General features: G+C 39.2%; 9 protein-coding genes across 11 annotated transcripts in view; 4 read left to right on the top strand and 5 right to left on the bottom strand.

Moving 5' to 3' along the window:
• Positions 1 to 4,238: 4,238 nt before the first annotated feature.
• On the top strand, positions 4,239 to 14,127 carry LOC145462429 (GDP-fucose protein O-fucosyltransferase 4-like). The gene is made up of 2 exons (XM_081445959.1): positions 4,239 to 4,387; positions 12,330 to 14,127. Exon 2 carries the CDS (start codon positions 12,359 to 12,361, stop codon positions 13,508 to 13,510), a length of 1,152 nt encoding a protein of 383 aa, XP_081302085.1. The 5' UTR covers positions 4,239 to 4,387; positions 12,330 to 12,358; the 3' UTR covers positions 13,511 to 14,127.
• Positions 14,128 to 17,320: 3,193 nt separating this feature from the next.
• On the bottom strand, positions 17,321 to 42,383 carry LOC145462376 (uncharacterized). The gene is made up of 17 exons (XM_081445886.1): positions 42,140 to 42,383; positions 40,139 to 40,430; positions 38,829 to 39,155; positions 38,185 to 38,308; positions 37,190 to 37,363; positions 36,697 to 36,780; positions 35,395 to 35,571; positions 34,934 to 35,014; positions 34,051 to 34,237; positions 32,419 to 32,644; positions 31,622 to 31,752; positions 30,626 to 30,732; positions 28,027 to 28,129; positions 27,115 to 27,257; positions 21,871 to 21,963; positions 19,354 to 19,438; positions 17,321 to 18,334 (listed from the first exon to the last, which is right to left on the bottom strand). Exons 1-17 carry the CDS (start codon positions 42,356 to 42,358, stop codon positions 18,209 to 18,211), a joined length of 2,679 nt encoding a protein of 892 aa, XP_081302012.1. The 5' UTR covers positions 42,359 to 42,383; the 3' UTR covers positions 17,321 to 18,208.
• On the top strand, positions 22,640 to 26,198 carry LOC145462397 (high affinity cationic amino acid transporter 1-like). Its single transcript, XM_081445917.1, has 2 exons — positions 22,640 to 25,215; positions 25,885 to 26,198. Exons 1-2 carry the CDS (start codon positions 23,502 to 23,504, stop codon positions 26,088 to 26,090), a joined length of 1,920 nt encoding a protein of 639 aa, XP_081302043.1. The 5' UTR covers positions 22,640 to 23,501; the 3' UTR covers positions 26,091 to 26,198.
• Positions 42,384 to 42,398: 15 nt separating the features above from the next.
• On the top strand, positions 42,399 to 61,228 carry LOC145462372 (SMC5-SMC6 complex localization factor protein 1-like). 2 transcript variants are annotated; one of them, XM_081445880.1, is made up of 16 exons: positions 42,399 to 42,588; positions 43,711 to 43,789; positions 44,067 to 44,298; positions 44,811 to 44,988; positions 45,936 to 46,352; positions 46,611 to 46,691; positions 47,534 to 47,701; positions 50,383 to 50,558; positions 51,053 to 51,130; positions 51,513 to 51,675; positions 52,764 to 53,087; positions 53,460 to 53,584; positions 57,181 to 57,227; positions 58,215 to 58,415; positions 58,937 to 59,050; positions 59,382 to 61,228. In XM_081445880.1, exons 1-16 carry the CDS (start codon positions 42,457 to 42,459, stop codon positions 59,813 to 59,815), a joined length of 2,949 nt encoding a protein of 982 aa, XP_081302006.1. In that variant the 5' UTR covers positions 42,399 to 42,456; the 3' UTR covers positions 59,816 to 61,228. The 2 variants fall into 2 exon arrangements, with proteins under 2 accessions (XP_081302006.1, XP_081302005.1); XM_081445879.1 differs by having other exon boundaries at positions 51,047 to 51,130.
• Positions 61,229 to 61,310: 82 nt separating this feature from the next.
• Positions 61,311 to 78,690, bottom strand: LOC145462380 (splicing factor, suppressor of white-apricot homolog). Its single transcript, XM_081445890.1, has 12 exons — positions 78,343 to 78,690; positions 77,539 to 77,702; positions 77,100 to 77,243; positions 74,674 to 74,825; positions 72,538 to 73,048; positions 67,772 to 67,897; positions 67,102 to 67,467; positions 66,339 to 66,647; positions 65,772 to 65,892; positions 63,916 to 63,987; positions 62,146 to 62,275; positions 61,311 to 61,705 (listed from the first exon to the last, which is right to left on the bottom strand). Exons 1-12 carry the CDS (start codon positions 78,546 to 78,548, stop codon positions 61,664 to 61,666), a joined length of 2,343 nt encoding a protein of 780 aa, XP_081302016.1. The 5' UTR covers positions 78,549 to 78,690; the 3' UTR covers positions 61,311 to 61,663.
• Positions 78,691 to 80,091: 1,401 nt separating this feature from the next.
• Positions 80,092 to 92,226, bottom strand: LOC145462412 (uncharacterized). Its single transcript, XM_081445936.1, has 14 exons — positions 91,778 to 92,226; positions 90,470 to 90,482; positions 89,514 to 89,643; positions 88,340 to 88,436; positions 87,661 to 87,700; positions 87,016 to 87,152; positions 86,630 to 86,680; positions 86,073 to 86,175; positions 85,539 to 85,587; positions 84,792 to 84,887; positions 83,093 to 83,223; positions 82,484 to 82,674; positions 81,288 to 81,364; positions 80,092 to 80,752 (listed from the first exon to the last, which is right to left on the bottom strand). The coding sequence occupies exons 1-14, from the start codon at positions 92,064 to 92,066 to the stop codon at positions 80,627 to 80,629; spliced, it is 1,530 nt and encodes a 509-aa protein (XP_081302062.1). The 5' UTR covers positions 92,067 to 92,226; the 3' UTR covers positions 80,092 to 80,626.
• Positions 92,227 to 95,344: 3,118 nt separating this feature from the next.
• LOC145464517 (aspartate dehydrogenase domain-containing protein-like) lies at positions 95,345 to 102,846 on the bottom strand. The gene is made up of 8 exons (XM_081448431.1): positions 102,686 to 102,846; positions 99,712 to 99,847; positions 99,282 to 99,366; positions 98,500 to 98,649; positions 98,139 to 98,244; positions 96,950 to 97,070; positions 96,153 to 96,301; positions 95,345 to 95,439 (listed from the first exon to the last, which is right to left on the bottom strand). Exons 1-8 carry the CDS (start codon positions 102,741 to 102,743, stop codon positions 95,402 to 95,404), a joined length of 843 nt encoding a protein of 280 aa, XP_081304557.1. The 5' UTR covers positions 102,744 to 102,846; the 3' UTR covers positions 95,345 to 95,401.
• Positions 102,847 to 102,902: 56 nt separating this feature from the next.
• On the top strand, positions 102,903 to 118,278 carry LOC145464515 (dynein regulatory complex subunit 2-like). The gene is made up of 15 exons (XM_081448427.1): positions 102,903 to 103,122; positions 107,837 to 107,918; positions 108,997 to 109,167; positions 110,311 to 110,395; positions 110,885 to 111,023; positions 111,203 to 111,277; positions 111,410 to 111,532; positions 112,259 to 112,336; positions 112,811 to 112,881; positions 114,159 to 114,228; positions 114,461 to 114,613; positions 115,611 to 115,661; positions 115,987 to 116,080; positions 117,371 to 117,443; positions 118,046 to 118,278. Exons 1-15 carry the CDS (start codon positions 102,979 to 102,981, stop codon positions 118,131 to 118,133), a joined length of 1,497 nt encoding a protein of 498 aa, XP_081304553.1. The 5' UTR covers positions 102,903 to 102,978; the 3' UTR covers positions 118,134 to 118,278.
• Positions 118,279 to 118,332: 54 nt separating this feature from the next.
• LOC145464516 (2-Hydroxyacid oxidase 1-like) overlaps positions 118,333 to 120,000 on the bottom strand; it is a 12,370-nt gene continuing 10,702 nt past the window's right edge. For both annotated transcript variants that reach the window (XM_081448428.1, XM_081448430.1), the window contains one exon: positions 118,333 to 120,000. This exon is cut by the window's right edge. The gene's annotated coding sequence lies outside the window, so the exon portion shown is untranslated.

Below are 120,000 nucleotides of genomic sequence, written 5' to 3'. Positions count from 1 at the left end.
CAATCATTGCAAAGGCAAAGGACCGGGTCTAAAAGATGAAAGAGGGTTGGGAAATAAGGAGTCAGAGGTAATATTACGCAAAATTGGTTCGTTCACGTCCGTTCGTACAAGTTGGGTCATGTACCATACGCGTCATCCAGCGCGCGCTTGCGCTCTCCTCCCTCTCCCACACATTTTTTTTTTTTGGACAAATCTTTACAAAATCCCTCCCCAGCTCCCAGTTGTTATCGCTGAATCTCACGTAAACGCTTCAGGCCTCAATTTCGACATTTTATTTCCATGCGGAGGTCGGGCGACATCGGACACGTAAGAAAAACTACAAACCGGTGAGAGGTTTGGAAAGAATTGTCGTGCCAAAAATTAAAAAGAGGGTCCACAATAGGGTTCTCAGTTCCCGCTTTCCCACCCATTTTTTCCTGTTAATCCTGCTATCCCGCCCTTTTTCTGCCTGGAAATCCCGATCCCGCCTACTTTTTAAAGACGTTTCTGCTTTAATTATTAATTTGTTAAATTAATAATTAATTTAATTATTAACACAGAGACTTTTTAAAAATAGATATCGCATAAAATATCACAAAAGGATTCAATGGGGAGCAGATAAGTAAGCACAAAGTTAATGATTATAATGTTTCTTTCTGCAAACTGTTTACCGTTTTGTTTTCTTTTGTCCACGTATCATTGAAAGAAAAGTACTTTTCATTCCCATATTCAAGACATGGGCAGTAAACACACTTGATAGTTTCTTTCAAACCTTTCAGAGTCTTCACTTTCCTTGAAATCTGGGTTCAGAGCTTTTCTTTCCGAATGAAGGCATTCCCGTTCGCACATCCTTTTTGTAATATATGGCCACGCAACATGTTTTATGTCTCATACTTCGTTCGGTAAATCATTGTCACCGCCATCTAATGTGGCCATCCTGGCCAAAACAAGACAAGCGCTCTAGAAAAGGTTGAAAGACTAGGAATACTAGAAAGGATCGGGAGGGAGGGTGTGGGGAGGGGAGAGGAGAGGTCAAGATTACCTTCGCAAGCGTCGAAGATGTGGGAAATGGACAGATGTCATTCATGTCAGAGGATCGCAAAAGGACTCAAAGACGTCATACAGTCTCATGATACTAACGAGTCAAGCGATAATGGATACGTTTGACAGAACCTGACAGTGTACAAAGCCGTTGCTACACATAACTTGAAACCTGACACAGCTATACGCACAAAAGGTTCATTTCTGCCCAACTTGCGGCTTTTGCGCTGGTCAATTTATGACGTCACGTAAGAATTGAAATCCCGTATTCCGCTCTGTTCCCCTTGCAAATCCCACATCCTAAGCCCATAAAACACTAAATCCCACTCCCACTCGTAATTGTAATTCCCGCTTCCCGGCCCTGTTTTCAGCTCAAATCCCGAATATCACGGCGAAAAAAGGCCAAATCCTACATCCCGCCAAACGTACTGGGTAACCTCAGTGACCGCGACCACTTTTAGAGCGGAAAGTTTAAAATTTTACGGTTTTTAACCTCTCGTAAGTGACCAATTGGATGATAGGGTGTTTAACGTTTTCGCATTCCTGAATAGTACAAGAGAGGGAAATGTCTCAATGGGAAGTCCCGGATTTTTCTCTCAAAATTGACTTTTCACTTGAATAGATAACATTTAAAACATGGGGTAACTCTGTGCAGTTACCATATGCTAATGAAGCAAAATTTTGACCCAATTGCTGGTTTTCAGTGTCACGCAATTCAAAATAGATCAAAATAAAAATCAAAACCGGTCAATAGATAAAGTCCAGAATCTGAGAAATGAAAGAACTTAAATATGACTCTCGCCAAAATTCTGGTCACAGCAATTTTTCTTACGCGAGATATGCGGAGAAATTTTTTACGTACCCAAATTTATAGAGATTTGTATGGAGACGCCGTGCTGGTGCCCATCCGTATGGGCACCAACATGGCGGCCGGAAACCAACAGAAACATCTGTCACTAAGGCCCAGTTCAGACGTCGTGCTTCTGCCTTGCCGAACTAAATTGCAATTGGGTTCGACTGTAGCACGGCAGGAAAACAACTTTGATTCAGACGTCGTGACAGAGTCGAACCAAATTCAGGATACACTGGTGCCTCGTAACAATTCTCCTGCTAACTCCCCGTGGGAACGCAATCTCGCCAAAATACATTATTACAATTTATGAATTTTGTTTAGCGCGGCAGAAGCACGACGTTTGAATCGCTGCCGTGCCAGAGTCGTGTAGCACGGCAGAGCTTGTCGAACTTAATTACTTGCCGAACTTAATTCAAAAGTTTGATTCAGACGCCGTGCTTCTGCCGTGCTTTTGTCGAACTTAATTTCTGAATTTAGTTCGGCACGGCAGAAGCACGACGTCTGAACTAGGCCTGAGTTTTGCTACAAACGCGTGAATTTATCCCTCGAGGAACTCTAAAACATTAAAATAATACTTTTTTTTAAGACATGAACTGTTCAGATAGCCAAGTTCCCCGAAATAAGTCACTTTTCTAACCATCATGACAGCTCTCTAGGCCGTCATGCAAATGCCGCGTCACACAAAAGCTTAGCAATTCAAGCGTAGTGTATCACAAAACCAAGACCCCATTCGGAGCGAAAATTTGTATGAATATTAATTTTCAGCTGCTCTCATACATCATTTAAGTAAAATCGCAGGAAGATCAATAGTTTTGTAATTCGAATTTTAGTGACGTCATGTGAAAACCAGCTATATGGTCTGAGCTCTCGTAAGCGACCACCTCCCGTAAGTGACCACCTAGGATTGACATTTTCGGTGGTCGCTTACGAGAGGTTTGACTGTATATAGATTTAGCCAAGCCTAAAAGCGGAGCTCCTGGGCCGGGTTGTCCAAAGCCCGATTAAACTAACCCAGGATAAGCAAGAATTTTGATTTGAGTTTTGTAACTTTGCAGTGAAATTTTTTGTGTTTATTGTTTGACTTTCTGTTTTGAGTTTGAACTGGAGCCATAATCGGGGACGGAGACCGTAAGTCTTGGGATCCGCACGCACCTATGAAATGGAACAATTTTTCTATTTGTAGAACCAGAGCAGGGGCGGGGCAGAAGACCCCTGAAATTTTCGTATATGCATCATCCAACGAAAAATGACGTCACATCCGGTTTAAACTGCGCTTCCCGGTTCGTTTCACAAAGCGAGAAAATGGCGTTTCGATTGCTCACGATTTCCTTCTATTTGTAAACCATCAGTTTCGTTTCATTTTATATTGAGGATGGAAAGATGTTGCAGACACATTACTTCGAGTTTTTAAGCAAAAATTCTGGGAAAAGAGAAAAGTTTATTATTGTTTTGAAGCAAAATAACGGAGAGCCTTCCGTCATCGTCGGGCGAATTTTACACATTTGTAAAACTGGTGTTGTTCCGACTTTTGGTTCTCGTTGTTCGTGATTTAGTGATAACAATAAGTGCAGTAGCCTATAATGTTAACAACAGCCTGGATGAAGTATTGCTGGCCATAGTTTGCACTGTTTACTACGGGAACATAATCAACAGAAGCCGTTTAGCTCCGAAAGTCGCTGTCACCAGAGCTTTTGTTGCTCTTGGCTCACGTGTATTGGTAGAAGAGACAAGCTGGATCGCATGCTGAGGGTCAGTAAGATACAGTACATATGTATTGGTACTTTGGGGTCATCACTCTCTTTCTCTTTGGTGAGTGCTTTTAAAACGCCCAGTAAAAACTTGATTCATGGCAGGGAAGCTTATGTCTCGCTGGATCGAAATTCGAGGAAGATTTTTAAGTTCTAGTACTCTTTAAAAGTAATTAAATCAATTATTCAAATTCAAGCCATCAGAAGGAATCTGCCAAGGAAGTCCTAAGTTAAGGTACTGTTTAAGGACCTTCCCCTTTGAAAATCGTGGGGGTGTTCTTTGAGGCAACACAGGTCCCATTTATATGGTCGCGGGTACCCGAGATAACCCTCCCCACTGAGGCAACTTTATCAAGTGTTTGCATGTGAAAATGTAGCCCCTGAAGGCCGAGTGAAAGTTGACCCTACATGATTATTCATAACTCTTATTGAATAATCAAAAATGCAAATATTCCTCTTTGTATAAGTTTCCCTCAGTCATTTGATCACAGTGGGTTTTGCCGAGTTAATTTCCCCCCGCCCCTGAACCAGAAGCATATCGTCTAGTTCTGGGTGACATGCTTCTAGTAGAACAAATTGCTTCACCCTGACGACATATATCCGCGCAGATCCATGCGCATGAGGTGGGCCCTCGCGTGGATGTTGTCCTGTTGCGTGATCAAATGGCGAGAGTTGCAAGATTCTCTTATGGATTTTTCACAGCGATGGCAGGGAATGAAAACCAGGACGCTTATATGTAGTTTTATGCTCTGAGCTAATGGAAAAGGTGAGTTTTTCAGGGTCGAAAACAAGACTTCAATTTCGCACTGTGAAGGAATAATATCTGCTCACGCTAGTTGTATGTGTAAACATTTGCGTTTGCTCTGTAAAGAAAGGTTATGTAAGAAAACTCTCTACTCGTATCGAGTTAATTTGTGAGTTTCTCAAGCAATGCTTAATCATAACCCAAAACCTATTTTTGATAGTTTCTTATTGTTTCTGCCTGTCTGGCGAGTTTGCAATAGTTTTTGAAAGGAAATTCTGACGCGCACAAGTAGCTCATTTGCATAGTCGTGCACTTTCAAGTCCGAGTCGGTGTTTTCAATTGTCGACAAATCGTGAGAAAGATTTATTTCGTTATCTTTTGCGCTGAGATGCTGCAACAAATCTTACCAACACCAAAAGGCTACTAACATCATGTGTATTTCTCCAACATAGTGAAATTTTATACTGCGAAATCAAAATAGACAAGGAGTTTTGATAACTCGACCAACAAAATCACTATTTAAGTTGATTAAAGAAAGCGTCATCGTAACTTTGCTGATTGTTTCTGCTCTATTCACATATCTTCAGCTAAGCTTTCAATATGTTCTCAAACATTTATTAACCTTAAACATATCTAAAAACTATAGAGATATTGTATGAGTTCGATGTACGTCTTCACACGAAAGTGCGGAAGTCCAATTTGTCATGTTTACTGACTACAAAACAAGCATCGGGGGGCGCTCTTATTCATCGACAACAAACAATTTATTGGATTTTTACACACAAAAAACTGAGCAGTATGTACAGACGTAAACTTGTTGGGCCTTGATAAAACATCAAGCATTGCTTAAAAATCAGGCGAAACTCAAACTTGCATTTTTTTTACTTTTCGGTCGCGATAGACTCTGGCGAAATCCCCGCAAGCGTGTGGCAAGAGGAGGAAAACTTTGAAGTCCTGAAACGCTGCTATATCCTAATATATCCAACTAGTTTTTCCTGTGCTATGGAAAAGCTTTTAATCTTCAATATATGTGAAATTTAGGGTGGAATAATGCGTCGCCTTTGTAAAAGAAGCAGCGGAGCACAACTTGATCAGTGATGTAAAGCGGGACATACCTAAATTCGACACTGCCTTACTTCACTCAAATTGGAGCAGCTTAGGACAAAAATACTTAAGAGTCATGTCCATAAATATGGAAAATTACTCGGCAAGGGTCGAAAATTCGATTTCGCTCATATTTTTACGAACCGCTGCAAGCAAGGATTCAAGCAGCAATAGATCAAACGGTGATCAAACGTAATATTTTGGTGTAGTGCAAAGCAAGCAACTATCTACAAATCACTTAGCCGTTTTTGACTTAGATGCAGTGGTGATCATATGTGTCGAAAGAGGGTCATAGATTCATGGTATTCGACCATTAAATAAGTTGACAGTTGGCGATGTACATCGGACGTTGTGTAAACGAAAGCAAACTTCTGCTTTGTGTGCGACAAATGGTGACGGAAACACGTCAAATCGGGTTTTGGACCTGCCTTTTACAGCAAATAAGGTTAGAACATTTCGAAATTATCAGCTCTGTGTCTATTTCAACTTAATATAGCTCAAGACATGTGGCGCGTGCTAAAATATATGTCTAACCCGTAAATTGAAATTTGACGACGGATGGTCAAATATCTGCATGTTTAACGTACTTTGAAAAGTTCTCGCGTCGCTCACAATCATTTGCCCAAAGAAATTTTTACAGGAATCTGTAGACCATCCTTCTGCGATTCAACCACCAGAAGCTTAATCCATTTGAAGGTTTCGCACATGGTGAAAATCAATTATTTTTACGAAGTACTTTTAAGTGAATGAAATACATGTCTTCGAAATTTAATTATTTTGCACCCAACAAAAACCGCAACATTCCCTAAAATCAACCCAGTACACAATTAAACATTACACAAAAATATTTGAGCGTTTTAAAGACGGAAAAATGATGTGATTTTGCATGCGAGGCTCTCAAACTTGTTTAATAAAATGGTGCGTCAAATGACGATTTTAACGGAATTTGGTAATTTGCATATTTCTTTGAAATAAAAGGATATTTGGCCCAAAAAACTATCCAGTAGTTTTTGCCACACCCTAGCCTATCTACCATAGGAATATGAGCGAAATCGAATTTTCGACCCTTGCCGCGAAATTAAGAATTTGTCTGATTTTTACAGGCAGGCACTCTAAAGCGAAATTCCAACGGACATAAACGTTTTGAGTTGTGGGCCAAGAGCAGAAAACATTTCGGGAATTTCGGACGCCATTTTCCCGGCGCTACATCCGCAAAAATCCTCGCAGCATGTACGCGCGTGTGCAGCACACGATGGTGCAATTTGCTCTAAAAATAGAGAAATTGTCCCATATCATAGGGACAGCCACAACACTAGAGATGTCGCGCGCTTACGGTCTCCGTATCCGATTATGGCTCCTGATCATACATTAACATAATTTATACATTCATGTGAGCACTAATGAAGTTCTAGTCCACTTGTAGCCTTATGATACCGCTACGTGTAGTGTAGTGAAGCTCGACTTATAAATCAACTGTCTAAAGTTTATCAAATATTCGTCTCGCTGGCAACAGTCTAAAGCTGCTGTGTAAACACCTGTCTCGCTGCTGTTGCTACAGCTTTTTTGCTCTCGAGAATATCCTCGAGTTTCACCTAAAAAACAAAAACTTTTTTCTTTTATGTTATTAAACTGTCGATCATCAGTAGTTTTCTGCTGATCCCGCGAGTGCGAAAGAGGAAAAGAAAGCTAGGGACCTGGAAAACACCCTTTCAATTCGAAATTCAACATAAGTTGTAACCTGCTTATCAATTTGTGATTTGATTGTTAATTAGCCATAGCCACAGTTCTGTGCTTCTTGCTGTTGTTGCTTCGCCGATCCGTGGTCCATGTTATCACATCCTACTCAGGTTAGCTTACATCGTTATGCTTTGACAACTCATCGTTGCAGTACCTGGTTCTTTTTTTATTAGTATTATTTTAACAAGGGTATTTAGTTACAATTATCGCTATTTATAATTTGAGATTTAGAACTGTTGTCTCCCAGGAAGTCATGATAATCAATATTTTCCAGTTCACCGCCATGAATAATTAGTTTCAACCTTTGCTCAATCTGAACATTTTCTCGCAAATTTATTCTAAATAACCCACATTCCACTGACCGACTGGCTATCTTGTGAACGCGTAAACTGATTGGTTACATAGGGGTGGTCTAATTCTACGGTCAATCTTTGAAAATGGCGTCACAATCTCCTCAAGTTGGTGAATCAAAAATATCTCGGTTTTTACCATGTTTATCGTCAAATGACTCGGGAATACGCCTCCCGCTGAAGAATCAGCCGATTGAACGTAAACTAACGAGCGTACGGTTTAAATAGGGAAACTGTGGAATAATCAAATTTAGACTACTGAGAGACAGTCTTTTGTCTTAGGGTCTGACCAGTGTTTATCCGTCAACCCGAACATGTCTCGTCCCAGTCCCTGCTCGTCTAAAGCGTCTGGCCTCATACTCTCTGTTTGGGTCGGGTTGTTAGAAAGCCGGTTAACGCTAACCCAGGATTAAAAGTTAACCGAAGTCAATTTTTTTGGTTTAAAAATGCTTTTCAGTGTTTATGTTTTGTGCAGTTTGAAATTATTCAAACTCAAAACTGAGCGACAAACAAAATAAACAGAAAACCTCACCGAAAAGTTGCAAATTTGAAATCAAAATTCTCGCTAACCCTGGGTTAACTTTACCGGGTTTTGAACAACCCGGCCCTGATTTCGAACGCACTGCCCGTAGCCTAAATTTAACTAGGTCATTAATTACCAAGATACTTACCGCAAGCTTCGACAAGCCTTTCTTCTATTTAAAACGATGCCGCTGATGCCCGCGTAGATATTTCCATTCCAATTCAGTTTAAAGTTGATGTTGAGCAACAATTTCCCTCATTCTACTAAAAACAGCATTGTTGAGCTGTTCGAAAGTCTTTTTCTCACTTGTTTTATCATTTCCTGCCTGTTTACACTTTTCCGCATTGAAGTCTATGTAAATTTGTTTCCAGCCAATCCAATGTACGATTGGGGCAACATTTTGTTGTCAGCTTCATCGGGTTAATCGCGTTGAGATGTGAAAGATAGGTATGACAGTAATCTTGTCCTATATTCCACGCGGCTCTGTTTCTTTTGCTCTTCAGGAGGATTAAATTGAATACATCTCGTGGATTATAAAGTGTCTGAAAAGCTGGGGTGGCTTTGACTGTAACAGGGGAGAGCGGGGCTGATATTCCTGTGACATAGTGCCCTGACATCTATCTGGCACATCCCCCTCTTAAATTCTCTCTATTATAGAGCGTTTTCACATTGCCAAAACAATAAAATGCCTACGTGGTGTAACTTATCTCTCGGAAACAGAAAAACAGTTTCTTACGTGAAAAACAATGCGGTGCACAGATTGATTTATCAAACCCGACAGGGAGAAAAAGCCCACGAGTACTATCGACTGGAAGAAGCTGATAAGGAACTTGTGCGAGGAGACCAACACAGAGGATAAACCTGTAGTTACTTACAAGGGAGGATACGTTGAACAAGACTTGTTACAAAAACTGAACTTTCCAAGTATCAGTTTAGAAGTATACGGATGTCCCAAATACGATGTGTTAAAACCTAATATCTGCAATCCGCTTCCTGGTTGTAGTTGTCATTAACAGGAATCTATTCGTCATTTCCCGTTAAAAAAAACTGTCACGTGTTTTGGTGTTGGTTGTCTACGAATGTTGTATAAAACAAACATGGTATTATTAGTTTTATAAACACGCTTTTTAGAAACAAGTTTTTTGATCATTGTCGTTCAAAAGATGTTGATTTGAAAACAAAATAAACATTAAGAAACTGGATCGGTACTCGGACCATTTAAGTCAATTTTATTTGAATGTTATGTGTACGGTTCAGTTTAGATACTCCGAGCATTTTTTAAGTATTAGCATTATGGCTCCAGGTATTAACTTAGATTCGGAGCATGCAATATTTGAGCACGTTGAGTAGCTCCTAATCATTTAGTAAGAGCATATTCGAAAAGCAATATTTGTTCACGTTGAGTAAATTATAATCACCAAGAGCATATTGAAAAATGCCCCGCACCGTTTGAGTATATTACAAGACTATCTAAATTACTGAGAGTGCATTCAACGACGTTAGCAAAAAGTACGCTTATTACATGGCTAGCTCCGTGAGCGGGCAAGATGAATCAAATCCTGCGCTGTGATTGGCTACCCGAGCGGGCAAAATGGAGCTATCTTGCCCGCTCGTGACTACCCGCCATGTCCCGCAAGAAAATTTCCCCCGAAAGCCATGTAATAAATCCTTTATTGACCAAGCTTGTTCGGTCAAGATGGCTTGATATTGGCCTCGTTCTTTTTTTGCGAGTTTATAGACCTCGACTCCGTCTCGGTCCATAAACACGCAAAAAAGAACTTGGCCAATATCCAGCTATCTTGACCTCACACTTGGTCAATAACCCATACGTCTTGTGTGATTTCTTTATAAAATGAGTGTAACTCAGCCACAAAGTATTTCTTTTTGGCTAATATGCACTTGCACAGCTAATAGCGCGCGCTCCAGCGGTCCGGATTTGCCGATCCGGACCCCGAGTACGAACCGCTCCGAAATTTCTAACTTTTGGCAAGTTTTGTTACACGGCAAAACAACGGAAAATGTAAGCATTCAACACTGTGTCAACTTCTTTAAACGTTTTTAGCGCTTTTTGTGCCCGAAATGTCAAACGCTAGCGTACGCCAGATTTGAGATGAACGGTTTTAATTCAAAACTCCACACAAAAGGTGCTTTCAAAGCAACTGACCGTAGAGAGGAAAAATAAACACGTTATTTGCCGGTCTTAGTCGGTCGCTATTGGGAAAAACGGTACCCTCGGTCTTTAGTACGGTCCCAGGCCTGCGGCCTCGCGCCGTACTCAAGACCTCGGGCACAGCTTCTCCCAATACAGACCTCCCGGCCGGCAAATAACATACATATATTTAATTAGGTTTCCAACAAAATGTTCCTCTTTTGAACAACATTTGGACTTTGAGAGTGTATTTCGCCGTAGTAACTTTTAATTACTCGAAACGATTTCAATTTGAGTAGATCTCAATTACGCAGAGTAGACTTACGAGCAGTATTCGAGTATATCGCCCTAGTAACCTTTTATTTAATACTCCGAGTGATTTCAAATCCGAGCATGCTCCCAATTACTCTAAGTATTTTAACGAGCAGTATCTAATTATTTAGCCGTAGTAGCATTTTAACACTCAGAGCGATTTCAGATCGGATTAGCTCTCAATAACTCAGAGTATTATAACGGGCAGCATTCGAGTATATGGAGAAACTTTTAATTAGTAAGAGCGATTTGGAAAACAGTGTCTTGAGCATTGTTTGAACGTATTGAGTAATTGCTTATTACTCTGTTCCATTAACATGAAAATTTTTGTTTGGTATTTCCTTTGAATGCAGCAATTAGTCGTTCAACTGATTTTATTTTCCGTTATGTTTAAACTAATTCCTTATAATAATAATAACTGTTTATTCACAAACCCATAGGAAAGTGAAAAGGAGATAAAAGAGGTTATCCGCTTCTAGTTTATCTCCTGATAATAAAATAAATTAAAACCAGTTTGCCCGGTTTTCTAACAAGTTATGTCCGCTATGAGGAATCATTGAATTCAACGGTTCTCAGAAACTAGTTTGACTGGTTTGACGGTAGGTGCTTCCTAATTGTTTCGCAGCGAAAACTTTGTTCTTTCTCTATGTAAGCTCGATATCACCCGGATGGTTGGGCGGTCCGTTCACCCCACTACAATACCTACGCACATCTCTGTTAACCCTTAGACTGCCAAATTTTCACAAAAAAATGCCGTTTTTAAAGTGCCTATGAAGTAAAAAATAATTGCTGCTTATTTGAAAGGCTTTTCAAAGTAAAGAAGAACGGCGTTTTTCTTTTTGGAATGTCTGCCATGTCGCTAAATGGGCCTCAGTTTTGCTGAAAAAGCTATTGCTTTTTTTTACCAAAAGATAGATTTCCCCAAGATTAGATACGAAAATGTACAATATTTTAATTTGGCGCACGCGCATAAGCTAGAATTTGCCTTTTTTTGTTTTGCGAATTTTTTTTTCTTGCCCCTTTCCTTTCCTTTTTCTCGGCTCTTTTGCTCTCGCTACCTTTTGCGTTTCATAACAGGTAGCGAGAGTTACCTTTTATCAAACGCAAAAGGTAGCGAGAGTAAAAAGGCGTTTCATAAAAGTTGGGTGTTGATCATGTACAAAGCCTGAAAATGGGACCCTGATCAAACATAAGTATATTGGGCCATTTTGCCACCATTTTTTACCAAAACTGATAACGTTGTGTTTCAATTTGCTACGTCAGAATGCTGTCGATATCTAAAACCGCCCGTTGTGCGGATAGATCTATCCTAGCTCTACTATCTGCTTATCAAGAATAGCTGGCGACATTTAAATTGATGACGTCACAATTGGTACAAAGAGCACGACCACTCCGTACGCGTATATGCGCCGTTGGCAGTCAAAGGGTTAATATATATCTCCTTCACGGCTCGTTGCCTAAAAATGGCCCTTGCATTCTCAGTAATGTGCTGCACTGAACGCCTCAGACATTTCTAGTATTTTATCATCCATTGTAATTTAATATATTTTCCTTATATTGGTTTCGTTGTTGTTTTCTCATTTTTATTCTGTAAGAGCATTGAGATTTTTTAATGTAATGCGCTAGAAATAAATTATTATTATTATTATTATTATTATTATTATTATTATTCAACCGGATACATATCTTAATCAGTGATGTCATTCCATTGAGATCACCGTCAGCAGGTTCTATACCCATGTGAGTTGAATTCCCTCTGTTACTTATAACAACGTATTCTTTTAACAGGTAGATGCGAAGACATTAAACACTACAAAATGAAAACTAATTCCTTCGGTTTCAAGTTTTTACTTTCCGTCATGTTTGTTATGCTGGTGCTATTATGGCAATTGCAGAACAACAACCTTTCAAATCGCAATATTTCCATCTACAAACCTGCCATGAAGAATCCACAAAGACGAAAAGTGAATTACACATTACATAGCCCCACGAAGTCTTGGCTCATCATTTACTGGTCAACATTTTTTGGAAAGCGTACACATCTTCGAAAAAGTTGGAAGAAGGATAAATGCCCAGTACCATGTGAGGTAACAAGCGATATATCTCGAGCAGATAAGGCAGACGCTTTTGTCGTCCATGCTAGAGATCCACACATGCTTCCTCCTATAGAATCTGTGCCGTGGATTCTGCAAACACGAGAAAATCCGGTCTACACACCCTGTTTAACCAACGCCTCTTTTATGTCTAAATTCAACGTATTAAAAAGCTATCGCTTGGATTCAGACTTTCCTGATCCTTCTATTTTGTTGCCCGAGCTAACACCGCCGATTCCTTTTAAAGATAAAACTGGGCTCATCATGGCAGCATTCACACATTGTGAGCCTGTGCGTACAGAATACATGAGACAGTTGATGAAGTTTGTGCAGGTCGATTCTTATGGAGCCTGTCTTAAGAACGCTAAGGGCCTGGAAGCGAAGTATTTTAAAGGAAACGGCACGACCTTCATGTTTAAACAACGCAAAACTGAACTGGCCAGAAACTACAAGTTTACCTTAGTATTTTTTAATCAGGACTGTGATTACTTTGTCGATGATCAACTAACCCATGCATGGAATGCAGGCTCGGTCCCCGTTGTGATGAGTACAGATAAACTAGATGAGTTCCTTCCAGGAAATCTTAAACATTCCGTTATCAAAGTGCGTGATTTCAAGAGCCCAAAACATCTGGCTGATTACCTGAAGCGTCTTAGTAATAATGAAAATAAGTATAGCAAATATCTGGAATGGAAATGGAAAGGTTATGGGAATATCGCTGGAACTGTTATTGGAGACTTCTGGAAGCCAAAATATCCATTGTATTGTCAAGTCTGTGTTGCACTTTCACACGGGCAAGTATATAAAGATGGTCTTAAACCAATGTCATGCAAGACAAGGACTTTTGAAGACTGGGGAATAACAAAAGGAGGCTAGCTTTGAAAATAAGACTTTAGAGGAAGAAAGAGAAATAGAGCTTAAGACTGAAAGTGTGAACTAGAAGGGACAGAACAAGTCCTCGATACATAGAATTGATGTGAGTAAAGGAAAGTATACACTGACGCAATAAATAAAAATGTAAACCATTGTGTTGTTGTTCTGGCGACGTTGGAGTACCTCTACTCCGAGAGCTTCAACCCCCTACATAATATTACCAAATGTACAGGGATTGTCGTTATAGATCGTTTTCACTGTCACGCAATAAAAAATAAATCAAAAACCACGAGGTGGATGAAGTCAAGAAAATGCGATCTTAGCGAAAATAAAGAAAGAAGACACTTCTCCAGGTTCAAGGTATGCACGTTACCCCAAACTTCAGATATTTGTCGAAATGTTTCGCACAAATTTACAGAGCCCTGTATGGAGCCGCCATATTCCTGTCATACTGGTGTAACAGTCCGGGGTACACCAAAGTGGCGGACAGAAATTAGTGTAACCATCTGAAACTTACTCTAATTATGTATCTAGGTCACTAATTATCTGTACTGCACAAACATACCTTTACATCGACACTTTTCCTACTACATTTAGTTCACAAATGGCTACTGAAAAATCACGAGATAGCAAGAGAAAATGAGATAAGATCTATGTCGTTCAAAACTTTATATGTTTTTTTATTTCTTAATTGAAATTTTCGGTCGGTCTATTTCAAAATGTTTCAAACCGAAATATTTTCGCGGCGTTGAAAATGGCTCGTTTAGATGAACAAACCATCTTTATATTGGCTCACAAAAAAATTACTTTAATAAAGTCTTTATTATAAATGATAGGAGGTCGCTTTCTTGAAACTTAAACTCAAATTATCCGCCAAGTATTAGGGAAAAAATATTTCTTCTTTAACATATTTTTTTCGGTAATTCGCTGAAACGAATTCGTGTGCGGTCCATCTTAGGGGTCCGTATTAAGAAAAAAATATGGGCTTGGAAAAAACCTGTAAGCATCTTAAAAGGCCTTTGACATTGAAAAACTAAATTAACAAGGACAGCAATATTTGAAAAGCCCCTTTGGGAAAAGTCAATTAGGGATGTTGTAATATCTTGACGAGCTTGGTTGGCGCTCGCTGTGTCTCGCGCATGTTATGCTACAGAGAGCTAACACTTTGTCACGCGAAAAAAAAATGTTGTAATAGGAAACCAGTTTTTGAAACTGTTCCAATATTTTGCTTTTAGTCGGTCAAACTATAATTTGTTACGTTTGTAGAAAACGTTTGTGCTTTTCTCGTTGCCGAGCACACCGGTAGGAAGACTGTTTATTTCAGCATTGTTTAAAAATTGAAAAGACGCGGCTGTTTGGAAGGTTTGACTTTGAAATTGAGGATAATTTTGAATTCATTATAGACGAAGAAGAAAATAAGGGTAATGGAAATCAGGGCAGAAACTCAAGACACCTCGAGCAGAAATAGGAAACCCCCAATTAATGGGCTTTTGTTGCGATCGTTTGGCCGGAGCTTGCAAATGCTGGCCCAACAATGTTGTGTTGTTGTGTTGATATGTTGCGATCGTTTGGCCACGACTTCAAGTTTGAAAATAGTCAAATTGTTTATGCAACATTTGCGGATGTTGCGTTAAGTCCCGGCCGGGGCTTTACGTGCTACGCAGGGAACAACACACACAGGTAAAGATCGACACACACAGCTTTCTTTTTCGAGTACATTTCTACTAACACCATTCTACCACCACACTTTTGCTGATCATTTTTGTGTTCGGTGTCATATATTTTCCCATTTGGGATCACATATTTCCTTTTTAAATGCAACTAGTTTTTGCAATTTCAAAGGACAGTTTAGTCATTTAAACTAAAGAGTAGCGAAATAAATAAACGACGTTTCGACATCGTCGGATGTCATTGTCAAGTAAATGTGAAGGTTAGTTCTTGCGTTATAAATAGATCAACAATTATGCGCATAAGGTGGCAAAAAAAAAACCACAGGAAAAACTGACTATTATGAAACTATGTCAATTAAACAAACAATTTTGTTCTGATTGAGTCTGACTGAGTATTGATTGCTCGCTTAAGATCCCTGATCTATAACACTTCATATGTCAGGCAGTCAAGTTTACTCCTGCATTTCTTTAAGATGGTAAAATGGTCTTTGAGGTTCCATGCCTCATGTTCGTTCTTGATGTGGTTTCCGATTCCGGCTGAGCTCTGATGTTCGGCAACACGTTGAAATAGGTGCCGGTGAGTGTAGCCGACATAGCTTGCATCGTACAAGCCACACTGGAATAAATACACAACGCTTTGCTGGTTGATTAGCGGGGGCTTTCCCTCGCGCATCTTCACATCGTCCTCAATTTTTCTGCTCGTGAATACCGGCTGTAATGTTTTTCCTATTTTTTTGCTCAAACCTCGTAGTTGTCTTTTTTTTTATCTTTAAACGGTAGTACAATCCTAGTACTGTCAATACGACTGTTAGCGTGATTTTTTTTTGCTTTCAGTAGCATTTGTCACCGAGGTCAAAAACCGTGAAATGGTGGAGTCAACAAGATGTGCAGAGTACTGTAGTTTGAGGAAAAGATCTTTCAAACGTGCGCATTCGCTGAAGAAGTACTCCCAAGTGGAGGATAGGTGGTAAGCTCTGTTGAGCATTGTTCTTATAAGCACTCTGTAAGTCTCTAATAATCACCTGTGCATATTCGGCCGTAGTTACAGTTTTTATTGACATTCCTCCCGTGCAATCCTCCATAGGAGCTGAACATTCCTCCTCATTGCCTATGGTGAATGCTTTCGTAAGTTCGCTATCACAAAAAATCCGAAACGTTTTGTCCTAGCCCCCACCTTTTGTACGCTGGGGTTGATCTCCCCTCGGTTACACGCTAAAGCTTTATCTCTATAGGGAGAATGAAAAAGAGACACAGTTTAGGAAAAAAAACTTGGTTTATTGCGGAATTTGAGCCGCTTAGAGTTACTTTGAAAATAAACTATCCCGTTCTATTTTTAATAATAGTGACCTACAAAGAACATCACTAATTCAAAAGCAACTTCAGCTTGTTCAGACTGAGGAACGTTTTCTTAAATCACGTTGTAGCTCCAACATAGTTAATTGAGGGAGATGGTTAGGAAACTTGGCAAAGTTCTTTGTTGTATGTTTTTGTTGGCTATTTTGGGGTTGACCCTGCACAAAACCTGGCAAAATACAAAAGGTGGTTACGTGTGCTCATGCAACTAATCAATAGAAGCACTGCGATTATGTAATTCATGCATAGTCAATGAGCATAAAACAAAAGACCTGCAGGGTCAAGGGCCTTCCAACGTAAATCTTAACCTGTTTGTCTGCTTCTTTGATGTTTACCGGCCTTCCTAACCATTTTCCTATATTAACTATGCTCCAATCGGTTTAGACTTCATCTAAATGCCGCGTTTTCCTCCACAAAATCTCTAACTCTGGGAATGTCATTATTTCTCTTTAGACATTGTCCTGAGGTGAGTTGTAGAGAAGGGACGCAGTAATTAGTTTTTATGTTTACAACTTGTAAAACTGATGATACAACGAAACGTTAATATAACACCGACAAAATAAAGGTCGAGTTATAATGTAGCTGTGCTACAACAACGGGCATGTGCAGATTCGATTGGCTTCGGTGAGAGAGTTTAAAGTCAGTACAAACCTATCTCAAATGTCATAAAAAGGTTACACACTCTAAACGCGTTTTAAGTCCTGGTTTTAACTACAAACAAAACTTCTGAGAGGAAAAATAAGGCAATTTTGATTGTATTGCTCCTAATTCCGATGCAAGTTCCTCCTAGTTCCTTGCAAAAGACTATATTCGTACTCTCGGTATAGGACTGGAACTAGCCTGCAACTAATGCCTGATTTCAAACCGAAAAGGACTAGGTACGAGTCTGTAAATTATGGGATTAGCAACTATTGATCCACATAGTCATAAAGTGCAGATCAAGCTTTACAAAATCCCCGGGTTTAGTGTAAATAGACCCAACAGTAAGCAAGATACGGCCATTTAAAAATGTCAAAATTTACAAAGAAATGTATGGCCATCCGGACGCTGTGTCGGAGTGTGTCCGGATGACCAAACATTTCTTTGTTAATTTTGACGTTTTTAAATGGCTGTATCTCAGTCAAAACTAGCCTGATTAACACCAAACTTGGGGATTTTGTGAATCTCGGTGTGCTCTTTCCGACTATGTGGATCAATAGTTGCTTATCCCATAATTTACAGACTCTTACCTAGTCCTTTTCGCTTTGAAATCAGGCAATGAGCATGAGTCTCTATTGCAAGCTAGTTCCAGTCTAATACCAAGAACACGATTTGTATCCAGTCCAAATCTTAACCGTCGATAATCATTGCTCTTGTAAAATTCTCATACCTAAGTTATTTTCTAACGTTTCCTTCAGTTCGGATGTTACAAAAACGACTATATAGTGATTTTATCATTTAGGCAGCCGTTGCAGTGCCTAATAAAGTTTACAACTTTAACTATAATTAAGAGGTACACTGACGTTAAAAATGCGACCTTAATTTAAACATCATTTGCAATAATATTCTTTTAGATAAATAATTCACTCTATTGAATATTATTCTTTAAATAAAACCCACAAACAATTCAAAACTCAACGACGGGGCAGTATCCATTATTCTTTGAACTTGGGTACCTATGCAAACTGTGTAATGTTGGTCACGTGGTATCCAGTCGGATTGTGCGCAGTTTGTTTTGATGTGCCAGGATGCAGGCCGCTTCATTTGAACCCCCGCAGTACTGCGACGACGAGAACACAGTCAGCAGTTTGCCGTTCTGTTGAACCTGGTAAGTAATAACAGTGAAAGCAAGAGCGAAACTTTGTAGAAGTACATCTCCGAATCTTTTCTCTAGATTTGCAAATGCAGAGCACTTTCGCCAAAAATTCCAGCTTGAATTCCTAGAAATTTCCAGTGGCGAATGGAGCAATATTTTCTGGAATTTCCGGAAAAGAGGACAACCTGACCAGGCATAATCAAATTTTTGAACATTTCTTACCTCAGGGTCGACCAGGTTTTTTGGATATACAGTGCACAGGGGGATTTTCAATAGAGTATACGGTATTTTGACGCCAGAATTGGGCCTTTTATGGACATAAAGTATATCACGCTTTTCCAAATTTTGGTATTCCGCATGAATCTGAGGGGTAATTTGGGGTATAATGGGTTTTCCTTTTCAGGTATATTGGTATACCACTACTCCCACGGCCGACAATTTGATTTCCTCCCGGGATTTCCAAAGGTTCGCGCTCGAAGTTTCCGGAAACTTTCCAAGGAAATGTCTGTACCATTTGCTGCCGTTTCGAAAGTACCGGAATGTTTGGTTGAATAGCGTCCAAAGCGTCCAAAGTTCTAAAGAAGTCGAAGCCTAGTTATAGGAAAAAGGGAGAAGGGACTTAAGATAAATCCAAACGACAGCACTGCGCATCCTTATTGCAGAAGCTGTACAAATTTTCTCCCGTTATTAGTACACGAACGCGTGCACACACAACATTGCGGGATTTCTTGTAATCTAAGCTTGACAGGGAAATAATTGGTTGTTTTTTCTTAAGCCTATTTTTAAATCCAGAAAAAGCTGTCGAGAATGCGATTTCTCAAATCCGTCCACAGATTTTCTCTGGCTGTTAAGATTGACAATGAAGAAGTCGTGCCTTCAATTGACGCCTGCACTATTAGAAATTGGCTGAAATGGTCACCAGTCTATTCTCTTCCCATTACTTTATCAGAGTCATTAGTGTCATACCTTAAGCAATAAGAACACGTGATTCTTCTGTTTAGGTAAAGAAATTACTTCTATGTACTAACCTGAAAACCAGCTTGCTGTACTTCATGCGCCCTGATTACGTGGGTGAGTTGATTCCTTTTCAAGAAGGCGTCCAAGGCGTCCGCGCTAGAAAACAAAACAACAAAGAACTGGGTATAAGCTATGGACTGATTTGGGGCCAACGCAAGATTGCAGGCAAAACGTGTTCGGTGTTTCATGTAAAGCAAATCATTTGGCGCATGAAACAATGCCCTGGGGAATGCCAAAAGAGTTATGAAATAGCCGATAACGAAACATCTATCCACGTGACCAGGCTCCTCAATTCCAGGTGTCTTTCACCGGGGAGGAGAAGGGAGAATGGAGTAAAACTGGAAAGAAAAGATGAGAGTTCCTGGGAGGATTTCTATGGACATAAAGTCAGGGTTACAGGTAGGGAATTTCTTTTAGCTGTTTCCCATCCTGCTATGCAAGGGGTTACAACCATTTCTCATAAATACTGCAGAACTCTCCATTTCAAAATAAAAGTCCGTGTAGTTTATAGTCGTACCCCTTACCATTTCCTTATCCCAGCCCCTGCCAGTGGAACGTCGAGGAAACAGCAGAACAGCATAATGACAAACAACACTCAACTTACAAAGCTACAGAACACGTTCTCATCAAGGTTTTACGCTAAATTATATAAAGCTGAGCTTCTGTGGGTATCTATGTTCATATGAATCTGAAGACCCGAATGCTTTGATTATGACCACATCAACACATCAATTCAGATTGCTTCATATTTAAATAACAATATCAAATAAAATGGCAGATAAAGATCATAGAACGCTTGTGCTGATATTTGGCAAAGTATAATTAACAATCATTCCACGAGCGCGCGTTGGAAATGAAATGATAGATATCCAACGAGGCGCGTAGCGCCCAGTGGGCTATAATCATCTCATATCCAGCAAGTGTGAGTGGAATAATTGTTTTATCAAAAACGCCTCCAAAATATAGAAAACTAAACTGAAATAAAAATAAAAACGCCCCCCTTCCCAAAAAACAACAAAAAAATACGGGCACACTTAGCATGTTTTACCATATTTGTAGAACATGGTATAATGGCTCATATACCATGATGGCTAAGCCAATAAAAACTCTTGAATTACACAATCGAATGATTCAGTTTTTAATAACTGTATATAACCGTTTTTTTTTTCCAAAAGCTAACTAAAAGCTTCACGATTTCACCAGAATGACAGCTTTCATTTCTTGGCATCCTTCACTACATCAAATTTGAAGATCTGTAATCCACTTCCGTAAACCACCTTATTATATCGCTGAGCCGGTCCTGGGTGAGAAGACAACTCTGATTGGTTCCCTGAGCAGTCCGAATTTTGTAAGACAAACCACTAAGATGGACCACTCGCGAACTTATTTCGGCAAATTGCGTTTTTAATTCATCACACAAAATAAACCATTTTTTCCTAAGTATAAATTATTTTACCTTCATGGTTGGAGGACAATTTCAGTTTAATGCTGACAAAAGCGACGTGAGAAACGTAAATAAATGCTTATCTTTCGCGCGCGGGCGCTTACCGAGAAAGGATCGCGGGTACGCATCAGTTTATCGGCATATTAAATAGAGCCATTATAATTATAATTAAACACTTTATTCTTCTAAAAGCAGAAACCGCCCTACTAGTAGAACGATTATCATAACCGATCTTTTAACAGTACGTAGCAAATTTGTTACGATATGTGAGCTCAATAGTCGTGTTTCTCAGTCTTATGGCTGTTCACAAGGATTACTCGAGCAGTAAAAGTACGGCTTTCTTGTCAGCCTCTTAACTCTGTTTGAATGACCGCCACAAAAACACGCAAAAACCGTAAACCGCGAGCTAAATTTATGGTTTTCCGCAAACGCTCGATAATTTCTTCAACGCACACCGCCATATTTGGGGAGCAGGGATGGCGCAGTGGTGAGAGCACTCGCCTCCCACCAATGTGGCCCGGGTTCGATTCCCGGACCCGACGCCATAAGTGGGTTGAGTTTGTGTTGGTTCTCTTCTCTGCTTCGAGGGTTTTTCTCCGGGTTCTCCGGTTTTCCCCCTCAGCAAAAACCAACATACAGCTGATTCCAGCTGGCTGTAAGCTGTGCTCCAAGGTCACACATGGACCGTATAGCGGCTGCCAGAGGCGCCAATGTATGCTTTCGGTTCGACCTTGTTGAGTTGCGTCGTTGCTGTACTTTGCGACGGCGATTAGCCGCGACAATTATTATTATTATTATATAAATGTGAATGTACCCGCAAAACGGCACTCAAACCGCCAGAGTACAATAGACCCTCTTGTGATGCTGTACCTGATCCCCAAAACACTTGTTCTACTTGGCTCTGTAAAATCTTTTCATCCCAGCTCATTTGTGTACTTGGTGCATGGTATTTGACAATATAATCCAGAAATTAAGAGAGAGGATTTTCGATAAGCAGTTGGAACGTAGTCTTAAAGTTCCTTAAATTCACTTAATTACGATCTCGAAAATGTCATTTAACAATGTCACCACGCGTCACACCCACCTGAACAAATGAGCGGTACTTCTTCTCTGGTTGAAAACAAACCCCTCGTTTCTCTTCAGTTCCTTCACAACTTCAGGATTAACGTCCTCTGACCTACAACACAAGAATTTCAGATCAACCTCAGTCTTAAATCTCTATTTCTTAACTCGGCTGTGAAAACAACCGCTCATTCTACTCGCCCGGTGTTCATGACGCTGCGGAGCCTTTTAGTCCCTCCACTCTTGTAAGAGGAGTCTAAGTTTTGAGTCCAAAAAATACATACTAATAATAAATCCCTTTCAGATTCGTATAGCCTTAGATTCGCTAAATAAAGCACACAATCTAAGACACTACAGTATGGAATTTTTCCGCTCGTCTCTCAGACGACAGTCCTGTCCTGGTGTGCTGGTACACAAGCGCCGATACAAAAAAACAAACAATACTCTACAGCTAACCAATGACGACCAACGGCTCGTCAACAAAGAAAACAAAATGTTTATTCTCTTGTGAACCCATGCACTTTCGAGGACAAAGACGAAACTTCCCTTTCAGAGAGGAAGGAAGTGAAGCGCTCGGAAAGAGATGTCTGTTTCCTTGAACCACTGCAGTTTCTAGAGAGTACAATTTTCAGCACAATTCTCAGAAATTCGGGAAAGCACATAATGACGACCTAGAAATTGGAGTAGATTCACACCAACAAAACCTGAAAAGAAATTTTCTAGCTTTGAGAAACTCATTTAAAGTATTGAACTTCCGTTTCAGCAAAGTGACTGTATTCAAGATACCGAGGCGTGTGACGTTGTTTGCTAATTGTGACATTTGTTATTTACAGCTCACCAGGATCAAAACGGAAATAAAGAGAAAAGGAAAGAATAACAGTTGAGGTGCAATGACATCACAATGAAAACTGCCTGTCGATTGTAAAATAACTGACAGCAAGTGAAAGACTTGAGGCTGGTTAATGATATGGAACGCCATCAAGATGCTACGTTATTGCCGCCTAATTTGAATAAAAGGGTGTTATATAATTTTGAACAATAGATACGATTCAATCAAGAGATATTTTCGCTTCCCTTCCCTTAAGTTACTTAACAACAAGTCAATGTTTTTTTTGGTAGAACAAACATTTCTTTTTCCGTGACAATGCAAACGCCTCAACTGAAGCCTGTGAGTCAAGATGAAAGAACGTTCCCGCGAATATTTACACAGATAGCGGTCGAGCTTGTACAAGGTCAACAAAGCGAACTAACAACAGCGGTGACACGTAATATAGCTAATTTGAAAGTTAATTTTTGCATAGTTGTAGAGGAGGAATAAATGGGTGTAGTGGAGCAGAGACGGAACGGGATTTTTCAGTTCTGCTTGACACCAAGTGAAGACCAGAAAGTCCCGGAGCATTATAGCGTTTGAGATGTACCCTTGAATGTTTCTTTCTCCGCTCGAAGAATTTCAAGAGAATCTGTCGTCTGAGTAACAAAATTTGGAGGGAAGAATGCAGACAAGCGGTTGAATCGACTAATATACTGACAACAACACACCAAGTGATCGCCGGATAAAGAGGTGTTTGAACAAATGGGACCACATTCAGGAGAACAAATTTAATAACCTCGCCTTCTTTGTGTAGGTGAAAACTCAGTCACTAGGCAGTCCACATGAGTTGTGCAAACTTTTTAAAACTTCTCTTTCGCTCGCGAAAGGGCGATCTAACAGACGAAGACACATATTTCAACCGGTGTTTGACTGTCCTGGATGTCATTTTGCTGGGAATGGGTTCCATGTTAGGACCTGGTTTGTACGTAGCCACAGGACAAATCGCTCGAGATACAGCAGGGCCAGCCATTGTGATTTCTCTCATGATAGCAGCAGTCCCAGCTATTTTGTCTTCGCTGTGTTACGCCGAGTTCTCCGCTCGAGTCTCAAAGACTGGATCATCGTATTTGTATACATACCTCGCTCTGGGTGAGATATGGGCTTTTATAATTGGATGGAACCTTATTTTGGAAAACGTTCTCGCTAGCGCACTGCTGGGAAATGAATTTAGCAAGTTTGTGAATTCTGTTAGCGGCGATCGAATCTCAGATTTCATGACGGAAAATGTGGCTAATTGGACCGTGAAAGGGTTTCGACGGTTTCCAGATTTCATAGCTTTTGGTATCGTTATTTTCTTCGCTCTTATGGCTGCCACAGGGCCACGAAAACCAGCCTTGTTCATGCGATTTGCGACTCTGATCAATCTGCTGGTGGTGTTGTTTATTGTACTGTCTGGATTCTACTTCATGGACACAACTAATTGGGAGACACTTGAAAAATTCGCGCCGTTCGGATTCGATGGCATCATGCAAGGCGCATCTCTTTCTTATTTTGCGTTTCTCGGTTTCGACATCATTAACTCCGCCAGTGAAGAAACGAAGAATCCTCTAAGAGCCGTCCCATTCGCTAATGCTGTGAGCACGTACATTGGTGTGTTCATATACCTGATTACTGCAGCGATATTGACACTGATTATTCCGTACAACCAGCTCAGTTTCTACAGTCCGCTACCTGACGCATTCAGTTATACGGGTTTCAAAGTTGGCAAATACTTTGTTGCCATCGGTGGATTCTTTGGAATGTCAACCGCTATACTCACCTTCACCTACGCCGGCACCCGTTTAATTTACGCCATGGCAAATGATGGACTTTTATTTCAAAGTTTAGCTAAGATCAGTAACAGAACTCAGATCCCTTTAAGAGCTGCGTTAATTTTCGGCATCAGCGCGGCAGGAATTGTTTTATTCCTAGATCTCAATGACCTGGTTGAGATGCTGTCTATAGGAACACTTATGGCCTACACTGCAGTATCGCTAGCTGTTTTACTTGAGCGCTACAGACCTTCTTCGTCGAAATTTCAGGACGATGTCGAAGAGGACGATACGACAGATGACGAAACTGCCACTTGCTGTGTAAAGCTAAGTAGTGGGATAAAGAAACGATTCTCTAAATCATTAACAAGCCAAAGAACTAAAAACGACTTGCGCCCCAAGCTAGGGGAGACACCAAACCAGGAAACACATCGCATGGCGGGGCTTGCGTCAGCCTGCCTTCTCTTTTCCGTTTACGGTTTTTGTATGACCGTATCTCCTGGCAGTGGCTTGCCTCACATCGCGCAACAGAATCCTGTCGTCATATTTGTCTCTTGTCTAATGGCGCTTATTGGTGTCCTTTCATTGGTGTTACTGTTCCTGCTGCCGACCAGGCAGATGAGAGTTATACACGCAGTACCATGCACTCCGTTTGTTCCACTGACCAGTATCTTTACAAATATCTATCTGCTAACTAATTTGTCTCGGTGGACCTGGGCCCGGTTTGCTGCCTGGATGTTTATTGGTATGTGTTTTGTTTTCTCTTGCTGTAGTGACTTTGTGTTAAACCACCAAGTTGACCCAAATCTCCGCCTGGCTTTATAGAGATAGACAGTTTGCATGTTTAACACTTCTGCTAAGTCTAAAGAACATGACTCAAACTTTAGCAAAGCCAAACTAAAAACAAGGAATTGAGCTACTTTTTCCCCATGCTCTACCAAAATCTACAAGTCGATAAGATCTTGAAATCCGAGACAAAGGTTATAAATAACTTAAATCTTGACTAGCTCGACTATCTCTCGCTCTTTTCTCGTGGAGAACACAAACCCGATTCACTGGAGAAATTGCGTGGGTGATGATTGGCCAAAAACGTGTTAGCTGTGAACAGAAAGCATGCTTGTAGTGACACAGCACACTGAGTAGGGGTGGGGACTGGGGGCTCAAACTAGTTACCAGTTCATTCCTACGTGTCCATAGTTCAAATGTGAATCTAGTGTGTGACCACTGAAATGAAAGAATAGATATTAAGTTGTTAAGTTTCAACCCTCAGGTTTGAGTGCAAAACCCTGATGCGTGGCTACTCAAATGAAAACTACCTTGCAAAGTTGAGATTTGGGATGTTTTATTAATATTTTGACCTTGCAACTCTTGAGTGTGCACAACGCAATCTAATGAATATGTTGTGTGCTTGAAGGTATGGCTATTTACTTCATGTACGGCATCCATCATAGTAAACAAGCCTTAAATGGAGATGGTGACTTTCTACAGCGACTCACTCAGCCAAAGCGTACCGGGACACCAAGCAGTGACGAAGGACCTCTGTCACCGACCAGCGACAGCGAGAACGATGATGAAGGATTCCAGTCTAACTTATTGACGAGCGAGGATGATGCTCATTAAAGAGCACAGGGATTGAATGATTCTTTTTCTTGCTCTGAACAGTTACATCACGTGACATACTCACTATACACTTTTCACTCGATATTGTTTGTATATATATATATATATATATATATATATATATATACCCAATCTGTCAATCATACCGGGTTACCTAGCAACCTTATTAAATAAGGACATAACTAGTTGCTTCAGTTTTGTTTAGTGTGAACAATGAATAATTTTTAAAGAGAAAATGAAAGGGAGCTTATTTATCCTGGAAAAAAAATCAAATTCGAAATATTATTTCTTGAAGGTGCTTTAACCAGTGTTCGATATTTATTTTTATTCAAGTAATGATTTGAAAGCAGCTACAAAGCGGCTGTTTATTAAATTACTTGTTGCAAAATGGCTAAGTCATTTAAAAATTGCCTAAAACGCGACAAAAGGGTGCATGAAAGATGCGAGCGGATAACACGAGTCCCACCATGCTGAGGTCAGACTATGAAAGTTCCCTCATCATTCCTCCTGCGCTTTTCGAGTAAAACAAGATGCAAACACTCGAGTAAGAGAATGGCCGCGCGAAAGCTGGAGGTGGAGCCACCTCCTCAGTTTTGGCGAAATTCTCCACGAGTGACAAGACGTGAACAACTTTAAAATGGAATTCTTAACAGGTGACATTGGCAACACCACTGCTGCCAATTTCCCACATCAAAAAGCCACAGGAAAGTAGAGATAAGAAACACCTTCAAATTCAACACTGTACTGCCCCTGTCATGGTCTGTTTACGCCACAGAGGGAAACGTTTGTTTCCCGGGGTATCACAAGGATATGCACGCCGCCATTACTCATGTTCATGAGACAGTAGCGGCGGATTCAAGGGAACGCCTTCTACTAAATATTTTTAAGGCTCACACAAATCATGAGAAAATAATACTTTTTGAATCAATTTTCAAAATTACCAAATGTCGTTTAAGCTAAATAGCAAGATTTTTGAGTCAATTAAGTATTTTTTAAAATTTCATTTTTCAGTATAGGTAAGTACCGTAAAGGATCGCCCCACATAAGCTCCCAGGCCAAGCTACTTTGCTTCTCCGGATCGAATAGAACACTGGGAATGTTGTCGATAGAAGAGACAAGCCCACCGCCTTGACTGGGCAGCGGAATACCCCCATGAACACAAAAGATCTGCAAATATAAACAACGGCAGAATTTGTAAAATTTTCCAATTACCTTGAATGACTAATTAACGATAGTGGAGTAATGAGTTTACAATGAGCAAAGTCAAATATAGCAAGTGGTCACAGTTGGCAATTAAACTAAAATACTGGAAGATAACACCATAAAAATAGCTCTCTCTCTCTCCCTCCCCCTCCCCTGGGAGTGCTAACACACGTGATTTTATTCTGGGATAGCCATGTACAAATGACAGCAAATTGTTCGTACGTCATACCATTTTGGTTCGATATTGTTTCTTGTCTTTTGTGTCTTTCATTTTACGTAATCTGTGTCTAGTGCACGAAGTAGAAGCCAGCAGACATATATTTTTTTACAATCTGTAACGGACGAGCCCTGTCTTAAAAGCCCCGGGAACATTTCGTGCCCGCAAAACCATTTTTCATTAATCTCTATCTAAAAACAGCGACTTGTACACGCCTGAAACTTCTTGTATGAAGAGAACCTCTGTTCATATTAAGAATATGTGAACTGAAAAAACAGCTCTGTAATCATAAGGTTTGAGATTTTGCTATGGCTTTCCGGGTGCGAACACTTTTCGGGACCTTCGAGAAACGGGCCCAGGTCAATTACATGCAGATAAATGTGATATTCCTAATTTTGCGCACGCAATCGAATTTTACGTACATCATGTAGCCAAAATCGGTGGATTCAAGGCTTGGTTAATCTAGAGAGAATCAACACTACATTCAGTTATGCATCAAGCGGATGAAAGTTTTACCTTATTGTCTACAATGGCAGCCAGTGGTAGAACATCAAAAATGGCGTTCACTGCTTCCCACACCTCGTCGCCCAGTTCAGCGCCAAACTTTTGTATACATTCACTGACAAGCAGAACCCGAAAAAAAAAACCGGAGGTTAGTCAAAGTTAACTTCTTCTGTGTGAAGTCAGGGTCTCATTCTATATGATTAATCTTATTACAAGACTAATACGTCGTGTTAATGTTACTACATCATAACATCTTCTCAAAAACTACTCTCCGATGTCAATATCGAAGGCATATATAGTAAAAACCCGCATATAAGAAGCTACATTTTTCCAAGTTATCCTCAAAAGGTTAAAACAGTTTCTTGTTTTCTTTACAACAAATGTTTCTGTTGCTGGAAGAATATTGGTACCGTCTATGGTTTATAGAAAAATATGCGTATAATTATATCTAAATGACTGTAATCTAAACATATACAAACCATATCTATTTGATTTACGAATAAATTCTATAAAGTAAGAAGGTCTAGATAGCAGCAGACATGTAAAGATTTTAAGGAAAACGACCACTTTTTTAAGCTTAAAAGACATGTTTCGACAGAACTTCTGTCATCTTCAGTTGAATGAATGATTACAAAGCAAGTTGAATAATAAGTAGGCAAAAATGCTAATTAAGACAAATAGTAACAACACAACGTGAAAAGGTGTAAATTAAAAGGATAATTTTAAATTTACATGGTGTAATTGCTGATTGAGGCAAGGTAGTTCTTTTTGAATATGGATAGCCTCCTTTATCTTGAGTTAAAAGCTGGTAGTGGCGTGATCTAAAATATGAGTTAACGCAACTCCGCCATTTCGCCCCATCGTGTCTTCTATTGGAACCTACAATTATAACCTGGCCAAACATCTATGCAATCTTTTGGCGCCGCACATCCCAACTGAACACTGTGCTACAGACACTTTTACTTTTGTACAGGACATTCAATCTTTATCTATGTTTGGTAAATTTATGGTTTCCTTCGATGTGGAAAGTCTCTTTACTAACATACCTCTTGAGGAATGTATTGACCTGGCGGTCAATTACATTTCCGAGGGCAATCCTGACCTTAAGTTAAGTAAACTTGAACTTAGAAGCCTTTTCACTGTAGCCACCGCCCAGACCCATTTCTTATTTAACGGTTCTTTCCATGACCAAATTGACGGTGTGGCCATGGGGTCTCCCCTTGCTCCCGTATTAGCCAATCTTTTTATGGGACATCATGAAAAACTATGGTTGGAAAATTTTCAATGCTCTAAAATTTTATTTTATCGTAGGTATGTTGAGGACACTTTTTGTTTATTTCACTCGGAGCACGATGCTGTTATATTTTTTGACTACATTAACTCTAGGCACCCCAACATGAGGTTTACTATGGAAAAAGAACTTAATCGCAAATTACCCTTTCTAGATGTTCTTATTGATAATAGTGACACTAATTCCTTCCTAACTAGGGTTTACCGTAAGAAAACCTTTACTGGGTTATTAACTAATTATTTTAGCTTCACCTCGTACTCATACAAAGTAGGTCTCATTAGGACTCTTGTTGACAGGGCCTACAAGATCAACAACACTTGGTTGGGGTTACACGAGGATATAACCAAGCTTACTGAAATTCTCAAAAAGAACCTTTTCCCTGCCCATTTGATTGAAAAAGTGGTTAACCGTTACATCACTGGGACCCATAGCAATCATTGTCCCCGGGGCTACCCCCTTACCACCTCGCCCACGTTTTACTCTAAGCTGCCGTACATAGGCCATTTTTCTGTCATCACTCAGAAGAAGATTCTACACTTCATCAAGCGCTATTGTAATGATTTAGACATCAAATTAGTTTTTTCTTCCTTTAAGATAGGTAACCTTTTTGGTGTGAAAGACCCTATCCCCGGCGGGCTTCGTTCACGTGTGGTTTATAAGTTTACATGTGCGGGCTGTAATGCCTGTTATGTCGGCGAAACCTCCCGACATTTTTCCACACGCGTACGTGAGCACCTAGCCGTTGATAGGGCCTCTCACATCTTTAAACATCTTCAGAATTCTGAACGTTGTCGCTCATTGTGTTCAATAGACTGCTTTCATATTTTAGATCACGCCACTACCAGCTTTCAACTCAACTCACCTTTTCACGTTGTGTTGTTACTATTTGTCTTAATTAGCATTTTTGCCTACTTATTATTCAACTTGCTTTGTAATCATTCATTCAACTGAAGATGACAGAAGTTCTGTCGAAACATGTCTTTTAAGCTTAAAAAAGTGGTCGTTTTCCTTAAAATCTATAAAGTAAGAACCCATTTGAAATTTTATGCTAAAAGAGTTTCTTTTGTTAAGGTGTCTAAATGGAAATCTTAGCCTAACAGGTTCTCAAAAATTACGCCCTTATAAGCGGGTTTCTACAGTAACTGGCTTATCAGACAGTCTATTCTCCCCAGTCTTCATATTACAAGGATAAAGCTTAGAAGAAATAACCACAGCAAATTGCTTGTCACCTTATTCTGCCCCACCCTTCTTTATATTAACAGGTCCAAAGACAGTCTCTAGATACACGTCTGTCACGTCTTCTGCCCGGCTTTAAATTACCTGTGAAAGGTAAACATTTTCTGGATGTCTCTGGTCTCGTGGTTACCGCGAATCAGGAAAAACTTTGATGGAGCGAGAACTTTCTGGGCGAACAAGTATGCAACAACCTGCAGGGAACGACTACATCATATCACCATGAAATTACAAACAAGTTGAAGTTTAATCTTCTAGGTTATACATACTGGTGATTAAACAGATTAGGAAGATTGGGATAGAATGGCCCAGGATGGACAATGTTCTTTATTCAAACGGAAAGCCAGCCAGCCAGCCAGCCAGACAGACAGACAAAAAGGCAGGCAGACAGAACGGCAAACAAACAGACAGAAAAAAAGGCAGGCAGACAGAACGGCAAACAGACAGACAGACAAAAAGGCAGGCAAGAAGACAGAAAGGCAGACAGACAGACAGAAAGACGGACAAACAGACAGACAGGATGGACGTTCATCAACATTCAGATTCCAAGGCAACCTTTTCTTCGTCACAGAAAGAGCATTGTTAACTACTATATCCACAGCTACTTTGACAATGTTAAGACGAATTTCATGATCAATAACAGGACAGACGCATGAAAAACTGACGTCAATTTGTTAAATATTCTATTTTACTTATACCCCATTGCTTGTATTAATTCAACCGAACTTGTAAACGAATTCACAACTGAAGATGATCGTTGAACGATCGAAACATGTCTTGTTTTAAACCTAAAGTTGTTGTCCATTTTTTAAAAATTCTATCAGTTATATTTATTTTCCGTGAGCTGGTAAAATAACATCCCCCTACGCTGTGATTAGCTACCCAAGCGGGCAGGATGGAACTATCTTGCCCAGTCTCTGCCCTCTTGGGATTACAGGCTGTATCCCTCGAGACAATGGTCTTCTATATGCTCGGCGTGAGGTCTGCCAGAGGAGTTGGCTGAGTAGGGGCATGGGTCTAGAAAAAACTACACCACGAGCAAATTAGGAGCCGGGCTGGCCCCAGGCTGCCGGGTAAACTTACCTCTACTCCATTCTCCCCTCGATCAACGTAGTCTCCAAGGAACATGAAACTAGCAGGCGTCAGAACTGGGCCCATACGCCACAAAACCTTCTCAAAACAGACCAAGTCATGGAAATTACCGTGAAGATCACCTGAGAAAACAAACTGAGAGATTAGAACCTTGATGCCAAATAAGAGCAAAACCACGATCAAATCTTTATTTGCTTAACACGGCTTTTCTGCCGCGGGTTGCGTGTTTTCCCGCGCTTGGTGCCCGTTATAACTAACATCAAGTTCAGGTTAGTTTATTACATGAAATTACAAGCATTTCCACTAAAGTGACTCGGCACATTAGAAGGCTTGAGCTAACCAGGACCGGCCACGAGAACGTTACCAAACAAAACGTTTAATGAGCTAATGAGTAGCGAGGGATAATTCTTCATATTTTGTTTGGAAATAGGACCCTGTCATTACATATTCAGCCCAACAGTTTTTCGGGGTCATTTACACTGGCCTTCATTTACTCAATGAATCATGAATACCGTTCTTCGAGGTTTTGACTTAAGTGTCGTTGTGTCGTGATAACTTTTGACGCAATTTTGTTTCGGATTAAGTTACAGTTAAATCTTGCCAAAAAAAAAGACACAGAGGGCAAAATTAAGAGATGCAGTGACTGAGGACTTCGCAAAAAATCTTTTCTTAAACGTATTTGGAAGTTCACCCGGGCAGTTTAATTAAACGCATTGATCAGCACACGCAAATCTAAACCAACTTATATCCTTTCAACTGAAAGTCAAATTACAAGAGATGCGACTGACCTACGATGTATGTGGGTGACTTGACTCTTATTAGTCGAGGCTCCTTCTGAATAATCTCCAGTAGGGTCCGACATATGCACACCAGACAGTTCCCTAGGGACGCCATTTCCACGAACCCCCAGCTGAAGCTCTCCTTGGGCCCCCCTGATTTACTACTGTTGGGGGTCACTTTTATCGCCCGCTCGAAGTACCTCAGGGCTGACAGCATTTGGTTGGCATCTGATTGCTTGAGAATTAAATAGCATAAAACATCTTTATTAAAACATTGAACTATACAAGTTAGATATAATGGTGCAGTAATTACGCCAAATGCAACCCTAGACAGAGGAAATTTCTCACGTGATTTGCAATTTTACAAATTGTGGTGATTACAAAAAGTATCGCAAGTTTAAGAAGTTAATCAGCGCAAATGCACGCTGTTTATCAGTTAGGTGTATGGTCTACTACAATCCTAGGCCTTGATGACCTTGATGAAGCCTATTTATTTTGGATGTTTACCCTGGAATACTCCAAAGCGGAGAGGAGAACTTAAAATGTCTTCATTATTAACAGCTGTTCAGCTTGTGAGCCGGAAACAAGAATAATCCGGCTTTTTCATGGAAGAGAAAAAATAAAAACACACGGAAATTAATTTTAGCCCCTATGAGTGGGATTGGGGGAACTGAAAAAATGTCAAAATAAAGTCAGAAAAATAACTACACCGTAAACTAACCATTTTTTAAAAGTTCCCTATTTACGAATTTTTCTCAGATACAAGATACGGACTGATTCTTTTATCGACGAAATACTTGCGGCACTTAGATGCTGTTTACTACAGGACAACGTTCGAACAAATGTTAAAATAGACTTCCTTGAGTTTCTTTACATACGGGGTTAAATAAAGGGGCTTAGAATTCATATAAACCGGGTTTAAAATTGATAAAAACGCGAAACACATTAAACAAAAGGCTACGAAGCAAATTCTGAGAACGTAAAGTCAATAATGGTCACGATTGAAACAGAACTTGACTTCTGATATGTGACAAAAATAAAGTGTAGTCCCATCTGTAGTCCCATCGTGGGAGGCGCGGTGGCCTCAAGCCCGGGAAACCTTTCGGACCCGCAAAACCATTTTTCAGGATGATCTGTACCTAAAAACCGAGTGGTGTGTACGACTGAACCTCCTTGAATGAAGAGGAACCTCTGTTTAAGATTTTGCTACGGGTTAACGTTTCGGGACCTTCGAGAAACGGGCCCCTGACCGGGGACATTGCGTTGTGTTCTCGGGCAAGACATTTAAACTCTCACAGTGCCTCTCTCCACCCAGGTGTATAAATGGGTACCGGCGAAATTAATTCTGGGGGGTAACCCTGGGATGGACTGACATCCCATCCAGGAGGGAGTAGAAATACTCCTAGTCGCTTCATGCTACGGAAACCGGGATACGTCCCGGACTGATAGGCCACTTGGCTCGTACCCCGCACTTGGCTCATATACAGACTTTACCTTACCCCATTTGTATGAAAAAGGCGTACTGTAATGCTCGATTTCACCGTCATTTTCAAGGTTTTAAGTCGTAAAACATAAGACGATAGGCCACAATCATCAAATCTGGCAGGTCTTTACCATTCAAGTGAAGTCACACACACACACCTTGTTAAAACAGTTGATTGACGGAAGCCTTTCTATCTTGAGTTTACTAGTCACCAGTTCACTCTGAGCACTTCCTGTTACCATGTTGCTGTTATTCATATCCCACAATACACTGACGTCACTCAGCATTCCACTTCGACGTACTTTAACCGTGTGAGTAGCAAGCTCGTACTTTTCTGTAACGGCTCTGAAAGTGCATGAATGAACATACTAGAACCGTTAATATCACATATTACCTTCCACAACACCTCCTTCCTTCATCTTTCTCTTTCCCCGAGGGAAAGAGTATTAGTATTTTAGTATTAGTATTGTAATTAGATTTTCAACGTAGTTTTAGTTTTTAACGTATAGTTATAAAGTTTTAATCTGTGTACATAAATTTGTATTTTTAACCTGATGTTATTTATACAGGGCCCCTATGGATACAAGCCTTTGAGCTGAACGGGCTACCCTGTTTAAATAAAGTTTTACTTTACTTTAAAGGGGCAATGAGATCCAAAAGAGGTTTTCTCTCCATTTATTTTCTCTTCTACTTTTCCTTTCCTTTCGATCGCCATTTCTGTTTATAGAATTGTGTGACAGTCACTACAGTTTCAGACCAGTCAAAAAGCTTTCCAACGGGGTGGAAAACCGACCTGACGTAAATTGGTAAATTTTTGGCATTCTCTGGTGACAAATTATTTAATTAAGCTCTAAGTTTATCTCCTCCTTCGTAATATTAAAACATAACTCGCGGCTTCAAATTAAAAACGCTAAATCAAAACGGCAATGCTGCTTCGCACAAGACAGATGAAAGTCCATAAAAAACTGCTGTTTTCACAAAGCTGAACAACAAAACAGAATTACAGAAAAGTCACTTATTATGTGCAAAAGTTTTACTTACTCAATTGGAAAGCCGTTTCCTTGAAAGTCCATAGTATCATTTATTTCGTTACTCCGTCTCTTTTTAACTGGGGACTTGGATCTGCAATACACACATGCGTCAAAAACATCAGAAAATTGTGGTTATTGCAGTTATCAGCGGTTTGATGAACAAACAACCCTTTTGCTTCTTACCTATGCCTCTTTAAACAAAGGAGTATTTGATCACAGACTCAACTGCAGTAACAGCTAAAGAAGTTGTACTTCCCACATGTATCATACAGTTTGAATTCCGCACGCGCACTTAAATGCTCTGTTTGGTTTAGTTCGACGTTTCTTAGAGAAAACGATTTTGTCAGAGCCACAACCAGCCTCTATAGCTCACACCTGTTACCATTAGTTTAACACTTCCGCTTGCAATGTTTCTTATTTACCTGGAAATTCACGTGACTGTATAATCATAGAGCATGCGCACTTATCTACCTGGTAATCAGTGCCCCTTTGTCCTCAGTTAGACTTTGATACATTTCATCTTGAGCAAGTTTGATGATTGACACAGGCAGACGGAACAGCACAGATGTTCCACGGAACCTCAGGCTTCCCACTGTTTCTAAAAACTCTACCAAAGGGAGTTTGTCTGTGTAGCCGGATCCAAAGAGTCTGACAATTAGAACAAAAAAAAAACCCAAATTAATCAACAAAACCTATCCTAGCTTTCAAGGTTTTCAACATCCATTATCTGTAATCATTGGGAGGAATGTGGGTGCAAAAAATGACTGGAAATTGAACCATTTGCAATGAGTAAAGACTGTGTACAAGTCAAACATGTAGGTACAAAAGATAGAGCTAAGATATATTTAGCAACCCTTTCTCCAGTGGGGGACTTAAAAGAAGTAGAAGTTATCAAAAGAACCCAACATTCACCCACTTGACTGACTTTGATGTTTGTGCAAAATATTTACTATTTATCACTTCCATATCACACAAAATTTCACACTTAATTGCCATGACATACCACTATCGTATTAAACTCATTTGATGAGGTTTAAAATCTCATTATTACTGTAAATAGTCTCTGAAAAACCTCTGAGAGGATGAATATATTAGCGGTGGAGCTCCGGCGGCTCAAAGGGATGCCAAGCGGAGCCCCATAATCATATCGGAAAGAAAAGGAAACCCATGAATTGATTTTCTCATGGTTATCATGGATAGCGGTATTGCTCGTGGGTGCGTATGCACGACGGCGACGACGGAGTCGCGCAACATGGCAGCCATACTCCAAATAATAGTTTGACAGAGACATACCGTGTACTTCTTTGATATTAGACATCCATGTTATTATCAATTGACACCTGTCAAAACAAGATATCCGCTGACCAGTATCACATGACCACATCGTGGGCTCAAGTTTACATCTCATCACCACCGAGTGCTGGTTTTCAATTGGATCAGGGGCTTATGTCAGGTTAACTTGTTGAAAACAGGGCAGGATTGTTCGGAAGCCGGTTAACGCTAACCCAGGATTAAAAGTTAACCAAATTATAACTTTTTATTCTATACAAATGTTTTTGGCTGCTTTCTTTTGTGTATATGGTAATTATTAAAACTCAAAAAAGAAGGACAAACAATATACAGAGAACCTCACCACAAAGTTACAAAACTCAAATCAAAATTCTCCCTTTTCCTGGGTTAGCTTGATCGGGCTCTGAACAACCCGGCCCAGGAGCTATGCTTTTAGGCTGGCCTAAATCTATGTATTAAAGTTTAAAGTTTAAATTCACATACTTGGCCTTGTTCCTTGCTTCCTGTAGAATGTCTGAGTCTTTTACACTCCCTCCTTTCAAATGCTGAATATCTTTTATCATTAATCTGTACAGTGAAAGAAAACAATAACATTACTGGGAGTCAGAAACAGTTATAACCCACTTCATTCATCTTAAAATGAATAATATCTTGACTTTCACCTGCTGGACTTAATCTTTGTTGCCTTTTTGACATCTTTTCTTGAACACTGTTTGTTGTTGCTTCTGCTGAGCACCATATAATTTGAATTTTGTTTAAAACAAAGCGATCATTCTCTCTTCCAGATGAACATGGGCAAAACCAAAACCAATCACAAATTGCCTATTTTTCCCACAGTTTGCACCAGTTCTATGATTCTTCTTCAAGTTCCAATTTTTTCACTGTGTTACTTTCTGTGACCGGCCAGATGTGATTATGAACAGGTTTAGTTTTACTACGGTTATACTACTAGCACTGCTCAGCAACTACAACTCACTTGAATTCTTCAAAGGAAAGAAAAGCTTCTTGTTCAGCAGAATAGAACCTGAAAATATATCTGCATCGCAGTTCCCCAGATGGCCCCCCATGCGGCGTAGAAGGATCCATGGCTGCAACTCCAAAGAGGACTTCTTGATATGTCAGTTGATTACAATGGTTAAAGTCAAATGCTCTGAAGATAAACATACATGTATCAAAGCATAGGATCAATACAATAACACCATTATAACACCTGTATAACCTTGCACAAGCTCATTAGCATGGATCTCAAGGTAGATTCTAGGAGTGTCAAATGGTACCTATAGAAAATCTTGGGTCTTGTTAACTTTTGAAATGATCAATAGTAATAATCTTTTGTGATGAGTTGCAAGTCTTTTTTTATGGGTTTCTTTCTGTCTCAGAGTCTAATTTCATTTGAGTCACAGTCTCCAATTTTCAAACAATGGTTACAGTATCTTGGCGAGTCTCAGCTTTAACAATCTGTTGCCCCTAAATTCTCTAACTACAGTACATTAACTGATCAGTACCCTTAAATCATTATAATGTACTCAACATATTAATCACATGCATGGATGCCAAGTGCCCAAAAGAAGAAATTTATTATGAGTGGTGGCCTTATGGTCAGTGCACTCTTCTCCAAATCTAGCGGTCAGGGTTTGAGCCCTGGCCGGGGACATTGCATTGTGCTCTTGGGCAAGATACTTTACTCTCACAGTGCCTCTCTGCACCCAGGTGTATATTAAATTGGTAGCGATAAATTTAATGCTGGGGGGTAACCCTGCGATGGACTAGCATCCCATCCAGGGGGGAGTAGAAATACTCCTAGTCGCTTCATGCAACAGAAACCGTTATAGGCTCTGGCCTGATGAGCCACTTAGCTCATATGCATGTAGACTTGACCTTAACTTCCAACTTTTAGATGACATCATGTGAATAATTAATCACTTTGTTAGCCCATTGTACAAAATGCCAACGTACAGTTCAGAGTCTTACCTAAACAAGTCTTTGTATCCTTCTGTCATCCCAAGTTCTTCCATAAGCAAGGAAAACCCCTCAAGTTTAACAACATTTTCTCTGTTACAATACTTCTCAAATTTCCTTTTAAGAAATTCTTTTTCTGTGAAACAAGAACAAACTATTGAGAACAAAGTACTGCACAAGCACTTAAAAGTTAGACATCTTTTAAGAACATGTCTCAGTTGAAAAGCATTCCATTTAAGTTGTACTACTCTCAAAATCAGTGAAGTTATTACACTTTCAACTTTAGTCACGGTTGGATTTGCAGCTACTTGGTGTTTGGCAGTCTTGTCACTTTTAGCTGGTCAAATTCTGCTACAGTTACTGCTAAGTATTTCAGGTTCACTTCAAAGGAATCATCATCAATTAGCCGTGTGGTAACTCTTGTACCTCTATAGTCCACTGAGCTATACCGGTTGAAGCCTTGTACCACTGGCAGCATCACCCGTGTGACAAATATTTAAAGTAAAGACCAGATGAAGGGTGATCGCTACTTCTTGATGCCAGCTATTCACTGCGCAAAGAGTTGCCTAGCTGCCAGTAGCAGCAAACTTCCTGGTGCAAGGACTTACCTTTAGTACATGGTTACATACTATTTTAATTATTATAAATAACTGTACCTAGTTTTCCAAAATGAGCTGACTCCACTAATTTGTCCATAGCAGAACCAAAACTGTCCCTATGAGGTCTGTGAGAAGTTTTACTGTCATTTAAAATTATGCCTCCTAAATTCTGTTCCCTTGTTACTCTGCCATGCTCCAGAGAGACATTTTCGCCCATAGATACTTTGCACAGTTTTGGATGATACTGCAATCCAGAAGGACATGTGCTGTTTGAAAGTTTTGCATTGTTTGTAACAGTTTTTTCATAACATCTGTTGACTGTTGATTCCTCTTTTGCACCTGAAAGGTTAATGAACTCCTCTGAAACTTCCAAAACTACCAATTCTGCAAAAAAGGAAAAATTACAACAGATCAAAATTGGACAAAAGGTCTTCTCAATCCCTGTTTTGCACGCGTTAAAACCCCTTCCACTGCACGGCATTATAACTTATTATCTGTATTTCTCAGCAAACTAATTTAAGCCCCCGGGAAAAAGTTTATACAATGGCTTCATTTTCTGAATTATATCAATGTGCAGTTCCAGTAAATATCCATACTCCCCCCTCAGAAAGGATTGAAATTTCCTGGGGGTGGGGGGTTCTGTACCAACAACAACAACAACAACTACAACAACTTTATTTGTACTCTTGCCTAAACTTTAAGTGTGACAAAAAATAAGTTTAAAATATAAATGAGTACTTGACTGCCCGAAATAGCCTTGATGGGCTAACAAGACTGGGCACCCATCCTTAATGATTAAAGAAGTTACTTATTTGGGTCAGATTAGAAGAGAAAATAAGAAAAGACACATGTAGCACCACACAAAGCACACACACACATGCAAAAAAATTACACATACATTAATTAGTGAAAAATGGTCAGGTAATATAGTGTATTGACAAGAAGAAAAAATGTACGAAGCTTAATACAAATTTTCAGAGGGGTCAGGGGGTCTTAGAAAAAATCCCTTTCGTGGGGGAGGTATGGATATTTTCTGGAACTACACAATCACCTTCTCCACTAAACACTAGCAATGTTGCAATAGGAGGCATATGTTTTCACAGAACACAACACTACAACTGGGAGGGAAAAGGGGATAGTCTACATGCAGGCATCCTGTTTCTTGTCCTCTGCATGACAGAAGAGACATCTACACTGATAGGCCAAGGCTAAGGGGTGATGAGTGTATGTTTTCAAATTTCAAAAGGGAAAACCATTACATTATAGGTAATTAAAGATTATTGTGTAACCTTGAATGCAACCTCAAGTAATATTTATTACAAATAAAAAGCACAAGCCTTACAAATAAAAATAAAAATTATTTCTACCTTGACTCACAGCCTTTTTCACCCAGTTACAGACATCACCTTTCATAGCATCACTACAAGCTTCACAATCGGAGAACCACTTAAAGGTTGATCCACAGGCACTTACTAGCTGATTGTTTGAGTTGCTAAGTTTACAAACAGAATGATCTTCTGATTCTTTATCTGTTTCTGAAAAGAGGTTCTGACAATTAGAGCAAGACACGTAAAGCATTAATATCATGATTCTGCCTGTGTCATTGATGCAATGCTTGATGCCAGCTACACCATGAAGATTGACCTGAACATCTCCACCCTGAAAAAGCAAAGTTGAAACACAATCAGCCTCAGGTTCTCATCCATGATTAACAGTTGATTGCTAAATTTATGTATCTTATTAACCACATATGAAGGCTATACCAAGAGAATATCAGCCATCAAGGTCTTTGTAATATTAATACAGGTTAAACACAGTGACATACTGCACATACAGAAAAGTCAGATGGTTGATATTCTTCCAATAGAGTCCAAAGCAAGCTTAATTGGTTAATAAAAGATCTATTACACAACCAGTATGCTGCAAATAATATTCTGCTCATGAATGTGTAATTGCAACTAAGCTCTTGTGTGAAAAAATGTCAGACCGCTTCCCTGGGTTGTCAGAGAGTAATTTTAAAATGAAATAAAACTTGTTCATCAAATGATAGTTATCACAAAATATCATGATTTGTCAGTATCTTGAAGATCAATAATTACTATTTGGCAAATAATAATTTGATCTGCTCACCAAAGACAAATCACTATATTTTGCTGAATCTCTTCCACTAATAATATTGCTACATATTGTGAAAACTAGGAATCTGTTTACTGACCACTGCTGTTACCAGGAGATTATATAGCCATTAAAAGACAAAAAACCCCAGCCATTGAGGAGAGATACATCCGGGGGGGGGGGGGGGGGCGTAATCTCTCATATGAGCTATATAGGTATGTGCGGCCCAAAAGGGTATGGTTTTTCAGCCGTTTTGGTCATAAATAGGGTATTGATTTTGGCCATTTTGGTCATAAATAGGGTATAGTTTCTACATTCTAGTCTAATGAACTGGGTATGTTTTTCAGAAGCTACTTTTTGATCATGATCAGTAAGACCATGAACAAAAGCCCTTCACAAATTACGTTTATGGCAATTTAACATTGGTCTGAACTAGAGAACTAATAATTATTTTAAGGTATGTCTAAAACAGAACATTGATTTGAGTATTGATTGGTCAGGTCATAAATAGAATATAAAATTTTTGGTCAGGTCATAAATAGGGTAGGGAAAATTGCAAATTTTGGTCATAAATAGGGTAAGAGTTTTGGGAAGGGGGTCGCACACTCCCACCCAATTTTTCCGGGAGTACTCACCCCAGGGATACATAGTACTAGTTAGGTACTGAAATTAAAATCTATGTTTGTCAGTTTCTGTAAGTTTTGTGGGAAATCAGGTCCTGATGAGGGAAATCAGGTGCTATTCAAGCAGATGTCCATGTCTTAGAATAATGTAGAAACAAAAGGTTGCTCGTACTGCCAGAACAGTGGATACTGGTATGTCCTGAAGCTCCCCTGGAACATATTTATTTTATTTTATTTATTTATTTCATTTATTGGCTTTGGTTTAACTAGCCAATCAGAACTGAGGAAGAATTGAAAGTGGTCAGCTATATCTTCTTCATATAATTTGACTAAATGGATTTCAGACAAGAATGGTGTGATGCATGCAGGGCAAATTATTTTAAATAGAAACATCTGTATAAATATAAACAGATGCTAATGATTATGAATGACATGAATAATACATTTTCGTTACTTTCAATTTTAATAATATTTACAAAAAATACTCGAAATATCATATTTAGCTGTTGTGGTGGTGATACATGATTTGAGGGGCATGTAAGGTTAAAGAAAGACACAATGAATAAACAACAACAAACAAAACAATGTACAAGCAACTAAAACATTAATACTGATAGAAGTTTTACGTACCAGATGACTTGAAGACCATCTGTGAATCCCTTCCCGAAAACTTTCATTTTCTTTTAGAATAAACCGCGGTAATTCCCACTGACTATCATTGCTGCATTTCCAGAGAAGTACACTGTTATCATCTTTCCTCTTTAAGATGATTTCGGCCCTAAAACAGTTCACTAATTGGCTGTTATCTTGTTTTTTCCTGTCTTTTATTGCATCGCAGCTAGAAGCCATGTTTACATCGTGGCGCGCGTTCCAAACGGTTAAAGGACTGGAGCGGGGTTTAGAGAACGATCCTTTGACAACTTTTGGCGCGAAAGCTTGTAATCAACATGGCGGCATTCTCACAGAAGAGAGTTGTGAAGAAACGATTTCACTTTTTACTATCGTCATTTACCACGGAGGAGAAAACGCAGTTATCTCAGTGGATTCAGGAGCTTGGTGGAACATACTATGAGTCGCCTGTAAGCTATACGAGTTGTAGACATTGATTTGCGATAATGCGACAAGGTGTTAGTGCGCGCGCTTGGATCGGATCGAACGACAACCAGAGTGGAGGAGACTTGAGTGATGAGAGTTTTCTCTACTCTCACAGGCTAGCATAAGTGCGCAGTGAACGAGCTGAACGCTGGATTTGATGTAAACTGACCATTTGCGGGAGAAAACGAGCAAAACCAATCTCTCGTCGACTCACCATGCATCGATCGACAAGAGAGCATCAGCTATAGCAGTGTGTGAGAGCTGTCCCCAAAATAACTCTCGTTATCTGTTGTGGTCCCTCGTTGTCGTTTAATCCGACTTTTGTATCAGTTATTTCCGATTTTCCAGCTGGATTTAAAATGAGTTTTGGGAATCAGAAATTTGAGTTTGAAAGCGTGCCCTCGCATGGGCAGGCATGGAAGGAGTGTGTCTATTGTTGGCTTAACAAACTTAATCTTGCAACTCCAAGTGAGTGACCAAGTGAGACGAAATTTTATTGTAGAGTAAAGGCAGTAACATTAATACTCTGCTTGAAGTGGGGAACAAGATAGGGCATCCATGGGTCAAGGGAACTTTTATGGCCTTTGAAACATAAGCTTATGTTTTGCTGATCTGAACTCATCACATGTTCATTTTATATTATTATTTATACCATGCCATAGAAAATACAGCCAATCAGAATACAAGAAAGCTGTTGTATGCTTGACGGTATTGTACCCAAACTTCCCATCATGTGCTGCACTGATTGTGCTGGCCACTGCATTTTCAATGACATGGTATACTATAGTTGTGCAACACTTTATCGTGGTATACACACTCGCCCAAAGGTTTGTGTGTATACCAAGAAAATAGAAGTTATCCTAGCTGCTTGAAAGCATTTCATAACCTAATCCAGAGTTGAATGAAACAGATTTTAAACTTATTCCACTTAAACTTCATGGCAAATGAAAATGAATGTTACAGTTTGATCTGTAATTTACGTTTTTTTAGTTTTCTTTTTGTTAAGATTATTATAAAAAGTCCAGGACAAATTGAACTAGTTAGAAGTCATCTTGATCTTCAATTCATTGTAAACTACAACTTATATTTGTCTTTTTTTCAATTAGCATTTTGTAAGGAGCTGCACACATGTTGTCTGTGGAAAACCAAATCGAGGTGAAAAATTTCTTTGTGGCTGTGCATCAGGTAACGTGTATATGGAAAATGATGTGTGTAATGCATTATTTACATTATGATATCAATTCTCCCCCCCCCCCCTTCCCCCTATTAAATTTGCCAGTTCCCTTTTATACACCTGAGCAGAGAGAGAGTGTCTTGCCCAAGAACACAACACAATATCCCCAGCCAGGGCTGGAACCCGATCCCTTGATCCGTAGGCAAGTGCATTAGCCATAAGGCCACTGTGCCTTCACCATTAATAATGTGAGTCAAACTGCAAACTGCCTGTATGCATTTTATTTAGGCAAGTGGATTTTAAGGAAAGACTTCATAGAGGATAGTAGAGAAGCTGGAAAATGGTTAGATGAAGAGTTGTATGAGTGGAATGAGCAGTGCACAGCTGAAGGGATTTTGGTTGCTCATCTGCTGGCACCTTCTCGCTGGAGGAGATTTCTGCAGCAAAACAAAGGACCTTTTGAGGGCTGGAAAGCATTGGTGGCTGTGGCAGATGCTAAAAAAAGAGCAGCATACAAGAAGTACATGTACATTGCATTCTAGCTTATTACCACTTCATTGTCCCACCAAACATTGATCAGAATCTTCAAGTAATGTATCAAATACAAAACACAATATTTTATCACATCATTAAACGATAAGAAAAGAGTTGAAAATACAAAACTTTGAAGTGTTTTAAAATGTGATGAAACACTCATATGTTTTATTGATCCTTTTTGGGGGTTAAAGTGCTAAGGGCGAAGATAAGTTTCTATACCTTTATTTAATGTCCTGTTGGCAGGAAAAATTATAAACAACCATGTTATTAGTGCACCTAGAATGGTTGGGATTATTATAGAGTACAAAAAAGTACTGGTTTGGAGACAGTGTAAAACTTAGTAGACTGATTGTATAGTGTGCTCGTCTGTGTGAGTGTAATTCTGAAAAGTCACCCGCAACAGTTCACTCTGACCCCTGGACGATCACTCTACACAGACTACCGATACTCCTGGGTTCAAACCATTGACTAAATTTCCCTTGTTGTTGTTGTTAGGTTGTTAGAAGTGGGTCATGCCACATTAGTGAGTGGAAAGCCCCCATACTCTGCCTGCCTTGCTTCCAAGCTCACACATGTTTTTGTGGAGAAAGCACTGGAAAAAGACGTGCAAGCTCTTCAGAGTGTGGGAGTCAAATGTCTCTCACCTGATTATATTCCAGAATTCGTACTTCAGGTGAGACACAAATCTTTTGATGCATTAAGACCTGTCCTGTGAGTTCTGCTTTACTTTACTATAAATCTATTAGTGTTTTATCATGAAAGCTGTTTCCTGATTGGCTAAGCTACCCACTATCTATCCTGTTGGAGATAGTGAGTAGCCTAGCAGTGTGCAGTTGTTAACAAACTGGCGGCCACTTCTTTGTGTTTTCGCATCGTCTGTGTAGAGGATTTAGATAAAGTTTTGAACGACTAGTAGATTTATTCTAAAACAATAAAGTTATTCACTTTCAGTTTCTATCAACTATCACATGATTAAACTCTTGAGCTCATAATCTAATAAAATTATTGTTAGATACAGTCTAACCTCCTGTAAGCGACCACCCAAAATGTTGAGCCTAGGTGGTTGCTTACAGGAGGTGATTACTTATGAGAACTTAGACCATATTTGGTCAAAAGTTTGCCTCATTAGCATATGATAGCTGCAGAGACCCCATGTTTTAAACGTTTTATTTGTGTTAAAAGTCAATTTTGAGAAAAATCCGGTACTTGCCATTGAGAAATTTCCATCTCTGGTACTACCCAGGAATGTGATAATGTTACAACACCTTATTATCCCATTATCACTCTACTATCTGTCAAGTGGTCACTTAAGGGAGGTTAGAAACAAAAGAAAATTTCGAACTTTTAGTTCTAAAGGTTGTCACGGTCGCTTACGAGAAGTGGTCGCTTACAAGAGGTTCCAAATATAGTGACTTGACTTTTGGAATTTTAAGGTTAGAGCCCAAAGACTCAAAAGGTTCTTATCAAGAACTCTGCCTACCCTGTCTTAATGTGCACTTTTTCCATTGCTAACTTTGCACTGTTTGTAATAAATCAATCTGGGTTAGTTAGAAGAGCTGAACCTCCTTGGGCCCAGTAGTTTGGGTCCTGACATGTGATGTTCTCCTGTTTGTTCACAAGGATCCCCCTCCTCCAGTTGCGGCATTTTTTATAACAGCCTACAGCTCACCAGTCAATAACCCAACGACTGAAAAACTTCGCAGAACTATCGGCAGGTCCAAGAATACTCCTGTTCTGGGCAGAACTATTCAGTGTGGAGTTGGAGAGGAAAATGACAGCAGCAAATCAACTTCCAAATGGTCAAAGGCATTCCCTTGTGTAGGAAAAGAAAATGACACCGTGGCAAGCATCAACAAGTCAAAAACATCTCCCTGCATCGGCAAATTGAATGACCCTGTATTGCTGTCTAACAAGTCAAAGACATTCTTTTGTACATGTACTGGAAAAGAAAAAAGTGCCCTTCTAACTGGCAAAAAGTCCAAGGCATCCTCTGAACCCTTATGTGCTTCAGAATCTCCAAGCAAGAAACAGAAACTGGTATAAATGTTATATTCTTGTACAGTTATACACAAATTCATGCTCAAGGTGGAAGTAATTTTCAATCAAGTTATCAAGCAATTTATTTATCTTAGAAATGAGTGCTGGAATTTCAGTCTTCCTATCCCAGGAAAAGTGGATACCCAAAGTTATTTAGCACAAAATACTGCTTACAGGCTGCAACAAAGTCAGCACCTTGCTCTTAATAAGTTGTTCAAAGTTTTCTCATAATTTCTTTGTACATGTAATATTCTTTAGGATGACAAATTGGTGGGGTTAAGTGACTGTGTGGATAGGTGGAGAGCAGTATCCCGCTTAAATGGCTCAAATACAAACAAGGTAAGGTACTTTTCTGTGATTTGTACTAGACTTGTTTCCCACATGTACACTTTTTATTACCACTAGTCCTAAAGTCTTGTGATGGACTTTTTTTTTCATGCTCATTTTTAGGCATTGTTTGAAAATTTTTATACTGAACGACTAATTATACACAAGCAGTGCTGACAGAAACCCTTTTTTAGTGTCTCTGGTTGTTTGTTCAGGTCTTTGTAGAACTTTTTGGCAGGATGAGCATTTGAAGAGGGATACTAAAGTATCTGCCGACTAACACAGTGCTAACAGAACTTGCATTGCTGATTTGCTGTTATCACATGGTCAACCATGCATTTGACACTTTGCATACACTGTCTGTAAAATCCTATCAACGGCGGTAAGAAAAACCTTACAGATTAAACATATGCCAAAATCAAATTACTTTGTCCAGATACTGAAATTGACACCTTGTTTCTGCCAGTTTGGAAATATAGGTTATTGACCAAGCTTGTTAGGTCAAGATGGCTGGATATTGGTCAAGTTCTTTTTTTTGGCATGTTTATGGACCGAGACAGAGTCAAGGTCCATAAACACGAAGAAAGAACGAGGTCAATATCCAGCCATCTTGACCAATCAAGCTTGGTCAATAAAGGATTTATCAGATGGAAAATACTGTTTTCTTTTGGGACACAGCCGGTAATCCCAATCGGTCAAGATAGCGCCATCTTGCCTGCTCGGGTAACCAATCACAGTGCAGGATTCGGTTCATCTTTCCCGCTCCCGGAGCTAGACATAAAATAAGGCAGTTAAAGGGTTAGTATGTGTATGTATGTTATTTCAATATAACATGTAAATGATTAATACTGCAGCGGGTGCGTGTCAGCAGTGAGTTTCCTGGGTACATTGTGGATTCAATTGAAGGCTATCTGGAAGCATCACACAAGTTCACAATACTGGATGTTATTGGTTCTTTCATGACATCTGAGAGGTACCCTCCCCCATCTCTTCTGCACACAATTACACAAAACCTGCTGTGGGTAAGTGCAACAAGATATTTTATCGCCGCTTAATTGATCCCAATTTGTTTTAGTTTGAGCAATGTTATGCATTATTACTTCCCCGCAAAACGAGGCATCTGAGATTCCGTACGTCCAAAGCATTCCACTCTCACGTTCGGCTTCAGATACTCGCGTCGTGTTTCACTGTGATCCAGCTCTCAAATACCCATTAACAATTTCTGAAAGTTCAATCTTTTTGTTGGATTTCAATGCCTCCATCAATAGTAAAGGTCTTCACTGAAGATCTACCCACCGACTCTCAAAGTTACTTTCTTCAATCATCTTCAGTTTCACCCAGCCCATGTTAAAAGTTCCATTCCTTATTCTCAATTCTGTAGACTAAGACATTTGTGTAGCGACAATTCTGACTTCACCGAAAAGTCAGGGAAAATGAGCCAAATTTTCACCGTAGTTGTGGCTATCCTAAATCTGTTTTTAACTTGTGATATAGAACGCACTCAGCAAATGGATCAACTGCTGCTCGGATTGTTTGTATCCAAACATCGCACTATCATCGTGTCAAACTCAATTGAGGATCTAAGTTTGACTTTTCGCACGGCTTTAACTCGACCTTTGGTCCAGAGTTAGGAGCACGATAAGCTGAGACGCGCTGCCAGACTTTGATGTGTAGTTGATCTACATGTATAGCCTGTTAATTTTTGGACAGTTTCATCAATATAAACGCACTTCTACGCGCAACATCTAGAGGAGGATTCAAAGTTAGACAGAAATACGACTGAATTAAGTTCGATAGAATAACCAGATGTTGACAGAGTTAAGTTGAACTGAATTACAATTAAGTGTGTGAATCAGCTGTCGACTTACCGTGAGTTGCGCTTAAGTTTGGCTTTACGCCGTCAGTTTGGAAATTTTTTGGATGTCGTTCCCTCTGGTAAACTCCACTTTCCTTTTCACGTTAGAATTCATATAATTAACGTAACAAAATCAAAAGTGAATAAACCATTGTACAATAATCAGTGTTTGAAATTGCTCTTTGGCGTGGTCACTGCTGTCCTAAGTGACTGGGTTGTATTTTAAAAAAATAAAAAAATAAAAAAAATAAATATACATTTATATAGCGCCATTTTCCACTAATTGTCCATGGCGCTTTACAATACTTTAAAATTAAAATCCTAATTCTTTAAAAACCTAAAATCCTAAATCCTAAAAGTTAAAATCCTAAGAATTAAATACGCTATATAATACAATTAGGCTACAAATAAAAAGTAAAAACTACAAATCAAATGCACGCTTAAAAAGATAAGTCTTAAGATTAGCCTTAAAAACTGCCTCTGATGATGAAAGTCTGATCTGGAGGGGTAGTTTATTCCAGAGCCTTGGTGCCGCCACGGAAAAAGCCCTTTCACCATACGTTTTAAGATTTGCTCTAGGCTCATCAAGCAACCTGTTGTTTGAAGATCGTAGTGTCCGACCAGAAATGTTAAATCGCAGTAGGTCTCTAATGTAATCAGGGGCCAGTCCATTCAGAGCTTTGTAAGTTAACAACAATATTTTGAAAATAATCCTAAAATGAACTGGCAACCAATGTAAGCTCCTTAGTATTGGTGTGATGTGTTCCTGCCTTCTAGTCAAGGTAACAAGGCGAGCTGCTGAGTTCTGTACAAGCTGAAGTCTATTAATCAGATACTTTGGGAGACCGTACAGTAGGGCGTTACAATAGTCCAAACGCGATGTTATGTAAGCGTGAACAATGGTCTCAGTAGTACTCTGGGATAGGTATCGCCTAATTTTAGCTATACTACGAATGCGGAAAAATGCGCTCTTGCAGGTTATTTTAACGTGTTCTTTGAAATCCAAACATTGATCGAATGCAACTCCTAAATTCCTGGCCTGTTTACTAGACTTGATTACTTCATCACCAACTCGTATATAGTCGAGGGGTGGTCGTGGACGATATTTAGAACTAATAACCAAAAGTTCAGTCTTATCCCGATTTAACTTAAGTTTGTTGCGCAGCATCCAGTCCCCAATGTCCTTAACACATAATTCTACTGCCATCTTTGAGCTTGATAGATGATTAGGACAATTGGACGTAAACGACAAGTACAACTGTGTGTCATCTGCATAGAGATGAAACGGTATGCTATGCTCTCTGGCTATGTCACCCAGCGGACTTGTATAAAGGGAATACAACAAGGGTCCCAGTACAGAACCCTGTGGCACCCCGTAGGGTAAATTCTTCTTTGACGATTCAATTCCATTGACAGAAACAAACTGTTCGCGTGAGTGAAGATACGAATGAAACCAATTAAGAGCAGTGTTCCTAATACCAAAGCGATTCTGTAGTCTAGATAACAAAATCGAATGATCGACAGTATCAAACGCAGCCGATAAATCGAGCAATAGTAATTTTGTTTGTTCGTTCGTTTATTTATTTATTGCATGGCTAACACAATCTGGGTATACCAAAATCAACATTTCGCCTCTGGGTTAAGAATAAAAGCACTGAATATAGCTAAGAAGCTCTGAAAATTTCGTAAAGGGGAAACGCTATTTTATGATTTTACACGCCAAAGTCTTTCAATATTTTCACGACTTGCTCATCAAGACAGCGCATTTATGATCAAAACAGCGTTTGGTAAAGTTTCGCTGTTTTAAAACGTTCACAGTATTTCACTCTTACCTTTGTTGTGTTACAGAAAACCCAGTCTCGTGCCCAGGCTCTCAAAGCGTTCCTGTTGCTTCAACGTCTGCTTGTACTGCATAAACCATCCGAGAACCCTTCTCTCTACCAGTCCACGCTCGGCTTCCACGCGGGTGTCGATGGGATATCACAAGAGGGAGGCAGTTGGGAATTCATAAAAACAATCTGCAGGTGAAGGTCTTAAACAAAAAAAAAATATATAAAACTGCAAATTCTCTTTTGTAATATTATGTTTTAGTTTCCCTTCATCCCTAGGACGATGTTGAATAGGTGATTTCCATGGCCTCATTAGACTGAAACAAACAAAGTCACTTAACGCCCATTAGGGTACTTGTTATTTAAACCAGAAATGTAACAGCTCTTATAAGTTGCTATTGTTTTATTGTTGTAGCAGTTCTTATTGTTTTAGGGGTATTGTTTCCGTTGTTTGTTCTATTGTTCCCTGAAAGAGTATCGAGCCATTGTTGTGAGACCTTACGAGAGCTGCCACATGACCCATTTAAGCCTTATTGTGGCTTCAAACTTTAAGTAATAGAAAATGAGACGGAGGGTATTTATAACATAAGTTTGGTTTGTGTGCGGCATTTCCAGGGAGGAGTCGCGATGGTGCTTGTAACTTCACGAGGACTGAACAATTTGAATTTCTCTTTGATTTTGAGTAACAGAGACGAGCACAGCCTGCTTCTTCTTCGGTTTGCGACCACCTTACTGGAGCAAGATTTCTACGAACGTACAAGCAGTTGGTATGTCACTTTGTACAGCCAAGGCTATGTCCCAGTCTGTCATAACTGGCATTCATATCTGAGTAATCGCAATTCATTCCTATCAGAACTAGACGGTAACAGGTCCCGAACCTATAAAAATCTGCCAAGTTAGCCAAGTAACCATTGGGTTTCGTTTGCTTCTGACTGACATGTTGGACGAGTTTTTTGACCCAGCAGCAGAGCTCGACAAATGCAAAAATTTAAGAAAACAGACAGCGATCTTTACATCTTCATTAATTGGTGAACTATTCGAATCTTGTCTCTGTATAGTATCACGATTTTATGAAGCCCTCACACGAAATAATGCGAAAATAGTTCCATAGCAACCGTGGTAATTATTCACTCTTTTATCTTCGTTTAGCGTTTCAGTAACTCCCAGTGAAAAATTAAATTGCCTGAAAGATTCTCTTCTGTGGCGCATGTTTTGGCCGGGACCATCTTCAGTCTGCTTCAACACTCGACTGCGCGAGCTGTTTGGGAATACTTGGAGCACAGCTTGTTTATCACGTGACCATCCATCTCAGGTGAGTGACAGATGCTCATCAATCGGAAAGAAAGCAAAGCCGACAGAGCGAGTTGTAAGTCTGTTTATGCATTGTAGGTATTGTAGGCTCATCCGTGAGTGGACAGTCCGATACGAAATAGTATGTAATATCGTGGTCGAAAATACTTACACATGGTTTGAAAAAAAAAACTGGAGCCAATATCTAGGAGCACGCCAAGATTAGCTCTATTCAGCGAGATTTTTCCCGCGCCGCGTCTGTAGATCATCCTATCAAAAACGACAAATCCTACATGGATGATAAGTAATCTGAATGTATGATTTGTGTCTGAAAATCAAAATGCTTAAAGAAAAAGAAAGATAATATATATTAAGAACTCGTAAATTATGGGTTTCTGTAGCATGAAGCGACTAGGAGTATTTCTACTCCCCCCTGGATGGGATGCTAGTCCATCGCAGGGTTACCACCAGCATTAAGTTCGCCGGTACTCATTTATACGCCTGGGTGGCGGCTAGGGCTCGAACCCGGACCGCTCGATCCGGAGACGAGCGCACTAACCATGAGGCCACCGCGCCAGAAACAGCTCGGTCACAATCCGCTCGATCCGGAGACGAGCGCACTAACCATGAGGCCACCGCGCCTCCCACATATGGAATAAAGAACACCATTTTCTTGCGGGACATAACTGTAGTTAAGAACAGCGCAGGGTAGCTGGAGGTTTCGCACCCTCATCGACTCAAATAGCGATCAAGTGCTTAAAATTTATCTTTCCCTTACCCAGCAAAAAAGAAAACATTGGGCATAATCAAACAAAATCATACGAAACAAGTTTATTTCGTCTAATTTAATCCATTGAAGGTGAAGGCGAAATCGAAATAGAAAGTTTATAATGGGTTCAGGGGTGCGAACTGGGTGAGTGCGAAACAGGTAGCATCCCAGCGTAGGATTTGGTTCATCGTGTCCGCTCGCGGAATGGGTTATGCTTCACTGAGTTAATCGGCGAGAGTTCACAATTCGCGCATTACATGGAAAATTTCGCAAGGCATAAAGATTGATGTTAGTGTTCGCCTGCTTAATAGACTTAACCTTGTCATATTTTTTTCGTTCAGATTTCTGCGTTGCAAACTCTTCAAAGTGTTGTTGCTATGGTAGCACAATGCTTTATTCTTTGTGACCTCGTTTCCATGAAGTGTAGTGAAAGAGATCTGGGTACCAGGTTGAGTGAACGCTCGCGAACTTTTGTGACCGAGCTGTTTCTGGCCTGTGGAGGGCTGCACGGAAGCGAGGTTACCCTGAAGCGGTTTCTGGAGACGTGCAGACCCACGTGGCTTCGAATGCATGTGACAGACAAGTTCCTGGGTAACTACATTGATCGTTTAGTGCCTCTGGAGAGACGTCATGTAAACACCAAGACACTGTCACTTGAGAAAATAGTAAGCTTTATTTTGTGAAATACTTAGTACGTTATCTATCTTAAGTGTCACCCTATGTACCACTATTAACGAAGAAATTACCACCGGCCAACTTGGAAATTTAAGTGTGCGCGCCTTCCATGAACAGTAACTTGTGTTCCCTCAGCTTGCCAAGTTATAATGAAGTTGAAGAGAACGCTCGTGTGCAGTGCCGTTATTCCCACCCGACGATAATGTTACAAATAAAGTGTCGCTCTTTGTGTGTTGTTGTTAGTTATTCTATTTCTTTCCGGCCTAGAATTAAAGATTTCAAGAATTTTCTAACGCAAATTTTGATCGGGGACACAGTTTACCGGTGTAAAAAGTAAGTGGCAAATTGTTTTTACTTCTCAGGTTTCAAGCTATTTCTTTCTGTTGCCCGTGACCACCCCAACAAGTATCACTGAAGACACTTCTGTTAAACCTGCTGCGGTAAAAGGAACGCAGCGAAAAGGAACAACACCACTCCAGGCCATTGGGTGAGTACAATACATTGTTAACGAACCAACGACCGACCTTACCGAAGACCGACCGAAAGACCGATCTTACCGACGACCGACTGACCTTACCGACCGACACTCGTCACTCAGGTGAAGACCGCTGGGGGTAAAGAACGACATGTTACTGACGTCACTAACATTTAGACTGTTGGTAGTCTGTTTTCCTCTCGAAATCAGGCAGGGATTGAGGCGAAACGTTTCATCCATTTCAGACTAGAAGGGATTGGTACGAGACCCTTTTGCGTTCATATCGGTGGATAAACGCCCGTCTAACTAGATAAGATGGGCTGCCAACAGTTTATTAACATCGGCAGATTACCTAGTTACAGCTAATATTCTTCGCTTACTTTCTTGCGCTAATAATTACGTATTTGGTTGCTATGCCACGGTAAACAGACGTCAGAAAATCGATTTATTGCCTAGTTACAGTTGATGTTATTCTCTTATTTTCTCACGCAAGTAATGAAGTATTTGGTTGGTATGCTAAGGTTAAGTATAGGACGAAGCCTTAAGTAACGAGGACAGACGTCAGAAACATAGACTGATTACCTAGTTACAGTAAATGTTGTTTTTATTTCCTTGCACAACTAATTCCAAAACAGTAATTCTATGCGGTAAAAGGATGAAAACAAAAGACGTAGCTTGCGAAATGGGCAATGAAGAAAACATCAAAACAACTAACGAACAGTTTGACCCTTAAGAAAAATTTGATCTAAAGAGAATTCCAGCAAAGAAGCTAGCGAGAAATCTAGAAAATGTATTTTCTGTTTGTGTTCAAACAAAATGCCGTAACACTGCAGCAGAAGGATAAAGAGCGGTATTTCTTTAAACTCAAAAGGCACTAAATATAAAATGTATAGAGGTGTGTCCATTGTTTGGTAAATGATTCCGTGATTACAAGCAATGTTTCTCGATTCAGCTGAAGATAAACAATCCAATTGACGATTACTTTATTGCGCCAGTTTTTGCAGTTACGTCAGGAACGCGACGTTCTCGAAGTGAAAAAGATGACGTGTTTGTGTTTAAATAAAAATACATATATACCAAACTTCCGCAAACACATTTGGCAGAGTTGCAATCCCTTGATTCAACTAACCAGAAAACATCAAAGTTCTACACAAAAATGAGTCGACAAGCCAAACCACTCTCGGTGAAGGAATCATGCGAAGTTTTCCAAAGGAGAAATAGACGCATTTTTGGTGAACGAACATTAGCTGAACAACAAGAACCACCGAAAGTTGCCTCTCAGTCGTTCGAGAAGGACTGTGAAAATCCTTTTCCCTTCAAGAATTCCAACACGCTTTTGAATCATTTGCCACCAGTTAACGAACAGCAAACCAGACAGTCGCGGTCTCGAAGCAAAATGGCCCGTGTCGCTCGTCCTCACCACATCAAACACACCGTTATCATTCGCCACGGAACTTCAGAGCGTCAGGTCTCACAGTTCCCACACATCCAAGGGCAACAACGAAAACCTCAGCAAGCTAAGACGGTGACAGCCAAACCGCCCATAGCGCGTCAAAATGATGCCGAACAGAACGCTGAGAGGAGTGGAGGGCGGGCTGTCCTCAAAGGTGACACCATGATCTACAGGCCGTGCTTAGCACACACCTCGCTGGCAGTTCCCGGGACTAGCACAACCATACCACAGAACGAGACTAATGTAAGACACCTTCAACCAGAAACAGTGTTGGCACGACACGAACCAAGCGAGAGTAAACAGTGCACCGAAAAGCATCAAGGCACTATCAAACAGAAGCAGAAGGCCGGAGCACTTCCTACGTTGGCAGTTCCTGGAACAACACTAAGGAAAACCACACGGAAGAAGGGAACGAGTGGCAGACATTTGAAACCGCCATTGGCGTCCGCACAACAAAACCCAAGAGAGAACAAACAGAGCCTTGAAAATCATCAAAGCGCTACCAAACAACAGCAGAAGCAGAGAGCGAGAGGAGATCGAATAAAACCCACAGCTGGCAGACGAGTTGCAGACATGGATCAAGTGGTGCAGCATCGCCGTCAAGAGACCAGGGAGCTGGTACAGTGTTCTGTTCGAAGAACAGGATTGTGCACCGAGACAGACCCCGCTCAACAACACCTGACCTTCATCCGTGTTCTGAGGAAACGATTCTAATGGGACTAGCCCCAAAACAATGAGCATTAATTGTAAAAATTACTGAAATTAACAATTTGGTTTCATCTAATATGTTTGGGACTAGGCTGGCATGCAATAATTGTATCAAAAATTAATAATGCTAGTATTGTAAATTTGTTTAATTGTTGACCAGGGTAGTATTAGTGACGTGCAATGTCATATGATCAGTAACTTTCTCAAGTCCTTCTAGGCTGACATGTTTCTCATTCAAACTCGGCTTTCGCAGCTCGACCTGTGTACAAATCTATAAGATCAGCCATTTATCAAACATTTTGACATTTAAATACTGCCTTTGTCATTCTCTGAACAGTTACCGTGAATCTCAGTTCAGAAGTGCGTCCAGTGTAAAAGTGTTAGCTGAAAGCGAATTCAGCTATATTTTGCTAATCGGAATTTTTTCTAGAAAGTCGCTATTAAAAGCACTGAAAACCATGTCGGGCTGGAGGGGCTGGGGGTAGTGCTAAGAAGCTGTACTAGATTTTGTAAATAATGAAATAAATTACTGAGTAAACACACAAGAATCGCAGTAATCGTTAACGTTTCAGGACTCTAAGAATTCTCCGAGGATTTTCTTGGTGATGTAGGGCTCCAGACTGGGCTGTCCAAAGTGCAAGAAAATCACGCAAATTACCCTTACTTACTCGTTGAAGACACCCATTAGCCTAAAGTATGTTCCGAGAAAACAATTGGAAAAGTCTTCACGCTCCTTCTAATAGTGAACATGAATAAATATTTCTTCGTGAATAGTCATGGATAGTTGCATGATTCATTGTATGAACGTTCATTTAAGCGAAAAAATTCTCCTTTTGAATAATTTTGGCCTAGCGCAGTGGTTTGATCTTAATTTACTTCAAAGTAGCCAATCTCATGTCAAAACGTCATGTTGTAAGTACAGACAAGTAGCAGAGATACAAACCCAGTCGCAAACAGTCCTTCTCGGTTGTAGCTCCTCCTCAGCTCATCGAGTTTTCCGCGGACGGGTTTTGGGCGTCGCCAATATTTTTGTCGCTCCGCGCGCGGCTTTCGCAGGTCGCTTTGTGGACAAGAGTGCAGTTTGGTCTGACAAAAGTTTGAAAGGAGTGGGTCACTTCCGAGTTACCTTTTGCCTCTGTGCCAAAACGAGTCTTCGCGCGAAACCATTCATATGGACACATATATATATTGTGTTCCGCTTACATGTTCATTTTCATGTCAATCAAACTCATTTTCATATGAAAGGTTTTGCCTGAAGACTCGTGTTGAAACAGGCATATGGCATATTCTGTCTAAACGAGGCTAGCAGCACATTTTAAGCAAATGACCTAATATTCATAACTAAAAATAACCTGTGGGAGTAAGACTTGTTATCCCGCACTCGGTAACTCTGTTAAGAGTATCAGTTTGTTATTGGTAGTCAATTTTGTTTGCAACCTGTTTTTAGGAACGTCAACCGACAAAGAAGACAGATCCATCGCCGAAATATGAAAGGTACACCATGCGCTTTTCCTTTTTGTAATGGTTTAAACCTTACGGTTACTCCATCACGAATGTCGGAAAACATGTCGCTTCCACTGTGCAACCCAAATCTCAAGTAACTGAGCCGGCAGCGGCAGAAAAAATCAAGAACGATGCATTCAGAATTACAGTTTGGTTGCTTAATGTTACACGACTAGAAAAGTGAGAGGACAAGTAGATAATATCGGTCAATCAGTCTTTTATTGCTGGTCCAAAATATTCTTCGTATACTCGGGAGGTAGGAGTTTATTTGTTGGCCGAGCAAAATCCGTGTCTGAGAAAAATTGGGGTCACAGTCAGGTCCGAGTCCAAGTAAAGTGTATGAGTCACGTTATAAATAACGTATCGTGTATAAGTATACATAACGTAACGAATATAACGTATCCCACATAACGGTACATTCATAATTATTCAAGAGCTAACCAGTTCCCAGTGAGTGCTGTTTTGGTCAACGCGAGTTATTGTTACTTAGATGGAAAGTATAGAATTACATTTGAGCAAGAGACCATGCTCATTTTCTCTTCATTTGAGACAATTTAAAGTGCTAGAAAATAACTCAGTTATTTCCCTCTGAGCGGTAGCCCTGGAAGGAAATAGGGCAAACACGAGGAAAAGAAAAAATCTTCGATCTCGGCGTAATTGGAACCCAGGACCTCCGGATTGACATTTGCCAATACAAAGTTGTGCCACGTAGTACTGGAGTAGAGATTTAATTTTGACTCTATTGCTGGAAATCCATCTGAGCGTTACATATCGGGCACTTGATTCGAGCTCGGATTTGACTCGGAAAAAAGGATTTAATGAAGGCCATGCAGGAAGAACTTCTCTGTGCGTACTGCCAAGACCCACAAGGCAATACGGTCCTCGTGCTTGGCTGAAAATTTCTTCAACTAAGTACTTAAGTGTTTTAAACAGGTTATCTTTATTCCTTTACTGCTTTGTCGTGTTATTTCTCGCCAGGCGAAACCAATCTTCAATTAAGCTGCATCAAGAATGATGCTGTGAAGGTCAAACAGCTGTTAGCGTCAGGTGCCGACGCTAACATGAAGGACAATGCTGGATGGACCCCGCTGCATGAGGCTTGTAATCATGGCTACACAGGCTGTGTTCAGGAGTTACTGAAAGCAAGGCAGCTTGTCTATGAAATAAAACCTGGAGATGGTATGTGTTGCTAACACCTCAAAACCATTTATCTTCCAAAGAGTGTTCAATTTAAGTCACAAACGAAGATTTCATCTAGAGACTTAAGCAACAGACTAATCTGGCAGTGAAAGCTTTAAAAGGATGCTGACCATGTGAAACCTTCGGACTCCGCAGTTGTGAATCGCATTAAATACCAGTATTGACTGTTCCTTACTCAGTGTTGCGGTTAAGCCTCAGCAGTCCTCTCCCCCACCCCACCCCACTAGCCCTTCATTTGATGACGTAGACGCACCTCATTTCTGAGTGATGATACTTTCTGTTCAATGCTGTTACAAGTCGTTCTCAGGCTTACCCAACACTGAAATCCGCGCGGAGAAGTGTCTTCACGAGGATTGGTGTTTCCCTATTGAGCTTCCACTCAACTGCTTATGAAATTTAACCTGCCAATAAAACGTCCGCTAAAACTCTCAATATGTTTGTTTAATTCAGATGACCGTGTATCAGGCTAAGCCTTGTTTAATCTTGTTTTGTGATAATAGACACCACTCAGGTGCTGAACGTGCTGTCTGCTCCTCTGTGTGGAACAACTCCTTTACATGATGCAGTGGGCAACAATCATTGTCAAGTAGTCGAGCTGCTGGTCAGAGCAGGAGGTTAGTTTTGATGCTCAGCTGCTTATATTCTTTTGGCCGTTTGTAGCCAGTGTAGCAGAGGGTCCCAATGGGGTAGTGGCTTTTACGGCTGACGGTTAAATCCCATTGAGACCCTCTAGTAAGAATTCCCGTGCGGAATTAAACGAAAAAGTTACCCAGATTTTGGGCGCGCGAAAATTAGTGCGAGAGTATAAAATATGTCGCCGCAATGTTAAATGCAGGAAACGTACGCGTTTTCGAAAGGAGAATGCTTGATACGCAGGCTATGCTGTCTGAAGAAACATAAAAAGCCCACTGGTCTTGTGCTGAATGTTCGTTTTATCTGTGACAGGTTTACCTTTACTAGAAGCAGAAAACGATCGCGGAGAAAAACCGATCGATTTGGCAGAAAATAAAGAAACAAAAGAATTCCTACGGGCCATGGAATTACAGTTCAGAGAAAAGGGCAACGAAGTTACAGCCCTCCGCCCATCTGAGGAATCATACCAGGCTGTGTTAGGAAGAAAAGGGCGACACTCCACAAATCATGTTCCTGCTGAGAAATGCGAACAATATTTGTTGATCTTGTCACATTTGGTGCAGGCGTACCACCGTATGACAAGGGCGCGAGCTGGCTTGGCTTCTGACGATTGTCTGTGGATCAACTTTAATGAACATTGCAATAATCTTGAAGCCCACGTGACCAGGATTGTTGCGGGAAGCCATCTCTCATCTCCAACTTGCATCCGAATCCAAGCCATGAGAATGTTGGCCGAGAGTTCTTAAGCTGGCCTAGTATCTTCACTGCATGTTCTTGAGCTGACCTGGTAACTACATAGGCAACTTACCAATACTTGGGAGAGAGAAACCATGACGACCGCAAGAAAGTCACACATCTAGACCACCGGCCCAGTCAACAGGTTGCCGCCATGATGGTTCAGATCGTAGAACTAATGCCTGCCAGATAAACCATGCCATTTCTGCAGGGGCAAACGACTACAAAAACATGGGTTTCAGTTTCTAAAATATAACACTTGAATAGAATTCGCTTTGATCTTTTGTGAAAACAACAAATTCAGAGTAGTCAGACTATAGAAACTCCAAAACTAATAATAAAAGGTCAAAAATAGCTTTCTATTGTCCGACAATCGGATGATGACTGTTAGTCTGCGCGGAATTGACGGAGTCCCAGTGTTTGTCATTGGTTTCATTAAGGGCCGGGCACTGGCCAAATTGACCGGCTGTGAGGGTGATTTTGGTTGCCTGGTTTGACCATGGAGAGGAAAGGTTTTCTTGTAAAGAAGTTCAATTCAAAACGTTTTGCCCGCAGGTGAAAACCAGTTGCCCTGTTGCTGAAAATATTAATGAAACCCCTGGTTTGTCCCTGGTTGACCGCAGGGCTAATTTACATTGTCATGTGAAAACCATTGTGGCCGGGAGGGGTACTTTGCCGAGTACACTGTTTGGACTGTTTGCTTACGGTTAGTTTCACTCGTGTTCGCTTACAGTCACCTGCTTTTCGTTGTTGTTGTTGTTGGAAAGGACAGCATATTGTATTTCGTCCTTTCCAACAATTTAAAGCTAACCGCAAGCAAAACATGTGTGAAAACAGTGCATTCGGCTTTCTGCAAAATACCCCTGCAGCATTATGGCGGCTAATGGTAACCGTAAGGCCAAGAGAGTTTTAATCTTCATTTTAAGTGGTACGGATACCTCTTCATCAAAACTAATTTCCCTTGGTCTTAAACCAGTCGCTCCTCGTATTTACCATTTTATCATAGTTTTAGTTATTTACGTTTTGTTCCAGTGTTGTGCATGTTCCGCTACGTGTACAACGTACATTCTTAGTAGTAGAATACAATCTTGAGAACATATTCTTAGAAGTGAAAGTGGTTGTTGAACCTTCCCTGAAAACGGAAAATCGAAATGAAACTGGTTGTGGAATAAACAATGTTTGACAACGGTGTTTTGATTCCTTGTGACCGAGTCGTCCCCAGTTGTCTTGATGCAGGAGAGCGTTCAGCGACTAGCTCACGCGTTCCTGTTCTCATAATTTGACTTGCCTTTCCTCCCTTTATATACTATCGAAATGGCTTTTCAAGAAAGGTCGTGGTTATACCTGGAAGGGGCTTAGCATCGTCAAAATGTTAGGGGCACATTACAGCATAGCATAGTAGCACTCCCTAATCGTGTTTTTTTTTTGTTTTTTTTTTTCTATAGACAGGTCACCCACATCATTAGGCGTCATTTGTTTTGTTAATTGTTTTTCTACACCACTGTGTAAACCCAAGAAAAATATAGGTTTATTTACAAAAGTACATAGAATTAATACTTTACAAATAGTTCTCCTTTATATTTACAAGACAAATAGCAAACCTATCATTACAGTCAGTGACTTTCACAAATAAAATATAAAATCCAAGTTAGTCCAAAGTCTCCCGTACCCAGTTTCCCTCGTTCGACCGGAAGCTGTTGGTGTTGCTTCTTTTCCTTCCTACTCTGGGAGGGTGAGGACAGATGAGACCACCACGTGACATAACGAGTCAAATGACGCTTGTAACCTCGCTCAAGCATGTGGTCTTGTGGTCCAAGCACAGTGTGCAACACAACTCTATAATAACTCCCGCCTTTGTGTCATTTGTTCCTGGAAGCAGCCAACACCTTTGCCATCAAATCCTGCAATAAGATTGGCATAACTCTCGATTTCCATATATGTGCATACCGTTGCGATACCACTACATCAGACAAGTATACCTCGCTAAAAGGCAGGGTATCTGCCTTAGGAAACCATCATCTGAAATCTTGACGATCCTCTATAAAATAAGTTTAACAAATAAACGTTCTAGAGGAATCGGCACTACCAACACACTTTAGAGCTCAATGCCACGAAGAGTAAGTTACATACCCCTGCAGATGCAATCGCTTACTGTTCACCCTCGAACAAAACAAGATTAATAAGTGCGATATAGTTTCACTAATTGATGATGCTACGAGGCATTAACACGTTAATAAAGTTTTTGTCTGTCTGTCTGTCTGTCTGTCTACAAAGCTATTCTACCATTTCTGGCGTAATTACGTGTTTGACACCAGTTATAGTACAACATATCAACACTAACCTGAGTAACACGGATACTATCAGGTGATGGCACACCCAGTCTTCCTCCACTCACTGACTCATCATCATCATCATCATCATCATCATCATCATCGTCAACACGGCTTCTCTTCAATGCAGGGGAGTCGGACCTAGTGAAACAAAAATGGTCATAACACTGGAAAGCAAAGAAAACTACACTAGCTAATCCTTTCAGAGTTTAGCGACCCCCTCAAAAATCTCATCCACTGACGAAAAATATTGCAGATATTTATCGTCGTTACTCCTGGACTGATTGTCATCTGATTCTGAAACAAGTTTTAATTGTTCAAAACAGACTTAAGGTGGCTTACTACAGTTTTGGATTATAACAGCCTAACTCTTGAAATATGTTCCAAGACGTTGTTCCTTTCTCTATTTACTGTTTACTTAAGTCTTTTACCATTCTATGTGAAACTTGAACAATTAAACGTCAACAAATGGCAAAAATGAACAACCGAGTACCTAAGGGGAGACTGGGCACTGGTAGGTTAAATCACGTTTTTCTAAAAATCTACCAGTATGACCCCACCTCAAAATTTCAGGAATAAGAAATTGGCTCTGATTTAACATTCATGCAAAGTAAAATAAAAATCTGTAAGACAGATTTTTTGCAAACTAAGAAAATGTGAAATCAAAAATAGCTCAAAATCTGTCTTATAGATTGTTTTTTAAATTTTGGTTCTAAACGTGATTCAACCCTACAAATCGACTGTGAAAATTTCATCATGGGCTGTACGGTGGGTTTTTGAGCAATCCTCAATCAAAGACTGGCTTTTACAACCTTAAACGAGAATTGAATTGCGCATGCCCTTTACTTAAGCGCGCGCTCATGTGACGCCATGTATCGTGCGGGAGAAAGCAAGAGTACTTTAGGAAAATTTTACCGGTTGTTTATCGAGTCTTTTTGTCATAATTTTTTGGCCCTAGCCTTAAACACATGTCTGAACGGAATTTGAAACTATTGCTACGTATACTGAAGCGATCTAACGCCTTTCAAGTGCTGAAGTAGTTTTCGTTTCTTCTTAGGGTTGCTTGCGTCATTTGTGCACGCGCGATTAATACTGACGTCTGGCAGGCAATGGTAGCGCGTGCTTCTAGTCTCCAAAACACTGTAGTAAGCCACCTTAACTGAAACAAAGGTTTCATTACATGCTTACGTGTCTTTGCATTTATCAACTGAATCTCTCGACTGAACACATCAAAAATATACTTATGCTTTGTTCAAAGTAGGTAACTGCTAGAAACACAATTATGATCCCTTCTGCAGCGTTACATTATATACCGTAAAATCCCATGTTAAAGCCCCCCCCCCCCGGATATAAGCCCTGCTATTTGCTAAGAAAGATATCATTCCGGATATAAGCCCCTCCGGGTATAAGCCCATCTAATGTGTAAGTGCATTCCTTTTGCGTTTCTTTCTAAACATCAAAATTTTTAATCGAAAGTCATAGGGTAATAGGATAATAATATGGTAATAGCTCTAAATGTAATGGTATCTTAGCTTTAATTCGTTTCTCAGATACCTTTTATCTCGTCGTTCCGAAACGCTATTGTTATTCCCGATATACCCCCCCCCCCCCCCCCTCGTTTACAAGCCCACCCAAAACCCCTGATAAAGTTATCTAAGCCCAGGGTTTTCATGTGGGATTTTACGGTACTCTAGGAACAAAAACATCGTTTCCCAAGTTTTCCGTATGTATATACAGAGCCCTGTTAAAAATGTTTTAAGACTACAGAAACAACAAATTACCGTTTTTCTCCTTTTGATTCCACAAATTTTCTGGTTTTCCTAACCTGTGCTGAACTCCCAGAACTGGAGGACCTGTTGTGAAAACATTCAGCAATACTAAGCTACATGTATTAGTATATACAAGATGTTGCTTATTGTGACTAAATAACAAACCCTTCTCGAGGTTACTCACTTCATGTATCTACACACATAGATGCACTCATAACACAATGCACAAGAAAAGTTAGACTTTCTCAAAGTCCCTCGTAGTTGTTAGTAGTGTCACTGTCAGCATAAGGAGCGAGCGTGCGCCGCTCTACCTCACGCTCTTCATACTCGAAGATTTGTCGCTATCTGAGGCCTGTTCCAAGCGTTGCACTATTGCCGTGCTGAACTAATTCAACTTAAGGACAGTTTTGAGGGAGTAAAAAAGCCCGACTTTTAAACTCTGTAAAAGGTTCCATGATGTTTTTTCCCTCACTAATTACTGTTAACCTACAGTGCGACTACTCGAACCGGGGTATTTGGAAAAGAGTTCACCAATCGGAATGTTACTTGAGAACAAAGGATAGCGATTTTTTTTTCTTAAATAAACCAATAACATTGAAGAATACGAACAATAGATCTTAACAACATTGAAAACCCGACAAAGTGTAAGGTGTTGTGAACATCAGGAAACACTGCCATTGGTTTTTTTTTTTTTTTTTGGATCCTAATTTTTGCGCTTTGCAACGGTTTTCAAGCTAAATTTTTCAAGCGAGATTTATAATTATGATAATTCGCCATCAAGAACTGAATCCCTAAGAGTGTATATAATGCAGAGGAGTCGATAGTGTTTATGTTTTCACGTCAAACAAACCGTTGCTTGCCGTCTCGAGAATCTACCAGTTCACTGTTACGTTTTGATTGGTTAGTTTTCTTCTAGGTGGCCCAGTTCAAGTAGTCACACTATAAGTGTTTAACCATCTTATGTGACAAAATGAATGACAGTGCTCTACCCATATGACCCTTCTTCAGCTTTCACCTCAAATTTCTGGCAATTATAAAAATTAACTTCACAGATTTTGAGTTATTTTTGAAAATTGGCAAAAATTAACATTTTCTTAATTAGCAAAAAATTTGTCCTAGAGATACATGTATCTATTTCACTTTGAACAAACAGTGCTTAAAGAAACTGCAACCTTGCCTGTTAAAAAGTTACCAAAAAAATCAAGCTTCCAAAGGTTTCAAACGCATGCCCTTTGCAATGCTGGTAAAGTGCTCTTACACCGAGCTACATATCAATCGCTGAAAACTGGTTAAAGACAAGAAACTTAAGTACAGTCGAACCTGCATATAACGGCCACCCTCAGGACTTTGAGGAACTGGCCGCTTAATACAGGATCACTAAAAATACTCACTGGGCATGGTGTAATGTCAATTTTAATGACGTTCGTGATATGGTATTGTACTTCAGCGCATTGCGGACATCTGAAAGCGTTAACGATACTTAATGGCGATTATCAGCTTACAGTAGCTTTGTACATGTTTTACAGTCATGATGGATCACATTTCAAACAAGAAAATACCGCATAAAATGACATGTAGCTTAGTTTCCGCTCAAGGATGACCGCATAATACAGGTAAAAATAACAAAGAAAAGACAAACATAGGGCTGCCACCCTGCGGCCGCTTAATAGAGTTGGCTGTCTAATACACGTAACAAATACAGTGTTTGTATGAGTGACAGATCGGGACTTTGAAAACTGGCCGCTTAATAGAGGGTGGCCACTTAATACAGGGCCGTTATATATGGGTTCGACTGTATACACATAAAATGATGAATGCACGATAATTTCTACCATGAACCAGCTGATACTGATGAACAATCATCATACTTATTTGCTTCAGTTTCATCTCCTGGGTTGGTGTTCTTTAACATGCTGATAAACAGTGATGCTTTTCTTCTCCTTTCCAGCTGAAGCTGTTTGTCTCGTGACTCAGATTCCAGATGCTGAGCTGTACAAAGAATTTAAAAAAATCCTCTCAACATTTAACAAATCTCAACCAGTCGGAGGTGCACATCTGCGGTGCATTTGGGCCAAGCATACCAAACATTCAAAGGGACCCAGGTAGAAAGCCACAGAACCGTAAATACCAAGAATCTTGTAAACGATTTAAGGTCAAAGCCTTTGTAGGTGCATTCACATTTGTGGCTACACTTGTGAAGTTTAGATGGTACTTTTGGAGCTACATGTAGAATCACTCTCAAGTCCTTTTTTTTTTCATGCTCTCAACCTTCCTGAAAGTATCCAAAATTTGATAAATGCAATTGCAAGCCAAATATTGACAATGATTATTTCTTACAAAAATGCAAAATGAATTAATTAAGGAAGCTCCTGTTTTAATGAAAAGCTGTAAAATAGAAACATTTAAGTCAGGAAAACTGTCTAACATGTGTATACCAATTCTCTCAGCAGCCTTGATCGAGTCCATCTGTTGCGTCAAGTCGTCAGCTGACTTCTCACTAGTTTCTTGATTATTTGCATACTCCGGTTTCTTAGCATTCAATTTCCCCTCATTGCCATCAGATGTCTCCTTGCCCTCAGTTTCTGTGTCTGCTTCATCACCATCCTCATCACTCTGCCCTTGCTCATAGCTCTGTTTGTATATAACACTTGTCCTATATTCAATTTTGGGTTTCTTTGTATCCTTTGACTTTATTGAGAAACTTATTGGCCCTTTGGGTGCTTCAGGTTGATTCTTGCCATTCTCTGTCAGTAAACAACACATCATGGGATGAGAAAGACCTCCAAAAAGAACTTCACAAAATAAAACAAGTACATACCTTACTACTCTGGACAAACATTAAGAGGAGCATCAGCCCTAAATGCACATTATACCATAGCTAGCACAATTTCAATATAAAAATGGATCACATGCAGGTGTGCACCAAAAACCAATGATGCAAGCTCAGGGCATGAAAAAGCTAATACACCATGCAAGCATCAATTTTTTATGGACACATTTTCTTGTGACAATTACAGTCATTATAGTACCTTCTACCTATGGAGCAACTGTTGTTTCAGCCACAGATTTTTATGTCTTACAAATGCCTCCACTTCAAATTATGTACACTACAAAAGCTATAAACAAACAAACAAACAAACAAACAAAACAAACTACTGTGTGAAACTTATCACTGCTATGCCTAGATTGATACCATACCTGTTTCTATTTGCGGTGAAACAGCTTTGAGTGCCTGTCGTTTCTTGAGTTGATAATAACTGTAATAGCTATTCCATGGATTCAAGAACTCAAACCGAGGATCATTCTTAGCTTTGATGATTGATTCAAAATCAGGACCATTCTTGGCCACATAATTTGCCAACTTATCCACAATTGGTTGAAGGTCAGGAGGTGGTGGTATGATTTCATCTGCCACTTGAGAGGTCGTAGACATTCCAGGAGGAGGTGGTGGAGGCAGAGTCCCAGCTATTTCAACTGTGTTGGGCACAAAGAATGTTGGAGGGACTGGTGGAGGGGGAGGAGGTGGCAAAGGAGGCATTGATGGTCCAAAATCCAACCACTCCTCTGCAAGTTACAGAAAATATTTCCAAGGAATATTTCACAAAAATAATTTGTTTCATAAATTAATGTCAAAGTAATAATTACTGGTACACTACTAGGCTACATTCACTGCAGAGACTGCCATACTAATTAAAGCAGGGATAAACAGTCATCTTCTACAGTTGTCGCATAAAAAGATAGACACCACTACAACTTGATTACCATTAGGTGCCAACATTGGGTGGCCTTTCAGCTCACTGTTATTCCTTGTTGGGAGACTTTTTTCTTAGTTACAACCCTACATAGCTATGATGATAGCAAACCATACCTTCTAAGGGACCTTCTCCTGGTGGAGGGGGAGGAGGTGGAATCATGTCAGCTACTGACAGTATCGGTGCCATGGGGGGGTGGTACGAGTAACCAGCAGATGACACATAGTGTCCATACATATCATCTGGAATGTAAAATAACCCAATGCAATTAGAGTCAAACGTCTGTTAAGTGGCCAAATGTTAAATTACTGTCTTCACATGATTCCATATTGCCTTAAAGCATGTTTGTATCTGAATAAGTTGAAATTTCTACTGAGCGTCATGCTAATTCCTGATGAACCCCTAGCAAGCAGCCATCTCCCATTTCCCCATGGGTGGCTGCTTAATAAGGCCTCAACTGTATAAATTATGACTCAGGCAACAAACATATCAAAAGGACAATTTCAAATCTATGCCACTCTAAACTATCTATTATCAAGACTGTCCTTGTTAGTCCCACAGGATGCAGGTAATTGAGGTTAACCCAAGGCTGTTGCCTCAGGAAATTTTTAAGGAGCCCTTTGGGCTCCTGACTTCAAAAGTTAGGAGCCCAAGCCACTTTTTTAGGAGCCCAGAATAAATTTGCCGTGGTAAATCCGGGGGGTTGGCGAGACTGGGGAAGACCGGGGGGGAGGGGTGGAGTGAATTTGGAAATTTAGGGGAGGGGTCCGGAGGCAGAGATTTTCCATGAGACACTAATATGGTCTGTTTTATCAATCAAATTTTTGAAACAAAGTGTTCAGCAAAGTGATCATGTCATCACTGAGAGAGAATACTATTTGTGGTTAAGCAAATTCAATAATTGGTGTATCCATGCAAGTGCTGCAGTTTTTTCACAAAAATTTATATTGCCTCTTTTGTTTTTGAGTTTAGCAATTCTAAACAAATCATGAAATGCAAGCTGCAAATGAAAACAAATAAAAATGAAATATGCATTTGGGGCGTTTGAATTTGGCCTCACTGAAATGTGCTTTCCTTCCCCGGGCTTCAGGGACATAAGTATAAACAAAAGGTGCATTTTTTAGGCAGCATTACTGCATTATATTGGCTGCTGCTTTGGAGAAAATATATTATCGTATATTGGGCGGAGCCATGACAATTGGTTTGATAATTTAAAATATAAAACCCTGGTATGCAAAAAGAATTGCAATGCTGTTTTCTTTTTGCTGGCTTGTAGCTACTTGAATATTTCGACTTTTAAGTCATAAATATCCTTTCAGAAACTACAGAAATTCATTCAGTACAGCTTAGTGAAGTTTTCCAAAGTATTGGACAAAAAAAAAAAGCCCAAGAATTTATCCTTATTCAAATCTAAATATAATGTCAGCAGCAGCATCACTCCAATTCCAAAAATATTTGTTAATCAAAGTAGTTATTTTGCAACTGGAATCAGTAGGGCATCAACAGAGACACAATCCATTGGCATACATGACATGCATTTATTCAATACTGAGCTTGCAATGCATCGTAGACTACGAGTAGTCCCTCTTTCGCTTAGTCCGTCGTGCGTGACACGAAAGAAATTTGCGAGAAAAAAATGGCCGCACGAAATCCTGGGGGCTAGGAGCGCGCGAAAGGAGGGACTACCGCCTAAGCCCAAGAGTTTGCCCTTTCACGGCCGAGTGATTTTTCGGTGTAGGATTTCTCATCTTGACGTCCTCTTATTATCGCCTGTTATCAATAGCCCCGGGAGATCTGAATAAAATTGCTCTACTCTACTCTTCAAGTAGCCAGGCAAAAACATATGCCGCGAGAAGTATATCTTCGTTCTGTGTTCGTTCAGCGAAACTGTCAAAGAAGTTTTAAAAAGAAGACGGCAAATGAGGCCTGTTGTAACGATTTTCGCTGCGTCTAAAAGTTATTGCGAAAATTTCAACAGGGTTTCAACCGAGAATTTACATTATACATTATACATTATACATAGGAGATCATCCAACTGCAGTGAAATGTTTGCCGATAGCAGCGGAAAATTTCAGGTGAATGTCTGGTGTCAAGTGAGAGTCCGGTTCAATCTTTCAAATGGACGGCAGAAAGGCCAAGCTCAGTGTATTTATATTCGCTGACTTAGACGATGCTGTTGAGCGGCGAAATCACTAACACGCTCGCAGTCGGGGTGGAGGCAGAAAGCTTTGCCAAACAAAACACTGGATAAATTTAAATCTTTCCAAAGTGCCTGTTGGCAGATTCGCAAGAACATCACGGCTTGCGAAGCGTGATTCCAACGCCTCGATTTGCTCTGGTACCGCTTTGATTTGCTCCGGTTCCAAAACATTCCTGCAAGACGTCACAGGTATCTCGAAAGTTGACAACATGTTGTCAACGCTCCTAACATAAGCCAATCATATTTTTGCCTTGTGAGAGCAACGCATAATTCAAACTCTTGGGCTTAGGCGGTAGTCCCTCCTTTCGCGTGCTCCTCGCCTCCAGGATTTCGCGCGGCCATTTTTCTCTCGCGGTTTTCTTTCGCGTCACGTACGACAGACTAAGCGAAAGAGGGACTACTCGTAGTCTAAATGCACTGTAGGGCGATTTTCAACTATGGCTGTTTTCGGTTGTTTTGTGAGCGGAGAGAGACTTTGTTGCCGTGTTTTGGCCCATATTTCTCGTGTTAAAAGCAAAACAGGACCAGAGTAGCTGTTGTTTTCCGTTTAATTTATTGTGTGAATGATCTTTTGGCCGATTTCATGAGAAGATTGAAGTCATCGGACAGATTAGATGGGAATGAAAACTCCATGTTTACGCGCCCACTCAGGCTCCTTCAACAAAACTTCAGTCGCCCACACTCGTAACTTAGGCGCCTCAGGCCACCGGGCACCCGTTAGGCAGCAGCCTTGTAACCATTAAGCCAAAAATACTTCCTAAAACTCTGCGATTGTAAACTTTCAAAAGAAAAGGCTAGCTAGCTTTACATAAATATCTGACCGGATTTGCAAAAACACAGCCATAGAATTTGACTTGTCACTGATAATCTTGCTACAATTCTGTCCTAGAGCTAGCTTTCCACGAGGCTTATCGTAGCTCAAATAGCAGCAAATAACTCTCCTGTATGCCTTTTGAGGCCAGGAAGACTAAATTCACTGTCTTTTCATTGAATCATGAATTGTACAATTTAATTAAGAGTGCTTTTAACATGAAATTGGAGTCTAAATCAACACGAATGTACAGATATCAAAAGCGCGGCGGAGAGCCAATCTATTGCTTTCTAAAGGCCTGTATCGTCCTAAATGGACTGAACAAGAGCTTCCTGCATCGAGAATCGATTGAAATTCAAACAAACTAAGCCATAGTTAGCAGTAAACGAACACTCAACATGTTGTTGTTACGTCAATTATCGCCCGGAAAGCACGCAAATAAATTTCTTCCGCGCTAGCGAATCACAGACAGTTCTGATACTTAGCTAAGCCGAGAACGCCTAAAATTGATAAAACAAGGAAATTCTACTCACGATCAGCGCTTGAACTCGTGTTCTTCTCTCTCCTCGTGGCCATGTTTTGCTCGCAAACAGCAATGTCCTGGATGTACTTCAATTTTGTCGAGCGCGGAATGGCACATCCAGATTTCAACAGATTTTTTCAGATTTTTTTTCAACAGTCTTTAGCTACATCAAAGTTCAGAGCAAATGACGCCAACAGCAGCTAGAGATGTCTAGTCCATTGTACGTCTAAGCCCTAAATCGATGTGGCTAAAGAGTTTTGCTGTCTAAAGCAAGCACAACATTATCGCCACAGGGCAAACAGCCTACTGTTAGGGGACTAAATGTGACCCGTACAGTTTACACATCTCCTCAGGCCCGCCTCACGTACGATAATGGACGACGCTCACTAGCAAATCGTTAGACTTGGGCCTTCATTGGACTTAATGATGTCCTCAGGCAGACTTCCTTTAGACAGCAAACACAGAACGCTAATCGGTCGCTCCTTGTCAGAGTCACCACGCAAACTGAATTCAGACGAGTGTAGCCTGGGCTAAACTTAACGCAAATTGAAAAGGGGGGGAGTCGATAAATAATGAAAAACATACCTAAATAAATGAAACATGCGACAAGGAGTTTCTACATTTCTTGCTAGGTAAGATTTACAAGCTGCTGTCATAGCGAAAGCAGAAAAAACAAACAAACAAACAAACAAATGAAAAAAAACAAATGAATCAAAAAACACCCGATTCAGTCTTTAACACCGTTTTCATAAATCCAGACATATATTTCAAGGGAACAAGACTGCATGACCCAGAAGGGTCGAAAAACGAGCGTGTGTCTAATTTCTGTCGATCTTTCTAAAGCATTTAGAGTCAAACTAGGGATATCCCTGAGCAGTTTAGGACATTCCGTGCCAATATATGTCTGAATTTATGAAAACCGTGTTAAAGACTTTGTACCAAAATAGCGGGCATGTTTTTGGAAAATCGGTTAGATATATACATGTACATTAACAAGTTATGAACAGCTATTACGAATTTAAATCTCAATATGGTTACGTTTTCTATGAAAAACGTCAAATAAGTTTTATTCAAGAAAACAAAATGAAATTCCTTAGAACCTTCACCCACAAACTCAGGAGTTTCATTGATGTTTTCAGCAGGTGGGTAACTGGTTTTCTCAGCCCGCCAAAACATTTTGAACTGAACTTCTTTATAAGAGAAACTTTCCCCTAGATTGTCAAACCAGGTGGGCAAAATCATCCCCACGGCCAGTCAATTTGTCTGGTGTCTGGCCCTTAATAAAAGCCCTCCAAACTAATCATGGTTTTCATCCTGCCTTTAAGTAAACACAACAAGCGGTGCATACCTTGTGGATACCACATGCTGTAATCAAATGCTTCATCCACTTCATTGTAATGAGAATGATAGCTGCCTTCATGCTCCTGTGGAGCAGCATCTGATGATGACGATCCCGTTATTAGAGCAAAAGTATGACTAAACTTGTTACCAAGAGTATCTGGTAATGGAGATGATGAAGCGGATGATGGCTGTGACCTTACAACCTTCTTATGAAGTGATGCTTGCAACAATGGATGCAGTTCATACTCTCCATCAGACTCATCTTCACTCTCTGTCTGTTCTGCTTCTTCCTGGGGTTCAGGCGATGGTTGCTTAGGTATTTCTGGAATGTACTTTCCCTCAGTCACATATTTCAAGACATGTTTATAATAAGGGTTCAACCAATTGTCCATGAGGAGAAAGTCAAATTGAGGATTTCCTGATTGCTTGGCCTTTACTAAGATTTCCATTTGTTTCCCTTGCTTCGCAACAAACACAGCAGTCCTTTCAATAATAGCTTGCATCTTGGCTGTCTCAGGCTACATGACAAACAAAAAGGAAAAACATATATTATTATCAGTCCACTGCTCCCACTGTGTTATAATAACTGAACAAAGACACAAGTCAAACTTACATTGGCCTTCTTTTCTATATTTCAGGAGATAATCAGTTCAAATTTTAGCGAATGGATTCCAATGTATCAAAATAATTATTATGAACAAAATCTTTGAAAAAGAAAAGAAGGAATGCAAGCTAGAAATTTATACAAAATGAAACTACAGTGTTTTCATAAATAGCATGATTCTATGAAATAATGTGACCTCACAATGACAAGAAAGCTTAGCATGTTCACATTTTTTGGCCATGAAGCTTTCTTCAACACTTGAGCTTCACTTACAGTGTAAGTGGAATTTCTGTTAAAAGTTTATCCCTCTTAAGCTCCAAAGTCTAAAAAAGCCCCCACTTTTAGTGAGAAAACATGCAATGCATGAATACAATATACCATATAAGTTTCTTTGTCAAGAGTAATCCTTACAACCCCATTATTACAATTAACCAATCTCGTATGCTTAGTTTTGCATGTCTCCACTAAAAGAAAAGGCCTTTTCCAAATGTAAGAAAAAGACAATACTGTAAATTGTAACAAATGACTCACTTGAAAAAAAAAACATTACAGCTGTACATACCCATTTACCATATCATATTTTAAACAGATATTACAAAAAAGAACTAAGATTTAGTGACTCAGTAGTCTTAACGGGAGCACACACATTGTACAGCTGTAAGATACTGTACATTGCAAATTGAATGAAACACTTGTCCATGAGATTACATTTGCATTTGAAGTCTCTGCCATTCATGAGCATCTCTTACTGTATGTACTGGATTTCCTACTGAAGAAAGAGACCGTCTTGACAAGTTAGTATAGCTATGTACACTATCAACATCCAGTTATCTAGGATATGTATATCTATATTTTAGACTTTTACTTTTTAGATTAGGAAGCATTGAACTGATTGTTTTCACGCTTGCTTAGATTCCTGGACTTTCAAAGCAGGATTGGTGCAACATGGATTTCCTTCCAGAAATTCTTTTCTTCCTTTTATCATTGTTCAATGACAACACTTCTGTGCTATCTTTCTAAATGCATTCATCAGTGCAGCTTTCTCAGTTATCCTTTAAATGTTCATGCCGTAAATTATATTTTGTTGCTTAACTCTCTTCTGATTGCAGTGCAATGTTCTTTTTTGATTCCTTTACAATCATTGTAATAGATTTCATATCATCATATGGCAATGAATAACGTTTCAGCTGATTCGTTTACCACATTAATTTATTGGTTTTTCCCACAAAAATATGGTTAACATTTTATCTCCAGTGGTTAATTGAAATGAGTGAGTACTTTTGAGTTGAGAAAAAGTAAGAAGAAAAAAGTTCAACATTATTATATGTACATTTTCTGTCGTAAAGGAGCTTCTACTAGCAAGAAAGAAACCAAACAAACAGAAAACTGTAGTACATGTAGTCCTCAAAATGTCTTTCTGACAATGATACTGACTTCTGAAATAAACATCAACACACATTAGCAGATAAAACGATATTATCAATATACAATTGAGGGCATTTTAAATGAAAAGTTGCTGTTAGAACCTGTGATACTTACAATCTCCATTTCTGGAGGAATTTCCAGCTCTTCTGGGGGAACAAAAGGCTCTGGTTGTTGGAATGGAGGTGGTTGAGGAGGAGATGAGTTCATTTCCTGGACACTTGGTGCAAGAGTTGGGCCAGCTTGTTGAGCTTGGTATAAACCTGATCCTGTGAAAAATGAATGAACATTACACATACAACTAGTAGTAATCGTAGATTAAAAAATACGTTCGAGTTTTGGTGGGCTTGGTATGTTAAAAAACAAAAATTCTAGGGACAGCATTTTGTGCCTGAGCTGTTAGGTAGGCGTGAAATCGGGTCTCCTTTCAGCAGGGGTGAAAACAAATGAATTGATCGCAAAGTAGGCTTGGTATGTTAAAAAAAAATTATAGGGAAAGCATTTGTGCCTGAGCTGTTAGGCAGGCATGAAATTAGCCTCCCTTCAGCAGCTAGGGCAAAAACAAATGAATTGATCGCAAAGCACTTGCATACGAGAGGGTTTGTTCTCATTTATACATATATTGTGTAATATTAGTTACAACCGGTCAGTAAAAAACATGGACTGCAATCGGGAGGACGCATTTTGTCTGCAATCCCCATTTTATACCTGAGTCAGCGCCTGGACTGAGCAGTCCAGTCTGTAGTCTGTAGTCCGTAGTCTGCAGTCCACAGTCTGCAGTCCGCAGTGCGTGTTTTATACTGACCATGTAAATCAACACCAACCAAGTTGGTTCTGTCGGTATGCGAGACGATGTGCTTTTAGTACCAAAACTAGGAAAATTATTTTGTTTACAAACATGACTTTGATTTGCCTTGGCTTAGGCTAACAGCTACAGGGCATTTTCATTTCCAAAACAGTGAAAAGGAGGATATGTTTGTGTACCAAAGCAACCCTGTGGGAGTTGAACTCATTTCCTATGTAAACACTTTCGTTGGGTTTACGTTACATACTGTAGTTTGCACATAGAAATCTAGGCCAGCAAAGTGAAACTCATTTCCTCCTTTGATTTAGTCAGCAGAAAGCAGTATTGATTTCAGTTGAAGAGAAGAGGGTACACAACACGCAGCCAAACTACAGCTTTCAGTACGTACGAAAAGTCCTACACATTTCCTGAAGACATGTCTACAAGGTTTTTAAATGCCATTAACACTGACTTCGAACTTTAAATAAACAACTTCAGTATCCACTAGAGTCCACAATAAGCTTCCTCAACACTCAAAAGTCTGCAATATTGCACAACACTCGAAAGAAAGCACATGGACAAACATGGACATGACGTCATTCGCCCCTGAAGAATCTTTTTGGGGGGCCACATTTGTGTTCCCCAATAGATAGATACATACACAGATCTCGCATTTTTATGCATTACACGATTAGAACTGCGTTCTACCGAACGCAAAAAGAAATCTACGGAGTTAAGGAAAAAGGAGTTAAATTCTCTGAACACAACATTATAATAAACAACGTCTATTTAGTGCACATTGTATGTTTGATGGCTATTTGATTTTTAGAGGCACAATACTATTATAATTTTTTTCTTTTTCAAATGCAGCTCAGATAGCTTATAAACTACTTTGTCCTCAACTCTACCAGCTTCCTTGGCAGTTACAGAAAGCGTTGGGGTGCAGGAAAAGCTGTCCTGCATTTCAAGATTCTTCTCCCAGTCACTAAGAAAAAACAACTCTCTTTTATTTGTTTGACAAATGTATATAATACATATCCCAGTAGGGACTCCATATAAAACGGACAGGGGCGCTTGTTGTACCTTTTAGGGGTTAAAAAGGCCATTTTGGTACCTCTTAGAGTAAGGTAAAAGGTAAAGTCTGCATACGAGCCAAGTGGCTCATCAGGCCAGAGCTTATCCAGTTTCAGTAGCATGAAACGAACGTGTTTCTACTCTCCCCTGGATGGGATACTAGTCCATTGCAGGGCTACCCCCAGCATAACTTCGCTGGTACCAATTTATACACCTGGGTGAAGAGAGGCACTGTGAGAGTGAAGTGTCTTGCACAAGAACAAAACACAATGTCTCAGGCTAGGGCTCTAACCCAAACCACTCGCTCCAGAGTCGAGCGCATTAACCATGAGGCCAACATGCCTCCCACAAAGTGAGAGTGTTCAGACTCAAAAGGTCTCCAGCCGGAGCTTTTGATATACCATCTATTGTATTGTGCCTAAAAAAAGAAGATGTCGGGAGATATTTGACAATCAACTATTTTAAAAATTTTGTTTCATTTACAACTGTAATCATCTTTATCGCTGTTAAGAATTATGAAAGTGTAAGTCAATGTATTGTTTTAGAATTGGTAAATTTCAAGCCATGCTCACAAAACAAGATCTTGGTACCTCTTAGGGGTTCTTTTCAAAATTTCCAAAGGGCACTGCTATCCTTTTTATATGGGATTCCCCCCCCCCCCCCTCCGATACATATATTCACATACCTTCAGTCCAAGTTGGCTTGTAAGTGGAAGAAGTTTGTGGATGCTGAAAGTGATGTTCTGGAGCACTGTATTGATAGTTAAATGCCACTGAATTATATGCACCATCTTCACGGAGTTCTTGTTGGAAACGTTTCATTTCCTCCTCTGAATAGAGAGAATACCATGACTGTTAAAGAGTACTTCTATTTCCATGTCATTATACTTTCAATATGAACTTTAAAATATTTATTATTACAACACATTTTACAATTTTCAGATTTTTTGAGGATCACTAAATGGACAGTCATTTTGTCATTAAAGTAGCACAAGAAAATGGCAGGTTTTACAGCAATGGTAAACTTTCTCATATACTATTCTCCCAGAGCTATAGAAGGTCCCTGGACAAGGTATGGATATTTCTGTATCAACATAATAAGTAGTTTGGTTTGCTGGATCTTACCCTGTTGTATGTCATACTCTGCAGAGTCTCGATGGAGATCTATGTACCTTTCTTCATCACAGTGTCTCTCCATCTCCTCCTCCTCTGGAGTGAGGGACGGTGCCACTTCAGTAGGTTTATGTATAAACTGAGCCTTGTCAGTAAAATACAGACGTGCGTCAAACCTGAAAAGCCACATACCACTTGTCAACAGTTTATACCAACATGCAACGCCAGCAGTTGACCTGGTATAAAACGAACTGTCTAATGCGTCTAATTATGACAATAATAATTTTCAGTTTTCATTCACAGATGAAATGTTTCTAAAATCTCTCCCCCTTGTGTCCAGTTTACAATAAAACATCAACATGAAAATTATGTTCACAACATCAGGTACATTGAGCAACAAAATTAACATTTAATTTTGTAAATTACACTACTTACGTGCATTACTTTTCCCGTCCTGATCGACACAAGTAACTTACCGTGTTCAATTCCTAACTTCTGCCAACAGCGCTCCAAAGTTTTTCGCCGCGGTGGGGAATATAAAATGTATTTCTAAAAAGACCTCATACCCTTGACTCCATATATTAGCAAGTATTGTGAACTTCAAAAGTTCTAATCGTCTTACTCTTTAAGTTCCGGGAAAAATATTTCACAGCTTAATCTCCAATACCCTTTGAGGGTAAGTCAGCAAATGGCAGTTCTGAAATAAACTGAGGAGTATTCCTCCACTCACAATAACAACAAACAACAAATGAAACGTGGTTCCAACGTCAACAAGCAAGTTTTATTTAATCTTAATCTACCAAATATTAAACAGACCTGTCGATAAGAAGGGATTCGTCGCCCATCCATGGTATCAGACTCTTTTCTTCATCAAAGAACGCACCCTTTCCGCTGTTCTCAAAAAACTTGCACGCGTATCCGAACACGAGTAAGTCATCCTCCTTTCTTCTAATCTTCGGCACCCTTCGCAAACTCGCCTGACCATTTATACCGACTTCATGCGGGTCAAACAACACCGACATTGTCCAAATCTTGGTCAGGAGTAACCTAAACGTGTAAAACCCATCATCCTACGAAAAGTACTTTCAAAATACATTGAATTAGTGAACACTGATCAATCAATTGTGATCAATATGGCAACATGGCCGATCAACAGTCCGTCAATATGACGTCATCAATACATCACGGTAGTCCCAGAGTTCTTTGCTGAGCGCTCTTCGGCGTTCAGTCTGAGGCGGGTTTCCAAAAAAGCGGACCTTCTCCGCAAAAGTATCAAATGCACTTGTCCATGCAGCCATGCACATTCGGTATCATTCTTTTGGCATTGTAGAAAACTTTTTATTCTCAATCAGTTACTTAGTAAATAACCTGTGCTCGAGAATATATACATAACAAACAAGCAAATACTGAAGAACAAATACAGGAAAACGGAATGCGGTATGGTGAAAAGTTCAACTCGTTTTTTGCCCAGTCAACGTTTGCGTTATGAAATTCAATAATCTCTATAGAATTGAGCGCAATAAAAACCCGCGTGTATTAAGAACCTACATTTTTTTTTTAAGTCAGACAAAATAGGTTCTTGTATTTTGAGGTAGTCATTGGCGATTTAGGCTATAAGAAGGTTCCAAATTAGGTTCTTAATTTCCATGAAGAAGATAGGTTCGTAAACTACTAGGCTCTTACACGCAGCTTTTTACTATATTTTCGGTTCGTGATCATCAATTTTTTTATCATTTTGTAGCCAAAATGCACATTAGTCTTGTGTCTAGGGCTCGACTGCCCACACAGAGGGTCTTGTGACTTCAAGTTGTTTATCGTAAGGTCTGTGGAGAGCACTAAGCTCTGAACAATACCCCATCGGTGGTCATGTTTGGGTTTGTCTACTGGCCTTGGTCTGGATCTCCCACGAAAGGTCTTGTTTGGGTTTTGCACTTTATCGTTCGCTTCTGGAAGTCGCATGAAAGTGTTTAGGTTAGTGTCCTGTAAAGAAGTTTAGTCCTCCAAGGTCAGTCCTCCAACGTCAGTCGTCCCGTGTGGCCCACACATAGCTACCGATATGCTATTTAAGTGCGTGTGCGCCGTTTTTGTCAGTCAAGTAGCAGAAGTAGAAGTAGCAAAAGTTAGAGATGAAGATCGCGCTAGACAAAAGTTAGTCCGAGAAATAAAAGACCAAAGACCAGATTCTCGGTACCTCCTCGTTTGGACGATAGAAGGGAGCCAATATTTGTTTAACATTTGTTTCTCGCCGGAATCTTTCAGTGAAGCAAAAAATGCAGAACTCACAGAATAAAATTGTAGTTTTTATTGCCCACTATCTACTTCAAAGTTTGGCAAAATCACTTTATTTATGGAAAGAAGAGTAACACCAGTTTGACAAGTTGAGCTTTCCGTCTTTTCAGGCCGCGTTCCACGGAGTAATAAACGCGCAAAGGAATGCTTACTTTTCTGGTAAACCTCGGCACATTTTGACAATTGTGTACATAGTAAATTCCACTCTAAATAACTTTATTCTTAGTTGAAAACTCCGCGAGAGGGACGCTGACAGTACTCAATATAAATGTAAGATCAAAGATGAAGGTAAAATATGGTTTTATTTTACGCTGGTACCTTTCTTATTTATATACTACCACTTTCATATTTCGTTCATTTCATCCAAATAAACTTGGTAAAAATATGATCAGTTTATCAAGATTCCAACACTATCCGTGTTATAGTGCAAGTTGGATTGAAGGATCTCAAAGGGCGCAAAGGACTGGTTGTGGTCAGTCTCACTGAAAGATAAATGGACCTGGGGCCCGTTTCCCGAAAGCCCCGGAAACTTTTCGGGTCCGCAAAGCCATTTTCCGCAAAGCCTAACCCTAAAAACAGAGATGTGTATGTGCCTGAAACTTCTTGTGTGAAGAGAGCCTCTGTTCATATGAAGAATTTGTGAATAAAACAGCGCGGCTGTAATCATAAGTTTTAAGATTTTGCTACGGCTTTCCGGGTGCGAGAACTTTTCGGCACCCTCTAGAAACGGGCCCCTGGACTCCAATCCGACTGGGACACTCATTTAACGCCCTGTGGTGACAGACCATCAAGACAGGTTTGCTGTTGAGAACTATCCTCTCTGCCCAAGATTGATGGTAAACTGTTCAAATCTTTGCAGGTCTTCCTTTGCTACAGTGCTGGTATGGTGTGACAATATGTTCAGGAAATCATCAACTTTCACGGGGCGAGGTTGAATCTATATTGAAAACAACAAACGAATACATGATCGCCTGATATTCTTTCGCAGACCGAAGAGGCCCCCTCGTCAAATTAGCACAACTATCATAAATCTGAAAAAAATAGACGAGTCAGAGTTAGACTCTAGTAAACAGCACGAGTCTTTTTTTTATTTGTTTTTGCTGTTCTTGTTGTTGTTGTTGTTGTTGTTGTTTTCAATGAGAAAAGGAGCCAATTCCAACGCAATACCCTTTATTACAGCACGAAATTAAATGAAGAACTAGACACGAAACTTGATACTTTTACAAACTGGGTTTATTCCCTATTTCTTTGATGCTGTACAAGCTTGCCGGAGAAAAGGTGTTAACAGCCACCCGATTCTCCGGCGTTCCAACCACTCACCCCCTTCCCTTATCAACTTGAATCGTAGTTTTGCAAAAGAAGTGAGCGATTGAATTACGGCCATTGAACTTCTCCTAGTGAACTTTCCGCATCGAAATGAAACAATTTGCTTTCTAGTGGACGACACACTCAGCCTCTAACAGTCAACATACCTTTCCCGGTGGGAGATCTTTCATAGATGAGTTTATGCAGTTCTCGTCGATCGCTTGGCAAGGCACATAAAACAAATCTGAAAAAAAAAACATATTTGTAACCTCAGGCCTAAGCCCCTTTATCTTTTCCTAGATTCGTTATTCAGATCTGGAAAATGCAAGAACAATCACAAGGAATAACAGATCCCGAAACAATATACAACAACTTTTAAAAGTTAAAATGAAGATGCAACAATAGCACTGAAAATCTCTCTTATATATCTAATGCCATTGAGGAGTAATTGAAAATTCTTGCTTTTCGCCACCCGTGGTTTGGCAATCTTTTTTCGTAGATGTGCAATTTTTGTATTCTCAAATTGAACCGGAACTACTGTTTGCAATAGCGGATGATGCGGAAACTCTATCATATAATTATGTAACTGTCGTATAATATAACTATTTCTTATGGTAGTCCCCACAATAGCTTCCATTGTAAGCTAGCTCCAGTCCAGTCCCGGCCTGAGAATATGAAAAAAATGGTTTATTATTCCATTTTGTAGAAACGTCTGTCAAACCGGATGTCAATGTTCGGATAAGAAGTATGTACGAATAGTTTGTCGGTTTATTTACTGGAAGCGAGTAGTATTTGTAATTCCGTTTTACCCATTCTGATGCTGTTTACAGGGCTATTCGTAAGTTTTATCGGTTTCATTCAGTTACACAGCTACGCAAACACAACTCTTTAGCTTGGGCGATTTGTTTTCCCATTGCAGACCACGTTATGATACTCTGGAGAATTCTTCCTTTCAAATTTTTAGATAGTCGCATGTATATGAATGAATAATTTTAAAGGAGCTCAGTCACGGTTTGCGTATATTGAAAAGTTTAGCCTCAATTTTTCAAATTCGTCGTTTGTAATCCGTGTTAATCTTCTCCATCCTTAGCCATCCTTGTTCCGTTATGGTTTATTATTATCTCTTTGTTGTTTTTATATCTCATTAAACTGTTATCTTCAGGTTTCCTACCATTTAAAGGTAATCTTGTATGTGGCCAAAATATCTCAAAATACCGTGACTGAACCCTTTAAGATGGATAAAAGAAAAATTCTCCAGTGGTCTACAATGGGAAACAAACCGCTCAAGCTAAAGACGTCTATTCTTCGACTTGCAGGCACACTTCTCAAGTTAACAACAATTTACCATGTTCCTGTTACTGACCTTCATTAAGCTTCCAGTGAGCGTTTTTCTCAAGTTCACGGATTGGTTCAAACATGGCGTCTGAAGTACAGTTTGACAGATCACTCCCTGAGAAACCCTCTGTTTTCTGACCTAGCAAACACCAGTCCTCTATGGTCAGTAATGCAGGGGTGGCTGCCAAGTGCATCTTTATCAGTGTGATGCGTGCCTCTCTGTAAAAAGTCAATTATACAACTCTTTAAATGCCTAGTTGTCACTTAGTCTCTTGAGCAGGATTTTAATTTTGCGGAACAAAACAAAATGAAGCAAAGCCTACTTCGTTTTATCAGAGAGACGCAGACCAGCGACATTGAAAAAAAACTGTAAGCCGGAAACAAGTTTAAAATGGACATAATTTGCACCTGTAGATAAACATGTTTTCATTTTTACTGAACAAACATGACTGCCGTGGATTGACAATTAGCACAGCAACGCTACATTTATAGTACAGACTAAGCAAGTTTCAGAAAGAGTCAGATGGACGAGCGAAAAGATAGTCAATGTCTTTTGAAGATTAGAACTGTGCCTATTCCATGACGAGATTCCATGATCTATGTTAGAAAATTCTAGGTTCCGCTTCATATAACTTACTTGTCTGGTAGTGGAATATATATTCTTTTCTGAAATCGTCTTAGGAAGGCAGTGTCTAGTTCCCAGGGGCAGTTGGTAGCACACAGCAGAATGAAGTGTTGACGAGGTGAATTGTGATCAGCTTCCTCCATCTACAGTTTTCAAAAGAGTCTTGTCAGTTGGATGGTCAACCGGGAAAAGCAGGGTGGTGCAGTGGGTGAGATTACTAGCCGGCCACCACGTCATTAGAGGGTTGGTTCTCGCGTTGCTCCGAGGATTTTTCTCCGGGTTCTCTGGTTTTAATTCCTCCCTCCTCAAAACCAACACTCCAAATCTAATTCGATTTGGAATGTGACCCCGATTAGTGAGCCTCATAGGCTGGCTAAAAGCTTGACACATTAATAAAGTTCTTTACTTTTTTTGGTCATTAAGAGACAAATCCGACAAGTTTCAATTATATCATAGACAGGCTGTGTGTTCAAAGGACTTCAGTTACATCACACAATGTATGTCACCTGCTGATGTTATTTGAGAAAGTCCTTATGGCATAGTTGATTTCATGTCAATCAACCTGTTAAACGTACCAAGAGAAACACTCCATCATGCTATCAAGTGTGGCCACATGCATGGTGGCTAAATCTCTATAGATTTGTCATATTGCATTAGCAACAAACACCAAAAGTCCATAGTCACACTCGAATATAGTAGCAATAACTATCTCGGTAAAACGTGACATGATCTGACTCTGCAGTTATCGTAGGGTTTTGTGACATGTTTCAAAATGTCAGGGCATTCTTCGTGTCGTGTGCGACAGTCGTCAGAAAGTTGCTTGATTTAAACGAAACAAGTCGAGACATAAGCTTGTCATATGCGACAAAGTTGTACTGGCTAAACAGGCCCTAATGAGCTCATAAACACTAACAAAATGTCTCGTTTAACTTGATCTATCAACAGAACAACAAACACTTAGCCAAAACATTTCAAAACGAAAACAGTCCAAGAGTCCAATACAAAACTCTAGAATTAGGTCAAAATTTAGTACCAATGACAGTGTTAACAGTGTAAAGTTACCCCAGCCAGTATGTATCGAAACTCTATCATTCTGAACATTGATTTTCTTTCCATCGTTTGCAAAGGCATAAATGTAGTTCATCTTAAAACAAGGGCGTCAATCAGAAACAGGGAAAACAAAACCGGGGGGTACCTGACCCATGTCTGGGTATAGGGGTGCCGCTGAAGGGTTTGAAATCCTGACCCTGTTTAGGACAAAAAATACTCTAAAAACCCTACCCTGTGTAAGACAACACCCTCTATTTTAAGACCCTATTAGACAAAATTCACACCCTCTTCATATTTAAAGGAATTCAAACCGGATCGCTTCGCTCACCGACTCGCTCTTCGTCGCTCGCGCGTGGGATGAGGCTGCTCGCAGGCTAAACTTGTATAGGTCATGTAACCATACCCTGTTTAGGACAGAGGCGAGTAAAATCGTATACCCTGTTCAGGATAGCAAGGTTAAAAAACAGTACCCCGTCCAGCGGCACGTCTCCGTATAGACCAAATAAGGGAGTACCTCCCGGGAGCCGTTTGTTGTTCTTAAAAACGTACTGTGGCATACAAACCTTGGCTCTTGAAATCAAGTGTTCTCAGATTTAACTACATATAGCATTATTGCACTCAGGAGAATCAGGCTTTAAATGATATAACAAACTCTGCTGACCTGTTTCAGCAACTCAGTCTTTATTCTCCGTGTGTACTCTTCTTCACGCGAACTTCTTTTTCTACAGATGCTATCGATTTCATCTATGAATATTACCTATAAAATCAAAGGAAATGAATATCTATTTGATTACAGTCAAACCTCTCCTTATAGACACCTCCATAATACGGACACCTTCATATCTCGGACTAGTAAGATCACCTGGTTCCTGGGAAACCATATTCATAAAATCCCCACATCACAAATAACAGCACCGTGAATTGTCATAAGAGGGATTTGCATGCGCCTATAAACTGAAGGGATTACAACCAGTAGGACTTAAAAGCGACATGAAAAAACCGTTTTGAAATGAGCTCCACAGTGTTCACCAAAATACGTGTTTCATATACTAGTTTTAAATTAAGCTTTAAATTCATTTCAAATCTAATTCTTTTCATTTTAAATCAGAGGGGGCTTATATCTGGGAGGGGCTTATAATCGAAAGAAATATTCTGTTTACAGGTAGATGGGCCTATAAGCGGGGGGAGGGGGACTTATAAGCCGTGGTTTACAGTATCCCCATACTGTGGACACAGAAGTTTCAAATCCATTGTTACAAAGCTCATTGTTGATCTTAATAACCAGCTGTCTTTGCTGAGACCTCAAGTCATTTAAGTTAAAACAATAGATATCTTATTAAAAAAAAAAGGAATTGTATTTTAATCTCTTGAATTTGAAACAACGGTTAGTGTAAAAGGACATACTCACAGATTGTACTTGCTGATTCCTTGCATTATGGAATAACTCTTTAATAAGTCTAAAATAAAAGCACAGTATCAATGTCAGAATTGTTTCCAATAACACTTAACAAATTGACATCAGTTTTTCATGCATCTGTCCTGTTATTGATCATGAATTTCATCATAACATTGTTGAAGTAGCTGTTGATCCATTGGGTGATAGCCGAGTGGATTGTGAATTGTGGTTTATTTCCGGTCTCGCTCGACGGACTAAGCAAAAGAGGGACTACTATAGTCTAAGGAAGCGAGAAAAAGTTTAAGTGAAGAAAAACCAGCAAAAAAAAAGTTGGACAGAAAGTGAGGAGCCCCTGGGAATGGAGTTCTTACCATGCCAGTTCCAAACAGCTCTGAAAGTAAACCACAACTGCTGATTGCAAGGCTTTGTAACTGGATTGTCTCCATACTTTTTTGGGTGACCTTAGTAACTTTGCATGCAGAATTGTAATGATTGATGAAGATGTTCATCAGCACCCTACATGTAAACCTATTTTGTCATACATACTTTTCACTCTCCCCAACCCAGCTGGAGATTAGATCAGAACTGGACACACTGTAAAATATAGAGTTGATCTCTGAGGCCACTGCTTGTGCCAACCTTGTTTTACCTGTAAATAAAGTAAAAACTTGAATCTCAACGGACCTTTTTACTGATGTCACCCTTTTCCGATTTCTTCATTTAACCAAAAAGTAAGCCTCACCACTCAATTCATGTTGCCAAAGTTAGTGAGTATGCAAAGTAAATAGCTTTGGGGACCCATATTTTTATGTGTCGAGTGTCCACAGGATTCTTATGAAACTTTGCATACACTAGTACTGTATTTACTAAATTTGACACGGCATGATAAAGTGATCCACAGAAGTGGTTTTTTCTTTAAATGAAAAATATAAAAATATATATATTGTTGATATTGTATGACATTCTATATAATCATTCTTAATGTTTATGAGGAAGAAAGGAACATAATTACCCACATGCCTCAATACAGTCTGATTTACCATACCCTGCTGTTCTTTATTTTACTATATTTACTAGCTATGATAGACATCATTTATATCCACCTGTTCCTGGTGGTCCATACAGTAGTATCCTTCTCCAAGGTTGTCGGCCACCTGTCAAATGATCCGCAACAGACAAAATGAACTAAGCAAGCATGGGATTAATTTGGTTATTAATAGTGTTTTTGTTTCTTCATTTCATTTCTTCATCATAGCCTCTAATAGATGATGACTGCTGCATGAAAAGTAATCAAAAACATAACTACAAAACAAACTAACCAAGGAGGACTTAAAACATCATAGGTTCAGAAGATCAAGTATTTGTAGGTGGTTAACAGTACACTAATTGGGGCTTTCTTATAGATTATGCTTCTACATTATTTTCTATTATGGACTGGTTACAAGAAAATTCAGTTGTCTCCATTTAATGAACTGAGACAATATCCTACCCGTAAACAGATGTGGGAACTGTAGTGGCATAATGATGGCTTCCTTCAATGCTTGCTTTGCATCATTGAGCCCCACAACATCACAAAATTTAATACTACCCTTCTGAACAACTGTGTCTTGAATTGCAATTTTTCGCCTAAGGTAATCAAAACAAACTTACAATGTCTTGGATTGCTAAAGTGCTCTAAGAAATCACGGCTTTGCTATGTCTATTGAGGGTAAGGAGGGGTTCAACAGAGAACAGCTCATTGAAACCTTACAAAATAATTATTTGAGATCAAAAAGCACACACAAGATTACACATTGCATAATGAAATATTTGTTTACTGTTTACAGACACTCAGTTACAAACCATTTCAATAAAAAAGTGTGGTAGAATACTAAGATGAATATAAACTATCAATATAGTGTGGAATAGCATGGCCTGATGCACCTCCACTGTTAACTCAAGACTTACAACGACAACAATGACAATGTTAACTTAACTGTGGGGTTTTAAATCCAAAAATAGATTTTTTTTGTTTTCCCTGGGAAAGAAACAGCTACAGTGATGGACTTTTCATGGTAAAAGAAGGTAACAGTATTCAACTGCATCTCTTAGACTTTATATAGAAGAACTAAATATTGTTACCAAATAAGCTAACCTTTTACACTGATGATTTTCATTCTTTATTGGATCCATTTCTAAGGGAAAAAGGTTTAATGCTTTTTATAGACGTTTCGGCAAACCATTGAGTATCCAGATCATGTGTACTAAAGGCATGCGTGATCAAGTGTCAATCGATACCATCAATCAACCTGCGATTGACACTTGATTGACATGTTAATAGACACACAATTAATATCCTGATTGATACTCAGTCGACACTCGATTGACACTCAATCGACATCTCAATTGACACTTGATTGACAGTCTGTCGATAGCTGGTCGAATGTCGGCTGACTCATATAAATTGATTGAAAATTAATGAATTGTTGACTGAGATGTTGATTGAGTGTCAACTGAGGTGTCAGTGGAGTGTCAATCAAGCATCAATCGAGTGTCAATCAAGGGTCAATTGAGGGTCGATCGAGGGTATTGACTGAGGGTAACAATTAGGGGTATTGATCAACACTCAACCATGGACGCCTTTAGTACATATGATCTGAGTACTCAGCATTTCCAATAAACAATAATAGTACATAACGTTGGCAATCATTTTTGATGAATGTCAAAGGAGAGGCTTAACTTACATACAAGATTTTCTGGTGAGCTAAAAAGTAAAAGGTCAGTTACAACTTAAGACCATTTTGATGATTGCAAATCAATTATCATCAACATACCTAAGTCAGAAGTATTTCCACAATCAAGCTGCCTTTTCTTGCTACAAAGTGTCTCAAGACAACTTTCAAGGGAGACAGACAATTCATCAAGAGCTCCCTAAGAATATATACATAAATTTTGTCTGGACTTTAAAAAAAAAAAGCGTTAGCCACATTCCTAATAATTCTACCCACACGGGGGCAGGAGGGGGTACTCCGAGAAAAATTTGATGAGGGTGTGCAGCCCACTTCCCAAAACCCTTACCCAATTTATGACCAAAATCTGTGATTTTCCCTACCCTATTTATGACTTGACCAAAAATGCGATACCCTGCTTATGACAGTTGCACCCAACACAGTTGCCCTAAACATAAGGTTTGAAGGGCTTTTGCTTCCGGTCTTATCGATAATAATGAAAAAGTAGCTTCTTCTAAACAACATACCCAATTCAAGACTAGAGTACAAAAACCATACCCCATTTAAAACCAAAATGGTCAAAATTGATACCCCATTTGGGACCAAAACAGCTGAAAAACCATACCCTTTGAGGGAGTACCCCCGCCCCCGAGAATTCTACGCTGAAAATAAATAGCATGGAAAAACCCCAGATTTAAAGAACTGCTTATGTCTCTCTGAATGAGTATAAAATGACAGGTATGCTGACAGCATGTTTAATTCACTTTCAGCTTTATATACATCTACACCTCAATAGTTTCACAAATGAATACCCAGCTCATGCTTTCAAATCATTAAAGAATTGTTTTCACAGAATTCATAACCTGAGAAACCATGCAAACATACTTCAAAATAGCTTGCAGTCTGTTATGTTCATTTGATATCTCACATTTTGGCATATGCAGCAAAACTTTCCAAATGTAAAATTTTGTTGATTTGCTATGAAAACAGCTTACATGTACAACAAAACTGGCATGAATAATTACCCTATTAACAATACTATGTACGAAGTCACTTCTTATATCAAATCAAGTAATATGAAAAACAACTTTCACTGACTAAGTATAAACTTACTAGCATTCTATCACGAATGCCCTTCTCTGATTGGCTGAGCTACTAACTATCTATTCTGTAGTAGACAGTAATTAGGCTAGCAGAGTGCAGTTGTTAACAAAATTGTGGCCACATAGTCTGTAAAAAAAAAAGTGTGAAGTGAGACTATAGTACACACAGTACTTACCAACTTAAGTGAATCTTCCTCCATTGGTATGAGCATCTGAACACAATGGGATGCATTTTCACAGTTGCAAATCAACATGTCAAGATTAACATGGTCTCTTTTTTGACTCTCACAAACAGCTTCCTCTAAGCTAAAAGATTTGCACCAAGAAAATGCTAAGTGAACTGTGATTCACCAATTTAAACCTATGAATGAGTGGCTATCTCTGGTGACATATTTTTAACAAAGATCTTTGCAACCACAAGGTCCTTGGAGATCATCTTCAATCCTAAACTAAAAGATCTTACTGGGTTCTTGTACTGACCCATCCTCAACAATCTTCAAGAATCTTCCAAAAATCTTGCAGGATCTTCAATCAATTATTGAATCTTGAAGATCATGGTATTAAAATCTTAAGTACCAAATTCTTGAGGATCTTAAAAGATCCTTGCATCAGGTCTTGCTAGGATCTTTGCTCATGATAAAATCATCATTCATCTTCTAAAATCTTCATAAGAATCCTTCAAGGATTCTTTAAAGATTTTTACTTTTTAGGATCTTTGACAGATTTTACCATGAAAGTCTCAATACTATAAATCAGTGGTTAATACTTTGTCTAATATTCTTTTGCAAGAAATCCATTAACATTCTAATTAAACACAAATAAGCAAAGGTGTCATGAAATGTCATGAAAAAGATATTTGTATAACACAAAGGACAATAGCTCAAGTATATATCTGTTATTCCTTTCGCTCCAAAGGTATTAATAACTTATTCATATCTGGAATTATCAGAGATGCATTTGCATTTTGTTATCATCTAGCAAATTGAGAAGAAGTTATACAGGGAGAGGCCTAAAAATGTGGCATGCCTTTACCATGTGATTCACATGTAGAAACATATAGTGTAACTTACTAGTTGGAGTTATTAGTCAGAAAAAGCATTAAAAACAAACAAATATGCATAAATTTACTCACCAGCTCACAGCATCTTTAGAGGAAAACAGTTCATAAAAAATATAGCAGACAAAAATCGTATCAACAATCTCGAAATTAAAGATCAGTGTTCATTGAGATTTACATTTGATAAGGTAAATTGTACACGTGACCCCAGTTCATCTGATATTTTAAGCTTCAGTCAAAGAAAGAAAAATGAATGACTTATTGGTGCTACAGCTTTATAAAAATTTTGATCCGTCATATGAGAAGGCAGCCACTCCAGTTATACCAAGATCTTGGCTTCTACAAATGATATCTTCACACTAATGGTGGTCTATACTAAGCCATGTTATTATCCATCAAATATTACCGCTTGCTCGTGACTAGTTGAAATGCATCACATACTAAAACTGGGGAATATCTGGGTGACATTCCTTGGTTTGTGTAATGCAAAAACTATTTGAAGGATAATAAATGCAATAGCGCCTATTTGACTTTACAAATATGCTCAGATATTTGTTGTTGGATATTATCTGTCCCTCGAAGGTCACAGTTTACCATGAACTTCACTCTTGGAAAACCGTTTGTTTCTCAGAGCAGATCAGGTCCGCAGAGCATATTTTCATTACTCATTCACTCATGACTCTTAGACTCTTATATACTTTTGTCTCATTTTCACGACTTTTCCAAATGAAGCAAGCTCAATAAAGGTAGCATCATAAAATACTTCTTGACTGAGTTGAGTGGTACCAGATGAAGAAATATTTGGCTTTGGGTTATTTCACACAGACCCCAGTCTCCCGCTCACCCAGACGAACCGTATCATGGCCTCCACACTAGTGCACCACTAGTACTAGACTATTTAATAAACCTGGAAGGACGTTCTGGTTCGCGACAATATTTACTGAAACCTGAATAAACAACGCTCGAGCTTATCAGCTTTCTCTGCAAACTGAAGTCTTTGACAAAACCTAACATCGTTGACAGACTTCCAGGAAAGAGCGACTGAGCCTCGCCTGCACGCACGGCCATTTTATCTCGCTCGCTTGTTTTGAATTCAGTGGCTTCTTACTCAACAACACATAAAAGACTGAAAACAGTCACTGCGTGTAGTCCGTGGAAGAACTGTGAAAGTCCAAAATACATTTTATGACAATAACTAACGAGAGTCCTGTATAATGCATTCTGGGACTTGGAGAATTCCAACTTGCATTCACATTTCAAATTTAAGTCTTAGGCTTACGTACCGCCCCGTTTCCTAAGTATGGAATACTAAACTCATAGCGATCACAATCAAGACGCGGCGAAGTAATAAATCTATTCTTTGAGGTTATTCGTAAATCTTACCTGCATATATGTCTAATCTATTCATGCTATCAGACCTTCTAAAATTGCCCGGATTTGCTCCCGTTCCTGAGCCAAATTCGAGAAATGGTAATGGCGACGTTTCGGTCAAGCGATCGACGGTTATCGGCTGGCTTTCGCTGGACCCGAAGCTCGTCCGAAGCATCCCACCGCATGAGCGAGAATAAATATGAGTGGGACAAAAAGGTAAAAGCCTCCCCGTATAGAACTTCGAAGAGTATCCCCCGGACCCTGGGTCTCCAAGGATGCCCATACTGCAATGTTCTGTCATGGCTACCGTGAATATCTCATTTGCGGTGTACAGAGTTTTCTATTGTGTGTGGTGGAAGGAGGGGAAACTAGATGAAGGTACTCCGCATGAGTCTCCATTGAAAGTTAGTTCCAGTTCAATTCCGAGAATACGACTATGGTCTATTAGTATCACCCAACTAGTGGACTAATGCAAATCCTGTATTTTGATTGGCTACGCTACTAGGGGACGCTACTAGGGCCCTCAAGAGCCACGGGTCAATGGCCCATTCGGCTTCGCCTCATGGGCTATTGACCCGTAGCCCTTGCGGGCTACGGGTCTAATTGTTAATTAGATGCGCCGGTTGCTAGCACTACCTCCATCGTTTTCTAGGGTTTGAGGGATTGTTACTACCTGTAACTATTGTTTCAAGAACCAATGAAGTAACTCGTTCAGAGAGGTAGTAGGTATTATATTAGTATTATAAGCCATGTATGGGGTGCGGAATATCAGCCAATTGTATTCCGTCACCGCATTGAGGGCTTACATGAGATAGCATTGCGCCCGCGCGAACTCAGTTTTTAAAGCATTTACCATGTGTGCAGTGGAGTCAAAACAAGGGTGAGGGCTTGAGAAGGGAGGGCATGTAATCCCTCAATGCTTGGTGACGGGTAGAATTCCAATCAAACTTCAAATTACAGGTAAGTCTCGTTTAATTTTTAAATTATGTTTTATCGCTCCTGGTTTTATAAAATTTCTGTCTCTATAAATTTCGAAATCCTGTCAGAGTTAACTACATATACAGACGCATGTCTAACAATAAAATCTGATCTGATCAAACGCAGTCGCTTTTTACCTAGAAATTCGACTTTACATCTATATGTTAAAGTTATTTTACCCACGGTTACATATGCGCTACCAATTTGGGGGTGTTGCACAAATAAGAACGAATTTAACGCTTTGGAATCCATATATTGCAGGGCTGCCAGCGTTATATATAACCTCCCGCGCGACATGCCATCTGTAGATGTAAGAAAAATAGCTAAGTGGGACTCTTTATTCGACACTTATAAGGTTAAAATAGCCACCTTAATTTATAATCACACACACTCCATCCTGTTTGGAACATTTAATCCATAGGAAAGAGTCTAAGTATGACCTCCGTCATCAACATCGTGTTAGCGTACAACGTTTTAAAACTTATTATGTGAAAAACTCTATATCATACAGAGGATCCATTGTTTGGAATCTTTCAGAACCATCCGCTCTCAGGGCCAGAGATTATGCTAAAAGGACAAATTGAAAAAGTCTCCCGCCCTCAGAAACTTGAACTTTAGTGAAGAGTCACCGCAAATGGGTCTCCAAATTGACAGTGATTTCGTCTTTTATTGATTTTATTCATATCGTTTTTGCATTTTTACAATTTTTTATTATCCTATTGACATTTTTTACACGGCCCCATACGCTATATTAGCTTTAAAACCCACCATGTTTAAATAAAAGATGTTGTTGTTGTATGAAATATGGATTGCTTTATTTGAGTGATTTCTCTCGGCTCGAAGCTGGTTTTAGTCCTGGTATTTTTCGACAGAAGTTACTGAAGTTTTAGCCTCTTCCAGGCGTTTCGTTAGCTGGGGAACAGCGCGAAAAAAAAGGGAGAAGCGCGCCGTTTTTCGCGCTGTACCCCAACTAACTGAACGCCTGGAAAACGCTACTGGACTTTACATCACTGGAGAAATTGCGGCTCCGGGTAAGCGGGGCTGAAGGAAGGAGAAGAGGGCTAGAAAAGAAATCAGGGCAAAAAAAATGACAGGCTTTTTCCTGCCTTTGGTTGAGATTTACAAAAATTCACGTTAAAGCTGGGATAAGGTGGGGATGGAGGGGGGGGGGGGGGCTGGCGTAGAACGTAATGGACAGCTCAACCACACAAAAGTACAATTAGTTAATAGTACAAGGGCTCTGCACATCGTTTATACATCACGGTACATTTTTAGCCTTCCTCTGCAAAACAACATGTAAAACCACGAAGGCTAATTTTAATCTATCTTTACATATTCAGGTGTAGTCGGTTTTTTAACCGATAGACACGCTATGTCACTATCGTCGTTGTTTAGGCTTTCTCATAAGCCAAGGGGCGTTATTTGTATTTGTAGCCCTGAGATAGGCTGTTATTAAAAGAAGAACTTAATAGAGGGAGAGGCTGCTAAGAAAAATAGTTACCACACTTTTTTCGTTTTAAACTTAGCTTATTTATGAAGATACACTGAGTAGATAACATGATATCAAAACAGTGGACTTCAGAAGGTCTACCGGGTTGGATTAAAAAGTCGAGTTTCTAAATAACGCGTTAAAAAAAGAACTTTCTTTTTAACGAAAGCTTTAACAATTTTGTTGCACAGTCATCCTGCTAGGATATTCCGTCTTCTACGCGTTCTATTGATTTTCGATAGCTCTTTTAGCACTTTCCGTTGTCCCTTTTTCTCTTTTCCTTCCAAGCACTTCTCCTTGTCTTCTTCTTCCTCGTTCTCTTTCTTAACCATCTTAACCATCCCTTTGTCTTCTTTTACCTCGTTCCCTTCCTCTGCCCCTTCCTGAACCTCTATTCCTTCTACTTCTTCTTCCGCCTCCTCTTCCCTTCCTTAACCCTCTTTTCTTCTTCTTCGTTATCCTCTTCGCTTTCATCATCATCATCATCTTCATCATCATCATCATCATCATCACATTCTTCATCATCTTCATCATCATCATCATCTTCTTCGTTTTCTTCTTCCTTCTCTTTCTCCACGTGAAATATCATTTGGAATTATCGTTTTTCCCTACATATCGTCCTTTATTTAGCTTTATTTACCGAATTTAGCTTTATTTACGGCTGACTTGAAAGAATTTTTAGCTGACTTTTTGCGATGAAAACACTAAAGGCTCCTTAGCTTGGGAAGGAGGGGAGGCTGAATGGCACTAAAACTGGCGTAATGTTTCTATACCCGTAGTACGGCTACCCACAACTCGCACCGTAAAATCCGAGAAATGAGTATAGTGATATTTGAGGGCGACGCAACATTATGTCCGTGTGGCAATTTGCCCTTCCACGGCCCGGTACATTAGGCACCTCATGGTATCCCGACTTACCATCCGGCCCCAGATGAGGAACGCCATAGTGGACGTAAGTAGTATTTGTCTCAAAATCCATACGTTAGATACAAACACAGGCTAACGACATTTGTATTTTTCTTTGTTTTGTTTTAAGAAAAACATGGAGAAAACGCGGAAAAACATGCAGACGATAATAATATTCAACCAGCAAGCACAAGAGAATTAGACCATTTTTCGTAAAGAATTTACAACTTTATTACCAATAACAGACATTTATTACAGATATGTCAACAAAGATGCACTCCTGGACCTTGACTGTGTGCTCCTGAAATAAAGTTAGTGACAAGTGAAGTTACAAAGAGAAATGACAAACCCTAAGGTTTCAGTTCTCCTCAGAAGGTCAGAATTATTCTTCACTTAAAAGATGTAGTCTACATGATGGACTTTTTCTATCTTAAAAGAAAAATCCTGGGAAACATCGATGGAGAAGTGAGATATTTGCACACATTCTGACTTTTGGAATATGGCATCTAACACAGGGATTTGAATGGTCAAGAGCGTGTTCACTAGTCACTGACCAAAGAAAATGCTGAGTGATTAGCATTCTATGTTAATTATTAGTTTTATTCTGGGGGGTTTGTACTCTTGATGCAGTACATCATTTTATGTGGAGACACACTTGAAGGTACATGGTAATGGTAACCGTAGAGTGCTTTCCAACAGGGCAAACGAATAATAACTAGAACTTCTCACTGAAAGCAAAAACATATCTCACTTCCCCCTTTTTAGTGACAATCGACTTTAGCAAATTCAGGGAAGTCGAAAAATAATTGTCCAGTCAAATGTAAAAACTAATTAGTAGTTTCAATTGAGTTCACTAACCTTATGCCAAAATTTGAAGAAAACACCAAATTTGAAATAGTCACTAAATCTTAGCAAACAAAATCTTAAGTAAGTCATCTGGGACCATTTAGGAGTGGCTGAAATATTAACCTTAACGTATTTATTAACTGTTTTGATATCAACAATGTTACTCACCCAGCATACTACTAAGAAATGATGCATATGTTGCACTCCCTGTGATGGCCCCTGATTTTGCAGGATTATGACGAACTGTCTTGACTGTGAATTGGTTTTGTTCTTCTCCAGGTCCAAAGACATCCACCTCCACAATATGGGCATTGAGACTAACACATTTTCAAATGTTAAAAATCATTACTACAATAAACACACCACAAATATGAAATAAACTATCTAATGGCTAATACCAGCAACCAGTAAATAGCTTTTTTACATCACATCGGGTTAATATGCTCTTGGATAGTGCTGTTAGAACACTTTACAAATGAGAGTCATGAAGCCAAAACCAATGTAACAGTGGCAGATCTAGGGGAGGGGCCTGGGGGCCCAATCCCCCTCTCCCCCCCCCCCCCTAATTTGGGTAAAAAATAAAAAAACTCACACAGGGAGGAAAAGCCAGCAGGGCAAGCAAGCCCACCCCCCTCCCCCACTTAGCTCAAGGTCTGGATCCGTCACTGAGCAAGCACTGTTGTTAAGCACAAAGGACACAGGGAATACAGTGAGCCAAACAAAATTCAAAGCAAATATATGTAGCTGATGTGAAGCACAAGAAAACATGTGTGATAAATATTGGTTTGCTTCTGACTGGATGACAAAATGGTGCACAATTTTGTTAAGCCAATTGTGCAGCATACTAAAGCAAAACCATTAAGTTAATTTTAAAGTTAATTTTAATAGTCAAGTGAAAACTGCTCCAATCCATTTACCATTAATAATCAATATGACAGAGAGGCAAAATATTGTTTTTATGTTACCCTGGATCAGCTACAATACATCCTTGTGCTTTATCAAATCCCAGATTGTGAGCTGCAAGGGCTGCAGCTGCCATTGTATTAACATTATTTGGAGCTAGCGAACAAAGTTCACGGATAGGTCCTGAAAACATAAAGAACACTTGTTGGCACACCAACACACAGGTCATCTATATACTCAATTTGATCACATGCTGATGCTAATATATGATGCTGAGTTATGGCTCAAAACAATTTTCAGACTTAGATTTTCATGGGTCATTATAACCACTCTTTATCAGTTGATGCTACAATCATGGCATCAAAAAACTGCCCAATCATTGGTAAACACGTTGTTATCATTTTTGTGACACAATAGGTTACCAACGGTAACCTATTGACAGTAACCTACCAATAGTAACCTAACGGTTGCTAGTTTGGTATGATGAACTAACGCGAGGATTGTCAGGAACAGACTCGTTTTGCCGCTATTGGCATCACCAACAAGGCTAGGCAACCCGGTCCTTGTGCCATTTCTGGTTGAAGTTCAGTAGTCGCAGGAAGTCCTCGCAGAATTCACAAATGTATAAGGGCAGTATGGATGAAAAGGGGCTGGAACGAGACAAGAGTGCCGCACTTATTTTTCATCCCGATCCCTTCTAGTCTGTAATGTCTCGCCTCATAATCCAGACCTCATTCTGAGAGAAAAACAGATTGCCGACAGTCTAGTAATATGTCAAGAAGATCACCACTACTTCATCACCAATATGATCAAAGATTCTTTTGATACAATATTACTGTTTTAGCATCAACTGATTAAGAGTGGTAGTATTGATCCAAATAAATATCAGCTGATGACCCATCACCTGTTAGAAAAAAATTCAAGGCTACAATATTATTATAGAAATTTAGCCCATTGCCTCAACGATACAAATGTAGTGCTCTAGCAACTGAACTATAAAGTCCTGATACACTGAGAGTAAGTGAACTATGGGTTCAGGAAACAGGCAGGACATTAGTATGATCATGTGATCAATCTGGCTGGAAAACAACAATCATATGCCAATAATTTCATTGTATAAGTGTTGACTCCAAACAATTAGAGATTGAAAGCGTTGCAAGGTTAAGCCTCTCTAAGAATTTTTGTTTCAAAACCAAGTTATGGCATTGATCACTCATGTTCTAATTTGTGTTTTCTGCATATTATACATACCATCATATAGGACCACAGGTTCTGAGTGTACTTGTGCATTCTTTGCCTTAAGAGGTTCATTCAGTTTATAACAAGATGGATGTTTCTTCATGGTCACTTTCAGTCCCTGAAAAATGATAGTGTAGTCAACTACATTATTCAACAAAAGAATACCAGGACTGGGGTTGTCAATATGTCAGTCAACGATATCTCATGACACAACTCAAAACAATTTACAGAGACCATGCAATTCTTGGTAGCAGACTTGATATGCAAACATAATACATTCCACTGTTTAATACACCTTCCAGATGAAGCTACAAATATGTTATATCAGGTCATATAATTTGTTATATCAAAACTATTAGCAGAGTATCCAAACCTTTAATGTTTTCCTGTCTGCCATTTTCTTGATATCATTGCCACCCCAAAGTGCTCCACTTGGTATGTAAATGCCATGAGTACCATTGTAAGCCTTCTGTCTCAGCTTGTTTTCAACATCCAAGTTTGCCAAGGCAGTTGGTGAACCAATCTACCAGAACAAGGCATCCAAAATGAGCCATTCATACCAGCCTGATAACTTTTAAATGAGCCATTTATACTGTGAGCCTGATAAGCAAGTGGATATTAATTGTAAATTCTGTCAGTGGAGTAGCACAAAAAAGTAAATATAGCATCACTTTCTTTTTTGCCTCCAGAGACAGTCCAGGTAGTTGACAACAACTTTTTTTCACATTTAAACTGACATGTCCCATTAGAGAAAAATTCCACCAGAAGTTCTAGGAAGGATTCCACCAGATGTTCTACTAACAAGTAGACAAAAACTTTGTACTGAGATTATTTACGTCCTATTGCAAACTTCTGGTTGACTATTTTATCTTCTCCAAAAAAAATCATTTCTAACAACACCAAATGTCAAAAACAAATTTTGAACTTCATATGAAACACTTGAAAGTACTGGTGAAATGAAACTGATAATGAAATTTACCTATTTTGACACAATTTCTCTGAACTTTGAAATTTATTTTCCCGTGTTATTTAGTGTTATTTCAGGCAACTATTTGATATATCTTAAGCTTTACGAAAAAGTAAAAAGGACTCTAAAATACCTAAAATTATTCTGGTATAAGGTTTTTGTCCAGATTTCATTTTCCTGTCACATACCATGTAATCAGCAACATCAAGGAAAACTTCACCATAATCCACAGTTATTGAAGGATGTGCAACTTCTACAATCAAATCTGGAGCCCTGTATAAACATTGGACCCCAAGGTCCAAGGAAACCTCTAGTACCTTTGTTTCAATCAATACTAACTTTAACTAGACTATAAACAGGTACCCTAGTCAGGTACAAGGCCAAACAAATTGGCAACAGAAGGTGAGCAGGGCTGAATCCAGAAAATTCAAAAAGAGGGGGTCATAAATATATATTTTTTTATATATTTCCGAGTTTTACAATTAACTAACAGATATCCTGTGTTATGATAGATTAAGCATCTTGGTTAAGTGAAATTAATATGGTTGACACTTCAACTTTGGAACAATAATTTAAGCTGTTGAAAATGACATCACTGTCTAAATACAATTTAGGTACCTTTCTGCAAATGATGACAGAGTTTCCAAAATGTAACGATCCTCTACTTTGCCCCTGATTACTTCCAAAGTTCTGTTCCAAACAAAACTAAGCTCTAGATCATTTCTTTGAAGTATTTCTTCTACTAAGTATTGTCCTGAAAATAGAGTATGTCAGCATTTTATATTGTATGCAGACTATACCTCACAAAATTTCAATCATAAGCCCACCAAAAAATAAGCCCTCCAGAACCTAAACCTCCAAATCTCAGACCCAAAATTCTTTCCTACAAGATGCATTCCTCTCATTAAGCCCATGGGCTAATATCAATGATCCCACTTGAGAAAAAGTTGAGCTTTTACAAACATCAATCATCTTTGCCTCTTTGCTAAAAGCTACAGGTTTGTACTTGTAAAAAAGATCACTTGAGACAACTCAGTTGTCTCTAAACTTGACAATATATAAAACATCCAGTGAACTACGGTGACGTCACAAAAACATACAGTCAACCATAAGTGGTTAACACTTTTGTTCTATCTGTAACCGGATTTCTTCCATTAATTGGTTTTAAAAATGTCTTAATTGTTCCCAGATGACTGCATATTATGTTAAAGTCAATCCACTCAATAAAACGTAAAAGCATTTATTCAGTCAATGAAGAAAATCATATGCAAATGATGTCCTGTTTTAAGTGTTAAAGAGCCTTTTGCTAGTCTAGACCTCAACAGCACATTCCTTCCAATCCCTCCCCCGTCAATATAAACATAGGCACGCAAGGCGTGCAAGAGTTAGTTTTTTTGTGTGAAGTGTCGGAGATAGAAAGCATTCATGGAGCTGTTTACAGTAACGATTTGATTAATTTGACAAGTTTTTTTGGTTGTGATATACAGCAAGAAACAAACTGGGAATTTATGATGTATATGCGATGTTACATCCTTCATGGTAAGATAGCTAAATAGTAACCCATAAAATGTTTGACTGAACAAACTAAAGTAATCTGACACGTCTCCAGATTAATGTAGATACCATCTTATTTCTAACAGGCAATTTGATTCGTTCTTTGATACAACCGGCACTGTGATTGGTGTGACACGCGCACATGCATAACTCCCTGACTCACCGATCACATAACCCTTCCAACCCCCAAGAGGAATTTTTGCTCAAAAATACTCAAGTTAATTTAGAGACTTTCGCATTTTATACGAGTCGTATGTTTACCCTTTTTACACAACACAACACGACACAACTTCACTGAAAATAGAAAGAAAGAGAAAAAAACCTCTGACACGTTGAAAGTCTGATTTAATTAAATTGCACTTTAAATTGGTGCCGCGCAGTCTTCAAAGAACATTTGACCAGTTTTCATACTTTTTACATGTAAAAATATCGGACTGGAATGAATGTCATCAAATAAAACTATTAAACTGCTACTGCAGAGATGTAAAAACCGTCCAGAAATGAAAGTTTTTTTTGTTTAATATCCTGGGAACAATAGCCGATAACTTGTCAGCTCTAACTGAATTTACTCCCATATAAAAAACAAAAGTGTTAAGTTACCATTTGTTACTAAAGATAGCAAACATCTCGTGGGAAAGAGTGGTGACGATTCATCCGCTCTAATTGAATTTACTCCCTTGTGAAAAACAAGAGTGTCAAATTACACTTTGTAACTAAAAAGAAAAATATCTCGTTATATTTGCATGCAACAAGAACAAAACAATCGTTACCCGCACTTACTATTGTAAACGTTAGAACTGTTTCAAATCTGAAGTCTCGTCCCCTCTAAAACATGTCCTAAGAACTAGAAGCGACGATTTGTGACCTCTGATTGAATTGACTCCTTGTGAAAAGCAGAAGTATCAAGTTACCTTTGTAACTAAAAATGAAAATATCCCGTTCATTTGCATACTACTAACTGATGAACTGTTTCAAACCTCAAGGCTCATCTCGTTCATTTAACTAAAATCCTCAGCCTAACCCACAGAAAATGTTGAAGTAAACCCAATATATGAATACTTCCTCCTCTCTTATAGAAGAATAAATATGGCTGTTCTGAACTCTATCGGGATCAAATCTTCTCACATACCATTTACCTTTACAACAAGAAATTTGATTGGCTGTTTATAGCAGACCCAATCTGATTAGTGTGACATACATACATCTCTCACTCACTCACTCACTCACTCACTCACTCACTCACCAATTGACCCGTCCATAACATACCTGACGCGCTGACTAAGAGGTATTTTTTTACAAAAAAATAACTCAAAAAGGATAAGGGTGCTCATTGCAAATTTTGAAAATAATCCCTAAGAGGTTACAAAATCCTGTTTTGATTGCGTGGCTTGACTTTTTTTTCACCCCTGAGAGGTACTTTTTCTAAAACAACACATTATCTCTTGTTATATTTTTTTGCCTCAATACCCTAAAACGAGGCTGAGGCTGAACACCCTAAGAGGTACCAAAACCCCATTAATAACCCTAAAAGGTACGATGACCCCACCCCCCCCCCCCCCGTCCGCCCAGCCTTTTTTACAAGGGACTTCATCCCCCTTCAACCCTGGGCTCAACCCCCCAACCGATTTTTTTGGGTTATTTTATGCCAACAATCTAAACCAAATTAAAATACAGTGTTTATAAAAACAACCATGGACTTGCAGAGACATAAGAAATTATACCATAGAGTTGCCCCAATTTTGCAGACAGACGTTTGTGTGACCCGCGTGACCACTTTTCTGGACGGAAGGGAGGCGAAAGATACACACCCCAATAATTAAACTATGAATCAATTTTCTTTTAAAGAACCTTCAAAACTGAAACAAACTGTTAGTATGGAGTTAGCTGGAAATTAACCTGGCCAGTAGATCTTACATTGATCTTGGAACTTATACGGCGCGATCACGCGAGCAAGAGTAGACCAGAGTACGGTAGTCTGCCTCGTCACATGGCATGACTTCTACAGGAAATATTAACAAATATCTTAAAAATATCTCACCTAAGTGTCCATATCCTACAACTCCAACTTTTCGTCTTTTCCCGTTTTCATTATTCATGTTGTTCGGTGCCTTTATTAACTACTAATACAGAGCGAACTGAGCCAGAGCGATAGAGCGCGAGGAGAACGCCGGTTCGTGGCATTCTCACATGAAGTATATACTACCGATTCAGCAGTGTTTTGAGCCACTGTTCTAATGTCCAGCGGAAGCGTTGTCAATAGCAACATTATCAATCACGATTTCAACCTCCATCTTGACGAGCTTTCCAGTTTGGTACAATTTCTGAGAGAATATGCCTCCAAAGAAAAAGAAATCAGGCAAGAAAAAACTTGCGAAGATGACTGAAGAAGAGAAGCTTCTGTACATGGAGCAGAAACGGTTAGCAGAAGAAGAAATGAAGAAGAAAAAAGAAGATATGTTGACACAGTTTTTGAAGGTACGTTGTGGACTTGTGATCAGCTGGATAACCTTATCAATATTGAAACACGATATTTAAACTAAGTTTCAAGATAAAGCTGTTCAATTTTGTGTAGTGAATATTGTCAACTGTACATTTTTCAGCTCCTCCCATTTTAAGCTAAATCATTGGCCTTGAAGTAGGGCCTAAGATTGGATTGTAAATAACAAATTTATTATCCCAAATCAAGTTGTCTGTTGCTATAAGAGGGTCCCCTATACCTCTTCTGAAAACAGTTTCACGCAAAAGTAATTGGCCTTTTCACGCATCACGGAAAATTCGAAAAACAGCTTCACGTTCACAGAAAAAAGTAAGCAATCACGTTTCACGCGAAAATGCAAAGGCTAAATCATGTTTCACTTAAAAATGCAAATTCTATTCAAGTTTCGCACAACATACAAATACAATCATTACAAAAATGTATCTGGCAATACTGAAATGTACCACAGTAGATATAGCTGCACATGGCCATATATGGATAATTTCAGACTCTCTATTCGTCAGCATGTCTAGATGTTTTGTGGTTTGGGTATTATGCATGTACAGTGGAACCCCATTAATACGGACACCAAGGGGACATGCCAAAGTGTCCGTATTATCGGGGTGTCCGTATTGAGCCGTATTTAAGTGGGCTCTCAGAGAAAAAGTCACTATGCAAATGCTACCTTCGTGAAGACAAAAGAAAGAATCCAAAAGACATATTAAGAGTGCCTGCCTGTAAAAATCAGACAAATTCTTAATTTCATGACAAGGGTCGAAAATTTGATTTCGCTCATATTCTTGTGGTAGATAGGCTAGGGCATGACAAAAACTACTGGATAGTTTTTTTGTCAAAATATCCTTTTATTTCAAAGAAATATGCAAATTACCAACTTCCGTTAAAATCGTCATTTGACGCACCATTTTATTAAGCAAGTTTGAGAGCCTCGCATGCAAAACCACATCATTCTTCCGTCTTTAAAACACTCAACTAGTATTGTGCAATGTTTAAATGTGTACTGGGTTGGTTTTAGGGAATGTTGCGTTGTCTTTTTGGGTGCAAAATAATTAAATTTCGAAGACATGGATTTCATTCACTTAAAAGTACTTTGTGAATATAATTGATTTTCACCATGTGCAAAACCTTCAAATGGATTAAGCTTCTGGTGGTTGAATCGCAGAAGGATGATCTACAGATTCTTGTAAAAATTTCTTTGGGCAAATGATTGTGAGCGATGCGAGAGCTTTTCAAAGTACGTCAAAAATGCAAATATTTGACCATCCATCATCAAATTTCAATTTACAGGTTAGACATATATTTTAGCATGCGCCACATGACTTGACCTATAATAAGTTGAAATAGACACAGAGCTGATAATTTTGAAATGTTCTAACCTTATTTGTTGCAAAAGGCAGGTCCAAAGCCGATTTGACCTGTTTCTAGTCGATCTCTCACCATTCGTCATACATAAAGCAGAAGTTTGCTTTTGTTTACACAAGGTTAACATCCGATGTACATCGCCAACTGTCAACCTATTATACGTCGAATACCATGGATCTGTGACCATCTTGTGCGCATATGAACATCACTGCATCTAAAATGGCTGAGTCATTTGTAGATAGTTGCTTGCTTTGCACTGCGCCAAAATGATACATTTGATTGATTGCTGACCATTACTGATAAGCGTGTCGGCGCAGCACAATTTTACAGCCGTTATTTGTTCGTCACGCAGTGCTGTCACAGCATATGCTGCACATTTTGATCCATTTTGTATAGAGCACTCTCAGGATAAATGAAACAATTTAATCATTGTTCATCTGTTTGTTCATATATATAATAATATGTGTATATCTATATAATCGTATTCTGTAGTGTACGTGGCCTCGGTCCAAATCACGGTTGTTGTACGTTTTGATGTTTCAGACAACAGCTGATAAAGCTAGTGCCAGTACTCACTAGAATTTTAAAAAAATCGCCATGAAACAAATTATAGATCAATGAAGCAAGAACTAGTTGAAATGAAAATAGGAGATCACAACGTGTCTAATTCATGAGAAAAACAGACTAAATTTAATTAGTAATTACGTGAGTACATAGCCCTGGCCATGCCATTTTATTTGGCGTATTTTGTTTGCCTAGTGGCGAGGCATCAGTATGTTTGTAACAGAAAATAGAGGACTGTTGTCAATACAGTCCAAAATTATTGTCAGTAAAATATTGTAAATAAAACACCTATTCACCAGTTACCTCCGCGGCCACCATTTGGTCGTTCCGATAAGGGTTTCACTATTGTCTTTACCCCTATCATAGGGGTAAAGACAATTCAGCGGCCACCCAAAATTTAAACACTTTGTTTTGGAAAGGGCGATGGTAGATAGGGGTCCAAAATTGAAGGTGCATGACGAGTGATAATTCAGATACACGTCTATCATGATTGTCTTGAATTGACTCCACATTCACCAAGAAATTTATAACCTGATAGTCAAAAATTAAATATTCAGGGTACACCTCTATTTAAGCGGCTAGCCCCATAGTAAGCAGTCACCACCCATTTCCCCGGGGGTAGCCCACTGTATCACATGTAAATCAAAAATAATTGCACAGCGCGAAAAGACCTAGGTATGAGTTTAGCGTTACAGTATTACGCAGGCCATGTAGGTAGCAGTGGTCGAGTAAAAGATATCAACAGGGGCAATGGTAAACTATTCATTCTTCTCATTTCTTAATTTAATCTCTTCCTACTCAACACGATTGTGTGCTCCCAGTGGTTCCCAGCTTTACGGAGCCTTATGTATTAGGATAGAAATTGTCCTACCCCTACCCCCTAAAATGGGATGACAGTATTGTGTGACGAAAAAGGAACCGCTGCAAGCAAGGATTCAAGCCATCAAACCGTGATGATCAAACGTAATATTTTGGTGTAGTGCAAAGCAAGCAACTATCTACAAATGACTTACCCGTTTTTGACTTAGATGCAGTCGTGATCATATGTGTCGAAAGAGGGTCACAGATTCATGGTATTCGACCATTAAATAATTTGACAGTTGGCGATGTACATCGGACGTTATGTAAACAAAAGCAAACTTCTACTTTAGGTGCAACGAATGGTGAGAGAAACATGTCAAATCGGCTTTGGACCTGCCTTTTACAGCAAATGAGGTTAGAACATCTCGAAATTATCAGCTCTGTGTCTATTTCAACTTAACATTGGTCAAGTCATGTGGTGCATGCTAAAATATATGTCTAACCCGTGAATTGAAATTTGACGACGGATAGTCAAATATTTGCATTTTTGACGTACTTTGAAAAGCTCTCGCGTCGGTCACAATCATTTGCCCAAAGAAATTTTTACAGGAATCTGTAGATCATCCTTCTGCGATTCAACCACCAGAAGCTTAATCCATTTGAAGGTTTTGCACATGGTGAAAATCAATTATATTCACAAAGTACTTTTAAGTGAATGAAATCCATGTCTTCGAAATTTAATTATTTTGCACCCAAAAAGACAACGCAACATTCCCTAAAACCAACCCAGTACACATTTAAACATTGGACAGAAATATTTGAGTGTTTTAAAGACGGAAGAATGATGTGGTTTTGCATGCGAGGCTCTCAAACTTGCTTAAGAAAATGGTGCGTCAAATGACGATTTTAACGGAAGTTGGTAATTTGCATATTTCTTTGAAATAAAAGGATATTTTGACAAAAAAACTATCCAGTAGTTTTTGTCATGCCCTAGCCTATCTACCATGAAAGTATGAGCGAAATCGAATTTTCGACCCTTGCCGAGTTATTTTCCATTTTTATGGACAGGGACTCTTAACGCTTTGTTGACATATTTCGGTTATGACATCGAAGCGATGGTTGAGCAGACATCAGTTAAGGCTGGATAGAGTGTGGATACTGACAGATTAACTCACCTTTTCCGCAGAACCCTCCATTTTCTGCCTTTTCTCGATCGAAATGGCATGATACCCGCGTGTGTGACACAGCGTGACAGACTAGATTCTAGGCCCTCCTGGTTCACTGTTGCTGTGGTTAGTTCTCAGTCCTTCATCCTCACACGCATCGAGAGATGTCGAGAAAGGCAGGCCGTCACGCTTTTTACATCCAGTTTGGTGTAGTTTACGAGCATTTATGATGCTAAAATCTCCAAAAATGTGAAAAACTATTCTCACAAAAGTCAATGGTTCACAAATCACGCGAAAGTAAATGCATTTTTCACAGATGACGAAAAAATCGAAAACCAGTTTCCTGAGGACGGAAAAATATAGATTCACGAATCATGGAAAAATAAATCCTCATTCACGCTTCACGCAAAGAGAAAACGCCCATTCACGCGTCATGAAGAAAGTATAGGGAACCCTCCTATAATGCTAAATATTTTAATTAACACCAGTTGATTCAGTGTTGAGTCTGCCTAGAAAGTATTAATTATAGCAAAACAATAAGCAAAGTGTTTTTGCTAAATATTTTGGTCTAGCCAACTGTACATAAAATTTAAAAAAAACACTTTATTTGAGTGTCATGGTATTTAGCACTATTGTGCTATTTGGGGTGACTATAAAAGCAATGGCTGAAAGCAACGGATTTCCCAGCTGTTACACAGTAGCACAGTGATTATATTTTTGTTTTCTTTTTCATAGGATATACTTTATCATGTGATTAGATTAATGTAAGAAAAATCACAGTTTTATTTTGTTTCGTTCTCAGGATAAATTAATGAAGGAAGAAAAGAGTACAAAATTTAATTTAAACAAGCTACAAAACCAATGGAGAGTCATTATGAGAGAAGGTATGATAACTAGTATAATTATTTTTTTCAGCTTCTCAGCAGTCCAGAATTATCCTAAATCCTTGAATCTGATTGGCTAATCACGCATGCTCCAGCTGTCCGGATTTTCTCATATGTGACCCCGACTACGGACTGCTCTGAAATTTCCAACTTTGGCAACTTTTCAAGCTTTTTGTTATGCCATAAAACAACAAAAAGGTAAACATTCAACAAAGAGTCATACAACTATGGATTCCATGCAAACAGTATTGCTTTTTGTGCCCGAAATGTCAAATGCATGCATGCGCCACATTTGAACTGAATGGCGTTAATTGAATTGTTTTGAAAGCAATAACGTAAAGAAAAAAATAAACAGATTGTATTTGAGTCTTGAGTCCTACCATCGGCCTGTGGCCTTAGGCCGTACTCAAGACCTTGAGCACTGTTGTTCTAAATACAGACCTCCTGTCTGGCAAATAACATGTATAAACTGAGGGATGGTCCATTGGATTGGATAGTCTACACTTGGGTTATAAAAGTTATTACTGAAGGTTAAAGTGCTAAACCACAGATTTGCATAAGCATTTATATAACTGCATGAGGGTAGAATATTTTGTTCAAAGGGTGCTTAGTAGTGCTTAGGGTGCTTAGTTGGTTAACCTCTTGCTAAAATAACTTACATTACTCTTTGAACTTGTTTCATATTAAATATGATGGTAAATTTGCTTTCAAATTACTAATATATGTATGTATGTATAATTAATATGTGCAACAACACACAACATGTTTGTTTTGCTTCTGGTGTATGAATGTCCTACACCTTGTCCATATAAAAAGTCTTGCATTTTTACAATATAACATTGTGTGGCTCCAGAAAATATCCATACATGCCCAACCCAAGGAGGGTTATTGGAAAGTGCAAGAGAGAGGGTGGGTCTCTAAAGCCGGATATTTAATGTTTAAAAGAAAAGTATGAATTTCCAGAGGGACTGGGGGTAGGGAGGGGGTTCAAATTAAAAAAACACTTAGTGGGAACAACACATTCGCCATTACCCTGGCTACCATTTGTTAATTTGGATTCCATCTATTTCTTTCACAGCTAAATCCCAGGAGTTGAAGAAGGATATAGAGATACTGAGTCAGACATTTGAACGGGTAATAGATAGAAAAGAAGCTATAGTCAAGTCTTTGGTTAAGGATATTGAAGAAGCTGAGGAGCAATACCAAATGGCACTCAGAAGTCACTTACAAAATGTTGATAGGCTAATAGGTAAATGTATGCACATGGATAAAATGGCTCTTAATAAATATTTATCAAGTACAATGGTAACTTATATCTTATTATACATAATTTGTAGCTTGTCCCCTGTGACATGATAGAGATATAAAGTAATGTATACCTAGCTACATATATTTATATAGTTACTGTAAAGAGAAAAAAAATAGCAACAAAAAACATTGACAGGTGGACAGAAGCCACCAGAAATTTATAAGAGAAAAACAGATCCAATTACGAAAACCCTTTTAAAAATGTCTATCACTGATTGCAGCACTGAAAGTAGTATTTTCAAGCATAACAGTGAAGTCAGTTCTTAAAATTCTCACATATTGTACAGGTGCAGAAAATATTCTTACTCAGGGATGGGTGGTGGGGGAGGGGGGCGGAAAGACAATGCATTCAATTTGTTGCATGCACTTTTTGAATGTATTAGCCAGGACTAGTATTTTCCCCTCTGATGGTTTTATCTAACAATTTGTCTAGACTGAGATATCTTTGAATAGTCTCAGACCGATTACTATAATAATGTTAGCATTTACACCGGATTACCCAATGTGGTTAGATTTGCCTTGTACACTAAAACAGTCATTTCTCATAATACATAGATTTAGGCCACTCTGCCTAAAAGCGAAGCTCCTGGGCCGGGTTATTCAGAGCCCAATTAAGCTAACCCAGGAAAAGGTAGAATTTTGATTTGAGTTTTGTAACTTTGCAGTGAGGTTTTCTATATATTTTTTGGCCTTCTGTTTTGAGTTTTAATAATCACCATATACACAAAACAAAGCAGCAAAAAACATTTGTATAGAAGAAAAAGTTATAATTTGGTTAACTTTTAATCCTGGGTTAGCGTTAACCGGCTTCCGAACAATCCTGCCCTGTTTTCAACAAGTTAACCTGACATAAGCCTGCGATCCAATCGAAAACCAGCACTTGGTCAGCAGTCAACTTCATAAAAAAACACGTGATCTTGATGAGCTGTAAACTTGAGCCCGTGATATGGTCACATGATACTGGTCAGCAGATACCTTTTTTTAACAGGTGTCAGGTGATCATAACATGGATGTCCAATACCAAAGAAGTACATGGTAAACCAAGGCTCCGCTAAAAAACTGCTCATGAAAAATTTAATTTTAGATTTACAACAGAGACGATTACATGAGGCTCAAGATGAGTATGATCAAGAACAAGAAATCTTAAAAGAAGAATTTGACACTGAAAGGTGAATATACAAGGATTAGCTTGTACCACTATGAACCAAATAACTTGTATAACCAAAGTGTACTAGTTATATCTCATTCACACACACTGCATCTATAAAGCTGCATTCAAGACATCCTGTTATATGGAGGTACACAGTAAGCTTAGTGGATTCAAAGGTAAATGGCTCACGCCCTCTATGAAAATTCTAAAATTTATAAACTCACTAAGGCATCCCTCAGGCTGCCCATCATGCCTTTTAGTGGGTAAAACTAAAATGACCACCAGTGGAGTTATTGTGGTTTCATTGTTAGTTCATTTAATTTCTTGTTGTAGAATTGGTACTTCTAATTTGAGCCATGCCTACAAAAAAAGATAATTTCTTACATCTTGAAAGGGTTGTTTTTTTTCACAATTTTCACGGTCTCAAGAGACATTATCTACTAGGTCTTCTCCTTAACACATAAATATACATGTAGCTATATATTATTTGAAAATATATTTCTTTTAGATTGAAGATAGTAAACCAGCAGAGGAGGGAGATGCATGATATTCAGGACATCATGTTTGCAATGGAGGAAGAGTGGAATGAATTAGAAAATGAAGCTAAACAAGATTTTCAAAGTCTTAGAGATGAAATAAAGAATAAAGTAATGTATTATTTAACAAATAAACAACAGTTTTAAGATATGCTCTCTGGCAGTAATTATTTCTCTCTCACACAGTCACAGCATGGTTAAGGCTTTTTTCCTGTATTTTTATTTATCATTCTTCTCTATCTTCATTCATGAGCATTTAGCAAACCTTTCATTCTGTTTTTCTTGTATAGAATCTTGAAGAGAAGCATGCTTTGAGAATACAATTGGAAGGTACAGTGGAGGATCTCTGGAGGCAATTTCAGCAAGTAAGAATTAGAAAAAAAAAACGAATTTGTTTGCTGTAAAGTTACTGATCGGTGTTCCTTGTAATACTTTTTTTATTAGGTTTACATGATAATTATAAGTTAAAATTATTGTCACTTTTTAATATTCGATAGGCTCTGAAGAATTACAATGAAACAACAGAGGAAAGAAAATTGGCCTTTGAAAATCTCAAAGCAAAAGATGAGAAGAGTTCTTATGAAATAGAAACCCAAATGAGAAAGCTACAGAGAATACAGGTGAGACCATACACTCAGGTGTCATAATATTTTTTATATACTAGTCTTAATCTGGAACATAAGGACTGAAACTAAAAGTTGTTGATCCTTAGACTTGCAATTTTAAAACATCATTTTGATGATTGGTGCCTATTAAATAAAATAACAACACTTAACAAATGTGTCCCAAAAAATGATCGAATTTTAGCGTAGAGTTTCTGAGCCTCTACAGCCTCTACTGCTTCTAGGTAGCACTGCATTCTCTACTTTGTAACCAAAAAAGCTGTGTTCTGCAGAATTTTGGCTACATTTCAAGTTTCAAAAGAGTCAAGGGCTCACAGGAAAAAAAGTTGTAGTCTTGTCTGCTGCCCATTCTTAGGAGTGGACTCATCCTCCAAGGGCAACTACATTGTATAGCCCAGTGTGTAGAACAATTGTGCATGTATTGCACATTAATAGATAACTTTAGAGTTGATTAAGAAATGGGTCAGTGTCTCTTTAATGTAAAAGAAAAGGTCACTTGTTCCATGACCTGTCCATTTCTTAGCTCATTGGTCTTATTTGACTGTAACAAGGGAAATAGATAGTGTATAGATCAGTCTGAAAAAGTTTGAACTTTCAGCTGGGGTAAACCTATTAAATCCTGGATTAGTTAGCATTGTGTATTGCAAGTAGATGCATGATTGTTTACCTTGTACAACCAAACATTTACATGTACACATTCAAACAAATCTACCTGCTTTTCAGGACAGCATTTCACAGCTGAAAGCCAAAATGGCAAGTAATGCTAAAGAATGTGATGAAAGAAACAGACTTATCAAGGAGGTGAGATATATTAAAACTTAATACCAGTACAAAACTAGTAACTGAGGAATCCTGCACACTAGCTGAAATGAATGCAGTGTAATTTCATTATTTATCACAGTGACATGACTAGTTGATTTGAATGTGGTAAACGGAAATCAGGCCTTACTAACTCTGCAATGTCTGCAGCTAAAGCCATTCAAAGTTTAACAAATAGATTCCTTGTTCCCATGCATCTGTTCAGTAATAGGTCACAGTTTGCTATCACAATCAAATCATTCATCATATTTTGACCAAAGTATCCTTATAAAAGAAATTCTGACACATTCTTGCTCAAGATGACCATTGCCTCAGTCTCAAGGGTACGTTTTCATATGTCTGCAAATGAAGATTCACTGTAAGAAGCAACATTAAGGTTAAATAAAATAATAAATAAATAAATTAGCTTTGTTTAATGAGGGTAACACACAACAGTCTTCAATTTTTTTTCTTTAGCAAAGGGAGGTGGTTGCAACCCAGTTTCATGAATTAAAAGCTGAAATGAACAAGATGAGAGACTTAGAAAGGTACAGTGTTGGTTTAAAGAAACACATTTTGTGTTTGAGTTTCAAAGGATTCAATAGTTTATGTCAGAGTACCAGTAGTGCCCAGAAGGCCCATTATTGATACATGACTTTTTGACAGCCTGACAGTAGTCATTTTTTGATGAAAGTGAACTCAGATTACTGCATAGGGGCAGGGAAAACCACCCAACTTAACCCTAAGAAAGATGAAGGACTACTCGTCATCCCCGCAAGATCATGCAAAGTATCCTTTCCTCTCTCTCACTCCACCTAAAGATCCTAATCCCACTGCAGAACACATGTTGTGATGGTCTGGTCAAATTGTGTCAGTGATTGTTGTAAAATATACTACTCTAACAGCTAGCCAGCTCATGTTGTCCCGGGCCGGGTTGTTCAAAGCCCAATTAATCTAACCCAGGATTAGCGAGAATTTTGCTTTGAGTTTTGTAACTTTTTGCTGAGGTTTTCTGATTACATTGTCTGTCCTTCAGTTTTGGGTTAGAATATTTGAGATCAAGCTACACTAAACACAAGAGGTGAAAAACATTAATACCTCGGTTAACTTTTAATCCTGGGTTAGCGTTAACCAGCTTTTGAGCAAACCAGCCCAGGTGTGTATGGATGTACTTACAGGCAGTTAAGAGGTGAAATAATAATGGTTAATAATTAAAGAAAGAAAAGTGTGTTGCCGTTTTATGCAAATACCTAGCCAAGACCTTGGAACCCCATTGACTGCATTGGTCACATATCATTAAACTAGAATGAAAGAACAGTTTTGTTAATTTTTGCCATGTGAAAGTTGATTAACTTAATGATGAACTCTTTATTTGCTTTTGTTGTTACTGAAATTAGTTTCTTTTTTCGGCATTTCATGCACTAAAATATGAACTCTTTCCACACATCATGTCACTTGTGTTACAATGGAATTTAGAGTGCGTGGCTTCTAGCTGTGGTGCAATGGACTGGCATGTTTTGCAGTGTATCCTGTCAGAGCAGTTTAGAGTAGTAGTGTCCTTTTGCTTTGAGATACCACATGGAGTGCTTTCAAATATAACATATGATAATACTGGTTTTAGGGACCTATACTGTGGAAGAAATTTTCACAAGAGGGTGGCCAAATTTTGCTTTCTTAGGACAGAGCTTTGAAAAACAAAAAACAAAACCTTACATAATCGAGTTGCTTCAATATTGTGTTGGTGTTGGCCACTTTGTGCACACCACCACGGACAGTACCATTGAATTAGACTTACTAACTTTGAAATTGTTGTCTTATTTTGTAGATCACGTTTAACCCAGCTGACACTTCAAAGCAATGCAGCCATAAAAGAACTTAAACGCACTAATGATAAGGTAACTATCTGAAAACAGGCGTTTTAACAGTCAAATGGAATTGCAATTTTAAGTATTAACAAGCGGTCGATCTTAAATGCTAGTTAAAACACAAAAAAATGTTTTTTATAGCAAACTTCTTTTTTCACTTTTCCCTTTCATGTAAAACATATACTGGGCTGAAGCAGAAGAATATTGAATTATGTCAGTTGCCACTTATTTAAATTGCTGAAATTTCTGATTCCTTTGCTAGGGCGAAAGTATCCTTAAACTAGCCGAGATGTGCCGGAAACTGGAAACAGAGACAGAAAAGGTGTTGCCATTTTATGCATCCTCTTTAGCACCTGAGGAAGATGATGATGTGGCCGCTGCTATGCAGGAAGCTCCATCCGAACCACTGGCTGAGGTGAATAAACGTTCCCCCCCCCCTCCCTTCCCCTTGCCACCACCCTCTGAAACACTTGAGCTTGAGCAACAATAATACCAGAAACGAAGAGAAAAGATGAAAGGAAGGCAAATTCTTGTCAGCTAAGAGCTACCTTAGATCCTTGGAGCTTTAGATCCTTAGATCCTTAGATCTTCCTTAGATCCATGGGGTATTTATTTAAGCTCATTTGAGAGAGGGGCGGGGCTTATTTGATTTAGTGCGATTTTTAGTGTTAGTGCCGGCCAGTTTTGTATGGTTTATGGATCGATGTTGGATTTATTTCATTTTTTGTGGCTAAATTGGTCAGTAAAAATGCACTGGTAATACAATCTGACTTAATTTTCTCGTCTGTGAAATCAAAGGGAGAGTGGAGTGGGGCCCAAGGACATTCGCGCCCAAAATGTTCTTACGTACCAATTTTTCTAAAACTTGCCATGCAGCAGGGCAAAGATCAAAGGGGAAGAGGCTCGCCGTGCTCGCTTTCGAAATAAGACCAGCGTGTTTAGAAGCTTTTGTTATTTTAAGACGATCTTATCTTACAACTGTCAGCAATGAAAGAAGTTACATTAGTGAAAACGTATTCAATTCAGCACAGCTAAGTATATTAAGTAATCTTTTGTAGCTGTTGTCGTTCTTCAGGGTAGAATAGGTCTTGAAAAAGCATACATATTAGCCTTGTTCGTCCACATTAAAATGAAAATTTCGGCCACACGAGAGCAGAAAAGGCGAAATATTTTTAACTTCTCACGTTGTTCAACATATGGTGAAAATAAATAAACGAAATGATCTAGGAAGTGATCTAGGAAAAAAGAGGGGGTCACCGACCATCTGGTAATCATTCACCACCTCGAGAGTTTGAAACTCCTGACATGGCGAATATATAGAGTTTGCGTAAGATGTTTCGGCAGGTGGCTGGCTCAATTCACTGTGAGATTAACCATGTCTTAGATATCCTCTTTTACGTATTTTATTTCAGATTCTACATGAGTATTCTGCTCTAGAAAACTTTTGGAAGAGATACAACAAGGTAGGACGACTGTTGGTCAATCCTGTTTGTCTGTCAGTCCCCCATTTTGTACCATGTAAGTTTCAATGCTTCGTTGTGAGCATGGACTAAATGTTCCAAATTATATACAAAATCATCAACAGAGTAGTCATATCAGCTAAGAAAACAAATGAGGTTAAATTTATGGTATGGTTTAAATAAAGGCTATCATCAAATTACCCATAAAATAAACTTCACATCAGGTTACTTTGTATCTAACATTTGGATGCAGAATATTATACTGCTATGATAACATCGTAGTTTTTAAAATTATGCTAACTCGTCAATGTGTTTCTTGAATTGGCAGGTTTTACTCGACAAATTAGCTCTTGATAACGAGAAACACACCCTTCTTCAAGAAAACCAGCAACTCAGAGCTATTCTCAAACAGTACCTAGATGGTAAGTACATGAACATTGCCGATCCCAGCTTCTCTACAGTTCATACGATTCTCGAGAACAGTGTCTTCCGTGTTTCTTAAAATTTGTCACAACAGAACTTTCGCTTTTACATACTGTCATCCTTAACTTTTGCGTTTACACACGTTGTAGTTTTTTAAACATTCATTCTAATGCTATGGTTAAAAAAAATATTTAAATTTTGTATCACTTGCATGTAATTAACGTATGGTATGTGAAGTTTATATGAAATAATTCATATATGAACTGCGGTTGTAGATGAAAGTGAAGAATGATAATCGCAGTTAATTTTCCAATTTAAGCAATTGGAAAGAAGAAACCTGAAAAAATCAGGGCTTCAACGGGATTCGAACCCGTGACCTCCGCGATACCGGTGCGATGCTCTACCAACTGAGCTATGAAGCCACACATTGGGAGCGAGGTCAATTAATTGAGTTCATATCATCCCGTGAGAAGTGAAATGATGTGAAGTTTATATGAAATAATTCATATATGAACTGCGGTTGTAGATGAAAGTGAAGAATGATCATCGCAGTTAATTTTCCAATTTAAGCCCTGATTTTTTCAGGCTTCTTCTTTCCAATTGCTTAAATTGGAAAATTAACTGCGATGATCATTCTTCACTTTCATCTACAACCGCAGTTCATATATGAATTATTTCATATAAACTTCACATCATTTCACTTCTCACGGGATGATATGAACTCAATTAATTGACCTCACTCCCAATGTGTGGCTTCATAGCTCAGTTGGTAGAGCATCGCACCGGTATCGCGGAGGTCACGGGTTCGAATCCCGTTGAAGCCCTGATTTTTTCAGGCTTCTTCTTTCCAATTGCTTAAATTGGAAAATTAACTGCGATGATCATTCTTCACTTTTAACGTATGGTATCATACTACATCCCGACATTCTGAGTACAGTTTGTTGTTAATATCAGTTGAAATTTAATCGTTATCGTCGAGGAGGAAAAAATGAAAGTCAGTCAATGGCGGTTCATGTCTATACCCCAAGAGGTTAACCGTATAAGTAGTCTTGGAGTATTATTTCTTTTTAATTTGTTCTAATCTGTTTTTTCTTGGCTTCTGTAATAGTTCTACAACGATCGTTATGCTTTTGCAATTATTATTACTTCTACTATATCGTGATTTTTTTCTCAATGTTCAAGTAGAAATTGTCAACAAATCGACAATGTGTCCAGTGGAGACCCGTTGATTTCTTTGAAGTCAAATAATCGTGTGGTTTTTGTTCTGAAGTATTTATCTTGATTTTCAGGTATTTCAGTTAACGATGAGATCCTTAGTCAGTACAACCCACTGTTTATTGTCAATAGCAAAACTAATGTAAGGTAAGCTTCCAAGGAAACACTTTCCTGCTACACAAGTGATATCAATTACCAGATAGGTTACAAGAGAAAAGCAGCCTTCAGCTACAAGGTATCAATTTGATGTTCCTCCTTGCAAAAAACCTGATACGAATTAGCACTCAGCTTTATTGCATTAGTGTCGCATTGAAGTTAATTCATGAGACGCTTGGTGAATAAAAATCGTACACTCCTGGTGCTGTTTGTTACAAAGGTGTATAGCACCATCCACAACCGGGATAATTAACCATCCAGTTGTAACATGTTGACAAAACTGAATGCGCCATTCGAGCTTATTCAGTGGCTAGTGGATTATCCAGTTACATTATCCATCCTCTGAAAAACCTGCGCCGGAATTAAATCTTAGCCAAGACGAAGAGCAAGCGATAAAAGAGAAAACAGTAACGACAACGATTAGATTCACTTATGGTAAATCAAAGTACATAGTTGCACAGACATCTCCTTTGCCTTTAGGTGTTGTCTCCATGATTTGGTGTTCTGTATCACCACCTCAGTTGCGTGGTTCCTGTACGGAATCTAGCTTCCATCTGCTCCCTGTACTAACGTACCCTCCTTCCCATTTTCAGGCTGGCTGTACCCGTGTCTGACCCCCGTGTCAAGCGGTCAGGTCCTACTGTAGTGGAAGCTGCTCATGTTGTTAAGCACGCCATTTAAACGTACATGAAAATGAGTAAAATCATATTTAAGCGTTGTAAAAATGTAAATAGCTTTTTTAGTTTCCGATTTTCCCATGTTATGAAAAAATACAATTTGGTGTAATTTGTTGAGTTGAAATAAAAGTAAGCGATGAGAAATTTAACAGCTCTTGATACGTTTTTCTCATTAAAGGGGCAGTGTCATAATCTGCGCATGTGCAAGGTTTTGGTCGAAACTTGAAAAGGTCAGGCTGAATTTTGAAGCCCTACGTGGCCATATATAGCCCGTTATAACGCACCAAAAACGTTTGGGAGGACACCCCCGGGGGGACATAAATAGCACTTAATAGCGCCATACTCAACCATACATAGCCCTAGGTGACCATAATGACTGACTTTTAGGATCTATCAAGTAAACGGTTAAATTGCGTATGAAGGATATATATGTTATTTGCCGGCCGGGAGGTCCGTACTGGAAAAAACTGTGCCCGAGGTCTTGAGTAATCGCCCTGTACTCAAGACAGAGGGCGCAGTCTTTCCCAATACGGACCCCCCGGCCGGCAAATAACATGTTTATTTTTTTTTCCTGCAGTAAATTGGCTTTAATTATATATGGGTTTGTTTACGCAACTTTGTCTCTGAATCTAACGATTCGTAAGAAAATCTTCGCAACGAGCGAGAAACTCAGAACAGATTTATTTCGAACTTCTTTATGTTAGTTGCATTTAGCTCACCGGTTAAGTTCTCCAAATTGTTTTGCCAATGTGGAATTATTTCTGTGCAAAGTTTGAAGTTGTACTACAAAAACAATTTCTGTCAGTCGTTGCGAGTCACTTGAAATCAGACTTTTCTACGATATATGGAACGGCAGAAAGCGAGTAAATTCGTCAAGTGTATTCCACAGAAATAGAGCAAACTTGCCTTAATTGAGACATTTTTCAATCAAAATTGCACTGCGAGAGAAGCACAGGATTACGCGCCATTACAGCGCCAAGATGCAAACAACCAAACAAACTCTCACAACTTGAAAACGCTTAATTGAATTTGCGCGACTTTCCTTGTCATTGAAAAGTGAACAGAGGTAAACTTGCGTTGATTAATCGTCGGTAGAGGTGTAAAAAAGGCGATTACCGGCAATTCGTTCACGAAAATAGATCAACACGACAATTCCGCCCGCCGTCTTTCCACAAATATCACGCATAATCGTCTAAACATCTTTCTGGAACTTCTCAAAACATTGCCTAAATATCACAAAAATTTTCCTAAATATCTCGAGAAACCCTCTAAATATCTCTTATATTTTGTTTAAAAATAAACCGATTTTGAATTACCTAGGCAAAAATTCTCAAAAATTTCTCGCGGTAGTGGAAGTTGGGGAGATTAAGGCGCTTAGATGTTACCAGCATCCACCATTTTTAAAAATTGCTGCTTTAGCGCTGTTAGTGATGTGGAATACATTTTTTTAAGGGGGAAATCGATGATGTTTCTGGCATAGAACTGAGTATTGTTTCAAGGGAATAGCGAGGAAAACACAGGGCTCAGCCAAAAAAAGCTGTAAACATTTCTAAATATCCCTAAAATTTCTAAAGATCTTAATATTTTCTAAATATCTCGGAAACTTCTAAATATCCCCCCAAATATCTGGATATTTTTGTAAAGGTCTGGCGGGCCGGATGGGAAAATTCCGCCCGCTCCCGGAACCAATCAGATTGAAGGATTTGTTGAATTTCGCCCGCTCACTAACAGAGAAAAACATAAAATTCTTTATTTTGCTTGATTGAATCTACAGTGAAGTGCATAATGTGGAAATATGAAAAAAAAAACTTGGACGTCGTTTATTTTCTTCGCCGCACTTTAGGCGAAGCGGAAATTTTAGGCCATATATG

Source organism: Orbicella franksi, chromosome 12 (assembly GCF_964199315.1).
Source record: "Orbicella franksi chromosome 12, jaOrbFran1.1, whole genome shotgun sequence".
Taxonomy (NCBI): Eukaryota; Metazoa; Cnidaria; class Anthozoa; order Scleractinia; family Merulinidae; genus Orbicella; species Orbicella franksi.
The sequence above is the reverse complement of the archived record's forward strand: the minus strand, read 5'-3'. Positions and strand labels throughout refer to the sequence as shown.

Excerpts from the sequence above, each read along its gene's own strand:
- LOC145462429 (XM_081445959.1), top strand. The coding sequence starts at position 12,359 with ATGAAAACTAATTCCTTCGGTTTCAAGTTTTTACTTTCCGTCATGTTT.
- LOC145462397 (XM_081445917.1), top strand. The coding sequence starts at position 23,502 with ATGAGTTGTGCAAACTTTTTAAAACTTCTCTTTCGCTCGCGAAAGGGC. Across the intron at positions 25,216-25,884 it reads TGCTGCCTGGATGTTTATTG|GTATGGCTATTTACTTCATG; the intron begins GTATGTGTTTTG and ends GTGTGCTTGAAG.
- LOC145462376 (XM_081445886.1), bottom strand. The coding sequence starts at position 42,358 with ATGGCTTCTAGCTGCGATGCAATAAAAGACAGGAAAAAACAAGATAAC. Across the intron at positions 40,431-42,139 it reads GATGGTCTTCAAGTCATCTG|GGTGGAGATGTTCAGGTCAA; the intron begins GTACGTAAAACT and ends TTGCTTTTTCAG. Across the intron at positions 32,645-34,050 it reads CAATCAACTGTTTTAACAAG|CAATCAGATGCCAACCAAAT; the intron begins GTGTGTGTGTGT and ends TTAATTCTCAAG.
- LOC145462372 (XM_081445879.1), top strand. The coding sequence starts at position 42,457 with ATGGCGGCATTCTCACAGAAGAGAGTTGTGAAGAAACGATTTCACTTT. Across the intron at positions 51,131-51,512 it reads TACGAACGTACAAGCAGTTG|CGTTTCAGTAACTCCCAGTG; the intron begins GTATGTCACTTT and ends ATCTTCGTTTAG. Across the intron at positions 58,416-58,936 it reads TGAAATAAAACCTGGAGATG|ACACCACTCAGGTGCTGAAC; the intron begins GTATGTGTTGCT and ends TTGTGATAATAG.
- LOC145462380 (XM_081445890.1), bottom strand. The coding sequence starts at position 78,548 with ATGTCGGTGTTGTTTGACCCGCATGAAGTCGGTATAAATGGTCAGGCG. Across the intron at positions 73,049-74,673 it reads TTCCTCCAGAAATGGAGATT|CCTGAGACAGCCAAGATGCA; the intron begins GTAAGTATCACA and ends TTTGTCATGTAG. Across the intron at positions 65,893-66,338 it reads CAAGGCTGCTGAGAGAATTG|CTCAGCATCTGGAATCTGAG; the intron begins GTATACACATGT and ends TTCTTTGTACAG.
- LOC145462412 (XM_081445936.1), bottom strand. The coding sequence starts at position 92,066 with ATGACAGAACATTGCAGTATGGGCATCCTTGGAGACCCAGGGTCCGGG. Across the intron at positions 85,588-86,072 it reads TGGGTTGGGGAGAGTGAAAA|ACTTATTAAAGAGTTATTCC; the intron begins GTATGTATGACA and ends CTTTTATTTTAG. Across the intron at positions 84,888-85,538 it reads GGAATCAGCAAGTACAATCT|GTAATATTCATAGATGAAAT; the intron begins GTGAGTATGTCC and ends TTGATTTTATAG.
- LOC145464517 (XM_081448431.1), bottom strand. The coding sequence starts at position 102,743 with ATGAATAATGAAAACGGGAAAAGACGAAAAGTTGGAGTTGTAGGATAT. Across the intron at positions 98,245-98,499 it reads CAGACAGGAAAACATTAAAG|GGACTGAAAGTGACCATGAA; the intron begins GTTTGGATACTC and ends ATCATTTTTCAG. Across the intron at positions 96,302-96,949 it reads TGTATTGTAGCTGATCCAGG|TCTCAATGCCCATATTGTGG; the intron begins GTAACATAAAAA and ends AAAATGTGTTAG.
- LOC145464515 (XM_081448427.1), top strand. The coding sequence starts at position 102,979 with ATGCCTCCAAAGAAAAAGAAATCAGGCAAGAAAAAACTTGCGAAGATG. Across the intron at positions 103,123-107,836 it reads TGTTGACACAGTTTTTGAAG|GATAAATTAATGAAGGAAGA; the intron begins GTACGTTGTGGA and ends TTTCGTTCTCAG. Across the intron at positions 111,024-111,202 it reads GAGATGAAATAAAGAATAAA|AATCTTGAAGAGAAGCATGC; the intron begins GTAATGTATTAT and ends TTTCTTGTATAG.